General features: G+C 46.6%; 3 protein-coding genes across 4 annotated transcripts in view; 1 reads left to right on the top strand and 2 right to left on the bottom strand.

The window, feature by feature from the left end:
* Positions 1-5,052, top strand: part of LOC142186326 (uncharacterized) — a 6,360-nt gene extending 1,308 nt beyond the window's left edge. Inside the window, exons 2-3 of the mRNA XM_075261154.1 lie at positions 1,282-2,064; positions 2,563-5,052. Coding sequence (XP_075117255.1) covers positions 1,282-2,064; positions 2,563-5,052 — 3,273 coding nt within the window. The remainder of the gene's footprint in view (positions 1-1,281; positions 2,065-2,562) is intronic.
* A 48,015-nt stretch (positions 5,053-53,067) lies between these two features.
* Positions 53,068-113,522, bottom strand: APBB1 (amyloid beta precursor protein binding family B member 1). 2 transcript variants are annotated; one of them, XM_075261148.1, is made up of 14 exons: positions 113,421-113,522; positions 74,670-74,714; positions 69,679-70,325; positions 69,400-69,602; positions 69,236-69,312; positions 68,995-69,055; positions 68,785-68,910; positions 67,200-67,327; positions 60,312-60,426; positions 60,113-60,197; positions 59,743-59,826; positions 56,709-56,821; positions 56,380-56,556; positions 53,068-54,253 (listed from the first exon to the last, which is right to left on the bottom strand). In XM_075261148.1, the coding sequence occupies exons 3-14, from the start codon at positions 70,310-70,312 to the stop codon at positions 54,089-54,091; spliced, it is 1,968 nt and encodes a 655-aa protein (XP_075117249.1). In that variant the 5' UTR covers positions 70,313-70,325; positions 74,670-74,714; positions 113,421-113,522; the 3' UTR covers positions 53,068-54,088. The 2 variants fall into 2 exon arrangements, with proteins under 2 accessions (XP_075117249.1, XP_075117250.1); XM_075261149.1 differs by having other exon boundaries at positions 69,236-69,309.
* Positions 113,523-135,160: 21,638 nt separating this feature from the next.
* On the bottom strand, positions 135,161-139,387 carry HPX (hemopexin; the record flags this gene model as incomplete). The annotated part of the gene is made up of 6 exons (XM_075261144.1): positions 135,161-135,658; positions 136,148-136,301; positions 136,715-136,842; positions 136,928-137,044; positions 137,459-137,674; positions 139,211-139,387. Coding segments are annotated over 6 exons (1,010 nt in total), but the record flags the coding sequence as incomplete, so codon positions are not given.
* Positions 139,388-144,179: the final 4,792 nt, after the last annotated feature.

The following is a 144,179-nucleotide window of genomic DNA, read 5'->3' as shown; positions in this document are numbered from 1 at the left end:
ACAACCACAACTACCACAGAAACAACAACTACCCTACAGACAACCACAAATACCCCTGAGACAACCACTACTACCCCAGAAACAACAACTACCCAAGAGACAACTACAACTACCCCTGAGACAACCACTACTACCCCAGAAACAACCACAACTACCCCAGAAACAACAACTACCCCAGAAACAACCACAACTACCCCAGAAACAACAACTACCCTAGAGACAACCACAACTACCCTTGAGACAACCACAACTATCCCAGAAACAACCACAACTACCCCAGAAACAACAACTACCCCAGAAACAACCACAACTACCCAAGAGACAACTACAACTACCCCTGAGACAACCACTACTACCCCAGAAACAACAACTACCCCAGAAACAACAACTACCCAAGAGACAACAACAACTACCCAAAAGACAACAACAACTACCCCAGAAACAACCACAACTACCACAGAAACAACAACTACCCTACAAACAACCACAAATACCCCTGAGACAACCACTACTACCGCAGAAACAACCACAACTACCCCAGAAACAACAACTACCCAAGAGACAACCACAACTACCCCTGAGACAACCACTACTACTCCAGAAACAACAACTACCCAAGAGACAACCACAACTACCCCTGAGACAACCACTACTACTCCAGAAACAACCACAACTACCCCAGAAACAACAACTACCGCAGAAACAACCACAACTACCCCAGAAACAACAACTACCCTAGAGACAACCACAACTACCCTTGAGACAACCACAACTATCCCAGAAACAACCACAACTACCCCAGAAACAACCACAACTACCCCAGAAACAACCACAACTACCCCAGAAACAACAACAACCCAAGAGACAACAACTACCCCTGAGACAACCACTACTACCCCAGAAACAACAACTACCCCAGAAACAACCACAACTACCCCAGAAACAACAACTACCCTAGAGACAACCACAACTACCCCTGAGACAACCACTACTACCCCAGAAACAACTACCCAAGAGACAACTACAACTACCCCTGAGACAACCACTACTACCCCAGAAACAACCACAACTACCCCAGAAACAACAACTACCCCAGAAACAACCACAACTACCCAAGAGACAACTACAACTACCCCTGAGACAACCACTACTACCCCAGAAACAACAACTACCCCAGAAACAACCACAACTACCCAAGAGACAACTACAACTACCCCTGAGACAACCACTACTACCCCAGAAACAACAACTACCCAAGAGACAACTACAACTACCCCTGAGACAACCACTACTACCCCAGAAACAACCACAACTACCCAAGAGACAACTACAACTACCCCTGAGACAACCACTACTACCCCAGAAACAACAACTACCCCAGAAACAACCACAACTACCCAAGAGACAACTACAACTACCCCTGAGACAACCACTACTACCCCAGAAACAACCACAACTACCCTAGAGACAACTACAACTACCCCTGAGACAACCACTACTACCCCAGAAACAACAACTACCCCAGAAACAACCACAACTACCCAAGAGACAACTACAACTACCCCTGAGACAACCACTACTACCCCAGAAACAACAACTACCCAAGAGACAACTACAACTACCCCTGAGACAACCACTACTACCCCAGAAACAACAACTACCCAAGAGACAACTACAACTACCCCTGAGACAACCACTACTACCCCAGAAACAACAACTACCCAAGAGACAACTACAACTACCCCTGAGACAACCACTACTACCCCAGAAACAACCACAACTACCCCAGAAACAACAACTACCCCAGAAACAACAACTACCCAAGAGACCACCACAACTACCCCTGCGACAACCACTACTACCCCAGAAACAACAACTACTCAAGAGACAACCACAACTACCCCTGAGACAACCACTACTACCCCAGAAACAACAACTACCCAAGAGACAACTACAACTACCCCTGAGACAACCACTACTACCCCAGAAACAACCACAACTACCCCAGAAACAACAACTACCCCAGAAACAACAACTACCCAAGAGACCACCACAACTACCCCTGCGACAACCACTACTACCCCAGAAACAACAACTACTCAAGAGACAACCACAACTACCCCTGAGACAACCACTACTACCCCAGAAACAACAACTACCCAAGAGACAACCACTACTACTCCAGAAACAACCACAACTACCCCAGAAACAACAACTACCCAAGAGACAACCACAACTACCCCTGAGACAACCACTACTACCGCAGAAACAACAACTACCAAAGAGACAACCACAACTACCCCTGAGACAACCACTACTACCCCAGAAACCACAACTACCCAAGAGACAACCACAACTACTCTTGAGACAACCACAACTACCCCAGAAACAACAACTACCCAAGAGACAACAACTACCCCTGAGACAACCACTACTACCCCAGAAACAACCACTACTACCCCAGAAACAACCACTACTACCCCAGAAACAACAACTACCCAAGAGACAACCACAACTACCCCAGAAACAACAACTACCCAAGAGACAACAACTACCCTTGAGACAACAACTACCCCTGAGACAACCACTACTACCCCAGAAACAACCACTACCCCAGAAACAACCACAACTATCCCAGAAACAACTACCCCTGAGACAACCACAACTACCCCTGAGACAACCACTACTACCCCAGAAACAACCACAACTACCCCAGAAACAACAACTACCCCTGAGACAACCACTACTACCCCAGAAACAACTACCCCAGAAACAACAAATACCACTGAGACAAAAACTACTACTCCAGAAACAACCACAACTACCCCAGAAACAACAACTACCCCTGAGACAACCACTACTACCCCAGAAACAACTACCCCAGAAACAACCACAACTACCCCAGATACAACAACTACCCTAGAGACAACCACAACTACCCCAGAAACAACCACAACTACCCCAGAAACAACAACTACTCAAGAGACATCCACAACTACCCCTGAGACAACCACTACTACCTCAGAAACAACTACCCCAGAAACAACCACAACTACCCCAGAAACAACAACTACCCTAGAGACAACCACAACTACCCCTGACACAACTACCCCAGAAACAACAACTACCCAAGAGACAACCACAACTACCCCTGAGACAACCACTACTACCCAAGAGACAACCACAACTACCCCAGAAACAACCACTACTACCCCAGAAACAACCACAACTACCCTAGAAACAACAACTACCCCTGAGACAACCACTACTACCCCAGAAACAACTACCCCAGAAACAACAACTACCACTGAGACAACCACTACTACTCCAGAAACAACCACAACTACCCCAGAAACAACAACTACCCCTGAGACAACCACTACTACCCCAGAAACAACTACCCCAGAAACAACCACAACTACCCCAGAAACAACAACTACCCAAGAGACAACAACTACCCCTGAGACAACCACTACTACCCCAGAAACAACAACTACCCCTGAGACAACCACTACTACCCCAGAAACAACCACAACTACCCCAGAAACAACCACAACTACCTCAGAAACAACAACTACTGAAGAGACAACCACAACTACCCCTGAGACAACCACAACTACCCCTGAGACAACCACTACCCAAGAGACAACCACAACTTCCCCTGAGACAACCACTACTACCCCAGAAACAACCACAACTACCCCAGAAACAACAACTACCCCTGAGACAACCACTACTACCCCAGAAACAACAACTACCCAAGAGACAACAACTACCCCTGAGACAACCACTACTACCCCAGAAACAACCACAACTACCCCAGAAACCACAACTACCCCTGAGACAACCACTACTACCCCAGAAACAACAACTACACTAGAGACAACCACAACTACCCCTGAGACAACCACTACTACTCCAGAAACAACAACTACCCAAGAGACAACCACAACTACCCCTGAGACAACCACTACTACCCCAGAAACAACCACAACTACCCTAGAGACAACCACAACTACCCCTGAGACAACCTCTACTACCCCAGAAACAACCTCTACTACCCCAGAAACAACCACAACTACCCCAGAAACAACAACTACCCAAGAGACAACAACTACCCCTGAGACAACCACTACTACCCCAGAAACAACCACAACTACCCCAGAAACAACAACTACCCCTGAGACAACCACTACTACCCCAGAAACAACAACTACACTAGAGACAACCACAACTACCCCTGAGACAACCACTACTACTCCAGAAACAACAACTACCCAAGAGACAACCACAACTACCCCTGAGACAACCACTACTACCCCAGAAACAACCACAACTACCCCAGAAACAACCACAACTACCCTAGAGACAACCACAACTACCCCTGAGACAACCACAACTACCCAAGAGACAACCACAACTACCCCAGAGACAACAACTACCCAAGAGACAACCACAACTACCCCTGAAACAACCACAACTACCCCAGAAACAACAACTACCCCTGAGACAACCACTACTACCCCAGAAACAACAACTACCCCAGAAACAACAACTACCCCAGAAACAACAACTACCCAAGAGACAACTACAACTACCCCTGAGACAACCACAACTACCCCTGAAACAACCACAACTACCCCAGAAACAACAACTACCCCTGAGACAACCACTACTACCCCAGAAACAACAACTACCCCAGAAACAACAACTACCCAAGAGACAACCACAACTACCCCAGAGACAACAACTACCCAAGAGACAACCACAACTACCCCTGAAACAACCACTACTACCTCAGAAACAACAACTACCCCAGAGACAACAACAGTGACAACTAACACAATAATTACCACCCCATCCCCACAAGAGCAACTCAAAAAAATCATTAATATCCTAGTAGATATTGTCCCGGAAGACTTGGGTAAGGAGCTGTTAGACTTGGCCAATAATCTCCTTAACAAGTCCTCGGAAGCCATTAGTTCAGCACTCACAGAGCTGAAGAAGCAGGTGGCGGACGCGGTGCGCTCTCTATTGTCATCCCTGGCCTAGTGATTGCTGCAGTGTCCGATTCTCCTCGCTCTGCCTGTAATATGTATTTATATAAGGGATGTGTATAATGGCGATATTATAATAGATCTATATCTAAAGCTCATCCTGACACCGCCGACAACTATCAGCGCACTCCTGACATCTGACAACCCACAAGGCCTCGGCTCCTGTAAATATCTTATTATTTTCTGTATTTTCCTACAATGTTAAGATTAATTATTATAAAATGATGTAAAGGTAAAAAATCAAGTAAAGGTTTCTATTTATCAATAAATTGTGTATTGATTCCCGGCCTCCCTGTGTATCCTCTCAATATGGCTGACAGCCGAGACTTTACTGCGGGGTAATGGGCTCAATAGGGGAGTGACAGGAAGCGGTAAATGAGTGGCAGGAGGTGGAGGGGAGTGACAGGAAGTGGTAAATGAGTGACATGGGGTGGAGGGGAGTAACAGGAAGTGGTAAATGAGTGGCAGGGGGTGGTGGGGAGTAACAGGAAGTGGTAAATGAGTGACATGGGGTGGAGGGGAGTAACAGGAAGTGGTAAATGAGTGGCAGGAGGTGGAGGGGAGTGACAGGAAGTGGTAAATGAGTGGCTGGGGGTGGAGGGGAGTAACAGGAAGTGGTAAATGAGTGGCAGGAGGTGGAGGGGAGTGACAGGAAGCGGTAAATGAGTGGCTGGGGGTGGAGGGGAGTGACAGGAAGTGGTAAATGAGTGGCAGGAGGTGGAGGGGAGTAACAGGAAGTGGTAAATGAGTGGCAGGAGGTGGAGGGGAGTGACAGGAAGTGGTAAATGAGTGGCAGGAGGTGGAGGGGAGTGACAGGAAGTGGTAAATGAGTGGCAGGAGGTGGAGGGGAGTGACAGGAAGTGGTAAATGAGTGGCTGGGGGTGGAGGGGAGTGACAGGAAGTGGTAAATGAGTGGCAGGAGGTGGAGGGGAGTGACAGGAAGTGGTAAATGAGTGACATGGGGTGGAGGGGAGTAACAGGAAGTGGTAAATGAGTGACATGGGGTGGAGGGGAGTGACAGGAAGTGGTAAATGAGTGACATGGGGTGGAGGGGAGTGACAGGAAGTGGTAAATGAGTGACATGGGGTGGAGGGGAGTAACAGGAAGTGGTAAATGAGTGGCAGGAGGTGGAGGGGAGTGACAGGAAGTGGTAAATGAGTGACATGGGGTGGAGGGGAGTGACAGGAAGTGGTAAATGAGTGGCAGGGGGTGGAGGGGAGTAACAGGAAGTGGTAAATGAGTGACATGGGGTGGAGGGGAGTAACAGGAAGTGGTAAATGAGTGGCAGGGGGTGGAGGGGAGTGACAGGAAGTGGTAAATGAGTGGCAGGAGGTGGAGGGGGTGACAGGAAGTGGTAAATGAGTGACAGGGGGTGGAGGGGAGTGACAGGAAGCGGTAAATGAGTGGCTGGGGGTGGAGGGGAATGACAGGAAGTGGTAAATGAGTGACATGGGGTGGAGGGGAGTAACAGGAAGTGGTAAATGAGTGGCTGGGGGTGGAGGGGAGTGACAGGAAGTGGTAAATGAGTGGCTGGGGGTGGAGGGGAATGACAGGAAGTGGTAAATGAGTGGCTGGGGGTGGAGGGGAGTGACAGGAAGTGGTAAATGAGTGGCTGGGGGTGGAGGGGAGTGACAGGAAGTGGTAAATGAGTGGCTGGGGGTGGAGGGGAGTGACAGGAAGTGGTAAATGAGTGGCTGGGGGTGGAGGGGAGTGACAGGAAGTGGTAAATGAGTGGCTGGGGGTGGAGGGGAGTGACAGGAAGTGGTAAATGAGTGGCAGGGGGTGGAGGGGAGTGACAGGAAGTGGTAAATGAGTGGCAGGGGGTGGAGGGGAGTAACAGGAAGTGGTAAATGAGTGGCTGGGGGTGGTGGGGAGTAACAGGAAGTGGTAAATTAGTGGCAGGAGGTGGTGGGGAGTAACAGGAAGTGGTAAATTAGTGGCAGATGTGAAGGGGAGTGACAAGAAGTGGTAAATGAGTGGCTGGGGGTGGAGGGGAGTGACAGGAAGTGGTAAATGAGTGGCTGGGGGTGGAGGGGAGTGACAGGAAGTGGTAAATGAGTGGCTGGGGGTGGAGGGGAGTGACAGGAAGTGGTAAATGAGTGGCTGGGGGTGGAGGGGAGTGACAGGAAGTGGTAAATGAGTGGCAGGGGGTGGAGGGGAGTGACAGGAAGTGGTAAATGAGTGGCAGGAGGTGGAGGGGAGTGACAGGAAGTGGTAAATGAGTGGCAGGAGGTGGAGGGGAGTGACAGGAAGTGGTAAATGAGTGGCTGGGGGTGGAGGGGAGTGACAGGAAGTGGTAAATGAGTGGCAGGAGGTGGAGGGGAGTGACAGGAAGTGGTAAATGAGTGGCAGGAGGTGGAGGGGAGTGACAGGAAGTGGTAAATGAGTGACATGGGGTGGAGGGGAGTAACAGGAAGTGGTAAATGAGTGGCTGGGGGTGGAGGGGAGTGACAGGAAGTGGTAAATGAGTGGCAGGAGGTGGAGGGGGTGACAGGAAGTGGTAAATGAGTGACAGGGGGTGGAGGGGAGTGACAGGAAGCGGTAAATGAGTGGCTGGGGGTGGAGGGGAGTGACAGGAAGTGGTAAATGAGTGGCTGGGGGTGGAGGGGAGTGACAGGAAGTGGTAAATGAGTGACAGGGGGTGGAGGGGAGTGACAGGAAGTGGTAAATGAGTGGCTGGGGGTGGAGGGGAGTGACAGGAAGTGGTAAATGAGTGGCAGGAGGTGGAGGGGAGTGACAGGAAGTGGTAAATGAGTGGCAGGAGGTGGAGGGGAGTGACAGGAAGTGGTAAATGAGTGACATGGGGTGGAGGGGAGTGACAGGAAGTGGTAAATGAGTGGCAGGAGGTGGAGGGGAGTGACAGGAAGTGGTAAATGAGTGACATGGGGTGGAGGGGAGTGACAGGAAGTGGTAAATGAGTGACATGGGGTGGAGGGGAGTGACAGGAAGTGGTAAATGAGTGACATGGGGTGGAGGGGAGTAACAGGAAGTGGTAAATGAGTGGCTGGGGGTGGAGGGGAGTGACAGGAAGTGGTAAATGAGTGGCAGGAGGTGGAGGGGGTGACAGGAAGTGGTAAATGAGTGACAGGGGGTGGAGGGGAGTGACAGGAAGCGGTAAATGAGTGGCTGGGGGTGGAGGGGAATGACAGGAAGTGGTAAATGAGTGACATGGGGTGGAGGGGAGTAACAGGAAGTGGTAAATGAGTGGCTGGGGGTGGAGGGGAGTGACAGGAAGTGGTAAATGAGTGGCTGGGGGTGGAGGGGAGTGACAGGAAGTGGTAAATGAGTGGCAGGGGGTGGAGGGAGTGACAGGAAGTGGTAAATGAGTGGCATGGGGTGGAGGGGAGTAACAGGAAGTGGTAAATGAGTGGCTGGGGGTGGAGGGGAGTGACAGGAAGTGGTAAATGAGTGGCAGGGGGTGGAGGGAGTGACAGGAAGTGGTAAATGAGTGGCTGGGGGTGGAGGGGAGTGACAGGAAGTGGTAAATGAGTGGCTGGGGGTGGAGGGGAGTGACAGGAAGTGGTAAATGAGTGGCTGGGGGTGGAGGGGAGTGACAGGAAGTGGTAAATGAGTGGCTGGGGGTGGAGGGGAGTGACAGGAAGTGGTAAATGAGTGGCTGGGGTGGAGGGGAGTGACAGGAAGTGGTAAATGAGTGGCTGGGGGTGGAGGGGAGTGACAGGAAGTGGTAAATGAGTGGCAGGGGGTGGAGGGGAGTGACAGGAAGTGGTAAATGAGTGGCAGGGGGTGGAGGGGAGTAACAGGAAGTGGTAAATGAGTGGCTGGGGGTGGTGGGGAGTAACAGGAAGTGGTAAATTAGTGGCAGGAGGTGGTGGGGAGTAACAGGAAGTGGTAAATTAGTGGCAGATGTGAAGGGGAGTGACAAGAAGTGGTAAATGAGTGGCTGGGGGTGGAGGGGAGTGACAGGAAGTGGTAAATGAGTGGCTGGGGGTGGAGGGGAGTGACAGGAAGTGGTAAATGAGTGGCTGGGGGGTGGAGGGGAGTGACAGGAAGTGGTAAATGAGTGGCTGGGGGTGGAGGGGAGTAACAGGAAGTGGTAAATGAGTGGCAGGAGGTGGAGGGGAGTGACAGGAAGTGGTAAATGAGTGACATGGGGTGGAGGGGAGTAACAGGAAGTGGTAAATGAGTTGCAGGAGGTGGAGGGGAGTGACAGGAAGTGGTAAATGAGTGACATGGGGTGGAGGGGAGTAACAGGAAGTGGTAAATGAGTGGCTGGGGGTGGAGGGGAGTGACAGGAAGTGGTAAATGAGTGGCTGGGGGTGGAGGGGAATGACAGGAAGTGGTAAATGAGTGGCTGGGGGTGGAGGGGAGTGACAGGAAGTGGTAAATGAGTGGCTGGGGGTGGAGGGGAGTGACAGGAAGTGGTAAATGAGTGGCAGGGGGTGGAGGGGAGTGACAGGAAGTGGTAAATGAGTGGCAGGGGGTGGAGGGGAGTAACAGGAAGTGGTAAATGAGTGGCTGGGGGTGGTGGGGAGTAACAGGAAGTGGTAAATTAGTGGCATGAGGTGGTGGGGAGTAACAGGAAGTGGTAAATTAGTGGCAGATGTGAAGGGGAGTGACAAGAAGTGGTAAATGAGTGGCTGGGGGTGGAGGGGAGTGACAGGAAGTGGTAAATGAGTGGCTGGGGGTGGAGGGGAGTGACAGGAAGTGGTAAATGAGTGGCTGGGGGTGGAGGGGAGTGACAGGAAGTGGTAAATGAGTGGCTGGGGGTGGAGGGGAGTGACAGGAAGTGGTAAATGAGTGGCTGGGGGTGGAGGGGAGTGACAGGAAGTGGTAAATGAGTGGCTGGGGGTGGAGGGGAGTAACAGGAAGTGGTAAATGAGTGGCTGGGGGTGGAGGGGAGTGACAGGAAGTGGTAAATGAGTGGCTGGGGGTGGAGGGGTGCACCTTCAATGGGGCGGCTGCCTCAGCTATTATTACTCATAGACAATTTGTTAGGGAATAGCAGACGATAATTCCCCAGAAGCTGCTGGTGAACCCTGGAGGAAGGGGCACAAGGGACAGTGAGCCCTAAGCTGAAGCCCCCCCCCCCCCACACACACACTTTCCCTTCCTATTGCCAGACCCTATTCTAGGTAATAGGCGACAACCACGAAGACAATCCCTCCCTGAATACGTGAAACACAAAACGCAGACAAGACAAACAACAACAAAGGGAGGTCAGGTAGCCAGGGGTCAGTAACAGGAGAGCGATGCAGTGCCAAATCGGAGTCCAAAGAATAGTCAGTAGGGAAGCCAGAGGTCAAGGATTAGAGTACAAGTAAATAAACAGCAAGAGAAGCCAGAAAGCACGAGGCAATAACCGGCACCAGTGTGACTGTGAGCCAAGACTAAATAGGGAGGAAGAACCCGCCCGGAACCTGATAGGAAGGAAAGCTGTCAATCACAGGCAAGACAAAATCAAACACTGAATGGACAGAGGCAACATTGGCAGAAGACGGGTGTGGTGCAAATGCAATCACAGAACTAGAGCCGTGTTCACACAGCGCAACTAAAAACTTTAAGCAGTTTATCAAACTGCACACGCCTCCTGCACCGCAGAACGCGAGCAGAGGGTGGTGCAGAGGCCCGAACAGGCAGAGATGTTACACAATTAGGGGGCGGCATTTTGGTATACGATTTAATGAACCTAAATATTTTTTCTCCCAAGATGGCGCTGCATGAGTGGCAGCCTCGACACAGAGCTCCGAGCTGACAGTGACCTTTATCTTTCCTTTTCACTCTTTTTGTCTGTATCTTAAAGAATCCTCTACTCAGAGGGGTTGTCCCATCTCAAGGATCCTATCTATACTGCTGGCTTATGTGGAGTTAAGGCTTTTCCTAAATACATTGCTTCAGCAATACTGCTTTGTTTGGATTCTTCACTACATTGTTTACACTGCGTTTCCTTAACAACGGACCTGGGATTGGTCTTATCTCACAATTGATGTAGGAGGGGAGGGGGCTGAGTGCTCGGAGCAGCTTGTATTTCTGAGCTGTTTATCTCCCAGTTATCAGGTCTGCTAATTGAATTTAGCTAATAAGGGCTGAAACAGGGAGTCCATTAAACACAGACCTAAAAGTGAGTATATTGCAAGCTGACTCAGTCCTGTACCATGTATGTTTGGGGTTCTCATCACCTAACAAATCCAGCTCTGCTACAGTGTTGGCCAAAAGTATTGGCCCCCTGCAATTCTGTCAGATAATCCTTGTGTTCTTCCAGATAATGATTACAAGCACAAACTCTTTGGTAATATCTTCATTTATTTTGTCTTCAATGGAAAACCACAAAAAGAATTGTCAAAAAGCCAAATTGGATATAATTAGAGATGAGCGAACGCCGTTCCATCGCATATCATGGCGTTTCATGTATTCGTTCACAATTGAATTCAAGGCTGCATAGGCATTTTTTGCACCAATAACTGCAGGGGAGGTGGGACTGGAACTACGACAACAGAGGCAGTGAAAAAAATTGAAAAAAACCATTGGCTGCCGAAATCATGTGACGTCCCATTCATAAGAACGGCCGCCGCCCTATTTGCCATTTTTGCGGTCAGACATAGGGAGAGAAACATCTGCTGAGGGCGAGATAGCGATTAGCTTCAGATAGGCAAGAACTAAAGAAGAAAACCAGCCGCTCTTCTCAGAGCTATACACTGCAGAGAGAGGAGTCCAGCTTTCCCCGGACGGTGGAGAACAGGGACACACAACAGATACAAGTTCATATATAGCGGAGAAACAGCGCTCATTGTTGGCTGTCCGCACACAGAATAGCCGGAATACACAGCAGGGACTACATCATATAGAGCTGGAAAAGACTGGAATTTTGAGGGGGGGCCTGAAACATAGCAGCAATCCGCAGCAGTTACAAGTTCATATAGAGCTTCTCTTTGTGGTGTATAGAACATCAAAAATGCGCAAAGCTAGCGCAAGGGGACGAGGACGGGGGTGTGGAAATGCAGATGTTCAGCAAGGTTGTGCTCAACCAACAGCGTCTACTGCGCCTACAGCTCTGCGGCAGCAAGCATTGCGCTTCCCCACAGTCTCCGGCTTGATGACCACATTGAGTAGGCTGCAGGGTACAAACCTAACTAGGCCCGAGCACCAGGAACAGGTGTTACAATGGCTGGCGGACAATGCTTCCAGCACATTCTCCACCAGCCAGTCCGCCTCAACTCCTCCTCCTACCCAACAGGCCGCTCCTCCTTCCTCACAACATGCCCAATCTTCCCAGCAACCTAATCCCACCTTTCCCGCCTCCCAGGAGCTGTTTTCGGCTCCATTCACTGTCCCTCTCTCTGTCCCACCACGTCCTGAATCACCAGAGGTAACAGATGACTTCCCTGATGCACAAGCACTGGAGCATCCGTTATCTCCTGTTATTTCTGCTGACCAGCAATCGGCCCTCAGTGACTCAGGGCGACTAAAGTCTGATGCGACATAAAGCCGAGACCTGGGACATGAGATTTAGGATAGATGGCGGGCTGACTATCTGTATGCAATGCACATCATATCAAACTTTATAAAATGCTGAGTTTTCAAAATTTCCACCAAATTTCCTATTTTTTTCATAAATAAACACAAAACATATAAACCAAAATTTACCACTGACATGAAGTACAATGTGTTACGAGAAAACAATCTCACAATCACTTTGGTAAGTTAAAGCGTTCCAGAGTTATTAGCACATAAAGTGACACATGGCAGCTATGAAAGATCAAAAAGTGCCATCGGCGGGAAGGGGTTAATATTTAGGACAGGAACCTATTACTTGTCGCCACGCTGCCCTCTAGTGGGAACTCCCCGGTATTGTTACTTGTCTACTTGTGTTATATGTATTGATATATTCATAGATATTCGTATACATTGTTTACATGATGAGTGTATAGCCGACCTCGTGTTCATTCTCTCCATAGCTGTACATGTAATGAGGAAGGTTGTAAATACATGAGCACAGTATCACTGCAAGGAGCACAATATGACGCTGATGTACAGTGCTGGCCAAAAGTATTAACCCCCCTGCAGTCCTGTCAGATAATCCTCGGTGTCCCCAGATAATGATTACACAGCACAGACTTTTATATAGTATATAAGTGACACAGGGTATATACAGTATAAGTATCGCCCCCTGCAGTCCTGTCAGATAATCCTCGCTGTCCCCCAGATAATGATTACACAGCACAGACTCTTATATAGTATATAAGTGACACAGGGTATATACAGTATAAGTATCGCCCCCTGCAGTCCTGTCAGATAATCCTCGCTGTCCTCAGATAATGATTACACAGCACAAACTCTTATATAGTATATAAGTGACACAGGGTATATACAGTATAAGTATCGCCCCCTGCAGTCCTGTCAGATAATCCTCGCTGTCCCCCAGATAATGATTACACAGCACAGACTCTTATATAGTATATAAGTGACACAGTGTATATACAGTATAAGTATCGCCCCCTGCAGTCCTGTCAGATAATCCTCGCTGTCCCCAGATAATGATTACACAGCACAGACTCTTATATAGTATATAAGTGACACAGGGTATATACAGTATAAGTATCGCCCCCTGCAGTCCTGTCAGATAATCCTCGCTATCCTCAGATAATGATTACACAGCACAAACTCTTATATAGTATATAAGTGACACAGGGTATATACAGTATAAGTATCGCCCCCTGCAGTCCTGTCAGATAATCCTCGCTGTCCTCAGATAATGATTACACAGCACAAACTCTTATATAGTATATAAGTGACACAGGGTATATACAGTATAAGTATCGCCCCCTGCAGTCCTGTCAGATAATCCTCGCTGTCCCCAGATAATGATTACACAGCACAAACTCTTATATAGTATATAAGTGACACAGGGTATATACAGTATAAGTATCGCCCCCTGCAGTCCTGTCAGATAATCCTCGCTGTCCTCAGATAATGATTACACAGCACAAACTCTTATATAGTATATAAGTGACACAGGGTATATACAGTATAAGTATCGCCCCCTGCAGTCCTGTCAGATAGTCCTCAGTGTCCCCCAGATAATGATTACACAGCACAGACTCTTATATAGTATATAAGTGACACAGGGTACATACAGTATAAGTATCGCCCCCTGCAGTCCTGTCAGATAATCCTCGCTGTCCCCAGATAATGATTACACAGCACAAACTGTTATATAGTATATAAGTGACACAGGGTATATACAGTATAAGTATCGCCCCCTGCAGTCCTGTCAGATAATCCTCGGTGTCCCCAGATGATTACACAGCACAGACTCTTATATAGTATATAAGTGACACAGGGTATATACAGTATAAGTATCGCCCCCTGCAGTCCTGTCAGATAATCCTCGCTGTCCCCCAGATAATGATTACACAGCACAGACTCTTATATAGTATATAAGTGACACAGGGTATATACAGTATAAGTATCGCCCCCTGCAGTCCTGTCAGATAATCCTCGCTGTCCCCAGATAATGATTACACAGCACAGACTCTTATATAGTATATAAATGACACAGGGTATATACAGTATAAGTATCGCCCCCTGCAGTCCTGTCAGATAATCCTCGCTGTCCCCCAGATAATGATTACACAGCACAGACTCTTATATAGTATATAAGTGACACAGGGTATATACAGTATAAGTATCGCCCCCTGCAGTCCTGTCAGATAATCCTCGCTGTCCTCCAGATAATGATTACACAGCACAGACTCTTATATAGTATATAAGTGACACAGGGTATATACAGTATAAGTATCGCCCCCTGCAGTCCTGTCAGATAATCCTCGCTGTCCCCAGATAATGATTACACAGCACAGACTCTTATATAGTATATAAGTGACACAGGGTATATACAGTATAAGTATCGCCCCCTGCAGTCCTGTCAGATAATCCTCGCTATCCTCAGATAATGATTACACAGCACAAACTCTTATATAGTATATAAGTGACACAGGGTATATACAGTATAAGTATCGCCCCCTGCAGTCCTGTCAGATAATCCTCGCTGTCCTCAGATAATGATTACACAGCACAAACTCTTATATAGTATATAAGTGACACAGGGTATATACAGTATAAGTATCGCCCCCTGCAGTCCTGTCAGATAATCCTCGCTGTCCCCAGATAATGATTACACAGCACAAACTCTTATATAGTATATAAGTGACACAGGGTATATACAGTATAAGTATCGCCCCCTGCAGTCCTGTCAGATAATCCTCGCTGTCCTCAGATAATGATTACACAGCACAAACTCTTATATAGTATATAAGTGACACAGGGTATATACAGTATAAGTATCGCCCCCTGCAGTCCTGTCAGATAGTCCTCAGTGTCCCCCAGATAATGATTACACAGCACAGACTCTTATATAGTATATAAGTGACACAGGGTACATACAGTATAAGTATCGCCCCCTGCAGTCCTGTCAGATAATCCTCGCTGTCCCCAGATAATGATTACACAGCACAAACTGTTATATAGTATATAAGTGACACAGGGTATATACAGTATAAGTATCGCCCCCTGCAGTCCTGTCAGAAAATCCTCGGTGTCCCCAGATGATTACACAGCACAGACTCTTATATAGTATATAAGTGACACAGGGTATATACAGTATAAGTATCGCCCCCTGCAGTCCTGTCAGATAATCCTCGCTGTCCCCCAGATAATGATTACACAGCACAGACTCTTATATAGTATATAAGTGACACAGGGTATATACAGTATAAGTATCGCCCCCTGCAGTCCTGTCAGATAATCCTCGCTGTCCCCCAGATAATGATTACACAGCACAGACTCTTATATAGTATATAAGTGACACAGGGTATATACAGTATAAGTATTGCCCCCTGCAGTCCTGTCAGATAATCCTCGCTGTCCCCCAGATAATGATTACACAGCACAGACTCTTATATAGTATACAAGTGACACAGGGTATATACAGTATAAGTATCGCCCCCTGCAGTCCTGTCAGATAATCCTTGCTGTCCCCCAGATAATGATTACACAGCACAAACTCTTATATAGTATATAAGTGACACAGGGTATATACAGTATAAGTATCGCCCCCTGCAGTCCTGTCAGATAATCCTCGCTGTCCTCAGATAATGATTACACAGCACAAACTCTTATATAGTATATAAGTGACACAGGGTATATACAGTATAAGTATCGCCCCCTGCAGTCCTGTCAGATAGTCCTCAGTGTCCCCCAGATAATGATTACACAGCACAGACTCTTATATAGTATATAAGTGACACAGGGTACATACAGTATAAGTATCGCCCCCTGCAGTCCTGTCAGATAATCCTCGCTGTCCCCAGATAATGATTACACAGCACAAACTGTTATATAGTATATAAGTGACACAGGGTATATACAGTATAAGTATCGCCCCCTGCAGTCCTGTCAGATAATCCTCGGTGTCCTCCAGATAATGATTACACAGCACAGACTCTTATATAGTATATAAGTGACACAGGGTATATACAGTATAAGTATCGCCCCCTGCAGTCCTGTCAGATAATCCTCGGTGTCTCCCAGATAATGATTACACAGCACAGACTCTTATATAGTATATAAGTGACACAGGATATATACAGTATAAGTATCGCCCCCTGCAGTCCTGTCAGATAATCCTCGCTGTCCCCAGATAATGATTACACAGCACAAACTCTTATATAGTATATAAGTGACACAGGGTATATACAGTATAAGTATTGCCCCCTGCAGTCCTGTCAGATAATCCTCGCTGTCCCCAGATAATGATTACACAGCACAAACTCTTATATAGTATATAAGTGACACAGGGTATATACAGTATGAGTATCGCCCCCTGCAGTCCTGTCAGATAATCCTCGCTGTCCCCCAGATAATGATTACACAGCACAAACTCTTATATAGTATATAAGTGACACAGGGTATATACAGTATGAGTATCGCCCCCTGCAGTCCTGTCAGATAATCCTCGCTGTCCCCCAGATAATGATTACACAGCACAGACTCTGTATATAGTATATAAGTGAAACAGGGTATATACAGTATAAGTATCGCCCCCTGCAGTCCTGTCAGATAATCCTCGCTGTCCCCAGATAATGATTACACAGCACAAACTCTTATATAGTATATAAGTGACACAGGGTATATACAGTATAAGTATCGCCCCCTGCAGTCCTGTCAGATAATCCTCGCTGTCCCCAGATAATGATTACACAGCAGAGACTCTTATATAGTATATAAGTGACACAGGGTATATACAGTATAAGTATCGCTCCCTGCAGTCCTGTCAGATAATCCTCGCTGTCCCCAGATAATGATTACACAGCACAGACTCTTATATAGTATATAAGTGACACAGGGTATATACAGTATAAGTATCGCCCCCTGCAGTCCTGTCAGATAATCCTCGCTGTCCCCCAGATAATGATTACACAGCACAGACTCTTATATAGTATATAAGTGACACAGGGTATATACAGTATAAGTATCGCCCCCTGCAGTCCTGTCAGATAATCCTCACTGTCCCCCAGATAATGATTACACAGCACAGACTCTTATATAGTATATAAGTGACACAGGGTATATACAGTATAAGTATCGCCCCCTGCAGTCCTGTCAGATAATCCTCGGTGTCTCCCAGATAATGATTACACAGCACAGACTCTTATATAGTATATAAGTGACACAGGGTATATACAGTATAAGTATCACCCCCCGCAGTCCTGTCAGATAATCCCCGCTGTCCCCAGATAATGATTACACAGCACAGACTCTTATATAGTATATAAGTGACACAGGGTATATACAGTATAAGTATCACCCCCTGCAGTCCTGTCAGATAATCCTCGCTGTCCCCCAGATAATGATTACACAGCACAGACTCTTATATAGTATATAAGTGACACAGGGTATATACAGTATGAGTATCGCCCCCTGCAGTCCTGTCAGATAATCCTCGCTGTCCCCAGATAATGATTACACAGCACAAACTCTTATATAGTATATAAGTGACACAGGGTATATACAGTATGAGTATCGCCCCCTGCAGTCCTGTCAGATAATCCTCGTTGTCCCCCAGATAATGATTACACAGCACAGACTCTGTATATAGTATATAAGTGACACAGGGTATATACAGTATAAGTATCGCCCCCTGCAGTCCTGTCAGATAATCCTAGCTGTCCCCAGATAATGATTACACAGCACAAACTCTTATATAGTATATAAGTGACACAGGGTATATACAGTATAAGTATTGCCCCCTGCAGTCCTGTCAGATAGTCCTCGCTGTCCCCAGATAATGATTACACAGCACAAACTCTTATATAGTATATAAGTGACACAGGGTATATACAGTATGAGTATCGCCCCCTGCAGTCCTGTCAGATAATCCTCGCTGTCCCCCAGATAATGATTACACAGCACAGACTCTTATATAGTATATAAGTGACACAGGGTATATACAGTATAAGTATCGCCCCCTGCAGTCCTGTCAGATAATCCTCGCTGTCCCCCAGATAATGATTACACAGCACAGACTCTTATATAGTATATAAGTGACACAGGGTATATACAGTATAAGTATTGCCCCCTGCAGTCCTGTCAGATAATCCTCGCTGTCCCCCAGATAATGATTACACAGCACAGACTCTTATATAGTATATAAGTGACACAGGGTATATACAGTATAAGTATCGCCCTCTGCAGTCCTGTCAGATAATCCTCGCTGTCCCCAGATAATGATTACACAGCACAGACTCTTATATAGTATATAAGTGACACAGGGTATATACAGTATAAGTATCGCCCCCTGCAGTCCTGTCAGATAATCCTCGGTGTCCTCAGATAATGATTACACAGCACAGACTCTTATATAGTATATAAGTGACACAGGGTATATACAGTATAAGTATCGACCCCTGCAGTCCTGTCAGATAATCCTCGCTGTCCCCCAGATAATGATTACACAGCACAAACTCTTATATAGTATATAAGTGACACAGGGTATATACAGTATAAGTATCGCCCCCTGCAGTCCTGTCAGATAATCCTCGCTGTCCCCAGATAATGATTACACAGCACAAACTCTTATATAGTATATAAGTGACACAGGGTATATACAGTATAAGTATCGCCCCCTGCAGTCCTGTCAGATAATCCTCGGTGTCCCCAGATAATGATTACACAGCACAGACTCTTATATAGTATATAAGTGACACAGGGTATATACAGTATAAGTATCGCCCCCTGCAGTCCTGTCAGATAATCCTCGCTGTCCCCCAGATAATGATTACACAGCACAGACTCTTATATAGTATATAAGTGACACAGGGTATATACAGTATAAGTATCGCCCCCTGCAGTCCTGTCAGATAATCCTCGGTGTCCCCAGATAATGATTACACAGCACAGACTCTTATATAGTATATAAGTGACACAGAGTATATACAGTATAAGTATCACCCCCTGCAGTCCTGTCAGATAATCCTCGCTGTCCCCCAGATAATGATTACACAGCACAGACTCTTATATAGTATATAAGTGACACAGGGTATATACAGTATAAGTATCGCCCCCCTGCAGTCCTGTCAGAGAATCCCCGCTGTCCCTCAGATAATGATTACACAGCACAGACTCTTATATAGTATATAAGTGACACAGGGTATATACAGTATAAGTATCGCCCCCTGCAGTCCTGTCAGATAATCCTCAGTGTCCCCCAGATAATGATTACACAGCACAGACTCTTATATAGTATATAAGTGACACAGGGTATATACAGTATAAGTATCGCCCCCTGCAGTCCTGTCAGATAATCCTCGCTGTCCCCCAGATAATGATTACACAGCACAGACTCTTATATAGTATATAAGTGACACAGGGTATATACAGTATAAGTATTGCCCCCTGCAGTCCTGTCAGATAATCCTCGCTGTCCCCCAGATAATGATTACACAGCACAGACTCTTATATAGTATATAAGTGACACAGGGTATATACAGTATAAGTATCACCCCCTGCAGTCCTGTCAGATAATCCTCGCTGTCCCCCAGATAATGATTACACAGCACAGACTCTTATATAGTATATAAGTGACACAGGGTATATATAGTATAAGTATGGCCCCCTGCAGTCCTGTCAGATAATCCTCTCTGTCCCCCAGATAATGATTACACAGCACAGACTCTTATATAGTATATAAGTGACACAGGGTATATACAGTATAAGTATCGCCCCCTGCAGTCCTGTCAGATAATCCTCGCTGTCCCCCAGATAATGATTACACAGCACAAACTCTTATATAGTATATAAGTGACACAGGGTATATACAGTATAAGTATCGCCCCCTGCAGTCCTGTCAGATAATCCTCGGGGTCCCCCAGATAATGATTACACAGCACAGACTCTTATATAGTATATAAGTGACACAGGGTATATACAGTATAAGTATCGCCCCCTGCAGTCCTGTCAGATAATCCTCGCTGTCTCCCAGATAATGATTACACAGCACAGACTCTTATATAGTATATAAGTGACACAGGGTATATACAGTATAAGTATCGCCCCCTGCAGTCCTGTCAGATAATCCTCGCTGTCCCCCAGATAATGATTACACAGCACAGACTCTTATATAGTATATAAGTGACACAGGGTATATACAGTATAAGTATCGCCCCCTGCAGTCCTGTCAGATAATCCTCGCTGTCTCCCAGATAATGATTACACAGCACAAACTCTTATATAGTATATAAGTGACACAGGGTATATACAGTATAAGTATCGCCCCCTGCAGTCCTGTCAGATAATCCTCGCTGTCCCCCAGATAATGATTACACAGCACAGACTCTTATATAGTATATAAGTGACACAGGGTACATACAGTATAAGTATCGCCCCCTGCAGTCCTGTCAGATAATCCTCGCTGTCCCCCAGATAATGATTACACAGCACAGACTCTTATATAGTATATAAGTGACACAGGGTATATACAGTATAAGTATCGCCCCCTGCAGTCCTGTCAGATAATCCTCACTGTCCCCCAGATAATGATTACACAGCACAGACTCTTATATAGTATATAAGTGACACAGGGTATATACAGTATAAGTATCGCCCCCTGCAGTCCTGTCAGATAATCCTCACTGTCCCCCAGATAATGATTACACAGCACAGACTCTTATATAGTATATAAGTGACACAGGGTATATACAGTATAAGTATCGCCCCCTGCAGTCCTGTCAGATAATCCTCGGTGTCTCCCAGATAATGATTACACAGCACAGACTCTTATATAGTATATAAGTGACACAGGGTATATACAGTATAAGTATCACCCCCCGCAGTCCTGTCAGATAATCCCCGCTGTCCCCAGATAATTACACAGCACAGACTCTTATATAGTATATAAGTGACACAGGGTATATACAGTATAAGTATCACCCCCTGCAGTCCTGTCAGATAATCCCCGCTGTCCCCAGATAATGATTACACAGCACAGACTCTTATATAGTACTAGCTTTTCCCCGCAACTTCGTCTGCGGTGATTTGAGAATTGGGCGGACACAGATGTGTGAAACTGTAAAAGTGCTTTAAAAAGTTTGGTGGGCTAGCAAATGTGATGTGTTATATTGTGTATGTAGTGATACAGACAATGCGATGTGTTATATTGTGTATGTCGTGATACAGACAATGTGATGTGTTGTATTGTGTATGTAGTGATACAGACAATGTGATGTGTTGTATCGTGTATGTCGTGATACAGACAATGTGATGTGTTGTATCGTGTATGTCGTGATACAGACAATGTGATGTGTTGTATTGTGTCAGACAATGTGATGTGTTGTATTGTGTATGTCGTGATACAGACAATGTGATGTGTTGTATTGTGTCAGACAATGTGATGTGTTGTATTGTGTATGTCGTGATACAGACAATGTGATGTGTTATATAGTGGAAAGCTATATGTAAATGTGAGTGAGTAGAGTGAGGGCTATTCCTGAGGTGACAGTAAGGAGTGTGCAGGCAGGTTGAGGCAGGAAATGCCAGGCAGTGTGTGTGAGTCTATAGCTGGGGCTAGGAGTCCTGCTTTTGTGAGTCTCCTGCTAGGAAGCCATGTTGTTTAGTGGCACCAAAAGTAGCCTGTGACTCAATCCTAAGGGAAAACTATGTTTGTGGAAAATTGCACGCAAATCCATCCAGGCGTTTTAGCATGATTGAGGAACAAACATCCAAACTCACAAACATCCAAACACACAAACTTTCACACTTATAATATTAGTAGGATATAAGTGACACAGGGTATAAACAGTATAAGTATCGCCCCCTGCAGTCCTGTCAGATAATCCTCGCTGTCCCCCAGATAATGATTACACAGCACAGACTCTTATATAGTATATAAGTGACACAGGGTATATACAGTATAAGTATCGCCCCCTGCAGTCCTGTCAGATAATCCTCAGTGTCCCCAGATAATGATTACACAGCACAGACTCTTATATAGTATATAAGTGACACAGGGTATATACAGTATAAGTATCGCCCCCTGCAGTCCTGTCAGATAATCCTCGCTGTCCCCAGATAATGATTACACAGCACAGACTCTTATATAGTATATAAGTGACACAGGGTATATACAGTATAAGTATCACCCCCCGCAGTCCTGTCAGATAATCCTCGCTGTCTCCCAGATAATGATTACACAGCACAGACTCTTATATAGTATATAAGTGACACAGGGTATATACAGTATAAGTATCGCCCCCTGCAGTCCTGTCAGATAATCCTCGGTGTCCCCAGATAATGATTACAAGCACAAACTCTTTGGTAATATCTTCAGTTATTTTGCTTGCAATGAAAAAACACAAAAGAGAATGAAAATAAAGTCACATCATTGATCATTTTACACAAAACTCCAGAACTGGTGCGGACAGAAGTATTGGCGCCCTCAGCCTAATACTTGGTCGCACAACCTTTAGACACAATAACTGCGCACAACCGCTTCCGCTAACCAGCAATGAGTTTCTTATAAGGCTCTGCTGAAATCTTAGACCCTTCTTCTTTGGCAGACTGCTCGCGGTCCCCCCTGAGATGTGAAGGGGCCTTCTCCAAACTGCCACCAAGAGATCTCTCCCCCTCCCCCACAGGTGTTCTATGGGATTCAGGGCTGGACTCATTGCTGCCACTTTACAAGTCTCCAGGGCTTTCTCTCACCACCATTTCCTAGTGCTGACCTGAAGTGTGTTTTGGGTCCTTGTCCTGCTGGAAGAGCCCTGACCTCTGAGGAAGACCCAGCTTTCTCACACTGGGCCCTACATGATGCTGCACAATGTGTTGGTCGTCTTCAGACTTCATAATGCCATGCACACGGTCAAGCAGTCCAGTGCCAGAGGCAGCAAAGCAACCCCAAACCATCAGGGACCTCCGCCATGTCTGACTGTAGGGGGCGTCTTCTTCTCTTTTTTCCTGTAATCTCTATGTTGAGGCCTTCTCCTACTTTTGTCTCCTCTGACCAGAGAACATTCTTCCAGAACGGTTTTGGCTTTCTCAGGTAAGTTTTGGCAAACTCCAGCCTGGCTTCTGTCTGTGGGTAAGAAGTGGGGTCTTCCTGGGTCTCCTACCATACAGTCCCTTCTCAGTCAGACGCTGACGCTGGATAGTACGGGGTGACACTGTTGTCTCCTCGGACTGCAGGGCAGCTTGGACTTGTTTGGATGTTAGTCGAGGTTCTTTATCCACCATCCGCACAATCTTGCGGTGAAATCTCTGGTCAATGTTTCTTTTGCGTCCACATCTAGGGAGGTTAGCCACAGGGCCATGGGCTTTACACTTCTGGATGACACTGCGCACGGTAGACACAGGAACATTCAGGGCTTTGGAGATGGACTTGTAGCCTTGAGATTGCTCAGGCTTCCTCACAATTTTGCTTCTCAAGTCCTCAGACAGTTCTTTGGTCTTCTTTCTTTTCTCCATGCTCAATGTGGTCACACAAGGACACAGGACAGAGGTGGAGTCAACTTTAATCCATTTCAACTGGCTGCAAGTGTGATTTAGTTATTGCCACCACCTGTTAGGTGCCTCAGGTAAGTAACAGGCGCTGGTAATTACACAAATTAGAGAATAATCTCTAGCATCTAACACACCAAAGTCCCTCTATTACCCCACTATCACAGCCTAACAACTACACACTTTCCACATTCAAAAAAACCTCTATCAAAGTGGGAAATACCTGGAAACCTTCTTTACTCCCCAAATGGAGGGACACAAACCCAAATTTAAGCTCAACAAACATTACCAAGCCCCCCTTTATATCACGTTGCCCATGACAACCACAGATAGAATAGACAATGGGAAATCCTTCAGTCCCCCTTGACCTGTCATTGTGGATGTGTGCTGCGCTTATCCGTAATTATTAGAGATGAGCGAGTAGTATTTGATCAAGTAGGTATTGGATTGAATACTACGGTATTCGAAATACTTGTACTCGATCGAGTACCACTCGCTATTCGAATGTAAAAGTTTGATGCAGAACCAGCATTGATTGGCCGAATGCTATACAGTTGGCTAATCAACGCTGGTTCTTCTACCTTTAGAAGTCTTCTCTGTGCAGCTTCCCCGCTGCGTCTTCCGGCTCTCTCTCTCTTCCTGACTCCATATTTACATATTTTTGCGATTTTTTTCCTCTCCCCTACCAGAACAAAGGACGAGATTTTTTACTTATACTGGGGGTCGAGAATTGCAAAAATCCATTATTGTTTGCTCTCCATGATGTGAACTATGCCTTTATCTCTTGAAAAGCAACCCAACATGAAGTCAGCTGTTGGGGGAATCATAATACCCCCAGAGATATGCTGTCTGTAAAGGAAAATTAATTAACAGGCCAAGATCGGCTACAGCCATCTTTGACCTGGAGAATCAACAGAGACACATGGTGGTGGTGTATCAAAATGGATTCTGTTTCTGTTTAATGGTGGCTAGAACAAAGTATATATCACATGCCATAGACAGAACAGGATTGGCTAGTATAATTAGCCTAACATCTATTGGTGGAGAAGTTTGTAACAATAGCCCTGATGCATATCTATTGGATAAGAAACTGGAGAGAGGTCACACCCCTCTGAGGGCTAGCTCTACTCTAAATTGGAGTCAGTGACCGCATGGTGGCCGCATGGTATCAATCAAAATGGCAGCCATCAGCACATGTCTCAAATACACACCCTAGATGTCTATCTCATGGTATTCTAAAGACTATAGACATCCTTGTTGGAGACAATTAGCTTAATTACCCTTCTTTTGTCCCTTTATCTTTAAAAGGGTCTTTGGTCTTTGATCCTTTCCTAACAATGCCCCTGGTTCCAGACGATCTGTCTCCATCCTTTGTAGGATAGCATCACCCAATACACAGAGCATAGTATTTACATAACCAGTCTGGCAAGTCTCCAAATTGCTCATCCCTGGACAGATAGAACACTCTCAGCTCCCACCTCTATACACAATTTTTCATAAGATATTATTAGCCCCCCACAATTCCCCCATTAAGACATATGTATTTGTATCAGATGAGTACATTCAACTAGCTCCCTAGCTGCCAGATCTTCTGGATTCCCCATCTGATACCCATACAATGTCTTTCAATCATATGTATCTTTATCATTACATCTATTAAAACATATCAAAATTAACTTGGAGAAAAAAAAAAAAAAAAAAACAATATAGAAACAATATGCCCATGGCAATTTGTACAATGTTTTGCCATATCGACATTATCTTTTAGGAAAGCAAAACAAAAACAAACAATGTCCATTTCTTCATTCCTGCCGTGGTTCAGGAATCTTTTTACAATGGGAAGCTGGTATCCTCCAATTTGACGGAGGTGGCAGTTGTCATCAGCACTTAGGAGGGGCCGTCTTTCTGATATGTCTTTTCACTATCACCCAATCACCACTTGCAAGCTATGTGCTCCTGGAAAAAATCAAAAGATCAAACAGGGTCTAGAATAGAAGAAAACGCCTGTTCATGTGTTACTTTCAGTCTTTGACACAAGTTCTGGACATAGCTGGCAGTACTTATCATACTTAAGTTGTGAAGTCTGGGGAAAATACAACCCTTAGTCTAAGCACCCTTCCATAAAGCACCTTGAGTGTGCACTTCAACCTTTTCTACTTTGCCTGAACTTTGCTTAATCCCCAATACATACAATATTTTATTCATTATTTCACCTGTGACATGTGTACCTCTATCAGACTCTCTCATCTCAGGTATCCCCAATCTACACACAAGCTCAGATATCAATTTCTTGGCAGTTACCTGCGTCGTTACTCGGCTGATCCAACCTGAGAACAAATCCACACAGACCAACACATATTTGTACGTTCCAGATTCAGGCAATTGTATGTAAACTACTTGTATTCTCAAGAATGGATAAGATAATCCTTTAATAGTCCCACCTTGGGGATACAGGGATTTTGATGTGCATGCGGTGTGTCTTAACTACCTGCCCTGGATTGTGTAGAGCACCTATGTGACATGCTTTTACGTGATTCCCTGCAGCCCTTCCAACCTGAGGCAAACTATAGTTTACCCACTAATGACTCCATGGCATTTCAAGAGGCATGCACCTTACCGTGGGCCAAACCAGCCATTTGGGGGTGCACTGATTTATCCCCCATTTTCACATTCCTTCACATTCTCTGGCACCAGTCACCCTAGAGTACAGCCCCTTGGGGTCTGCTAGGTCAATGTCTCACCTGGTTGAGACCCTTCCATGACAGTAGTACCGCTGCTCAATCAGTCCAATACTCTCAGGGTCTCTTCCCTTTGTGTGAGCTCTGACTTTTACAATTGCCAACTGCTTAGGGAGCAATATGGCCATATCTCAACTGACTTACTAAGTTTCCATTCTTAATTGGCTTGCCCTGTGCCATCAGGAAGTTCCTGGACCTCCATATTGGACCATAACCATGTGCAATGCCAAACGCATACCAGGAGTCAGTGTAAATGTTCGCTGTGCTATCAGGCGTCTATAAGGTCAGCATCTTATACTGACATGTGTGGTGGAAGGGCTTCTTATACTATGGTGTCATGTATAATGACTACAGCATACCCTGTATTCAAATTTGCCTTTTTCTGTTAGGTACCTGGAACAGTCCACAAACATCTCATAGTCAGGATTCTCCAATGGGGCATCAGTGACATGACCGAAGCCGCCTCTTCTGAGAGGGAGTTTAAAAATATCTCATCTACTAAATATCTCATTATCTACTCCCCCTTTTGAATCATGAACTCCTACTGGTAAAAGAGTTGCAGGATTCAAAAGTCAAATAACGCTGAAATGAGATGTTTTGAGGAGGATTGTAGCGCAAATTCCATGTTGCTCTATCTTGCCAAAGAAATATGACATCTGTCTATCTGTGTGAGGATTGCCTTACCACCGTTCTGATAGAGGAAAACACATCAGGTTCATGTCTGTCTATCTGTGGCACATAAAAAATTATCAACATATTATTCACTTAATTTCCCATAAAACATTTGCCTAATCTTTTTATACTCTGCCTGTTTCTGGCAGTGTCACATCCCCTATTACTTCTCTTGACTCTTTTTAGTTAAGGTGACAATGAGACACTTCTAATTAGATTTCCAGTGTCTCACTTTTAAGCTATACAGGGCAATACAATACTCTATTTGCCCTTTAGCCATTATACAATAGGACTTTTGAGACCTAATTAAGACACTAATTAAGACATTCTGTTGTTTGAGGGTCCAGCCATTGTAAGTGGCTGGCTGGCTAAAACCTGCCAAACCTGTATTCAGACTTATTTATACAATCCTAAGTAAATTCAATTCTCTACAACTTCTAATTATTCCAGAATTACAACTAATTCATTAAATGCTCAAAATATATCAGCAGAGAAGGCAAAAACTTTAAGGGATCAATCTATCTCCCCCTCCCCCGTCATAACAAGAATTTATACACAAAAACACATTACAGAGCAGATATCCGAGTGCCTTCTAATCTACTTAGTCAGATGTCTATCACCTTGTAGCAAACAATGCCGCAGAAATACCACTCTTGTTTTGCAAAACTAGGATTTATCTTTACCTGCGTGTACATATTAAGATAGCTCACATGCATTGCCTACCCCTTTATGGTGCACCAATAACATTATACAAGTATTAGATACAACTTTTTCACAAAATAATTCCCGATTGTTAACATTCATGGATTTATAGTATAAACCCAGGGCACAAGTATAAAACCCATGTGATATACTTGATACACACAAGCACCAATAAACACTGAGTACCTAGTACATAGTACATGTTATATTAAGTACACCTCATATTCACCAGAAGACATATATACTGTACATATATATATATATATATATATATATATATATATATATATATATATTCAACGATGGAAAGAAAACTCATATCTACTTGTCACCACCCTCTGTGGGACTATCAGCATTCAATTTCTTCATCTGCTCCCTGTGGAGACTAAAAAAATGTAACAATACAAACATGGACAAACAGAGCATGTGCATATAGCAAATACATGTAACACATATGGGCCCATTCACTTCCATACATACATGCAAACTTCACACTGGAGCTCCAGACACACACACACATCCATTAAATCATAAAGAACTTGTCAAATTTTCATATATTTTGTACAGTGATATATCACTTATTGTCTCAGGATGGACAATCTTATTTTCCTACAAATAATCACAGGGTTAGTTATAATTCCTGCACAGCTGAATATTGAGGGGAAAAAAAATTAAATAAAATAAACAAAACATGTAATTAGATGGCTTCATCTTCTCATCAATGTGTATCACTGAAAAATAAACATAATAATGATTATCTAAAATTTATGCCATTAATCCAATTCTAAAGACATTAAATATGATTTAAACAGCCAATACTGATATTTATCACTGACGGGTAGTTACTCACATAAAGACTAAATCACTGTAGGAGTAAATAAAATATAACTTTTAATAATCTTTCTTAAAAATGGCCTCAATTTATTTAATGTTTTTTAAATATTTTCTTTAAAAAAACTGTACTATGACCTCATTGATAAAGGGTAACCAATAATTATTAAGTCAATCCCTGTCTGGTACAGCCATTAACAGTTTCATTCCCTGATAGTGTGCCAGGAGCTAATCTGGTATGCCCCAGTACACCTATATATCCCTGGAACTCTAGATGAAATCAGGTGCGAGGAAATCTAGATACAAATCCCTAGTGGTTCCACATAGGCTGTGAGTAAGGCCAGAGGGAGGTCCTGGAGGCGAAAGCTCTGTGAGCAGTCTCTGTTACTGACAAATTAACCCCCGTATATGATAATGACAGCAGGAGCTATATTGAAACGGAGGATATTCAATACAGTACAGTCTCACGTTCTCACAAGCCGTATTCCACTCAACTACACCTCACACAATGCCCTACTGATCTCAAGTATGCTCCAATTGCCTATGTTAACATTGTTGCCACTTAGGGTATAGTTACATTAGCCCTATTAGTCTCTATTAGAGATGAGCGAACAGTGTTCTATCGAACTCATGTTCGATCGGATATTAGGCTGTTCGGCATGTTCGAATCGAATCGAACACCGCGTGGTAAAGTGCGCCATTACTCGATTCCCCTCCCACCTTCCCTGGCGCCTTTTTTGCTCCAATAACAGCGCAGGGTAGGTGGGACAGGAACTACGACACCGGTGACGTTGAAAAAAGTAGGCAAAACCCATTGGCTGCCGAAAACATGTGACCTCTAATTTAAAAGAACAGCGCCGCCCAGGTTCGCGTCATTCTGAGCTTGCAATTCACCGAGGACGGAGGTTTCCGTCCAGCTAGCTAGGGCTTAGATTCTGGGTAGGCAGGGACAGGCTAGGATAGGAAGGAGAAGACAACCAACAGCTCTTGTAAGAGCTAAATTCCAGGGAGAAGCTTGTCAGTGTAACGTGGCACTGACGGGCTCAATCGCCGCAACCCAGCTTTCCCAGGATCCTGAATGGAATACACTGTCAGTGTATTCCCGTATACCCGATATATACCCCGATACCCGTTCCAACGGTGTGCCCCCCCACCTTCACCCCAGAAATACCCTGCAAGTCCCCTAGCAATAGAATTGGGGCTATATACACCCACAATTTTTACTACTGGTATACAGTGCCATTGTCTGACTGGGAATTCAAAGAATATATTGGGAATACAAATACCCTCATTTCTTGCTACTGCCATATAGTGCCAGTGTCTGACTGGGAATTCAAAGAATATATTGGGGTTACGTGCACCCACAATTTTTACTACTGGTATACAGTGCCATTGTCTGACTGGGAATTCAAAGAATATATTGGGGTTATAAATACCCTCATTTCTTGCTACTGCCATATAGTGCCAGTTTCTGACTGGTAATTCAAAGAATATATTGGGGTTACGTGCACCCACAATTTTTACTACTGGTATACAGTGCCATTGTCTGACTGGGAATTCAAAGAGTATATTGGGAATACAAATACCCTCATTTCTTGCTACTGCCATATAGTGCCAGTTTCTGACTGGGAATTCAAAGAATATATTGGGGTTACGTGCACCCACAATTTTTACTACTGGTATACAGTGCCATTGTCTGACTGGGAATTCAAAGAATATATTGGGGTTACGTGCACCCACAATTTTTACTACTGGTATACAGTGCCAATTTCTAACTAGGAATTCAAAATGCGCAAGGCTCCCGGAAAGGGACGTGGACGAGGCCGTGGGCGAGGTCGGGGGAATGGTTCTGGGGAGCAAGGTAGCAGTGAAGCCACAGGGCGTCCCGTGCCTACTCCTGTGGGGCAGCAAGCATTGCGCCGCTCCACAGTGCCAGGGTTGCTTGCCACATTAACTAAACTGCAGGGTACAAACCTTAGTAGGCCCGAGAACCAGGAACAGGTCTTGCAATGGCTGTCAGAGAACGCTTACAGCACATTGTCCAGCAGCCAGTCAGACTCTGCCTCCTCTCCTCCTATTACCCAACAGTCTTGTCTTCCTTCCTCCCAAAATTCCGAAGCTTTACAGAACAATAACCCAAACTGTCCCTGCTCCCCAGAGCTGTTCTCCGCTCCTTTCATTGTCCCTCAACCTGCCTCTCCACGTCACGATTCCACGAACCTAACAGAGGAGCATCTGTGTCCAGATGCTCAAACACTAGAGTCTCCTCCATCTCCGTTCGATTTGGTGGTGGATGACCAGCAACCCACCCTCATCGACGATGATGTGACGCAGTTGCCGTCAGGGCATCCAGTTGACCGGCGCATTGTGCGGGAGGAGGAGATGAGACAGGAGTTGGAAGAGGAAGTGGTGGATGATGAGGACACTGACCCGACCTGGACAGGGGGGATGTCAAGCGGGGAAAGTAGTGTGGATGTTGAGGCAGGTGCAGCACCAAAAAGGGTAGCTAGAGGCAGAGGCAGAGGTCAGCAGCTTAGGCGAAGCCAGGCCACACCCGGAATCTCCCAAGATGTTCCAGTTCGTACCCAGCCCCGAAAAACTCCCACCTCGAGGGCACGTTTCTCGAAGGTGTGGAGTTTTTTCAAGGAATGCGCCGAGGACAGATATAGTGTTGTCTGCACAATTTGCCTCTCGAAATTGATTAGGGGCTCTAAGAAGAGCAACCTGTCCACCACTTCAATGCGCCGTCATTTGGAATCCAAGCACTGGAATCAGTGGCAGGCAGCAACGGCAGGACAAAGGCCGCCTGCCGTTCACGCCACTGCCACTGCCTCTGCCTCTGCCACTGCCACTGCTGACTGTGCTGGCGATGCACTCCAGAGGACGAGCCAGGACACCACTTCATCTGCCTCCGCCACTTTGTTGACTTCTACCTCATCCTCCCCTGGTCCTGTCTTATCTCCTTCTCCTGCACCATCAAAGGCACCATCAGGCGTTTCTTTACAACAACCCACCATCTCTCAGACATTGGAGCGGCGGCAGAAATACACTGCTAACCACCCACACGCGCAAGCCTTGAACGCCAACATCGCTAAACTGCTGGCCCAGGAGATGTTGGCGTTCCGGCTTGTTGAAACTCCCGCCTTCCTGGACCTGATGGCAACTGCGGCACCTCGCTATGCCGTCCCTAGCCGTCACTACTTCTCCCGGTGTGCCGTCCCCGCCTTGCACCAGCACGTGTCACTCAACATCAGGCGGGCCCTTAGTTCCGCGCTTTGCACAAAGGTCCACTTGACCACCGACGCGTGGACAAGTGCATGCGGACAGGGACGCTACATTTCACTGACGGCACACTGGGTGAATGTAGTTGAGGCTGGGACTGCTTCCCAAACTGGCCCGGTGTACCTCGTCTCCCCGCCTAACATTCCTGGCAGGGACACGAGAAGAACACCCCCCTCCTCCTCCTCCTCTACCGCCTCCTCCTCCGCCACCGCCATCTCCTCCGCCACCGCCTCCTCCTCCGCTGTTAGATTGACCCCAGCTACGAGTTGGAAACGTTGCAGCACTGGCGTTGGTAGACGTCAGCAGGCTGTGCTGAAGCTGATCAGCTTGGGGGACAGACAGCACACTGCCTCCGAGGTGAGGGATGCCCTCCTCGATGAGACGGCAATATGGTTTGAGCCGCTGCACCTGGGCCCAGGCATGGTCGTTTGTGATAACGGCCGGAACCTGGTAGCAGCTCTGGAGCTTGCCGGACTCCAACATGTTCCATGCCTGGCCCACGTCTTCAACCTAGTGGTGCAACGTTTCCTAAAGAGCTACCCCAATGTTCCAGAGCTACTGGTGAAAGTGCGGCGCATGTGCGCCCACTTTCGCAAGTCGACAGTAGCCGCTGCTAGCTTAAAATCTCTCCAGCAACGCCTGCATGTGCCACAACACCGGCTTTTGTGCGACGTCCCCACACGCTGGAACTCAACGTTTCAGATGTTGAATAGAGTGGTTGAGCAGCAGAGACCTTTGATGGAATACCAGCTACAAAACCCTAGGGTGCCACAAAGTCAGCTGCCTCAGTTTCACATCCATGAGTGGCCATGGATGAGAGACCTTTGTGACATCCTACGGGTGTTTGAGGAGTCCACAAGGAGGGTGAGCTCTGAGGATGCGATGGTGAGCCTTACAATCCCGCTCTTGTGTGTTCTGAGAGAATCCCTGATTGACATCAGGGATAACTCAGATCACACAGAGGAGTTAGGGATAGCATCCGATCCGTCACAGCTGGAGAGTAGGTCCACACATCTGTCCGCTTCACTGCGTTTAATGGAGGAGGAGGAGGAGGAGGAAGAAGAGTTGTCCGATGATGTGATGGTGATACAGGAGGCTTCCGGGCAACTTCGAATCGTCCCATTGTTGCAGCGCGGATGGGTAGACATGGAGGATGAGGAGGAAATGGAGATTGAACTTTCCGGTGGGGCCAGAGGAGTCATGCCAACTAACACTGTGGCAGACATGGCTGAGTTCATGTTGGGGTGCTTTACAACCGACAAGCGTATTGTCAAAATCATGGAGGACAACCAGTACTGGATCTTTGCTATCCTTGACCCCCGGTATAAAAACAACATCTCGTCTTTTATTCCGGTAGAGGGGAGGGCCAATCGCATCAATGCTTGCCACAGGCAATTGGTGCAGAATATGATGGAGATGTTTCCAGCATGTGACGTTGGCGGCAGGGAGGGCAGTTCCTCCAGTAGGCAACCAAGTTCTCACCGGTCCACACAAACGAGGGGCACACTGTCTAAGGTCTGGGACACCTTGATGGCACCCCCTCGCCAAAGTGCCGCCACGGAGGGTCCTAGTGTCACCAGGCGTGAGAAGTATAGGCGCATGTTGCGGGAATACCTTTCCGACCACAGCCCTGTCCTCTCCGACCCCTCTGCGCCCTACACGTATTGGGTGTCGAAGTTGGACCTGTGGCTTGAACTTGCCCTATATGCCTTGGAGGTGCTGTCCTGTCCTGCCGCCAGCGTCCTATCTGAGAGGGTGTTCAGTGCAGCCGGTGGCATCATCACTGACAAGCGCACCCGTCTGTCAGCTGAGAGTGCCGACCGGCTCACTTTGATAAAAATGAACCACCACTGGATAGAGCCTTAATTTTTGTGCCCACCTGTGTAAAGCACCCCAACATGAAACTCCATGTCTGTACTCAACCTCTCCAATTCCTCCGCATCCTCATACTCATCCACCATAAGCGTTGCACAATTCTGCTAATACTAGGCTCCCTCCAACATGATTTCCCCCAACTCTGCTGGTTAGAGGCTCCCTCCACCCTGATTTCCACCAACTCTGCTGGTTAGAGGCTCCCTCCACCCTGCTTTCCCACAACTCTGCTGGTTAGAGGCTCCTTCCACCATGAATTTGCCCAAACTGGGCTGTTTAGAGGCTCCCTCCACCATGAATTGGTCCAAACTGGGTTTTTTAGAGGCTCCCTCCACCATGAATTGGTCCAAACTGGGCTGGTTAGAGGCTCCCTCCACCATGAATTGGTCCAAACTGGGCTGGTTAGAGGCTCCCTCCACCATGAATTGGTCCAAACTGGGGTGGTTAGAGGCTCCCTCCACCATTAATTGGTCCAAACTGGGCAGGTTAGAGGCTCCCTCCACCATTAATTGGTCCAAACTGGGCTGGTTAGAGGCTCCCTCCACCATGAATTGGTCCAAACTGGGCTGGTTAGAGGCTCCCTCCACCATGAATTTCCCAAAACTTGGCTGTTTAGAGGCTCCCTCCACCATTAATTGGTCCAAACTGGGCTGGTTAGAGGCTCCCTCCACCATGAATTGGTCCAAACTGGGGTGGTTAGAGGCTCCCTCCACAATTAATTGGTCCAAACTGGGCTGGTTAGAGGCTCCCTCCACCATGAATTTGCCCAAACTGGGCTGTTTAGAGGCTCCCTCCACCATGAATTTGCCCAAACTGGGCTGGTTAGAGGCTCCCTCCACCATGAATTGGTCCAAACTGGGGTTTTTAGAGGCTCCCTCCACCATGAATTGGTCCAAACTTGGCTGTTTAGAGGCTCCCTCCACCATGAATTGGTCCAAACTGGGGTGGTTAGAGGCTCCCTCCACCATTAATTGGTCCAAACTGGGCTGGTTAGAGGCTCCCTCCACCATGAATTTCCCAAAACTTGGCTGTTTAGAGGCTCCCTCCACCATTAATTGGTCCAAACTGGGCTGGTTAGAGGCTCCCTCCACCATGAATTTGCCCAAACTGGGCTGTTTAGAGGCTCCCTCCACCATGAATTTGCCCAAACTGGGCTGGTTAGAGGCTCCCTCCACCATGAATTGGTCCAAACTGGGGTTTTTAGAGGCTCCCTCCACCATTAATTGGTCCAAACTTGGCTGTTTAGAGGCTCCCTCCACCATGAATTGGTCCAAACTGGGGTGGTTAGAGGCTCCCTCCACCATGAATTTGCCCAAACTGGGCTGTTTAGAGGCTCCCTCCACCATGAATTGGTCCAAACTGGGCTGTTTAGAGGCTCCCTCCACCATTAATTGGTCCAAACTGGGCTGGTTAGAGGCTCCCTCCACCATGAATTTGCCCAAACTGGGCTGTTTAGAGGCTCCCTCCACCATTAATTGGTCCAAACTGGGCTGGTTAGAGGCTCCCTCCACCATGAATTTGCCCAAACTGGGCTGTTTAGAGGCTCCCTCCACCATGAATTGGTCCAAACTGGGGTGGTTAGAGGCTCCCTCCACCATTAATTGGTCCAAACTGGGCTGGTTAGAGGCTCCCTCCACCATTAATTGGTCCAAACTGGGCTGGTTAGAGGCTCCCTCCACCATGAATTGGTCCAAACTGGGGTGGTTAGAGGCTCCCTCCACCATGAATTTGCCCAAACTGGGCTGTTTAGAGGCTCCCTCCACCATGAATTGGTCCAAACTGGGTTTTTTAGAGGCTCCCTCCACCATGAATTGGTCCAAACTGGGCTGGTTAGAGGCTCCCTCCACCATGAATTGGTCCAAACTGGGGTGGTTAGAGGCTCCCTCCACCATTAATTGGTCCAAACTGGGCTGGTTAGAGGCTCCCTCCACCATTAATTGGTCCAAACTGGGCTGGTTAGAGGCTCCCTCCACCATGAATTGGTCCAAACTGGGCTGGTTAGAGGCTCCCTCCACCATGAATTGGTCCAAACTGGGCTGGTTAGAGGCTCCCTCCACCATGAATTGGTCCAAACTGGGGTGGTTAGAGGCTCCCTCCACCATTAATTGGTCCAAACTGGGCTGGTTAGAGGCTCCCTCCACCATGAATTTGCCCAAACTGGGCTGTTTAGAGGCTCCCTCCACCATGAATTGGTCCAAACTGGGTTTTTTAGAGGCTCCCTCCACCATGAATTGGTCCAAACTGGGCTGGTTAGAGGCTCCCTCCACCATTAATTGGTCCAAACTGGGCTGGTTAGAGGCTCCCTCCACCATGAATTTGCCCAAACTGGGCTGTTTAGAGGCTCCCTCCACCATGAATTGGTCCAAACTGGGTTTTTTAGAGGCTCCCTCCACCATGAATTGGTCCAAACTGGGCTGGTTAGAGGCTCCCTCCACCATGAATTTGCCCAAACTGGGGTGGTTAGAGGCTCCCTCCACCATTAATTGGTCCAAACTGGGCTGGTTAGAGGCTCCCTCCACAATTAATTGGTCCAAACTGGGCTAATTAGAGGCTCCCTCCACCATGAATTGGTCCAAACTGGGTTTTTTAGAGGCTCCCTCCACCATTAATTGGTCCAAACTGGGCTGGTTAGAGGCTCCCTCCACAATTAATTGGTCCAAACTGGGCTAATTAGAGGCTCCCTCCACCATGAATTGGTCCAAACTGGGCTGGTTAGAGGCTCCCTCCACCATGAATTGGTCCAAACTGGGCTGGTTAGAGGCTCCCTCCACCATGAATTTCCCAAAACTTGGCTGTTTAGAGGCTCCCTCCACCATTAATTGGTCCAAACTGGGCTGGTTAGAGGCTCCCTCCACCATGAATTTGCCCAAACTGGGCTGGTTAGAGGCTCCCTCCACCATGAATTGGTCCAAACTGGGGTTTTTAGAGGCTCCCTCCACCATGAATTGGTCCAAACTTGGCTGTTTAGAGGCTCCCTCCACCATGAATTGGTCCAAACTGGGGTGGTTAGAGGCTCCCTCCACCATTAATTGGTCCAAACTGGGCTGGTTAGAGGCTCCCTCCACCATGAATTTGCCCAAACTGGGCTGTTTAGAGGCTCCCTCCACCATGAATTGGTCCAAACTGGGTTTTTTAGAGGCTCCCTCCACCATGAATTGGTCCAAACTGGGCTGGTTAGAGGCTCCCTCCACCATGAATTGGTCCAAACTGGGGTGGTTAGAGGCTCCCTCCACCATTAATTGGTCCAAACTGGGCTGGTTAGAGGCTCCCTCCACCATTAATTGGTCCAAACTGGGCTGGTTAGAGGCTCCCTCCACCATGAATTGGTCCAAACTGGGGTGGTTAGAGGCTCCCTCCACCATGAATTTGCCCAAACTGGGCTGGTTAGAGGCTCCCTCCACCATGAATTGGTCCAAACTGGGTTTTTTAGAGGCTCCCTCCACCATGAATTGGTCCAAACTGGGCTGGTTAGAGGCTCCCTCCACCATGAATTGGTCCAAACTGGGCTGGTTAGAGGCTCCCTCCACCATTAATTGGTCCAAACTGGGCTGGTTAGAGGCTCCCTCCACCATTAATTGGTCCAAACTGGGCTGGTTAGAGGCTCCCTCCACCATGAATTGGTCCAAACTGGGGTGGTTAGAGGCTCCCTCCACCATGAATTTGCCCAAACTGGGCTGGTTAGAGGCTCCCTCCACCATGAATTGGTCCAAACTGGGGTTTTTAGAGTCTCCCTCCACCATGAATTGGTCCAAACTGGGGTTTTTAGAGGCTCCCTCCACCATGAATTTGCCCAAACTCTGCTGGTTAGAGGCTCAATCCACCCTGATTTTCAAAACAAATGTTGGTGCCAACCTCAACTTACTACAAGGGCCAAATTCACTGCTGGTGACAAGCTCTCCTCACTGCAAGTGCCAAATACACATGTTTCAAGGTGTTTTCCTACTGTCAGAGAGGTGGTATTGAGTGTGTAAAGTGTGTAGTTGTTAGGCTGTGATGTTGGGGTAATAGAGGGTCTTTGGTGTGTTAGATGCCCCCAGACATGCGCCCCCTGCTGTCCCAGTGTCATTCCAGAGGTGTTGGCATCATTTCCTGGGGTGTCATAGTGGACTTGGTGACCCTCCAGACACGGATTTGGGTTTCCCCCTTAACGAGTATCTGTTCCCCATAGACTATAATGGGGTTCGAAACCCGTTCGAACACACGAACATTGAGCGGCTGTTCGAATCGAATTTCGAACCTCGAACATTTTAGTGTTCGCTCATCTCTAGTCTCTATTCATGGGCTACGTATCCTAACTAGATAAATACAATATATGGTCCCTGATGTATCCACCACCTATTGTATAAGTTTTCCCTCACACTTCCCTCAACGCGTTTCGCTAGGGGTCTAGCCTAGCTCATCAGGAGGATGATAATGCAGGAGATGATAATATTTGCAGTTAAAACTGCATTTCCCGCGCCCTTGATGGTAGGACACAGTATCAATATGTGGCCGGCGAGCCAGACTGTCGTCTCTTTATAGCCAAAACTCCGCCTCAAGACCCGCCTCCCGATGACTCAGCGTCCTCCCATTGGTCACGCCTATTCCTCTGTCATCCGGCTGTCTCGTACGGCGTGTTGGATCCATGAATGCTCACTACGATCCCTGTTTAGCTGGCTTGGCGAACCACATCCTCCTGATGAGCTAGGCTAGACCCCTAGCGAAACGCGTTGAGGGAAGTGTGAGGGAAAACTTATACAATAGGTGGTGGATACATCAGGGACCATATATTGTATTTATCTAGTTAGGATACGTAGCCCATGAATAGAGACTAATAGGGCTAATGTAACTATACCCTAAGTGGCAACAATGTTAACATAGGCAATTGGAGCATACTTGAGATCAGTAGGGCATTGTGTGAGGTGTAGTTGAGTGGAATACGGCTTGTGAGAACGTGAGACTGTACTGTATTGAATATCCTCCGTTTCAATATAGCTCCTGCTGTCATTATCATATACGGGGGTTAATTTGTCAGTAACAGAGACTGCTCACAGAGCTTTCGCCTCCAGGACCTCCCTCTGGCCTTACTCACAGCCTATGTGGAACCACTAGGGATTTGTATCTAGATTTCCTCGCACCTGATTTCATCTAGAGTTCCAGGGATATATAGGTGTACTGGGGCATACCAGATTAGCTCCTGGCACACTATCAGGGAATGAAACTGTTAATGGCTGTACCAGACAGGGATTGACTTAATAATTATTGGTTACCCTTTATCAATGAGGTCATAGTACAGTTTTTTTAAAGAAAATATTTAAAAAACATTAAATAAATTGAGGCCATTTTTAAGAAAGATTATTAAAAGTTATATTTTATTTACTCCTACAGTGATTTAGCCAATACTGATACCAACATTACATATTAATATCTTTGTGCAGTTTTTGAATATTTCCATGGCAGACCCCACTCATCTAATTACTAGAGATGAGCGAACACTAAAATGTTCGAGGTTCGAAATTCGATTCGAACAGCCGCTCAATGTTCGTGTGTTCGAACGGGTTTCGAACCCCATTATAGTCTATGGGGAACAGATACTCGTTAAGGGGGAAACCCAAATCCGTGTCTGGAGGGTCACCAAGTCCACTATGACACCCCAGGAAATGATGCCAACACCTCTGGAATGACACTGGGACAGCAGGGGAAGCATGTCTGGGGGCATCTAACACACCAAAGACCCTCTATTACCCCAACATCACAGCCTAACAACTACACACTTTACACACTCAATACCACCTCTCTGACAGTAGGAAAACACCTTGAAACATGTGTATTTGGCACTTGCAGTGAGGAGAGCTTGTCACCAGCAGTGAATTTGGCCCTTGTAGTAAGTTGAGGTTGGCACCAACATTTGTTTTGAAAATCAGGGTGGATTGAGCCTCTAACCAGCAGAGTTTGGGCAAATTCATGGTGGAGGGAGCCTCTAAAAACCCCAGTTTGGACCAATTCATGGTGGAGGGAGCCTCTAAAAACCCCAGTTTGGACCAATTCATGGTGGAGGGAGCCTCTAAAAACCCCAGTTTGGACCAATTCATGGTGGAGGGAGCCTCTAACCAGCCCAGTTTGGACCAATTCATGGTGGAGGGAGCCTCTAAAAAACCCAGTTTGGACCAATTCATGGTGGAGGGAGCCTCTAAACAGCCCAGTTTGGGCAAATTCATGGTGGAGGGAGCCTCTAACCAGCCCAGTTTGGACCAATTAATGGTGGAGGGAGCCTCTAAACAGCCAAGTTTTGGGAAATTCATGGTGGAGAGAGCCTCTAACCAGCCCAGTTTGGACCAATTAATGGTGGAGGGAGCCTCTAACCACCCCAGTTTGGACCAATTCATGGTGGAGGGAGCCTCTAAACAGCCAAGTTTGGACCAATTCATGGTGGAGGGAGCCTCTAAAAACCCCAGTTTGGACCAATTCATGGTGGAGGGAGCCTCTAACCAGCCCAGTTTGGGCAAATTCATGGTGGAGGGAGCCTCTAAACAGCCCAGTTTGGGCAAATTCATGGTGGAGGGAGCCTCTAACCAGCCCAGTTTGGACCAATTAATGGTGGAGGGAGCCTCTAAACAGCCAAGTTTTGGGAAATTCATGGTGGAGGGAGCCTCTAACCAGCCCAGTTTGGACCAATTAATGGTGGAGGGAGCCTCTAACCACCCCAGTTTGGACCAATTCATGGTGGAGGGAGCCTCTAAACAGCCAAGTTTGGACCAATTCATGGTGGAGGGAGCCTCTAAAAACCCCAGTTTGGACCAATTCATGGTGGAGGGAGCCTCTAACCAGCCCAGTTTGGGCAAATTCATGGTGGAGGGAGCCTCTAAACAGCCCAGTTTGGGCAAATTCATGGTGGAGGGAGCCTCTAACCAGCCCAGTTTGGACCAATTAATGGTGGAGGGAGCCTCTAAACAGCCAAGTTTTGGGAAATTCATGGTGGAGGGAGCCTCTAACCAGCCCAGTTTGGACCAATTCATGGTGGAGGGAGCCTCTAACCAGCCCAGTTTGGACCAATTCATGGTGGAGGGAGCCTCTAAACAGCCCAGTTTGGGCAAATTCATGGTGGAGGGAGCCTCTAAAAAACCCAGTTTGGACCAATTCATGGTGGAGGGAGCCTCTAATTAGCCCAGTTTGGACCAATTAATTGTGGAGGGAGCCTCTAACCAGCCCAGTTTGGACCAATTAATGGTGGAGGGAGCCTCTAACCACCCCAGTTTGGGCAAATTCATGGTGGAGGGAGCCTCTAACCAGCCCAGTTTGGACCAATTCATGGTGGAGGGAGCCTCTAAAAAACCCAGTTTGGACCAATTCATGGTGGAGGGAGCCTCTAAACAGCCCAGTTTGGGCAAATTCATGGTGGAGGGAGCCTCTAACCAGCCCAGTTTGGACCAATTAATGGTGGAGGGAGCCTCTAACCAGCCCAGTTTGGACCAATTCATGGTGGAGGGAGCCTCTAAAAAACCCAGTTTGAACCAATTCATGGTGGAGGGAGCCTCTAAACAGCCCAGTTTGGGCAAATTCATGGTGGAGGGAGCCTCTAACCAGCCCAGTTTGGACCAATTAATGGTGGAGGGAGCCTCTAACCACCCCAGTTTGGACCAATTCATGGTGGAGGGAGCCTCTAACCAGCCCAGTTTGGACCAATTCATGGTGGAGGGAGCCTCTAACCAGCCCAGTTTGGACCAATTCATGGTGGAGGGAGCCTCTAACCAGCCCAGTTTGGACCAATTAATGGTGGAGGGAGCCTCTAACCAGCCCAGTTTGGACCAATTAATGGTGGAGGGAGCCTCTAACCACCCCAGTTTGGACCAATTCATGGTGGAGGGAGCCTCTAACCAGCCCAGTTTGGACCAATTCATGGTGGAGGGAGCCTCTAAAAAACCCAGTTTGGACCAATTCATGGTGGAGGGAGCCTCTAAACAGCCCAGTTTGGGCAAATTCATGGTGGAGGGAGCCTCTAAAAAACCCAGTTTGGACCAATTCATGGTGGAGGGAGCCTCTAATTAGCCCAGTTTGGACCAATTAATTGTGGAGGGAGCCTCTAACCAGCCCAGTTTGGACCAATTAATGGTGGAGGGAGCCTCTAACCACCCCAGTTTGGGCAAATTCATGGTGGAGGGAGCCTCTAACCAGCCCAGTTTGGACCAATTCATGGTGGAGGGAGCCTCTAAAAAACCCAGTTTGGACCAATTCATGGTGGAGGGAGCCTCTAAACAGCCCAGTTTGGGCAAATTCATGGTGGAGGGAGCCTCTAACCAGCCCAGTTTGGACCAATTAATGGTGGAGGGAGCCTCTAACCAGCCCAGTTTGGACCAATTCATGGTGGAGGGAGCCTCTAAAAAACCCAGTTTGGACCAATTCATGGTGGAGGGAGCATCTAAACAGCCCAGTTTGGGCAAATTCATGGTGGAGGGAGCCTCTAACCAGCCCAGTTTGGACCAATTAATGGTGGAGGGAGCCTCTAACCACCCCAGTTTGGACCAATTCATGGTGGAGGGAGCCTCTAACCAGCCCAGTTTGGACCAATTCATGGTGGAGGGAGCCTCTAAAAAACCCAGTTTGGACCAATTAATGGTGGAGGGAGCCTCTAAACAGCCAAGTTTTGGGAAATTCATGGTGGAGAGAGCCTCTAACCAGCCCAGTTTGGACCAATTAATGGTGGAGGGAGCCTCTAACCACCCCAGTTTGGACCAATTCATGGTGGAGGGAGCCTCTAAACAGCCCAGTTTGGGCAAATTCATGGTGGAGGGAGCCTCTAACCAGCCCAGTTTGGACCAATTAATGGTGGAGGGAGCCTCTAAACAGCCAAGTTTTGGGAAATTCATGGTGGAGGGAGCCTCTAACCAGCCCAGTTTGGACCAATTAATGGTGGAGGGAGCCTCTAACCACCCCAGTTTGGACCAATTCATGGTGGAGGGAGCCTCTAAACAGCCAAGTTTGGACCAATTCATGGTGGAGGGAGCCTCTAAAAACCCCAGTTTGGACCAATTCATGGTGGAGGGAGCCTCTAACCAGCCCAGTTTGGGCAAATTCATGGTGGAGGGAGCCTCTAAACAGCCCAGTTTGGGCAAATTCATGGTGGAGGGAGCCTCTAACCAGCCCAGTTTGGACCAATTAATTGTGGAGGGAGCCTCTAACCACCCCAGTTTGGACCAATTCATGGTGGAGGGAGCCTCTAACCAGCCCAGTTTGGACCAATTAATGGTGGAGGGAGCCTCTAAACAGCCAAGTTTTGGGAAATTCATGGTGGAGGGAGCCTCTAACCAGCCCAGTTTGGACCAATTCATGGTGGAGGGAGCCTCTAACCAGCCCAGTTTGGACCAATTAATGGTGGAGGGAGCCTCTAACCTGCCCAGTTTGGACCAATTAATGGTGGAGGGAGCCTCTAACCACCCCAGTTTGGACCAATTCATGGTGGAGGGAGCCTCTAACCAGCCCAGTTTGGACCAATTCATGGTGGAGGGAGCCTCTAAACAGCCCAGTTTGGACCAATTCATGGTGGAGGGAGCCTCTAAAAAACCCAGTTTGGACCAATTCATGGTGGAGGGAGCCTCTAAACAGCCCAGTTTGGGCAAATTCATGGTGGAAGGAGCCTCTAACCAGCAGAGTTGTGGGAAAGCAGGGTGGAGGGAGCCTCTAACCAGCAGAGTTGGTGGAAATCAGGGTGGAGGGAGCCTCTAACCAGCAGAGTTGGGGGAAATCATGTTGGAGGGAGCCTAGTATTAGCAGAATTGTGCAACGCTTATGGTGGATGAGTATGAGGATGCGGAGGAATTGGAGAGGTTGAGTACAGACATGGAGTTTCATGTTGGGGTGCTTTACACAGGTGGGCACAAAAATTAAGGCTCTATCCAGTGGTGGTTCATTTTTATCAAAGTGAGCCGGTCGGCACTCTCAGCTGACAGACGGGTGCGCTTGTCAGTGATGATGCCACCGGCTGCACTGAACACCCTCTCAGATAGGACGCTGGCGGCAGGACAGGACAGCACCTCCAAGGCATATAGGGCAAGTTCAAGCCACAGGTCCAACTTCGACACCCAATACGTGTAGGGCGCAGAGGGGTCGGAGAGGACAGGGCTGTGGTCGGAAAGGTATTCCCGCAACATGCGCCTATACTTCTCACGCCTGGTGACACTAGGACCCTCCGTGGCGGCACTTTGGCGAGGGGGTGCCATCAAGGTGTCCCAGACCTTAGACAGTGTGCCCCTCGTTTGTGTGGACCGGTGAGAACTTGGTTGCCTACTGGAGGAACTGCCCTCCCTGCCGCCAACGTCACATGCTGGAAACATCTCCATCATATTCTGCACCAATTGCCTGTGGCAAGCATTGATGCGATTGGCCCTCCCCTCTACCGGAATAAAAGACGAGATGTTGTTTTTATACCGGGGGTCAAGGATAGCAAAGATCCAGTACTGGTTGTCCTCCATGATTTTGACAATACGCTTGTCGGTTGTAAAGCACCCCAACATGAACTCAGCCATGTCTGCCACAGTGTTAGTTGGCATGACTCCTCTGGCCCCACCGGAAAGTTCAATCTCCATTTCCTCCTCATCCTCCATGTCTACCCATCCGCGCTGCAACAATGGGACGATTCGAAGTTGCCCGGAAGCCTCCTGTATCACCATCACATCATCGGACAACTCTTCTTCCTCCTCCTCCTCCTCCTCCTCCTCCATTAAACGCAGTGAAGCGGACAGATGTGTGGACCTACTCTCCAGCTGTGACGGATCGGATGCTATCCCTGACTCCTCTGTGTGATCTGAGTTATCCCTGATGTCAATCAGGGATTCTCTCAGAACACACAAGAGCGGGATTGTAAGGCTCACCATCGCATCCTCAGAGCTCACCCTCCTTGTGGACTCCTCAAAGACCCGTAGGATGTCACAAAGGTCTCTCATCCATGGCCACTCATGGATGTGAAACTGAGGCAGCTGACTTTGTGGCACCCTAGGGTTTTGTAGCTGGTATTCCATCAAAGGTCTCTGCTGCTCAACCACTCTATTCAACATCTGAAACGTTGAGTTCCAGCGTGTGGGGACGTCGCACAAAAGCCGGTGTTGTGGCACATGCAGGCGTTGCTGGAGAGATTTTAAGCTAGCAGCGGCTACTGTCGACTTGCGAAAGTGGGCGCACATGCGCCGCACTTTCACCAGTAGCTCTGGAACATTGGGGTAGCTCTTTAGGAAACGTTGCACCACTAGGTTGAAGACGTGGGCCAGGCATGGAACATGTTGGAGTCCGGCAAGCTCCAGAGCTGCTACCAGGTTCCGGCCGTTATCACAAACGACCATGCCTGGGCCCAGGTGCAGCGGCTCAAACCATATTGCCGTCTCATCGAGGAGGGCATCCCTCACCTCGGAGGCAGTGTGCTGTCTGTCCCCCAAGCTGATCAGCTTCAGCACAGCCTGCTGACGTCTACCAACGCCAGTGCTGCAACGTTTCCAACTCGTAGCTGGGGTCAATCTAACAGCGGAGGAGGAGGCGGTGGCGGAGGAGGAGGCGGTGGCGGAGGAGGAGGCGGTAGAGGAGGAGGAGGAGGGGGGTGTTCTTCTCGTGTCCCTGCCAGGAATGTTAGGCGGGGAGACGAGGTACACCGGGCCAGTTTGGGAAGCAGTCCCAGCCTCAACTACATTCACCCAGTGTGCCGTCAGTGAAATGTAGCGTCCCTGTCCGCATGCACTTGTCCACGCGTCGGTGGTCAAGTGGACCTTTGTGCAAAGCGCGGAACTAAGGGCCCGCCTGATGTTGAGTGACACGTGCTGGTGCAAGGCGGGGACGGCACACCGGGAGAAGTAGTGACGGCTAGGGACGGCATAGCGAGGTGCCGCAGTTGCCATCAGGTCCAGGAAGGCGGGAGTTTCAACAAGCCGGAACGCCAACATCTCCTGGGCCAGCAGTTTAGCGATGTTGGCGTTCAAGGCTTGCGCGTGTGGGTGGTTAGCAGTGTATTTCTGCCGCCGCTCCAATGTCTGAGAGATGGTGGGTTGTTGTAAAGAAACGCCTGATGGTGCCTTTGATGGTGCAGGAGAAGGAGATAAGACAGGACCAGGGGAGGATGAGGTAGAAGTCAACAAAGTGGCGGAGGCAGATGAAGTGGTGTCCTGGCTCGTCCTCTGGAGTGCATCGCCAGCACAGTCAGCAGTGGCAGTGGCAGAGGCAGAGGCAGTGGCAGTGGCGTGAACGGCAGGCGGCCTTTGTCCTGCCGTTGCTGCCTGCCACTGATTCCAGTGCTTGGATTCCAAATGACGGCGCATTGAAGTGGTGGACAGGTTGCTCTTCTCAGAGCCCCTAATCAATTTCGAGAGGCAAATTGTGCAGACAACACTATATCTGTCCTCGGCGCATTCCTTGAAAAAACTCCACACCTTCGAGAAACGTGCCCTCGAGGTGGGAGTTTTTCGGGGCTGGGTACGAACTGGAACATCTTGGGAGATTCCGGGTGTGGCCTGGCTTCGCCTAAGCTGCTGACCTCTGCCTCTAGCTACCCTTTTTGGTGCTGCACCTGCCTCAACATCCACACTACTTTCCCCGCTTGACATCCCCCCTGTCCAGGTCGGGTCAGTGTCCTCATCATCCACCACTTCCTCTTCCAACTCCTGTCTCATCTCCTCCTCCCGCACAATGCGCCGGTCAACTGGATGCCCTGACGGCAACTGCGTCACATCATCGTCGATGAGGGTGGGTTGCTGGTCATCCACCACCAAATCGAACGGAGATGGAGGAGACTCTAGTGTTTGAGCATCTGGACACAGATGCTCCTCTGTTAGGTTCGTGGAATCGTGACGTGGAGAGGCAGGTTGAGGGACAATGAAAGGAGCGGAGAACAGCTCTGGGGAGCAGGGACAGTTTGGGTTATTGTTCTGTAAAGCTTCGGAATTTTGGGAGGAAGGAAGACAAGACTGTTGGGTAATAGGAGGAGAGGAGGCAGAGTCTGACTGGCTGCTGGACAATGTGCTGTAAGCGTTCTCTGACAGCCATTGCAAGACCTGTTCCTGGTTCTCGGGCCTACTAAGGTTTGTACCCTGCAGTTTAGTTAATGTGGCAAGCAACCCTGGCACTGTGGAGTGGCGCAATGCTTGCTGCCCCACAGGAGTAGGCACGGGACGCCCTGTGGCTTCACTGCTACCTTGCTCCCCAGAACCATTCCCCCGACCTCGCCCACGGCCTCGTCCACGTCCCTTTCCGGGAGCCTTGCGCATTTTGAATTCCTAGTTAGAAATTGGCACTGTATACCAGTAGTAAAAATTGTGGGTGCACGTAACCCCAATATATTCTTTGAATTCCCAGTCAGACAATGGCACTGTATACCAGTAGTAAAAATTGTGGGTGCACGTAACCCCAATATATTCTTTGAATTCCCAGTCAGAAACTGGCACTATATGGCAGTAGCAAGAAATGAGGGTATTTGTATTCCCAATATACTCTTTGAATTCCCAGTCAGACAATGGCACTGTATACCAGTAGTAAAAATTGTGGGTGCACGTAACCCCAATATATTCTTTGAATTACCAGTCAGAAACTGGCACTATATGGCAGTAGCAAGAAATGAGGGTATTTGTATTCCCAATATACTCTTTGAATTCCCAGTCAGACAGTGGCACTGTATACCAGTAGTAAAAATTGTGGGTGCACGTAACCCCAATATATTCTTTGAATTCCCAGTCAGAAACTGGCACTATATGGCAGTAGCAAGAAATGAGGGTATTTGTATTCCCAATATATTCTTTGAATTCCCAGTCAGACAATGGCACTGTATACCAGTAGTAAAAATTGTGGGTGTATATAGCCCCAATTCTATTGCTAGGGGACTTGCAGGGTATTTCTGGGGTGAAGGTGGGGGGGCACACCGTTGGAACGGGTATCGGGGTATATATCGGGTATACGGGAATACACTGACAGTGTATTCCATTCAGGATCCTGGGAAAGCTGGGTTGCGGCGATTGAGCCCGTCAGTGCCACGTTACACTGACAAGCTTCTCCCTGGAATTTAGCTCTTACAAGAGCTGTTGGTTGTCTTCTCCTTCCTATCCTAGCCTGTCCCTGCCTACCCAGAATCTAAGCCCTAGCTAGCTGGACGGAAACCTCCGTCCTCGGTGAATTGCAAGCTCAGAATGACGCGAACCTGGGCGGCGCTGTTCTTTTAAATTAGAGGTCACATGTTTTCGGCAGCCAATGGGTTTTGCCTACTTTTTTCAACGTCACCGGTGTCGTAGTTCCTGTCCCACCTACCCTGCGCTGTTATTGGAGCAAAAAAGGCGCCAGGGAAGGTGGGAGGGGAATCGAGTAATGGCGCACTTTACCACGCGGTGTTCGATTCGATTCGAACATGCCGAACAGCCTAATATCCGATCGAACATGAGTTCCATAGAACACTGTTCGCTCATCTCTAATAGAGACTAATAGGGCTAATGTAACTATACCCTAAGTGGCAACAATGTTAACATAGGCAATTGGAGCATACTTGAGATCAGTAGGGCATTGTGTGAGGTGTAGTTGAGTGGAATACGGCTTGTGAGAACGTGAGACTGTACTGTATTGAATATCCTCCGTTTCAATATAGCTCCTGCTGTCATTATCATATACGGGGGTTAATTTGTCAGTAACAGAGACTGCTCACAGAGCTTTCGCCTCCAGGACCTCCCTCTGGCCTTACTCACAGCCTATGTGGAACCACTAGGGATTTGTATCTAGATTTCCTCGCACCTGATTTCATCTAGAGTTCCAGGGATATATAGGTGTACTGGGGCATACCAGATTAGCTCCTGGCACACTATCAGGGAATGAAACTGTTAATGGCTGTACCAGACAGGGATTGACTTAATAATTATTGGTTACCCTTTATCAATGAGGTCATAGTACAGTTTTTTTAAAGAAAATATTTAAAAAACATTAAATAAATTGAGGCCATTTTTAAGAAAGATTATTAAAAGTTATATTTTATTTACTCCTACAGTGATTTAGCCAATACTGATACCAACATTACATATTAATATCTTTGTGCAGTTTTTGAATATTTCCATGGCAGACCCCACTCATCTAATTACCACAGATATTCAGAACTTCTTACACTATATTTGAGATTAGCCTTGAGGGCCGACTGCCAGACTTTTAACACTTTCCTTTACAAGATTCCAATCAAAGTTGTTACCACGGTAACATCACAATAATCTTACACAAAATCAAAAACTGGCATTGACTGAAAACAGCTTACATTATACAGTTACAAATTATTAAACCATATATTCATAATTCTCCATACATTATACCAGTGATGTTAAAATCGATCACTTATAGCTGAAATCTTAGCTACCTGCCGTGTCTCCCCTCCTCCCTTCTGTTGAATTCTGGCAAAACCTGTATCCTGTATACCTCTGGTGTCGAGATATACGAGTCACAGTGGGGGGAGGGGCCTGACCTTCATCATCACTCACATGGCACTAACAACACAATGCCATGTGCAGACCACATTTAACCCTTTATCTGGACTGTGAGTGAGGGCTCACTATACATTCCCTTACACTAAGGAAAATATACAAACACTTAATACCTTATTTCTGTAACCATTCCTTACTTAATTTGTTTTTCCAACTATCCAACATCTTATCAGCAGTTTCTCACCTCCATTTCTAACTGCTCTTTCCTTAAACTATCTCTTGGGCTGATTTCCATACTGGCTGACTCTGCACTCCCCCCATTCTGTTCTTCAATCAGAGCTTATTCCTCTTTGTAACTGATGCTCCTGTATCTGTCCTGCATGATCTAATCTCCATTGGTTCCCAACATTTACTATCAAACAATCCTATCTTAGGAACCCCTGCTCTCTTAAGGATTTTTATTTATTTATTTATATTTTCCCTTTTTCTTTTACTTGGGCAGCAACTTCTTTCCCTCTCTCTCTCTCCCCCTATTAGTTCATATGGGGTGTACCATATCCCAGAGGGTCCCTTCCCCATACTAGCTGATGGCCAGTCAGCCGTGAGCTTCCCACCCCTCTAGGGCAATTAAGACAATAGAGGGTCACCCTTTACTACTCGAGGGTCATACATATTTCTCCCCAGGGTCACACAGATCGCTCTGGGGGTCATGCCGACTTCTCTTAGTGGGATCTCCCAAACAGTCACTCTGTTTTCACTGAACTAATCTCTAATGTACAAGTTTCCGGTATCTGTGCTCAAGGCAAAACCTATTCCGAACACCCCTGAATCTTTACACGTACTTGCGCAGATTCTACTCAGTCCTTAGTGCTTAAACAAGGACTTTTCAATCACTCAGTATTAAGGATGGAGACTGACTCTCCCTTCTATGCCTCCCTATACACTTTATGTATCAATCAAATCACAGCATGGACAGTATACAAAGAATGAGGTATAACATTTCCACCCCCTTTACAGACAGTATATTCTATTGGTTCTTCCGAGCTATATATAAAAATGGTGTCGATTTTATACTATATGCAGCACTAACCTCACTTATCAACACACAGGATCCGGGACACGTAGGAACTCAGATTAATTACTTGGTAAAGCAAACGCTTACCTTTCTTTCAGCGCTGATTTATTCATCTGAGGTCCTCCGGGCCCGTCTCCAAATCGGTTGGTGAGTGGATCAGTACACTATCGGCTGCACATCAAACGATCATCAACGCCCTCACGTTGGGCGACAATTTCAGTCGGGGGAATCATAATACCCCAGAGATATGCTGTCTGTAAAGGAAAATTAATTAACAGGCCAAGATCGGCTACAGCCATCTCTGACCTGGAGAACCACAAGACACATGGTGGTAGTGTATCAAAATGGATTCTGATTTAATGGTGGCTAGAACAAAGAATGTATCACATGGCATAGACAGAACAGGATTGGCTAGTATAATTAGCCTAACATCTATTGGTGGAGAAGTTTGTAACAATAGCCCTGATGCATATCTATTGGATAAGAAACTGGAGTGAGGTCACACCCCCCTGAGGGCTAGCTCTACTCTAAAATGGAGTCAGTGACCACATGGTGGGTGCATGGTATCAATCAAAATGGCAGCCATCAGCACATGTCTCAAATACACACCCTAGATGTCTATCTCATGGTATTCTAAAGACAATAGACATCCTTGTTGGAGACAATTAGCTTAATTACCCTTCTTTTGTCCCTTTATCTTTAAAAGGGTCTTTGATCCTTTCCTAACAATGCCCCTGGTTCCAGACGATCTGTCCCCATCCTTTGTAAGATAGCATCACCCAATACACAGAGCATAGTATTTACATAACCAGTCTGGCAAGTCTCCAAATTGCTCATCTCTGGACAGATAGAACCATCTCAGCCCCCACCTCTATACACAATTTTTCATAAGATATTATTAGCCCCCCACACAGCCATGTGTGCCAGTGTGTTAATTGGCATGACTTCTAATGAGCTTCTAACCAGCAGAGTTGGGGGTATCAGGGTGGATTCCATCCTAGTAGGAGCAGAATTGTGCAGCGCTGATGGTGGAGGAGTATGAGGAGGAGGAATTGTACAGGGTGAGCACACACATGAAACTTCATGTCAGGGTGCTTAACACTGGTGGACATGTAAATGATGGGTCTATCCATTGGCTTTTCATTTTGATGAGTCAGCGGGTCAGCACTGTCAGCTAACAGCCGGCTGTGCTTATACGTGATGATGCCACTGGCTGAGCTGAAGACCCTTTCCGATAGCACGCTGGCGGCAGGGCAGGAAAGGACCTCCAATGCATACAGTGCAAGTTCCAGCCACAAATCCAACTCGTAGACCCAATAAGTATAGGCCACAGAGGGATCGGAGAGGACAGGGCTGTGGTCGGCCAGTTATTCCCGCAACATGCGCCTATACTTGTCCCTCCTGGATCTAGGCCCCTCAGTGGCGATAGTTTGGCCAGGGGGTGCCGCTAGGCTCCTGTGTGACAAGATCATCTGCCACTTCGTCATCCTCCTCTTCCTCCATCAATATATGCTGCGAAGCGGACAGGAGTGTGCACGGACTATCCTGCTGGGATGGTTCTGCTCCTATGCCCGACTCCTCAGCGTCCAATGCGTTATCCCTGATGGCGAGGAGGGATTCTCGCATCACACAAAGTAGCGGGATGGTTAAACTCACGAGTACGTCGTCACAGCTGACCCTCTTGGTGGACTCCTCAAAGACATGGAGAGATCTTGCATAAGTCTGCCAACATGGGCAAGTTTTGCACAAGTGGCTAGTACACAGAAAATCTTTGGCCTTGCTGCCTCTGGATATGCCTCTGCCTGTAGCCACCTTTTTTCCTTCTTAGCTTGCCTCCACATCTACACTGCTTTCCCTGCTAGACATCGCCCCTGTCCATGTCGGTGGCCTGGTCATCCACCAACTCCTCTTCCAATTGCTCACTCTCCTCTTACTGCACACCGCACATGACAACAGCATGCCCTGATGGCAACTGTGTCTCATCTTCATCACTGAGGCCCAGAAACTCCGATGGAGGGTCCACAACCACAAAATTGGTAGGAAATGGCGGATGCTCCAGTATTTGTGCATCAGGAAACTCAAAGTCGTCTGTTGCTCCTGGGATTCGGGAAGTGGTTCAACAGACGAAGAGACAGAAAAAGGACCCAGAAATATCATGATCCCGCAAACTGAAAAGACCCTATGGTGAAGGTGCAGATAGCTACACATGACTGGCACTGGTGAAGGGGCAGATAGCTATACATGTCAGACACTGGTGATGGGGCAGATAGCTACACGTCAGTGCTGATGGGGATAGATCGCTGTTACGGGCACTATTGTTACCCGCCATTACTAGTCACGTGACTTGTGGCTCTTCCTTTCTGCAGTCTTACGTTGCAGTGCCCCCTGGTGGCGCTGTGTGATGTAAGCAGACGGCACAGAAGACAGACAGGCGGCATCACTTAGGTGTCAGGTTAGGCTTTTATTTCAGTAGATTGGATACAAGAGACGAAGTGTCCTGGAGGAGGAGCCTAGTGTTACGATGACTGTACTGCACATAAGGGAGGGGGGTCAGCTGCCGCACTGATGCATGTTCTGGGGTCACCGCACACACCAGTCATACATTAGCACGTTCCATCCACCAGCACACATACAGTAGCGTGTTCATCACATGAAGCAGATGTCAGTGTGCACACTCAGCAGCCTCTAGCACATGTATGATCACTCACATACATGATCCGGGCACACACGGGAGGGATCCGCCGCATCTGCTCAGACCTTGCAGCTCGTGTCCAAAAACAATATAAAATGTATTAAATTATAAAGAGAAAAAAATACAATAAATAGGAGTGTGGCCCCGCCCACAGCCATTGACGTGGCGACATCCAACAACCGCACGCAACACGCAACAAGGACTGAGATGAGTCGTAGTGAGGTCAAGTCTAGTGTTATCACACGGTAGCAGCGACATGATGTAGTGCCATGTTATCCGCCCACCAGGACGCAGCGGGGTGACGGTATCATTGGGAGATCTGCCATATTACTGGCCTCGCTGAGAGACAGCAGCGTCGGCTCTGATCCGCCCACCATAGGATCTGCCAGGGCTCAGAAGAGACGCTGCTCTGCTCCAAGATGGCGGCCGGGCAGGAAAACCGCCATCAATGCAGCGGCCAGTGACGAGTCCAGAACACGCTCCAGGAATGGTCAGGCTAGACACGACTGATATTAGGGTGTTAGACGTTACACCACACAGACACGTTATCTACACGAGGAGCGGGGGAGGGGGAGGAGCCGCCAGACCACGCCCTTCCCCCAATGCCTTATTGCTCTTCATAAGGCCTCATAAAGGGTCCCGGGATCCAGAGGTGACCCAATCCCTGGAGTGTCTCTGCCCTTACCATAGCGGGGTACAAGACTAATGAATATACGAGCCGCACCCCGGCCTGTCGGAGGAAACGGCGCAGGGCAGATGTCACCCCAAAGTCAAGGCGTTTGTCCCCCAGGACGCTTGGTCTTAAAGGAGCCAAGCAGGGACTGTACTCCTCTCCGGACACTGGAGCCGACGCGGCGGGCCACGGAGTCAGCAGGGGGGGTGGGGAGACAGGAGACGGTCTGAGGCCGAGCATCCAAACACTTCTGATACCGCAACTGAGGGAGAGGAAGACAAGGTTAGAGAGAAGGAACGGAAATGGGGGAGTAGTCCTACACATACATATATATAGGGGAGGAGGGGCAGCAAGGAAGTTCTATATAGTACTGGGGGATAATGGGGGGTGTAATCCTATAATATATATACAGTTAGGGCCAGAAATATTTGGACAGTGACACAATTTTGGCGAGTTGGGCTCTGCATGCCACCACATTGGTTTTGAAATGAAACCTCTACAACAGAATTCCAGTGCAGATTGTAACGTTTAATTTGAAGGGTTGAACAAAAATATCTGATAGAAAATGTAGGAATTGTAGACATTTCTTTACAAACACTCCAAATTTTAGGAGCTCAAAAGTAATTGGACAAATAAACATAACCCAAACAAAATATTTTTATTTTCAATATTTTGTTGCGAATCCTTTGGAGGCAATCACTGCCTTAAGTCTGGAACCCATGGACATCACCAAACGCTGGGTTTCCTCCTTCTTAATGCTTTGCCAGGCCTTTACAGCCGCAGCCTTCAGGTCTTGCTTGTTTGTGGGTCTTTCCGCCTTAAGTCTGGATTTGAGCAAGTGAAATGCATGCTCAATTGGGGTAAGATCTGGTGAGTGACTTGGCCATTGCAGAATGTTCCACTTTTTTGCACTCATGAACTCCTGGGTAGCTTTGGCTGTATGCTTGGGGTCATTGTCCATCTGTACTATGAAGCGCCGTCCCATCAACTTGGCAGCATTTGGCTGAATCTGGGCTGAAAGTATATCCCGGTACACTTCAGAATTCATCCGGCTACTCTTGTCTGCTGTTATGTCATCAATAAACACAAGTGACCCAGTGCCGCCATTGAAAGCCATGCATGCCCATGCCATCACGTTGCCTCCACCATGTTTTACAGAGGATGTGCTGTGCCTTGGATCATGTGCCGTTCCCTTTCTTCTCCAAACTTTTTTCTTCCCATCATTCTGGAACAGGTTGATCTTTGTCTCATCTGTCCATAGAATACTTTTCCAGAACTGAGCTGGCTTCTTGAGGTGTTTTTCAGCAAATGTAACTCTGGCCTGTCTATTTTTGGAATTGATGAATGGTTTGCATCTAGATGTGAACCCTTTGTATTTACTTTCATGGAGTCTTCTCTTTACTGGTGACTTAGAGACAGATACACCTACTTCACTGAGAGTGTTCTGGACTTCAGTTGATGTTGTGAACGGGTTCTTCTTGACCAAAGAAAGTATGCGGCGATCATCCACCACTGTTGTCATCCGTGGACGCCCAGGCCTTTTTGAGTTCCCAAGCTCACCAGTCAATTCCTTTTTTCTTAGAATGTACCCGACTGTTGATTTTGCTACTCCAAGCATGTCTGCTATCTCTCTGATGGATTTTTTTCTTTTTTTTTCAGCCTCAGGATGTTCTGCTTCACCTCAATTGAGAGTTCCATTGACCGCATGTTGTCTGGTCACAGCAACAGCTTCCAAATGCAAAACCACACACCTGGAATCAACCCCAGACCTTTTAACTACTTCATTGATTACAGGTTTACGAGGGAGACGCCTTCAGAATTAATTGCAGCCCTTAGAGTCCATTGTCCAATTACTTTTGGTCCCTTGAAAAAGAGGAGGCTATGCATTACAGAGCTATGATTCCTAAACCCTTTCTCCGATTTGGATGTGGAAACTCTCATATTGCAGCTGGGAGTGTGCACTTTCAGCCTATATATATATATATATATATATATATATATATATATATATATATAATTGTATTTCTGAACATGTTTTAGTAAACAGCTAAAATAACAAAACTTGTGTCACTGTCCAAATATTTCTGGCCCTAACTGTATATACATATACAATATATATATATATATATATATATATATATATATATATATATATATATATATATATATATATAAGAGGGAGGAGCAGCAGTACAGTCCTATATAGGACTGGAGGCCAATGGTGAGAGTTGTAATCCTAGCAGACTCTGTTCGGGTTATATGGTCCTGGAGGTCCTGACCCGCACTACCTGTGGGGCGGGTGGGGGGGGGAATGGAGGTTCATACCAATCATACATTACATGTTCCCCTATATACTACCCCGGACCCCCCTATAGACTCCCCTCTTACCATGCAGGCAGCCTGAACGGCCTCGGACAGATGAGCAGCGTTGGGTTCACACCAGAACATGTGACAGATGAAGATTCCCGGGGCCTCCGCCATGATGAAGGCAAACGTGTGGACGTCACGCCCGACCCCCATGAAGGACAAGAACCTGACCCGACACTCGCTGATCGTCTCCTCCGTCTGAAAGGAAATGCATGAAAGGTGATAGATCTATGCGGCCCCACCAGAGGAGCGCAGCGATCCACTGTATACAGTACATCCGCACCACCTCACAGGACACGGACTACATAAACCTTAGGCCGCTGTTCACACCTCACGGCAGTCTCTGTTACCTGCTGATGTAAGACTGTCACAGTCGCAGAGGCCACATTAACGGTGACAGGCGTCCAGCCAGCGCGGTCAGTGCTCAGCGCCGTCTGCAGGGTGTTGTTTATCATGTCCATTCCTAGAGGAGACAAAGGAGGAGTCAACCATGTGATGCCCCTCCCCCACCACAGGCTCCGCCCATCACTTCCCTGTCATGGTGAGTAAATACTGGAGGGCTTTAGGCTGGACATAAGGTCAGATTAGAACAGACTAGTCACCAGGGTCATCACTGCCTGGGCCAGGACTAGAGCTTTAGGCTGGACATAAGGTCAGATTAGTAGAGACTAGTCACCAGGGTCATCACCGCCCGGGCCAGGACTAGAGCTTTAGGCTGGACATAAGGTCAGATTAGTAGACTGGTCACCAGGGTCATCACCGCCCGGGCCAGGACTAGAGCTTTAGGCTGGACATAAGGTCAGATTAGTAGACTGGTCACCAGGGTCATCACCGCCCGGGCCAGGACTAGAGCTTTAGGCTGGACATAAGGTCAGATTAGTAGAGACTGGTCACCAGGGTCATCACTGCCCGGACCAGGATTAGAGCTTTAGGCTGGACATAAGGTCAGATTAGTAGAGACTAGTCACCAGGGTCATCACTGCCCGGACCAGGATTAGAGCTTTAGGCTGGACATAAGGTCAGATTAGTACAGACTAGTCACCAGGGTCATCACTGCCTGGGCCAGGACTAGAGCTTTAGGCCGGACATAAGGTCAGATTAGTAGAGACTAGTCACCAGGGTCATCACCGCCCGGGCCAAGACTAGAGCTTTAGGCTGGACATAAGGTCAGATTAGTAGACTGGTCACCAGGGTCATCACCGCCCGGGCCAGGACTAGAGCTTTAGGCTGGACATAAGGTCAGATTAGTAGACTGGTCACCAGGGTCATCACCGCCCGGGCCAGGACTAGAGCTTTAGGCTGGACATAAGGTCAGATTAGTAGAGACTGGTCACCAGGGTCATCACCGCCCGGACCAGGATTACAGCTTTAGGCTGGACATAAGGTCAGATTAGTAGACTGGTCACCAGGGTCATCACTGCCCGGACCAGGATTACAGCTTTAGGCTGGACATAAGGTCAGATTAGTGGAGACTGGTCACCAGGGTCATCACTGCCCGGACCAGGATTACAGCTTTAGGCTGGACATAAGGTCAGATTAGTGGAGACTGGTCACCAGGGTCATCACTGCCCAGGCCAGGACTAGAGCTTTAGGCTGGACATAAGGTCAGATTAGTGAAGACTGGTCACCAGGGTCATCACTGCCCGGGCCAGGACTAGAGCTTTAGGACATGTGGTCAGATTAGTAGAGACTGGTCACCAGGGTCATCACTGCCCAGGCCAGAACTAGAGCTTTAGGCTGGACATAAGGTCAGATTAGTAGAGACTGGTCACCAGGGTCATCACCGCCCGGACCAGGACTAGAGTTTTAGACTGGACATAAGGTAAGATTAGTGGAGACTGGTCACCAGGGTCATCACCGCCCGGGCCAGGACTTAGAGCTTTAGGCTGGACATAAGGTCAGATTAGTGGAGACTGGTCACCAGGGTCATCACCGCCCGGGCCAGGACTTAGAGCTTTAGCACATGTGGTCAGATTAGTAGAGACTGGTCACCAGGGTTATCAACTCTCGGGCCAGGACTGGAGCTTTAGGCTGGACATAAGGTCAGATTAGTGTAGACTGGTCACCAGGGTCATCACCGCCCAGGCCAGGACTAGAGCTTTAGGCTAGACATAAGGTCAGATTAGTAAACTGGTCACCAGGGTCATCACCGCCTGGGCCAGGACTAGAGCTTTAGGACATGTGGTCAGATTAGTGGAGACTGGTCACCAGGGTCATCACCGCCCGGACCAGGATTAGAGCTTTAGGCTGGACATAAGGTCAGATTAGTAGACTGGTCACCAGGGTCATCACCGCCCAGGCCAGGACTAGAGCTTTAGGCTAGACATAAGGTCAGATTAGTAAACTGGTCACCAGGGTCATCACCGCCTGGGCCAGGACTAGAGCTTTAGGACATGTGGTCAGATTAGTGGAGACTGGTCACCAGGGTCATCACCACCCGGACCAGGATTAGAGCTTTAGGCTGGACATAAGGTCAGATTAGTAGACTGGTCACCAGGGTCATCACCGCCCGGGCCAGGACTAGAGCTTTAGGCTGGACATAAGGTCAGATTAGTGGAGACTGGTCACCAGGGTCATCACTGCCCGGGCCAGGACTAGAGCTTTAGGCTGGACATAAGGTCAGATTAGTAGAGACTGGTCACCAGGGTCATCACCGCCCGGACCAGGACTAGAGCTTTAGCACATGTGGTCAGATTAGTAGAGACTGGTCACCAGGGTCATCACTGCCCGGGCCAGGACTAGAGCTTTAGGACATGTGGTCAGATTAGTAAACTGGTCGCCAGGGTCATCACCGCCCGGACCAGGACTAGAGTTTTAGACTGGACATAAGGTCAGATTAGTGGAGACTGGTCACCAGGGTCATCACCGCCCAGGCCAGGACTTAGAGCTTTAGCACATGTGGTCAGATTAGTAGAGACTGGTCACCAGGGTCATCACCGCCCGGGCCAGGACTAGAGCTTTAGGCTGAACATAAGGTCAGATTAGTAGAGACTGGTCACCAGGGCCATCACCGCCCAGGCCAGGACTTAGAGCTTTAGCACATGTGGTCAGATTAGTAGAGACTGGTCACCAGGGTTATCAACTCTCGGGCCAGGACTGGAGCTTTAGGCTGGACATAAGGTCAGATTAGTGGAGACTGGTCACCAGGGTCATCACCGCCCGGGCCAGGACTTAGAGCTTTAGGACATGTGGTCAAATTAGTAGACTGGTCACCAGGGTCATCACCGCCCGGGCCAGGACTAGAGCTTTAGGACATGAGGTCAGATTAGTAGAGACTGGTCACCAGGGTCATCACCGCCCGGGCCAGGACTAGAGCTTTAGGACATGTGGTCAGATTAGTACCATCTTGTCACCGTTCACACCTCGCATCCTGACAGGACTTACCCACAGGTTTACTGACCGCAACGTTCCCCAAGTAGAAGACCTGAAAGCGCTGGACAAGTTCATTCTTTGGGGCTGGAAACTCAACTGGAAAAAAGCAGAAGGAATCCAGAGTGAGATCCAGAAGTAACGCGCTGCGGCGTCTCCTGACATTCACTTCTATACGGTCTGACAACTATAAGGGCTCGACTTCCCAATAAAGCCGCCTCACAGTCCACATCCAGATCTGACAGAGTGACCTTTCAGGACTCTTGGAAAGCTGAGTAGCAACTAGTGTGGGATTTATATGGCAGCCATATTTATATGGAGAATTTATCCCTGCCATAACCACAAGGACCCCAAATAGAAGTGGGGGAGGGGAAGGGATCCTGACCTTGGAAAGGGATATCCACCATCCGGGACTGGTCCAGGAACAAGCTGTCCATCAGGGATCGTGTGCTTCGTCTTTCAGCCATTATCTGTAGGTGATAATAGGAGAGTTATGGTGGTCCGGGTGGTGGTGGTGGGGGGGGGGGGGGGGGGGGGGGTCAGCAGACCCTCTGTACATCGCTCCTCACACACGGACAACCTACCCGGGAGCAGACGCTGTGCAGACCCGTCGCTATAGCCTTGGCCGGCATCTCACATCGGAACACGTGACACTTCAGCAGTTGCGTCAGCTTATCTCTAGCTACGTAGGCAAAATCCCTGAGGTGAGGATGAGAGGGGGCAATGTCAGACACCCCAATATTATACACCACCCCTATAGAGTCCCACGGGTCCTCTCTATACTACAAAGGTCCTCTGTATACTATAAGGGCCCTCAGTATAATATACAGGTCCTCTATATACTACAAAGCTCCCCTGTATACTATAAGGGTCCTCTGTATACTACACGTGTCCACTGTATACTATAAGGGTCCTCTGTATACCACACGGGTCCTCTGTATACTATAAGGGCCCTCAGTATAATACACAGGTCCTCTATATACTACAAAGCTCCCCTGTATACTATAAGGGTCCTCTGTATACTACACGTGTCCACTGTATACTATAAGGGTCCTCTGTATACCACACGGGTCCTCTGTATACTATAAGGGCCCTCAGTATAATACACAGGTCCTCTATATACTACAAAGCTCCCCTGTATACTATAAGGGTCCTCTGTATACTACACGTGTCCACTGTATACTATAAGGGTCCTCTGTATACCACACGGGTCCTCTGTATACAACACGGATCCTCTGTATACTACACGGGTCCTCTGTATACTACACGTATCCACTGTATACTACACGTGTCCTCTGTATACTACACGGGTCCTCTGTATACTATATGTCTCCTCTGTATACTACAGGGGTCCTCTGTATACTATATGTCTCCTCTGTATACTATAGGGGTCCTCTGTATACTACACGTGTCCTCTGTATACTGCACGGGTCCTCTGTATACTGCACGGGTCCTCTGTATACTATAAAGGTCTTCTGTATACTGCTCGGGTCCTTTGTATACTGCACGGGTCCTCTCTATACTACAAAGGTCCTCTGTATACTGTAAGGGCCCTCAGTATAATACACAGGTCCTCTGTATACTATAAGGCTCCTCTGTATACTATAAGGGCCCTCAGTATAATACACAGGTCCTCTGTATACTACACGGGTCCTCTGTATACTACAAAGCTCCTCTGTATACTACACGTGTCCACTGTATACTATAAGGGTCCTCTGTATACTATAAGGGTCCTCAGTATAATACACAGGTCCTCTGTATACTATAAGGGTCCTCTGTATACTACACGGGTCCTCGGTATACTACATGTGTCCTCTGTATACTACACGGGTCCTCTGTATACTACACGGGTCCTCTGTATACTACACGGGTCCTTTGTATACTACACGTGTCCTCTGTATACTACACGGGTCCTCTGTATACTACACGGGTCCTCGGTATACTACATGTGTCCTCTGTATACTACACGGGTCCTCTGTATACTACACGGGTCCTCTGTATACTACACGGGTCCTCTGTATACTATAGGGGTCCTCTGTATACTATAAGGGTCCTCTGTATACTACACGGGTCCTCGGTATACTACATGTGTCCTCTGTATACTACACGGGTCCTCTGTATACTACACGGGTCCTCGGTATACTACACGGGTCCTCTGTATACTACACGGGTCCTCGGTATACACATGTGTCCTCTGTATACTACACGGGTCCTCTGTATACTACACGGGTCCTCTGTATACTATAGGGGTCCTCTGTATACTATAAGGGTGCTCTGTATACTACACGGGTCCTCTGTATACTACACGGGTCCTTTGTATACTACACGTGTCCTCTGTATACTACACGGGTCCTCTGTATACTACACGGGTCCTCGGTATACTACATGTGTCCTCTGTATACTACACGGGTCCTCTGTATACTACACGGGTCCTCTGTATACTACACGGGTCCTCTGTATACTATAGGGGTCCTCTGTATACTATAAGGGTCCTCTGTATACTACACGGGTCCTCTGTATACTACACGGGTCCTTTGTATACTACACGTGTCCTCTGTATACTACACGGGTCCTTTGTATACTACATGTGTCCTCTGTATACTACACGGGTCCTCTGTATACTACACGGGTCCTCGGTATACCATAAGGGTCCTCTCTATACTACACAGGTCCTCTGTATACTAGAAGGGTCCTCTGTATACTACACGGGTCCTCTGTATACCATAAGGGTCCTCTGTATACTATAGCGGTCCTCTGTATACTACACGGGTCCTCTGTATACTATAAGGGTCCTCTGTATACTACACGGGTCTTCTGTATACTATAAGGGTCCTCTGTATACTACACGGGTCCTCTGTATACTACACGGGTCCTCTGTATACTATAAGGGTCCTCTGTATACTACACGGGTCCTCGGTATACTACATGTGTCCTCTGTATACTATAGCGGTCCTCTGTATACTACACGGGTCCTCTGTATACTATAAGGGTCCTCTGTATACTACACGGGTCCTCTGTATACTACACGGGTCCTCTGTATACTATAGGGGTCCTCTGTATACTATAAGGGTGCTCTGTATACTACACGGGTCCTCTGTATACTACACGGGTCCTTTGTATACTACATGTGTCCTCTGTATACTACACGGGTCCTCTGTATACCATAAGGGTCCTCTGTATACTACACAGGTCCTCTGTATACTAGAAGGGTCCTCTGTATACTACACGGGTCCTCTGTATACCATAAGGGTCCTCTGTATACTATAAGGGTCCTCTGTATACTATAGGGGTCCTCTGTATACTACACGGGTCCTCTGTATACTATAAGGGTCCTCTGTATACTACACGGGTCTTCTGTATACTATAAGGGTCCTCTGTATACTACACGGGTCCTCTGTATACTACACGGGTCCTCTGTATACTACACGGGTCCTCTGTATACTATAGGGGTCCTCTGTATACTATAAGGGTCCTCTGTATACTACACGGGTCCTTTGTATACTACATGTGTCCTCTGTATACTACACGGGTCCTCTGTATACTACACGGGTCCTCGGTATACCATAAGGGTCCTCTGTATACTACACAGGTCCTCTGTATACTACACGGGTCCTCTGTATACCATAAGGGTCCTCTGTATACTATAAGGGTCCTCTGTATACTATAGCGGTCCTCTGTATACTACACGGGTCCTCTGTATACTATAAGGGTCCTCTGTATACTACACGGGTCCTCTGTATACTACACGGGTCCTCTGTATACTACACTGGTCCTCTGTATACTACACGGGTCCTCTGTATACTATAGGGGTCCTCTGTATACTACACGGGTCCTCGGTATACTACATGTGTCCTCTGTATACTACACGGGTCCTCTGTATACTACACGGGTCCTCTGTATACTACACGGGTCCTCTGTATACTACACGGGTCCTCGGTATACTACACGGGTCCTCTGTATACTACACGGGTCCTCGGTATACTACACGTGTCCTCTGTATACTACACGGTCCTCTGTATACTACACGGGTCCTCTGTATACTATAGGGGTCCTCTGTATACTATAAGGGTGCTCTGTATACTACACGGGTCCTCTGTATACTACACGGGTCCTTTGTATACTACACGTGTTCTCTGTATACTACACGGGTCCTCTGTATACTACACGGGTCCTCGGTATACCATAAGGGTCCTCTGTATACTACACAGGTCCTCTGTATACTAGAAGGGTCCTCTGTATACTACACGGGTCCTCTGTATACCATAAGGGTCCTCTGTATACTATAAGGGTCCTCTGTATACTATAGCGGTCCTCTGTATACTACACGGGTCCTCTGTATACTATAAGGGTCCTCTGTATACTACACGGGTCTTCTGTATACTATAAGGGTCCTCTGTATACTACACGGGTCCTCTGTATACTACACGGGTCCTCTGTATACTATAAGGGTCCTCTGTATACTACACGGGTCCTCGGTATACTACATGTGTCCTCTGTATACTATAGCGGTCCTCTGTATACTACACGGGTCCTCTGTATACTATAAGGGTCCTCTGTATACTACACGGGTCTTCTGTATACTATAAGGGTCCTCTGTATACTACACGGGTCCTCTGTATACTACACGGGTCCTCTGTATACTATAGGGGTCCTCTGTATACTATAAGGGTGCTCTGTATACTACACGGGTCCTTTGTTTACTACATGTGTCCTCTGTATACTACACGGGTCCTCTGTATACTACACGGGTCCTCGGTATACCATAAGGGTCCTCTGTATACTACACAGGTCCTCTGTATACTAGAAGGGTCCTCTGTATACTACACGGGTCCTCTGTATACTATAAGGGTCCTCTGTATACTATAGCAGTCCTCTGTATACTACACGGGTCCTCTGTATACTACACGGGTCCTCTGTATACTACACGGGTCCTCTGTATACTACACGGGTCCTCTGTATACTACACGGGTCCTCTGTATACTATAAGGGTCCTCTGTATACTACACGGGTCTTCTGTATACTATAAGGGTCCTCTGTATACTACACGGGTCCTCTGTATACTACACGGGTCCTCTGTATACTATAAGGGTCCTCTGTATACTACACGGGTCCTCGGTATACTACATGTGTCCTCTGTATACTATAGCGGTCCTCTGTATACTACACGGGTCCTCTGTATACTATAAGGGTCCTCTGTATACTACACGGGTCTTCTGTATACTATAAGGGTCCTCTGTATACTACACGGGTCCTCTGTATACTACACGGGTCCTCTGTATACTACACGGGTCCTCTGTATACTACACGGGTCCTCTGTATACTACACGGGTCCTCTGTATACTATAGGGGTCCTCTGTATACTATAAGGGTGCTCTGTATACTACACGGGTCCTTTGTATACTACATGTGTCCTCTGTATACTACACGGGTCCTCTGTATACTACACAGGTCCTCTGTATACTAGAAGGGTCCTCTGTATACTACACGGGTCCTCTGTATACCATAAGGGTCCTCTGTATACTATAGCGGTCCTCTGTATACTACACGGGTCCTCTGTATACTATAAGGGTCCTCTGTATACTACACGGGTCCTCTGTATACTACACGGGTCCTCTGTATACTACACGGGTCCTCTGTATACTACACGGGTCCTCTGTATACTACACGGGTCCTCTGTATACTACACGGGTCCTCTGTATACTATAAGGGTCCTCTGTATACTACACGGGTCCTCTGTATACCATAAGGGTCCTCTGTATACTATAAGGGTCCTCTGTATACTATAGCGGTCCTCTGTATACTACACGGGTCCTCTGTATACTACACGGGTCCTCTGTATACTATAAGGGTCCTCTGTATACTACACGGGTCTTCTGTATACTATAAGGGTCCTCTGTATACTACACGGGTCCTCTGTATACTACACGGGTCCTCTGTATACTATAAGGGTCCTCTGTATACTACACGGGTCCTCTGTATACTATAAGGGTCCTCTGTATACTACACGGGTCCTCGGTATACTACATGTGTCCTCTGTATACTATAGCGGTCCTCTGTATACTACACGGGTCCTCTGTATACTACACGGGTCCTCTGTATACTACACGGGTCCTCTGTATACTATAGGGGTCCTCTGTATACTATAAGGGTGCTCTGTATACTACACGGGTCCTTTGTATACTACATGTGTCCTCTGTATACTACAGCGGTCCTCTGTATACTACACGGGTCCTCGGTATACCATAAGGGTCCTCTGTATACTACACAGGTCCTCTGTATACTAGAAGGGTCCTCTGTATACTACACGGGTCCTCTGTATACTACACGGGTCCTCTGTATACTACACGGGTCCTCTGTATACTACACGGGTCCTCTGTATACTACACGGGTCCTCGGTATACCATAAGGGTCCTCTGTATACTACACAGGTCCTCTGTATACTAGAAGGGTCCTCTGTATACTACACGGGTCCTCTGTATACTACACGGGTCCTCTGTATACTACACGGGTCCTCTGTATACTATAAGGGTCCTCTGTATACTACACGGGTCCTCTGTATACTACACGTGTCCTCTGTATACTATAAGGGTCCTCTGTATACTACACGGGTCTTCTGTATACTATAAGTGTCCTCTGTATACTACACGGGTCCTCTGTATACTACACGGGTCCTCTGTATACTACACGGGTCCTCTGTATACTACACGGGTCCTCTGTATACTATAAGGGTCCTCTGTATACTACACGGGTCCTCTGTATACTACACGGGTCCTCTGTATACTACACGGGTCCTCTGTATACTACACGGGTCCTCGGTATACCATAAGGGTCCTCTGTATACTACACAGGTCCTCTGTATACTAGAAGGGTCCTCTGTATACTACACGGGTCCTCTGTATACTACACGGGTCCTCTGTATACTACACGGGTCCTCTGTATACTACACGGGTCCTCTGTATACTACACGGGTCCTCTGTATACTACACGGGTCCTCTGTATACTATAAGGGTCCTCTGTATACTACACGGGTCTTCTGTATACTATAAGGGTCCTCTGTATATTACACGGGTCCTCTGTATACTACACGGGTCCTCTGTATACTACACGGGTCCTCTGTATACTACACGGGTCCTCTGTATACTACACGGGTCCTCTGTATACTACACGGGTCCTCTGTATACTATAAGGGTCCTCTGTATACTACACGGGTCCTCTGTATACTACACGGGTCCTCTGTATACTACACGGGTCCTCTGTATACTACACGGGTCCTCTGTATACTACACGGGTCCTCTGTATACTACACGGGTCCTCTGTATACTACACGGGTCCTCTGTATACTATACCTCTCTCTGTGTTCATCAGCAGCAGTGCAATAAAGAGGAAAAGGGAAGAAGTTTACGCATGAGAAAAGAGCTGGTTTAAGCAGGAGGTTAGAAGCAGCGCGGGGGCCGGGGGGCCGGGGGCCTCACCTGCCGTCATCTCTCCCCACACCCCACACACGGATGCTGACGATGGGCTGTGAGTGCAGCAGTGTCTGACCGCACGAGTCGTAGAGTTTCAGAGAGTCATCGTCCAACACCAGCAGCATATCCTTCCCCTATAAGACATAATATTACATATATTATACTACCCCTACGTGCATAGTATGGGGGGGAGGGGGGGGAGACCTCAGGCTGGACCCTGAGCTATCCCCAGGTGTACAGTATAGGGAGTATAGGGGGGCGAGAAGACCCTGAGCTGTCACCAGGTGTACAGTATAGGGAGTATAGGGGGGCGAGAAGACCCTGAGCTATCCCCAGGTGTACAGTATAGGGAGTATAGGGGGGTGAGAAGACCCTGAGCTATCCCCAGGTGTACAGTATAGGGAGTATAGGGGGGTGAGAAGACCCTGAGCTATCCCCAGGTGTACAGTATAGGGAGTATAGGGGGGTGAGAAGACCCTGAGCTATCCCCCCAGGTGTACAGTATAGGGAGTATAGGGGGGTGAGAAGACCCTGAGCTATCCCCAGGTGTACAGTATAGGGAGTATAGGGGGGCGAGAAGACCCTGAGCTATCCCCCCAGGTGTACAGTATAGGGAGTATAGGGGGGTGAGAAGACCCTGAGCTATCCCCAGGTGTACAGTATAGGGAGTATAGGGGGGTGAGAAGACCCTGAGCTGTCACCAGGCGTACAGTATGGGGGGGGGGGGTGAGGAGACCCTGAGCTGTCACCAGGTGTACAGTATAGGGAGTACAGGGGGGTGAGAAGACCCTGAGCTATCCCCCCAGGTGTACAGTATATGGGGGGGGGGGGGGGGGGTGAGGAGACCCTGAGCTATCCCCAGGTGTACAGTATAGGGAGTACAGGGGGGTGAGAAGACCCTGAGCTATCCCCCCAGGTGTACAGTATAGGGAGTATAGGGGGGTGAGAAGACCCTGAGCTGTCACCAGGCGTACAGTATGGGGGGGGGGGGGTGAGGAGACCCTGAGCTGTCACCAGGTGTACAGTATAGGGAGTACAGGGGGGTGAGAAGACCCTGAGCTATCCCCCCAGGTGTACAGTATAGGGAGTACAGGGGGGTGAGAAGACCCTGAGCTATCCCCCCAGGTGTACAGTATATGGGGGGGGGGGGTGAGGAGACCCGGAGCTATCCCCCAGGTGTACAGTATATGGGGGGGGGGGGTGAGGAGACCCTGAGCTATCCCCAGGTGTACAGTATAGGGAGTACAGGGGGGTGAGAAGACCCTGAGCTATCCCCCCAGGTGTACAGTATATGGGGGGGGGTGAGGAGACCCTGAGCTATCCCCAGGTGTACAGTATAGGGAGTACAGGGGGGTGAGAAGACCTTGAGCTATCCCCCAGGTGTACAGTATATGGGGGGGGGGGGGGGATGAGAAGACCCTGAGCTATCCCCAGGTGTACAGTATGGGGGGGGGGGGGGGGATGAGGAGACCCTGAGCTATCCCCCAGGTGTACAGTATGGCGCATTCATCGGGGTCAGATCAGACTGGGTTGAACCAAACTGGGACGGGGGTCTTTGCTGGGATGTGTGGGTGTGGAGGAGGGGACGTACCGGTGTCAGGCACTGGTTGTGCAGAGACAGTTGTCGGATGCAGCTATTCACCGCCACGCTGCTCCTCCCCGGTGCCAAGTCCTCCTCTGTCATCTCCACCCAACCCAAGGAGCAAACCGGGAACCTCTGTAGGAGACAACCAGTGTAAGGATCAGACCAAAAGACCTCACAACACAAGACTACACGGAGCGGCTCCTGTGACCCCCTTACCTGTGGCCCCGAGTCGGAGATCAGGAGGGGCCCCTTCTCCTCTTCTGAGGACTGAGCAGAGCTGTGGAGGAGTCAGATCATTAATAACGTCACAACTTCCCAATCTACCCCCCCCCCCCAAACCAGAGATACAAGCACCCCAAAAGAGGGCGACCCTAACACAAGGAGAGTGACCATGGAGTGACCCCTAACACAAGGAGACACGGAGTGACCCCACATACACAGACCCCACGTCTCTGACCTGAGATTCAGGGTGTTGATGTGCAGGGTGACATCTTGGAGGTTCCTGGCTTCTGACGTCTCCTCCTGTGATATCTCCTGCAGACAATGAAGAGACATCTCCAGTTAGTTGCTGCCACATACGTCACGTGACTGTATAATGTATACGTTACGTCTGGCCTGTACCTCCTCCTCCTCCTCGGTGGGGGTCTGCTCGGTAGAAGGAGAATACATCTTGGGCTCCCCGCCTCCCAGATCTGATGGTGGTTCCCATTGTGTGGTGCCAGTGGGTACATGCCAGTAGTAGGTTCCTGAGGTGTCCTGAACCCGCATCCACCCCGAGGGCAGATCGGAGTCGGTGTCCAGAGAGTTCCGTGGCCAGAAGCAATCTAGAAGAGCCAGCAGATACGTTACATGAGCCGCGCTCCTCCATACACTACGCACCATACATAGCTAGCGTCTTACCCGTGTCATCGGGGGAGCCATAGGACGGGCTTCCTTGGGAAAGTGTGGCCCAACTGGAGTCCTCATCACTTCCACCAGTATTTCTCATGCCGAACAAGAGGCTGGCACTGCGCCCGGTCTCCCTGCCCCTGCCATTGTCCTGCACAACCTCAGAACTAAGCTCGGAGGTCTCAGTAGTAATGGGGTCAGTGACCTCGCTCTGGGCCGGAGTCAGATCATCATCGTCATCCTCGCCGTCCTGGATGAGCAGCGGAGGGGACTGGTTCATGCTGCTGCGGTTCACACAGTTGAGAGTGGACACCTCCAGTTCTTGGCTTCGCTTCTGGTCTTTCTCTTGGTTGCGGTTGGTCCAGTCCTTGTTGAGACGTTCCGGATCGGGGTTACAATTCTGATCCTCCTTCTCGTGCTCGGCCGCCTTACGTAGCTGGTTCTGCCCTTCTTTCAGCCATTTTGGGTTGGTGCGGTCTGAGGGAGCGCTGCATCCCAGCTCGGTGTTGACTAACCCCATGGCGCTCTGCAGGTCAGTGTGGGCATAGATCTGGCGACTCTTGGAAGACAGGAGGTCGTTGTGAGAGGTGAGGAGGCTGAGGGTCAGCGCGGACACCGGACTCTTCTCAGTCAGTGGTCCGGACATGGTAACAGAAAAACTGAGAAAAACCAAAAAGTCAGAGCGGAACAGTGGACGAAGAAACGTATAGTCACCTATAGAATCCATACTGACGTGTGGTCAGGGACCTATGTCCAGCTATATGAGAGAAGAGCATGGAGACCGGTCTACTGGTCATTACACCAGAGGTCAGCACTGAGACCTGTCTACTGGTCATTACACCAGAGGTCAGCACTGAGACCTGTCTACTGGTCATTACACCAGAGGTCAGCACTGAGACCTGTCTACTGGTCATTATACCAGAGGTCAGCACTGAGACCCATCTACTGGTCATTACACCAGAGGTCAGCACTGAGACCTGTCTACTGGTCATTATACCAGGACCAGAGGTCAGCACTGAGACCTGTCTACTGGTCATTATACCAGAGGTCAGCACTGAGACCTGTCTACTGGTCATTACACCAGAGGTCAGCACTGAGACCTGTCTACTGGTCATTATACCAGAGGTCAGCACTGAGACCTGTCTACTGGTCATTACACCAGAGGTCAGCACTGAGACCCATCTACTGGTCATTACACCAGAGGTCAGCACTGAGACCTGTCTACTGGTCATTACACCAGAGGTCAGCACTGAGACCCATCTACTGGTCATTACACCAGAGGTCAGCACTGAGACCTGTCTACTGGTCATTACACCAGAGGTCAGCACTGAGACCTGTCTACTGGTCATTATACCAGGACCAGAGGTCAGCACTGAGACCTGTCTACTGGTCATTACACCAGAGGTCAGCACTGAGACCTGTCTACTGGTCATTACACCAGAGGTCAGCACTGAGACCTGTCTACTGGTCATTATACCAGAGGTCAGCACTGAGACCTGTCTACTGGTCATTACACCAGAGGTCAGCACTGAGACCTGTCTACTGGTCATTACACCAGGACCAGAGGTCAGCGCTGAGACCTGTCTACTGGTCATTACACCAGGACCAGAGGTCAGCACTGAGACCTGTCTACTGGTCATTATACCAGAGGTCAGCACTGAGACCTGTCTACTGGTCATTATACCAGGACCAGAGGTCAGCACTGAGACCTGTCTACTGGTCATTACACCAGAGGTCAGCACTGAGACCTGTCTACTGGTCATTACACCAGAGGTCAGCACTGAGACCTGTCTACTGGTCATTATACCAGAGGTCAGCACTGAGACCTGTCTACTGGTCATTACACCAGAGGTCAGCACTGAGACCTGTCTACTGGTCATTACACCAGAGGTCAGCACTGAGACCTGTCTACTGGTCATTACACCAGGACCAGAGGTCAGCACTGAGACCTGTCTACTGGTCATTACACCAGAGGTCAGCACTGAGACCTGTCTACTGGTCATTATACCAGAGGTCAGCACTGAGACCTGTCTACTGGTCATTACACCAGAGGTCAGCACTGAGACCCATCTACTGGTCATTACACCAGAGGTCAGCACTGAGACCTGTCTACTGGTCATTACACCAGAGGTCAGCACTGAGACCTGTCTACTGGTCATTACACCAGGACCAGAGGTCAGCACTGAGACCTGTCTACTGGTCATTACACCAGAGGTCAGCACTGAGACCTGTCTACTGGTCATTACACCAGAGGTCAGCACTGAGACCTGTCTACTGGTCATTATACCAGAGGTCAGCACTGAGACCTGTCTACTGGTCATTACACCAGGACCAGAGGTCAGCACTGAGACCTGTCTACTGGTCATTATACCAGAGGTCAGCACTGAGACCTGTCTACTGGTCATTACACCAGAGGTCAGCACTGAGACCTGTCTACTGGTCATTACACCAGAGGTCAGCACTGAGACCTGTCTACTGGTCATTACACCAGAGGTCAGCACTGAGACCTGTCTACTGGTCATTACACCAGAGGTCAGCACTGAGACCTGTCTACTGGTCATTACACCAGGACCAGAGGTCAGCACTGAGACCTGTCTACTGGTCATTACACCAGGACCAGAGGTCAGCACTGAGACCTGTCTACTGGTCATTACACCAGAGGTCAGCACTGAGACCTGTCTACTGGTCATTATACCAGGAACAGAGGTCAGCACTGAGACCTGTCTACTGGTCATTACACCAGAGGTCAGCACTGAGACCTGTCTACTGGTCATTACACCAGGACCAGAGGTCAGCACTGAGACCTGTCTACTGGTCATTACACCAGGACCAGAGGTCAGCACTGAGACCTGTCTACTGGTCATTACACCAGGACCAGAGGTCAGCACTGAGACCTGTCTACTGGTCATTACACCAGAGGTCAGCACTGAGACCTGTCTACTGGTCATTATACCAGAGGTCAGCACTGAGACCTGTCTACTGGTCATTATACCAGAGGTCAGCACTGAGACCTGTCTACTGGTCATTACACCAGAGGTCAGCACTGAGACCTGTCTACTGGTCATTACACCAGAGGTCAGCACTGAGACCTGTCTACTGGTCATTACACCAGAGGTCAGCACTGAGACCTGTCTACTGGTCATTACACCAGAGGTCAGCACTGAGACCTGTCTACTGGTCATTATACCAGGACCAGAGGTCAGCACTGAGACCTGTCTACTGGTCATTATACCAGAGGTCAGCACTGAGACCTGTCTACTGGTCATTACACCAGAGGTCAGCACTGAGACCTGTCTACTGGTCATTACACCAGGACCAGAGGTCAGCACTGAGACCTGTCTACTGGTCATTATACCAGAGGTCAGCACTGAGACCTGTCTACTGGTCATTACACCAGAGGTCAGCACTGAGACCTGTCTACTGGTCATTACACCAGAGGTCAGCACTGAGACCTGTCTACTGGTCATTACACCAGAGGTCAGCACTGAGACCTGTCTACTGGTCATTACACCAGAGGTCAGCACTGAGACCTGTCTACTGGTCATTACACCAGGACCAGAGGTCAGCACTGAGACCTGTCTACTGGTCATTACACCAGAGGTCAGCACTGAGACCTGTCTACTGGTCATTATACCAGAGGTCAGCACTGAGACCTGTCTACTGGTCATTACACCAGAGGTCAGCACTGAGACCTGTCTACTGGTCATTACACCAGAGGTCAGCACTGAGACCTGTCTACTGGTCATTACACCAGGACCAGAGGTCAGCGCTGAGACCTGTCTACTGGTCATTACACCAGGACCAGAGGTCAGCACTGAGACCTGTCTACTGGTCATTATACCAGAGGTCAGCACTGAGACCTGTCTACTGGTCATTACACCAGAGGTCAGCACTGAGACCTGTCTACTGGTCATTATACCAGAGGTCAGCACTGAGACCTGTCTACTGGTCATTACACCAGAGGTCAGCACTGAGACCTGTCTACTGGTCATTACACCAGAGGTCAGCACTGAGACCTGTCTACTGGTCATTATACCAGGACCAGAGGTCAGCACTGAGACCTGTCTACTGGTCATTATACCAGAGGTCAGCACTGAGACCTGTCTACTGGTCATTACACCAGAGGTCAGCACTGAGACCTGTCTACTGGTCATTACACCAGGACCAGAGGTCAGCACTGAGACCTGTCTACTGGTCATTATACCAGAGGTCAGCACTGAGACCTGTCTACTGGTCATTACACCAGAGGTCAGCACTGAGACCTGTCTACTGGTCATTACACCAGAGGTCAGCACTGAGACCTGTCTACTGGTCATTACACCAGGACCAGAGGTCAGCACTGAGACCTGTCTACTGGTCATTACACCAGAGGTCAGCACTGAGACCTGTCTACTGGTCATTACACCAGGACCAGAGGTCAGCACTGAGACCTGTCTACTGGTCATTACACCAGAGGTCAGCACTGAGACCTGTCTACTGGTCATTACACCAGAGGTCAGCACTGAGACCTGTCTACTGGTCATTACACCAGGACCAGAGGTCAGCACTGAGACCTGTCTACTGGTCATTACACCAGAGGTCAGCACTGAGACCTGTCTACTGGTCATTATACCAGAGGTCAGCACTGAGACCTGTCTACTGGTCATTACACCAGAGGTCAGCACTGAGACCTGTCTACTGGTCATTACACCAGAGGTCAGCACTGAGACCTGTCTACTGGTCATTACACCAGGACCAGAGGTCAGCACTGAGACCTGTCTACTGGTCATTATACCAGAGGTCAGCACTGAGACCTGTCTACTGGTCATTATACCAGAGGTCAGCACTGAGACCTGTCTACTGGTCATTACACCAGGACCAGAGGTCAGCACTGAGACCCATCTACTGGTCATTACACCAGAGGTCAGCACTGAGACCTGTCTACTGGTCATGCTGTAATGAATCTCCACAGGCACCCTGACCACTGTAGACTCATCAGCGCCCCCTTCCCCACAAGCACTTACCTGGGATCTCTGCAGGACACCGATCATTCTCTGCCAAGAAAGGACCTGCAGTGAGAGGAGAGAGGTTATAGCACTAACATATCCCGCAGGGTGCAAATCCAGAGCCCCAGCACTGCTGACCACTGAGCCACTGCAATATAACACTGCTGACCACTGAGCCACTGCACTGCAATATAACACTGCTGACCACTGAGCCACTGCACTGCAATATAACACTGCTGACCACTGAGCCACTGCACTGCAATATAACACTGCTGACCACTGAGCCACTGCACTGCAATATAACACTGCTGACCACTGAGCCCCAGCACTGCAATATAACACTGCTGACCACTGAGCCCCAGCACTGCAATATAACACTGCTGACCACTGAGCCCCAGAGGGGGGGTGGGGTGGGGCAGGTGTATTGGGATAAATATAACAGTCCGTGGAGTCTCATCTTCCTCTTGTTTGGTGACAGCTGGACACGTATTGGGCAGCGATCTCCACAGTGGCCTCTTCTTCTCCCAGTAGGATGTAGAGTTTCCTCTTCTCCCAGTCTGGGATGTGGGCAGAGAGTCTTTGCTAGTAGACGTCCCTCACAGCTGAGTATTTGGTGCAGTGTAGCAGGAAGTGGGTCTGGTCTTCTAGGACCCCCTGGTCACAGTGCTGGCACAGTCTCTTCTCCCGTGGCTTGTACGTCTGTCTGTATCGCCCCGTCTCTATCTCTAGGTTGTGGGCGCTCAGTCTGTACCGGCTCAGGGTCTGTCTGTGCTTGGGGTGGCGTATTCTCTCCAGGTAGGTGGCCATGGTGTAGTCCCTTTGTAGGGATTGGTACACATTGGTGAGTTTCTTGGAGTTATTTATTTCGTTTCTCCATTCTTCAATGTACCGCTCTCTGTTTGCCTCTGTGGTCGCCTTTATTTCGGCCTTGGTTATCATCTGTTGGTGTTTTTGGTTTGGTGGTTGGCTGCTGTTTGGTTGGTGAATGTCTGGTTTGCTCAGGTGGCTTAGCCAGGCTTGGTGGTGGTAGGAGTCGCTCCCCTGGATGTGTGCCTGGAAAGCTAGCGCCCTCTTCTGTATGGTGAGCCATAGGGGGAGTCTGCCTAGCTCTGCCCTGCAGGCCATGTTGGTGGTGTTGCGATGGACATGGAGCAGGTATTTGCAGAACTCCAGGTGGAAGTTCTCTGTTGGGCTGGAATCCCACCTTGACTGGTCTGGGTAGGTGGCTGGGCCCCAAACCTCACTGCCATAGAGAAGGATCGGGGAGATGACAGCGTCAAATATCTTCAGCCAGACCCTCACCGGTGGTTTGAGGTGGTACAGTTGTCTTCTGATGGCGTAGAAGGTTCTGCAGGCTTTTGCTTTCAGGGTTTCTATTGCTGCTTTGAAGCTTCCTGATTGGCTGAGCTCCAGCCCCAGGTCGGTGTAGTTGTTGGTTTTCTCCAGTGTGGAGCCGTTCAGTGTGAATTGTGGGGTGGTGGAGGCTTTATTGTGGCCCTTCTTCTGAAATACCATGACTTTGGTCTTCTTCTGGTTGATGGGTAGGGCCCATGTGGTGCTGAATTTTTCCAGCACTGACAGGCTTTCTTGGAGGTCTTTCTCGGTGGGGGCCAGGAGTAGGAGGTCATCGGCGTATAGCAGGAACTTCACCTCTCGATTGTTCAGGGTGAGGCCTGGGGTTGGTGAGGCCTCCAGGGCTGTAGCCAGTTCATTGATATAGATGTTGAAGAGCGTTGGGCTCAGGCTACAGCCTTGTCTGACCCCTCGGGCCTGTTGGAAGTATGCGGTCCTTTTCCCATTCACCTTCACACTGCACTGGTTTCCGGTGTAGGAGCTCTTGATGACGTCGTACGTTCTTCCTCCTATTCCACTCTCTAGGAGTTTTAGGAGTAGGCCTGGGTGCCATACTGAATCAAACGCCTTCTTAAAGTCCACGAAGCAGGCGAATATCTTGCCTCTTCTGGTGTTGTGGACGTGCGTCTTGATGAGGCTGTGCAGGGTGTAGATATGGTCTGTGGTGCGGTGGTTTGGCATGAACCCTGCTTGGCTCTTGCTGAGGACCCCGTGTTGTGTGAGGAAGGTGAGGATTCTGTTATTGATGATGCTGTTGTACAGTTTCCCTAGCTATGTGCTGCTGACGCAGATCCCTCTGTAGTTGTTGGGGTCATATTGGTCCCCATTCTTGTAGATGGGGGTTATGAGGCCTTTGTTCCAGTCTTCGGGGAAGTGTCCAGCATTGAGCACGAGGGTGAATAGCTTTGCCAGTGCCGCGTGTATTGCTGGAGGGCTGTATTTGATCATCTCTGGTAGGATGCCGTCAGGGCCACTGGCCTTTTTGCCTTTCAGCAGGACAATTCTTATATACAGGTATATACAGGGGTGTGTGTACATATAGTGAGGTATATACAGGGGTGTGTACATATAGCGAGGTATATACAGGGGTGTGTATAGATATAGTGAGGTATATACAGGAGTGTGTGTACATATAGTGAGGTATATACAGGGGTGTGTGTACATAGAGTGAGGTATATACAGGGGTGTGTGTACATATAGTGAGGTATATACAGGGGTGTGTACATATAGTGAGGTATATACAGGAGTGTGTACATATAGTGAGGTATATACAGGGGTGTGTGTACATATAGTGAGGTATATACAGGGGTGTGTACATATAGCGAGGTATATACAGGGGTGTGTATAGATATAGTGAGGTATATACAGGAGTGTGTGTACATATAGTGAGGTATATACAGGGGTGTGTGTACATAGAGTGAGGTATATACAGGGGTGTGTGTACATATAGTGAGGTATATACAGGGGTGTGTGTACTTATAGCAGCAGAGTTACTGAAGTGTAAGCATCTCCCAACATGAGCTCCTGACTTTCATCAAAGTAAAACCTTGTAATTGAGCTACCTGCAAGACGAAAACCAGGAAATATCGGCTCCATGGAAGACATAACTAAGCGAGACTAAAAACATCCCAAGAGAAAAATGAAATAAGAACAGAAAAAGATTTTAAAATACAAGAGAAGATTCCTACAGACCTCAGACTGGCTGAATGCAACAGGAACATCACATCTGACCCCAGGATCCCACATCACAGAAGGTAGGGCCATCACTTGGCTAATCCCATAAGCAAGTAGATTATCCCTCAGAAATAAGGAAATCGGGGACACCCTCAGATTTTGGGAACCTGGGAGATTATAATATGGAATTCTTAGATGAACCTAGTATGAGCTCCATAGAACCTAGGACAAGGTCCCAGCACAGCAGGGGGTCAGGCATCCCAGAAGGTGTGAAAATGGCCACAGAGAATGAGGACATTGACTGTTATGCGAAGAGCACTGTCTCTGTACACAGCGGGGGGCAGGCCACTCTACAGATTACATACCCTGATAACATGAGTGCCAATGAAAAGAAAAATGCAAAGAAAGATCTCCTCAAAGCCCATGCTGAGACCCTGTTTGCTGACTACACATCAAACCAAAGAATGACTAACCTCATTATGCACACCGATTATATAAGAGCCTGGCAGCATGCAATATGTGACTGCTACAAGAGTACAACAACAGAAGAGGCGGATACAGGCAAAATAACAATCAGAATAAAAAACCCACAAGGGGCCGGCGAAGTGATTCTCACAACAACCATTTTTAATAATGGGACTTTAATGACCCAAGGAAGAGAAGATAGGCTTCACCAATATATAGAAAAATTCCCAGAAATCAAGAATCAGGCACAACTAAAAAGGGGCACAGACACAGGATCACCCACTGACTCAGGTGAATTACCCGTGACATCCCCCAACACTGCCAGTACACAAGCCAGCAAGCCCTCCCCCGACTCCTCACACCTCTCACTAGAGTCCCTCACAGAGACTGTATCCCGGCTGGAGAGAGATTTTACTATCTATAAACACAATTATAACAGAAACTGTAATGTCAACGAACTGTCCAGCACAAATGGCGACACAAAAGCCATCCACAAACTTATCCAGGAAAACACAAATCTGAGAAAAGAGATAGCAGCCTGCCAGCAAGAGAGTGTCAAGCTGTGGGATAAAATGACGCAGTGCCTACAAGAAATCACAGATCTAAAGGAAGAGTTATCAGGCCTGAAACTACAGACACAAGAGATAAGATCTAAGGAAGAGGGGGAAGAAAACACAACAGACTGATCAAGGTATCAATAAGCCAGAAATGCCTCACACATTACAAGAAAGCCCAGAACTGCCCATCACCCCAGACATAGAGCCAGAGAGAACCCAAACAACGAGAACCTCAAACCCAGATATAGTCCTGATCATAGACTCCAATGGCAAGTACATTAATACAAGAAAGCTCTTCCCACGGCAAAGAGTCAAGAAAATCCACAGCCCAACCATTGAAAAAGCCAATACCGTCATTTGCAAGCCTTTCTTCACTACCCCGAAACACATGGTCATACACACAGGCACAGAAGATCTCTCTGACCAGCCCCAACAGACAGCGGGCCAACTGGTCCAACTAGCAGAGAAAGCAAAGCAACAGTTCCCAGACAGTAGTATCATCCTGTCATCTCTGCTCCCACCAGAAGACATCTCTGAAGCTACCATCATGGGGATCAACAAAGAGCTGGCGACCAGAATCAGACAAACATCAGGCATCACCCTGGCACAACACCCCTCCATAGATAAGCGTCACCTATATGATGACAAACACCTCAATAAACATGGCGTCAGCCTCCTAGCGAAGGAATTCAAAGACTTAGTGCTCAACAGAGCCCCCGGGCCTAGACAACAAACAAGACAAAGAACCATGGAAATAATACCCGACAACCGCCAATATCCAAGACAGAACCCCCCAAAGATGCCACCTATCAAGAAAAAGCCAACCAGAGCAACCCAGAGCACCGACATAGAGACAATAAAGAGAATAGAGCATGCGGTCACTACAATGGCCACAACAGCAATGCACATAAACCAATACCTGGCCACACTGCAACCAACCAAGAACCCAGCCCGTCCTCTGCAGGACAGCTCATTACAAGGTTTACACACTGAAGATGAAATCACTAACTATCAGTAGTTGGAACATACAAGGGCTGAACGCCTCAGCCTATAGATCTAACCCAAAAGATCCAGACTTCATAGACAGACTAAAAAACATAGACATTCAAATCCTCCTAGAGACATGGACCCGGGCAGATGACGAGTCCCTAACACCCATGGGCTACAAGGAATTCTCAGTGCCCGCCCAGAAAAATAAGACCACCAAACATGGCCGCCACTCAGGAGGCATACTAATATGGTACAAGGAGGAGCTCAAAGAACACGTAAAAGCTACCAAACGTGGAACTAATCACATATGGATAAAAATAAGCAGCTCCATCCTCAGCGGCCAGCAGGACATCTATCTCTGTGCAGTATATATGCCCCCACCAGGGTCCCCCTACCACCACCCCGACACTTACGAGGTCCTACAAAGGGAAGCTGTCCACTTCCAACCCAAAGGCAGAGTACTAATATGCGGAGACCTGAATGCAAGGACAGGCACAGAGATAGACTACCTGCCTCCTGACGACAACCCACATACGCACGGTAGTGAGATCCACCACCCAGAACCCACACAGACAAGAAGAAACAGCCAAGACAGAATTGTCAACAAGAGTGGGAGACAACTGCTGAACATGTGCCGAAGCCTAGGACTGTACATAATAAACGGACGTACCACAGGCGATCCCAGAGGACGCTTCACACTAAACTCTCAAGTGGGCAACAGCGTGGTGGACTATGCCATTACAGACGCAGACCTGTCAGACATTGAAGACTTCACAATCGCACCTGACTCCCATCTATCAGACCACAACCAGATCCTACTATACATGAGAACCAGGAACAAAACACCCATACATGAGCCCCAACAGTCCGGCCTCTACAACCTACCAAGACATTTCACATGGGCCAACCACCAGGCCATAGAATATAGCAACGCAACCAACCGACCCGAAATCAAGACACTGCTCACAAACTTCCATACAAACACCTATCAGCCAGACCAACAGGGAGTCACCAGAGCTGTGAAGGATCTCAAGTACATCCTACAGACCACAGCAGAACTAGCAGGCCTGAAACCAACCAAACCCATAAGACAAACCAACAAACAGTCCCACAAATGGTTCCACAGCGACTGCAGAGCACTACGCCATACCCTAAGAACAGCCTCCAACCAAAAACACAGGGACCCCAACAACAAGGAGGTGAGGGAAGCCTACAGCAATCTATGCAAGCAATACAAGGGCACCCTCAGAGAGAAGAAACAGAGGGACCTCTCCCACAAAATACAGCAACTAGAGGACTCCCTCCAGGACAGCTCATTCTGGGAGACCTGGCACCACATGGGCACAAAGCCCAAGAAAAACTCTCTCCACATCCAAAATGGCAATATCTGGCTCAACTACTTCAGAGGTCTCTACAAAAACATCCCAGAAGAAGAACTAACTCCAGAACAGCAACAGATAATCACCAAACTGAGGGACATGGAGAAAGTCATCAAAGACTTCCAGAACCCTCTGGACTCACCAATCACCATAAAAGATATACAGGAAAGAATTGCCGTGCTGAAAGGCAAAAAGGCCAGTGGCCCTGACGGCATCCTACCAGAGATGATCAAATACAGCCCTCCAGCAATACACGCGGCACTGGCAAAGCTATTCACCCTCGTGCTCAATGCTGGACACTTCCACGAAGACTGGAACAAAGGGCTCATAACCCCCATCTACAAGAATGGGGACCAATATGACCCCAACAACTACAGAGGGATCTGCGTCAGCAGCACATAGCTGGGGAAACTGTTCAACAGCATCATCAATAACAGAATCCTCACACAACACGGGGTCCTCAGCAAGAGCCAAGCAGGGTTCATGCCAAACCACCGCACCACAGACCATATCTACACCCTGCACAGCCTCATCAAGACGCACGTCCACAACACCAGAAGAGGCAAGATATTCGCCTGCTTCGTGGACTTTAAGAAGGCGTTTGATTCAGTATGGCACCCAGGCCTACTTCTAAAACTCCTAGAGAGTGGAATAGGAGGAAGAACGTACAACGTCATCAAGAGCTCCTACACCGGAAACCAGTGCAGTGTGAAGGTGAATGGGAAAAGGACAGCATACTTCCAACAGGCCCGAGGGGTCAGACAAGGCTGTAGCCTGAGCCCAACGCTCTTCAACATCTATATCAATGAACTGGCTACAGCCCTGGAGGCCTCACCAACCCCAGGCCTCGCCCTGAACGACCGGGAGGTGAAGTTCCTGCTATATGCCGATGACCTCCTACTCCTGGCCCCCACCGAGAAAGACCTCCAAGAAAGCCTGTCAGTGCTGGAAAAATTCAGCACCACATGGGCCCTACCCATCAACCAGAAGAAGACCAAAGTCATGGTATTCCAGAAGAAGGGCCACAATAAAGCCTCCACCACCTCACAATTCACACTGAACGGCTCCACACTGGAGAAAACCAACAGCTACACCTACCTGGGGCTGGAGCTCAGCCAATCAGGAAGCTTCAAAGCAGCAATAGAAACCCTGAAAGCAAAAGCCTGCAGAACCTTCTACGCCATCAGAAGACAACTGTACCACCTCAAACCACCGGTGAGGGTCTGGATGAAGATATTTGACGCAGTCATCTCCCCGATCCTTCTCTATGGCAGTGAGGTTTGGGGCCCAGCCACCTACCCAGACCAGTCAAAGTGGGATTCCAGCCCAACAGAGAACTTCCACCTGGAGTTCTGCAAATACCTGCTCCAAGTCCATCGCAACACCACCAACATGGCCTGCAGGGCAGAGCTAGGCAGACTCCCCCTATGGCTCACCATACAGAAGAGGGCGCTAGCTTTCCAGGCACACATCCAGGGGAGCGACTCCTACCACCACCAAGCATGGCTAAGCCACCTGAGCAAACCAGACACTCACCAACCAAACAGCAGCCAACCACCAAACCAAAAACACCAACAGATGATAACCAAGGCCGAAATAAAGGCGACCACAGAGGCAAACAGAGAGCGGTACATTGAAGAATGGAGAAACAAAATAAATAACTCCAAGAAACTCACCAATGTGTACCAATCCCTACAAAGGGACTACACCATGGCCACCTACCTGGAGAGAATACGCCACCCCAAGCACAGACAGACCCTGAGCCGGTACAGACTGAGCGCCCACAACCTAGAGATAGAGACGGGGCGATACAGACAGACGTACAAGCCACGGGAGAAGAGACTGTGCCAGCACTGTGACCAGGGGGCCCTAGAAGACCAGACCCACTTCCTGCTACACTGCACCAAATACTCAGCTGTGAGGGCCGTCTACTAGCAAAGACTCTCTGCCCACATCCCAGACTGGGAGAAGAGGAAACTCTACATCCTACTGGGAGAAGAAGAGGCCACTGTGGAGATCGCTGCCCAATACGTGTCCAGCTGTCACCAAATAAGAGGAAGATGAGACTCCATGGACTGTTATATTTATCCCAAAACACCCGCCCCACCCACCCCCACCTCCAACCCCACCCCCCCATATAGCAGTCACCAACGAAGAGGAAGACGAGACTCCATGGACTGTTATAACGGAACCCCCCCCCCCCATACCCACCACCCACCCAACCCAACTCCCCCCCCCACCCACCCACTTTACTAGCTTTGGCAATGCCAAATACCTATTCGGACGTGCCAATAAAGCATTTTTTTGATTTGATTTTGATTTGATTTTATAGTGAGGTATATACAGGGGTGTGTACATATAGTGAGGTATATACAGGGGTGTGTGTACATATAGTGAGATATATACAGGGTGTGTGTACATATAGTGAGGTATATACAGGGGTGTGTACATATAGTGAGGTATATACAGGGGTGTGTGTACATATAGTGAGGTATATACAGGGGTGTGTACATATAGTGAGGTATATACAGGGGTGTGTACATATAGTGAGGTATATACAGGGGTGTGTGTACATATAGTGAGGTATATACAGGGGTGTGTACATATAGTGAGGTATATACAGGGGTGTGTATACATATAGTGAGGTATATACAGGGGTGTGTATACATATAGTGAGGTATATACAGGGGTGTGTGTACATATAGTGAGGTATATACAGGGGTGTGTGTACATAGAGTGAGGTATATACAGGGGTGTGTATACATATAGTGAGGTATATACAGGGGTGTATACATATAGTGAGGTATATACAGGGGTGTGTGTACATATAGTGAGGTATATACAGGGGTGTGTGTACATATAGTGAGGTGTATACAGGGGTGTGTACATATAGTGAGGTATATACAGGGGTGTGTGTACATATAGTGAGGTATATACAGGGGTGTGTGTACATATAGTGAGGTATATACAGGGGTGTGTACATATAGTGAGGTATATACAGGGGTGTGTGTACATAGAGTGAGGTGTATACAGGGGTGTGTGTACATATAGTGAGGTATATACAGGGGTGTGTGTACATAGAGTGAGGTATATACAGGGGTGTGTGTACATAGAGTGAGGTATATACAGGGGTGTGTGTACATATAGTGAGGTATATACAGGTGTGTGTACATATAGTGAGATATATACAGGGTGTGTGTACATATAGTGAGGTATATACAGGGGTGTGTACATATAGTGAGGTATATACAGGGGTGTGTATACATATAGTGAGGTATATACAGGGGTGTGTATAGATATAGTGAGGTATATACAGGGGTGTGTGTACATATAGTGAGGTATATACAGGGGTGTGTACATATAGTGAGGTATATACAGGGGTGTGTGTACATATAGTGAGGTATATACAGGGGTGTGTACATATAGTGAGCTATATACAGGGGTGTGTATACATATAGTGAGGTATATACAGGGGTGTGTATACATATAGTGAGGTATATACAGGGGTGTGTGTACATATAGTGAGGTATATACAGGGGTGTGTATACATATAGTGAGGTATATACAGGGGTGTGTATAGATATAGTGAGGTATATACAGGGGTGTGTGTACATATAGTGAGGTATATACAGGGGTGTGTACATATAGTGAGGTATATACAGGGGTGTGTGTACATATAGTGAGGTATATACAGGGGTGTGTACATATAGTGAGCTATATACAGGGGTGTGTATACATATAGTGAGGTATATACAGGGGTGTGTACATATAGTGAGGTATATACAGGGGTGTGTGTACATATAGTGAGGTATATACAGGGGTGTGTGTACATATAGTGAGGTATATACAGGGGTGTGTACATATAGTGAGGTATATACAGGAGTGTGTGTACATATAGTGAGGTATATACAGGTGTGTGTACATATAGTGAGGTATATACAGGGGTGTATACATATAGTGAGGTATATACAGGGGTGTGTACATATAGTGAGGTGTATACAGGGGTGTGTGTACATATAGTGAGGTATATACAGGGGTGTGTATACATATAGTGAGGTATATACAGGGGTGTGTATACATATAGTGAGGTATATACAGGGGTGTGTGTACATATAGTGAGGTATATACAGGGGTGTGTGTACATATAGTGAGGTATATACAGGGGTGTGTGTACATAGAGTGAGGTATATACAGGGGTGTGTACATATAGTGAGGTATATACAGGGGTGTGTATACATATAGTGAGGTATATACAGGGGTGTATACATATAGTGAGGTATATACAGGGGGGTGTGTACATATAGTGAGGTGTATACAGGGGTGTGTACATATAGTGAGGTATATACAGGGGTGTGTGTACATATAGTGAGGTATATACAGGGGTGTGTGTACATATAGTGAGGTATATACAGGGGTGTGTACATATAGTGAGGTATATACAGGGGTGTGTGTACATAGAGTGAGGTGTATACAGGGGTGTGTGTACATATAGTGAGGTATATACAGGTGTGTGTACATATAGTGAGGTATATACAGGGGTGAATACATATAGTGAGGTATATACAGGGGTGTGTATACATATAGTGAGGTATATACAGGGGTGTGTACATATAGTGAGGTATATACAGGGGTGTGTGTACATATAGTGAGGTATGTATAGGGTGTGTGTACATATAGTGAGGTATATACAGGGTGTGTGTACATATAGTGAGGTATATACAGGGGTGTGTACATATAGTGAGGTATATACAGGGGTGTGTACATATAGTGAGGTATATATAGGGTGTGTGTACATATAGTGAGGTATATACAGGGGTGTGTACATATAGTGAGGTATATACAGGGGTGTGTGTACATATAGTGAGGTATATACAGGGGTGTGTACATATAGTGAGGTATATATAGGGTGTGTGTACATATAGTGAGGTATATACAGGGTGTGTGTACATATAGTGAGGTATATACAGGGGTGTATACATATAGTGAGGTATATACAGGGGTGTGTGTACATATAGTGAGGTATATACAGGGGTGTGTGTACATATAGTGAGGTATATATAGGGTGTGTGTACATATAGTGAGGTATATACAGGGTGTGTGTACATATAGTGAGGTATATACAGGTGTGTGTACATATAGTGAGGTATATACAGGGGTGTGTGTACATATAGTTAGGTATATACAGGGGTGTGTATAGATATAGTGAGGTATATACAGGGGTGTGTATAGATATAGTGAGGTATATACAGGGGTGTGTGTACATATAGTGAGGTATATACAGGGGTGTGTGTACATATAGTGAGGTATATACAGGGGTGTGTACATATAGTGAGGTATATACAGGGGTGTATACATATAGTGAGGTATATACAGGGTGTGTGTACATATAGTGAGGTATATACAGAGGTGTGTACATATAGTGAGGTATATACAGGGGTGTGTGTACATATAGTGAGGTATATACAGGGGTGTGTGTACATATAGTGAGGTATATACAGGGGTGTGTGTACATATAGTGAGATATATACAGGGGTGTGTATACATATAGTGAGGTATATACAGGGGTGTGTGTACATATAGTGAGGTATATACAGGGGTGTGTACATATAGTGAGGTATATACAGGGGTGTGTATACATATAGTGAGGTATATACAGGGGTGTGTATACATATAGTGAGGTATATACAGGGGTGTGTGTACATATAGTGAGGTATATACAGGGGTGTGTGTACATAGAGTGAGGTATATACAGGGGTGTGTACATATAGTGAGGTATATACAGGGGTGTGTATACATATAGTGAGGTATATACAGGGGTGTATACATATAGTGAGGTATATACAGGGGTGTGTGTACATATAGTGAGGTGTATACAGGGGTGTGTACATATAGTGAGGTATATACAGGGGTGTGTGTACATATAGTGAGGTATATACAGGGGTGTGTGTACATATAGTGAGGTATATACAGGGGTGTGTACATATAGTGAGGTATATACAGGGGTGTGTGTACATAGAGTGAGGTGTATACAGGGGTGTGTGTACATATAGTGAGGTATATACAGGGGTGTGTGTACATAGAGTGAGGTATATACAGGGTGTGTGTACATATAGTGAGGTATATACAGGGGTGTGTGTACATAGAGTGAGGTATATACAGGGGTGTGTGTACATATAGTGAGGTATATACAGGGGTGTGTGTACATAGAGTGAGGTATATACAGGGGTGTGTGTACATATAGTGAGATATATACAGGGTGTGTGTACATATAGTGAGGTATATACAGGGGTGTGTACATATAGTGAGGTATATACAGGGGTGTGTATACATATAGTGAGGTATATACAGGGGTGTGTATAGATATAGTGAGGTATATACAGGGGTGTGTGTACATATAGTGAGGTATATACAGGGGTGTGTACATATAGTGAGGTATATACAGGGGTGTGTATACATATAGTGAGGTATATACAGGGGTGTGTATAGATATAGTGAGGTATATACAGGGGTGTGTGTACATATAGTGAGGTATATACAGGGGTGTGTGTACATATAGTGAGGTATATACAGGGGTGTGTATACATATAGTGAGGTATATACAGGGGTGTGTATAGATATAGTGAGGTATAAACAGGGGTGTGTGTACATATAGTGAGGTATATACAGGGGTGTGTACATATAGTGAGGTATATACAGGGGTGTGTGTACATATAGTGAGGTATATACAGGGGTGTGTATACATATAGTGAGGTATATACAGGGGTGTGTATAGATATAGTGAGGTATAAACAGGGGTGTGTGTACATATAGTGAGGTATATACAGGGGTGTGTACATATAGTGAGGTATATACAGGGGTGTGTGTACATATAGTGAGGTATATACAGGGGTGTGTACATATAGTGAGCTATATACAGGGGTGTGTATACATATAGTGAGGTATATACAGGGGTGTGTATACATATAGTGAGGTATATACAGGGGTGTGTGTACATATAGTGAGGTATATACAGGGGTGTGTATACATATAGTGAGGTATATACAGGGGTGTGTGTACATATAGTGAGGTATATACAGGGGTGTGTGTACATAGAGTGAGTGTCACGGAGCAAAGGTATACGTCTTCCTCCGGATGGTCTTTTGAATCAACAGGGACGCAAGAGGTCGGGAGACAACAGCAATTTATTGTAATCCACAAAGTTAGTAGCCGGCAGCGGTCACATCAACCGTAATAACAATAAGTCCACAGAAGTCACAATCCAATGATAACTTTGGTTCCTTGGTCCTGTAACTAAATTCTGGCTCTCTGCAGAGCTGTGCACAGGCCGGCTAACACATACTAACTCCAGCTACAACTATATACTAAGACTGTTACTTCCTCTATCTGTGGGTGGGAAGGGCTGAGTCACAGATCCTTCCCCCCTCACCTATACCAAGGAGAGCAGACTCCCTGTCTCCTGTGGACAATGCACCATCCAACATCTTCTTGGAGACACTGATCAGATTATCTCCACCCATTGTCCTCACTGGTCCTCACTAGTTAGAGGTATTTGCATACAATGTGCTAACACACTAGACCCCAATCAGCCAACTACACATTGATGTATACAACAGGTTAGAGAATACATTCCACATGAAATATATATTACACATTGCCTATAGTATAGACTCTAACCATCCCGTGACAACCCCTCCCCCTCTCAAAACATGTGCATGACACAATTGGCCTACACAGGTAAATTGGGGAATGCACATCAGTCTCTATAGCTCATATGTCCTCCTGCAGGGATAACCCATCTGCGTTCTGGTGTTGGTTCCCTCGGCGGTACTGAATGGTAAAGTTGTAGGGTTGAAGGGCTGGCATCTGTCAGAAAATCCGGTCGATCCATGTTGGCGTCTCTCTGAGCTTGGCTTCGGGTCACTGCTCCCACAAAGTGGCACTGTAGATTTCCAACATCGTTGCCTAACAGAACATCGGCCGGCAGCCCGCTCATCACACCAATTGTGCATCGTTTTGGTCCATAACCATAGTCGAGTTCCACGGTAGCTTTAGGAATACGTCTTTGAGTACCCCCTGCCAACTTGATAGAAATGCCAGGACCCTCCTCTAGGGCCTCGGGTCGCACAACTCGGGGGTCCGCTACCGTTAGGAAAGCTCCCGAGTCCCGGAATCCAACAACTGTTCGGCCATCCAGTAGGACCTCCTGCAAGTGCTTCCGCTGAGGGTTTGCGGGATGTGTGGCGGAGGGCTGAATCCCATAGACCCCTGGAGGTGGAACAGATGGGTCATTCATGGAGTCATCTGGAAATGGGGCCAAACTTTCTGTCCTAGGAGTGGTTCCCAGGTAGTGAATAGGCCGGGATGCCACGGTGGCCCGTGCCCCCATGTTAACAGGGCAACTAGCTTGCAAATGTCCAGGCCGCCCGCACCCAAAACATCTGCGCTCTAGCATTCTTCCAGTAGGTCGTTGTCTAGGGACAGGGTTGTTCATAGCTGGAGGCCGATGGGCTGGGGCAGGGGTAGAGGGGGAATTGTAATCCTGAGGCCGGGCACGAAAGGTGGGTGGCTGGATGAAGGGTGTCTGGCGGACTGTGGTAGTTTTCCGCTCCTCTGCAAACAACCTCTTCCACTGCGGCTTGATGGTCAGGCCCTCATCTGCAAGGGAAGCAGCTTGCTCCACTGTGGCTGGGTTCCGTTCCAGCACCCACTCACGGATCTCAGCGGGGCACTGGGAAAAGAACTGTTCCTTAAGTATGACTTGGAGGATCTTATCGACTGTGACAGCCTCCTCTCCTTCTAGCCAGCGCTTGCATGCTTGCTTCAACTTGTGGGCGAACATGTGGAAGGAGCTTCCCCCATTGTAAGACAAAGAGCGGAACTGAACTCGGTAGGTCTCTGGAGTGACTGCATAATACTTCTGCACCGCTCTTTTAATGGCCTCATAGTCCCGCTGATCACTAGGGTCCATGGCTCTGAGAGCTTCCGCAGCCCCATCTCGTAGGTGCCCCACCAGATACCGGACCCAATCCTTCTCTGGGACTTCCATCAGGCGGCACTGGTGTTCGAAGTCCTGAAAATATCCATCAACATCCCCAGCCGCTTCCTCAAAGGTCTTGAAGTGTTTATGGGAGACATATGGTGGTTCTCTCACTGTTGGGCTGGGGGCCGACGTTTGATTATAATTCCGCGTAGTTATCTCAGCCATTCGCATTTCATGCGCCATTCTTTCCTTTTCATGCGCCATTCTCTGTTCCTCCTTCTCCGTTTCCTGAGCCCTCTGTAATGCTCTACTCCTTTGCTCTGCAGTTGCTCCTAGCCCCAGCACTGCCAATTCCTCCTCATACAAAACAACCCATCTGCTCTTTTGGGTCTGTACCTGCCACTCCTGTATCTCTACTGTCTCCTGGGGGCAGCCCTCCTCATGGTCGCTTTGCAGGGTCATCTCCTCCAGTGCCTCGATCAGTTGCTCTTTCGTTCTTCCCTGGTAACTCAGGTTTAGTTCCCGGGCCCTTACTTGTAGACTTGCCATAGTCCAGTTCCTGTATTCTGAGGTTGTGGCTCCATTAATCGCTGAGCTGAGGTAGTCCATCTCGCTGTCCGCTGTTGATCCCACCGCTGCCACCAGTTGTCACGGAGCAAAGGTATACGTCTTCCTCCGGATGGTCTTTTGAATCAACAGGGACGCAAGAGGTCGGGAGACAACAGCAATTTATTGTAATCCACAAAGTTAGTAGCCGGCAGCGGTCACATCAACCGTAATAACAATAAGTCCACAGAAGTCACAATCCAATGATAACTTTGGTTCCTTGGTCCTGTAACTAAATTCTGGCTCTCTGCAGAGCTGTGCACAGGCCGGCTAACACATACTAACTCCAGCTACAACTATATACTAAGACTGTTACTTCCTCTATCTGTGGGTGGGAAGGGCTGAGTCACAGATCCTTCCCCCCTCACCTATACCAAGGAGAGCAGACTCCCTGTCTCCTGTGGACAATGCACCATCCAACATCTTCTTGGAGACACTGATCAGATTATCTCCACCCATTGTCCTCACTGGTCCTCACTAGTTAGAGGTATTTGCATACAATGTGCTAACACACTAGACCCGAATCAGCCAACTACACATTGATGTATACAACAGGTTAGAGAATACATTCCACATGAAATATATATTACACATTGCCTATAGTATAGACTCTAACCATCCCGTGACAGTGAGGTATATACAGGGGTGTGTGTACATATAGTGAGGTATATACAGGGGTGTGTATACATATAGTGAGGTATATACAGGGGTGTATACATATAGTGAGGTATATACAGGGGGGTGTGTACATATAGTGAGGTGTATACAGGGGTGTGTACATATAGTGAGGTATATACAGGGGTGTGTGTACATATAGTGAGGTATATACAGGGGTGTGTGTACATATAGTGAGGTATATACAGGGGTGTGTACATATAGTGAGGTATATACAGGGGTGTGTGTACATAGAGTGAGGTGTATACAGGGGTGTGTGTACATATAGTGAGGTATATACAGGTGTGTGTACATATAGTGAGGTATATACAGGGGTGAATACATATAGTGAGGTATATACAGGGGTGTGTATACATATAGTGAGGTATATACAGGGGTGTGTACATATAGTGAGGTATATACAGGGGTGTGTGTACATATAGTGAGGTATGTATAGGGTGTGTGTACATATAGTGAGGTATATACAGGGTGTGTGTACATATAGTGAGGTATATACAGGGGTGTGTACATATAGTGAGGTATATACAGGGGTGTGTACATATAGTGAGGTATATATAGGGTGTGTGTACATATAGTGAGGTATATACAGGGGTGTGTACATATAGTGAGGTATATACAGGGGTGTGTGTACATATAGTGAGGTATATACAGGGGTGTGTACATATAGTGAGGTATATATAGGGTGTGTGTACATATAGTGAGGTATATACAGGGTGTGTGTACATATAGTGAGGTATATACAGGGGTGTATACATATAGTGAGGTATATACAGGGGTGTGTGTACATATAGTGAGGTATATACAGGGGTGTGTGTACATATAGTGAGGTATATATAGGGTGTGTGTACATATAGTGAGGTATATACAGGGTGTGTGTACATATAGTGAGGTATATACAGGTGTGTGTACATATAGTGAGGTATATACAGGGGTGTGTGTACATATAGTTAGGTATATACAGGGGTGTGTATAGATATAGTGAGGTATATACAGGGGTGTGTATAGATATAGTGAGGTATATACAGGGGTGTGTGTACATATAGTGAGGTATATACAGGGGTGTGTGTACATATAGTGAGGTATATACAGGGGTGTGTACATATAGTGAGGTATATACAGGGGTGTATACATATAGTGAGGTATATACAGGGTGTGTGTACATATAGTGAGGTATATACAGAGGTGTGTACATATAGTGAGGTATATACAGGGGTGTGTGTACATATAGTGAGGTATATACAGGGGTGTGTGTACATATAGTGAGGTATATACAGGGATGTGTGTACATATAGTGAGATATATACAGGGGTGTGTATACATATAGTGAGGTATATACAGGGGTGTGTGTACATATAGTGAGGTATATACAGGGGTGTGTACATATAGTGAGGTATATACAGGGGTGTGTATACATATAGTGAGGTATATACAGGGGTGTGTATACATATAGTGAGGTATATACAGGGGTGTGTGTACATATAGTGAGGTATATACAGGGGTGTGTGTACATAGAGTGAGGTATATACAGGGGTGTGTACATATAGTGAGGTATATACAGGGGTGTGTATACATATAGTGAGGTATATACAGGGGTGTATACATATAGTGAGGTATATACAGGGGTGTGTGTACATATAGTGAGGTGTATACAGGGGTGTGTACATATAGTGAGGTATATAGAGGGGTGTGTGTACATATAGTGAGGTATATACAGGGGTGTGTGTACATATAGTGAGGTATATACAGGGGTGTGTGTACATAGAGTGAGGTGTATACAGGGGTGTGTGTACATATAGTGAGGTATATACAGGGGTGTGTGTACATAGAGTGAGGTATATACAGGGTGTGTGTACATATAGTGAGGTATATACAGGGGTGTGTGTACATAGAGTGAGGTATATACAGGGGTGTGTGTACATATAGTGAGGTATATACAGGGGTGTGTGTACATAGAGTGAGGTATATACAGGGGTGTGTGTACATATAGTGAGATATATACAGGGTGTGTGTACATATAGTGAGGTATATACAGGGGTGTGTACATATAGTGAGGTATATACAGGGGTGTGTATACATATAGTGAGGTATATACAGGGGTGTGTATAGATATAGTGAGGTATATACAGGGGTGTGTGTACATATAGTGAGGTATATACAGGGGTGTGTACATATAGTGAGGTATATACAGGGGTGTGTGTACATATAGTGAGGTATATACAGGGGTGTGTACATATAGTGAGCTATATACAGGGGTGTGTATACATATAGTGAGGTATATACAGGGGTGTGTATACATATAGTGAGGTATATACAGGGGTGTGTGTACATATAGTGAGGTATATACAGGGGTGTGTGTACATAGAGTGAGGTATATACAGGGGTGTGTACATATAGTGAGGTATATACAGGGGTGTGTATACATATAGTGAGGTATATACAGGGGTGTATACATATAGTGAGGTATATACAGGGGGGTGTGTACATATAGTAAGGTGTATACAGGGGTGTGTACATATAGTGAGGTATATACAGGGGTGTGTGTACATATAGTGAGGTATATACAGGGGTGTGTGTACATATAGTGAGGTATATACAGGGGTGTGTACATATAGTGAGGTATATACAGGGGTGTGTGTACATAGAGTGAGGTGTATACAGGGGTGTGTGTACATATAGTGAGGTATATACAGGTGTGTGTACATATAGTGAGGTATATACAGGGGTGAATACATATAGTGAGGTATATACAGGGGTGTGTATACATATAGTGAGGTATATACAGGGGTGTGTACATATAGTGAGGTATATACAGGGGTGTGTGTACATATAGTGAGGTATGTATAGGGTGTGTGTACATTTAGTGAGGTATATACAGGGTGTGTGTACATATAGTGAGGTATATACAGGGGTGTGTACATATAGTGAGGTATATACAGGGGTGTGTACATATAGTGAGGTATATATAGGGTGTGTGTACATATAGTGAGGTATATACAGGGGTGTGTACATATAGTGAGGTATATACAGGGGTGTGTGTACATATAGTGAGGTATATACAGGGGTGTGTACATATAGTGAGGTATATATAGGGTGTGTGTACATATAGTGAGGTATATACAGGGTGTGTGTACATATAGTGAGGTATATACAGGGGTGTATACATATAGTGAGGTATATACAGGGGTGTGTGTACATATAGTGAGGTATATACAGGGGTGTGTGTACATATAGTGAGGTATATATAGGGTGTGTGTACATATAGTGAGGTATATACAGGGTGTGTGTACATATAGTGAGGTATATACAGGTGTGTGTACATATAGTGAGGTATATACAGGGGTGTATACATATAGTGAGGTATATACAGGGGTGTGTGTACATATAGTGAGGTATATACAGGGGTGTGTGTACATATAGTTAGGTATATACAGGGGTGTGTATAGATATAGTGAGGTATATACAGGGGTGTGTGTACATATAGTGAGGTATATACAGGGGTGTGTACATATAGTGAGGTATATACAGGGGTGTATACATATAGTGAGGTATATACAGGGTGTGTGTACATATAGTGAGGTATATACAGAGGTGTGTACATATAGTGAGGTATATACAGGGGTGTGTGTACATATAGTGAGGTATATACAGGGGTGTGTGTACATATAGTGAGGTATATACAGGGATGTGTGTACATATAGTGAGATATATACAGGGGTGTGTATACATATAGTGAGGTATATACAGGGGTGTGTGTACATATAGTGAGGTATATACAGGGGTGTGTATAGATATAGTGAGGTATATACAGGGGTGTGTGTACATATAGTGAGGTATATACAGGGGTGTGTGTACATATAGTGAGGTATATACAGGGGTGTGTGTACATATAGTGAGGTATATACAGGGGTGTGTGTACATATAGTGAGGTATATACAGGGGTGTGTATACATATAGTGAGGTATATACAGGGGTGTGTGTACATATAGTGAGGTATATACAGGGGTGTGTGTACATATAGTGAGGTATATACAGGGGTGTGTATAGATATAGTGAGGTATATACAGGGGTGTGTGTACATATAGTGAGGTATATACAGGGGTGTGTGTACATATAGTGAGGTATATACAGGGGTGTGTATACATATAGTGAGGTATATACAGGAGTGTGTACATATAGTGAGGTATATACAGGGGTGTGTGTACATATAGTGAGGTATATACAGGGGTGTGTGTACATATAGTGAGGTGTATACAGGGGTGTGTGTACATATAGTGAGGAATATACAGGGGTGTGTGTACATATAGTGAGGTATATACAGGGGTGTGTGTACATATAGTGAGGTATATACAGGAGTGTGTGTACATATAGTGAGGTATATACAGGGGTGTGTATACATATAGTGAGGTATATACAGGGGTGTGTGTACATATAGTGAGGTATATACAGGAGTGTGTGTACATATAGTGAGGTATATACAGGGGTGTGTGTACATATAGTGAGGTATATACAGGGGTGTGTGTACATATAGTGAGGTATATACAGGAGTGTGTACATATAGTGAGGTATATACAGGGGTGTGTACATATAGTGAGGTATATACAGGGGTGTGTATACATATAGTGAGGTATATACAGGGGTGTGTATACATATAGTGAGGTGTATACAGGGGTGTGTGTACATATAGTGAGGTATATACAGGGGTGTGTGTACATAGAGTGAGATATATACAGGGGTGTGTACATATAGTGAGGTATATACAGGGGTGTATACATATAGTGAGGTATATACAGGGGGGTTTGTACATATAGTGAGGTGTATACAGGGGTGTGTACATATAGTGAGGTATATACAGGGGTGTGTGTACATAGAGTGAGGTGTATACAGGGGTGTGTGTACATATAGTGAGGTATATACAGGTGTGTGTACATATAGTGAGGTATATACAGGGGTGTATACATATAGTGAGGTATATACAGGGGTGTGTATACATATAGTGAGGTATATACAGGGGTGTGTACATATAGTGAGGTATATACAGGGGTGTGTGTACATATAGTGAGGTATATATAGGGTGTGTGTACATATAGTGAGGTATATACAGGGTGTGTGTACATATAGTGAGGTATATACAGGGGTGTGTACATATAGTGAGGTATATACAGGGGTGTGTACATATAGTGAGGTATATATAGGGTGTGTGTACATATAGTGAGGTATATACAGGGTGTGTGTACATATAGTGAGGTATATACAGGGGTGTGTACATATAGTGAGGTATATACAGGGGTGTGTACATATAGTGAGGTATATACAGGGTGTGTGTACATATAGTGAGGTATATACAGGGGTGTGTGTACATATAGTGAGGTATATACAGGGGTGTGTACATATAGTGAGGTATATACAGGGGTGTGTGTACATATAGTGAGGTATATACAGGGGTGTGTACATATAGTGAGGTATATACAGGTGTGTGTACATATAGTGAGGTATATACAGGGGTGTATACATATAGTGAGGTATATACAGGGGTGTGTGTACATATAGTGAGGTATATACAGGGGTGTGTGTACATATAGTGAGGTATATACAGGTGTGTATACATATAGTGAGGTATATACAGGGGTGTGTATAGATATAGTGAGGTATATACAGGGGTGTGTGTACATATAGTGAGGTATATACAGGGGTGTGTGTACATATAGTGAGGTATATACAGGGTGTGTGTACATATAGTGAGGTATATACAGGGGTGTGTGTACATATAGTGAGGTATATACAGGGGTGTGTGTACATATAGTGAGGTATATACAGGTGTGTGTACATATAGTGAGGTATATACAGGGGTGTGTACATATAGTGAGGTATATACAGGGGTGTGTACATATAGTGAGGTATATACAGGTGTGTGTACATATAGTGAGGTATATACAGGGGTGTATACATATAGTGAGGTATATACAGGGGTGTGTACATATAGTGAGGTGTATACAGGGGTGTGTGTACATATAGTGAGGTATATACAGGGGTGTGTGTACATATAGTGAGATATATACAGGGTGTGTGTACATATAGTGAGGTATATACAGGGGTGTGTACATATAGTGAGGTATATACAGGGGTGTGTATACATATAGTGAGGTATATACAGGGGTGTGTATAGATATAGTGAGGTATATACAGGGGTGTGTGTACATATAGTGAGGTATATACAGGGGTGTGTACATATAGTGAGGTATATACAGGGGTGTGTGTACATATAGTGAGGTATATACAGGGGTGTGTACATATAGTGAGGTATATACAGGGGTGTGTATACATATAGTGAGGTATATACAGGGGTGTGTATACATATAGTGAGGTATATACAGGGGTGTGTGTACATAAAGTGAGGTATATACAGGGGTGTGTGTACATAGAGTGAGGTATATACAGGGGTGTGTACATATAGTGAGGTATATACAGGGGTGTGTATACATATAGTGAGGTATATACAGGGGTGTATACATATAGTGAGGTATATACAGGGGGGGTGTACATATAGTGAGGTGTATACAGGGGTGTGTACATATAGTGAGGTATATACAGGGGTGTGTGTACATATAGTGAGGTATATACAGGGGTGTGTGTACATATAGTGAGGTATATACAGGGGTGTGTACATATAGTGAGGTATATACAGGGGTGTGTGTACATAGAGTGAGGTGTATACAGGGGTGTGTGTACATATAGTGAGGTATATACAGGGGTGTGTACATATAGTGAGGTATATACAGGGGTGAATACATATAGTGAGGTATATACAGGTGTGTGTACATATAGTGAGGTATATACAGGTGTGTGTACATATAGTGAGGTATATACAGGGGTGAATACATATAGTGAGGTATATACAGGGGTGTGTATACATATAGTGAGGTATATACAGGGGTGTGTACATATAGTGAGGTATATACAGGGGTGTGTGTACATATAGTGAGGTATGTATAGGGTGTGTGTACATATAGTGAGGTATATACAGGGTGTGTGTACATATAGTGAGGTATATACAGGGGTGTGTACATATAGTGAGGTATATACAGGGGTGTGTGTACATATAGTGAGGTATATATAGGGTGTGTGTACATATAGTGAGGTATATACAGGGGTGTGTACATATAGTGAGGTATATACAGGGGTGTGTGTACATATAGTGAGGTATATACAGGGGTGTGTACATATAGTGAGGTATATATAGGGTGTGTGTACATATAGTGAGGTATATACAGGGTGTGTGTACATATAGTGAGGTATATACAGGGGTGTATACATATAGTGAGGTATATACAGGGGTGTGTGTACATATAGTGAGGTATATACAGGGGTGTGTGTACATATAGTGAGGTATATATAGGGTGTGTGTACATATAGTGAGGTATATACAGGGTGTGTGTACATATAGTGAGGTATATACAGGTGTGTGTACATATAGTGAGGTATATACAGGGGTGTATACATATAGTGAGGTATATACAGGGGTGTGTGTACATATAGTGAGGTATATACAGGGGTGTGTGTACATATAGTTAGGTATATACAGGGGTGTGTATAGATATAGTGAGGTATATACAGGGGTGTGTATAGATATAGTGAGGTATATACAGGGGTGTGTGTACATATAGTGAGGTATATACAGGGGTGTGTGTACATATAGTGAGGTATATACAGGGGTGTGTACATATAGTGAGGTATATACAGGGGTGTATACATATAGTGAGGTATATACAGGGTGTGTGTACATATAGTGAGGTATATACAGAGGTGTGTACATATAGTGAGGTATATACAGGGGTGTGTGTACATATAGTGAGGTATATACAGGGGTGTGTATACATATAGTGAGGTATATACAGGGGTGTGTGTACATATAGTGAGGTATATACAGGGGTGTGTGTACATATAGTGAGGTATATACAGGGGTGTGTATAGATATAGTGAGGTATATACAGGGGTGTGTGTACATATAGTGAGGTATATACAGGGGTGTGTATAGATATAGTGAGGTATATACAGGGGTGTGTGTACATATAGTGAGGTATATACAGGGGTGTGTGTACATATAGTGAGGTATATACAGGGGTGTGTGTACATATAGTGAGGTATATACAGGGGTGTGTATAGATATAGTGAGGTATATACAGGGGTGTGTGTACATATAGTGAGGTGTATACAGGGGTGTGTGTACATATAGTGAGGTATATACAGGGGTGTGTGTACATATAGTGAGGTATATACAGGGGTGTGTGTACATATAGTGAGGTATATACAGGGGTGTGTGTACATATAGTGAGGTATATACAGGGGTGTGTATAGATATAGTGAGGTATATACAGGGGTGTGTACATATAGTGAGGTATATACAGGGGTGTGTGTACATATAGTGAGGTATATACAGGGGTGTGTATAGATATAGTGAGGTATATACAGGGGTGTGTGTACATATAGTGAGGTATATACAGGGGTGTGTGTACATATAGTGAGGTATATACAGGGGTGTGTGTACATATAGTGAGGTATATACAGGAGTGTGTGTACATATAGTGAGGTATATACAGGGGTGTGTGTACATATAGTGAGGTGTATACAGGGGTGTGTGTACATATAGTGAGGTATATACAGGGGTGTGTGTACATATAGTGAGGTATATACAGGAGTGTGTGTACATATAGTGAGGTATATACAGGGGTGTGTGTACATATAGTGAGGTATATACAGGGGTGTGTATACATATAGTGAGGTATATACAGGGGTGTGTGTACATATAGTGAGGTATATACAGGGGTGTGTGTACATATAGTGAGGTATATACAGGAGTGTGTGTACATATAGTGAGGTATATACAGGGGTGTGTGTACATATAGTGAGGTATATACAGGGGTGTGTGTACATATAGTGAGGTATATACAGGAGTGTGTGTACATATAGTGAGGTATATACAGGGGTGTGTATACATATAGTGAGGTATATACAGGGGTGTGTATAGATATAGTGAGGTATATACAGGGGTGTGTGTACATATAGTGAGGTATATACAGGGGTGTGTGTACATAGAGTGAGATATATACAGGGGTGTGTACATATAGTGAGGTATATACAGGGGTGTGTGTACATATAGTGAGGTATATACAGGGGTGTATACATATAGTGAGGTATATACAGGGGGGTGTGTACATATAGTGAGGTGTATACAGGGGTGTGTACATATAGTGAGGTATATACAGGGGTGTGTGTACATATAGTGAGGTATATACAGGGGTGTGTGTACATATAGTGAGGTATATACAGGGGTGTGTACATATAGTGAGGTATATACAGGGGTGTGTGTACATAGAGTGAGGTGTATACAGGGGTGTGTGTACATATAGTGAGGTATATACAGGTGTGTGTACATATAGTGAGGTATATACAGGGGTGTGTACATATAGTGAGGTATATACAGGAGTGTGTGTACATATAGTGAGGTATATACAGGGGTGTGTGTACATATAGTGAGGTATATACAGGGGTGTGTGTACATATAGTGAGGTATATACAGGGGTGTGTATACATATAGTGAGGTATATACAGGGGTGTATACATATAGTGAGGTATATACAGGGGTGTGTGTACATATAGTGAGGTATATACAGGGGTGTGTACATATAGTGAGGTATATACAGGGGTGTGTATACATATAGTGAGGTATATACAGGGGTGTGTACATATAGTGAGGTATATACAGGGGTGTGTGTACATATAGTGAGGTATATATAGGGTGTGTGTACATATAGTGAGGTATATACAGGGTGTGTGTACATATAGTGAGGTATATACAGGGGTGTGTACATATAGTGAGGTATATACAGGGGTGTGTACATATAGTGAGGTATATATAGGGTGTGTGTACATATAGTGAGGTATATACAGGGTGTGTGTACATATAGTGAGGTATATACAGGGGTGTGTACATATAGTGAGGTATATACAGGGGTGTGTGTACATATAGTGAGGTATATACAGGGGTGTGTGTACATATAGTGAGGTATATACAGGGGTGTGTGTACATATAGTGAGGTATATACAGGGGTGTGTGTACATATAGTGAGGTATATACAGGGGTGTGTATAGATATAGTGAGGTATATACAGGGGTGTGTGTACATATAGTGAGGTATATACAGGGGTGTGTATACATATAGTGAGGTATATATAGGGTGTGTGTACATATAGTGAGGTATATACAGGGTGTGTGTACATATAGTGAGGTATATACAGGGGTGTGTGTACATATAGTGAGGTATATACAGGGGTGTGTGTACATATAGTGAGGTATATACAGGGGTGTGTATACATATAGTGAGGTATATACAGGAGTGTGTGTACATATAGTGAGGTATATACAGGGGTGTGTGTACATATAGTGAGGTATATACAGGGGTGTGTGTACATATAGTGAAATATATACAGGGTGTGTGTACATATAGTGAGGTATATACAGGTGTGTGTACATATAGTGAGGTATATACAGGGGTGTGTACATATAGTGAGGTATATACAGGTGTGTGTACATATAGTGAGGTATATACAGGGGTGTATACATATAGTGAGGTATATACAGGGGTGTGTACATATAGTGAGGTGTATACAGGGGTGTGTGTACATATAGTGAGGTATATACAGGGGTGTGTGTACATATAGTGAGGTATATACAGGGGTGTGTATAGATATAGTGAGGTATATACAGGGGTGTGTATACATATAGTGAGGTGTATACAGGGGTGTGTGTACATATAGTGAGGTATATACAGGGGTGTGTATACATATAGTGAGGTGTATACAGGGGTGTGTGTACATATAGTGAGGTATATACAGGGGTGTGTATATATATAGTGAGGTGTATACAGGGGTGTGTGTACATATAGTGAGGTATATACAGGGGTGTGTGTACATAGAGTGAGGTATATACAGGGGTGTGTACATATAGTGAGGTATATACAGGAGTGTGTGTACATATAGTGAGGTATATACAGGGGTGTATACATATAGTGAGGTATATACAGGGGTGTGTATAGATATAGTGAGGTATATACAGGGGTGTGTGTACATATAGTGAGGTATATACAGGGGTGTGTGTACATATAGTGAGGTATATACAGGGGTGTGTGTACATATAGTGAGGTATATACAGGGGTGTGTACATATAGTGAGGTATATACAGGGGTGTATACATATAGTGAGGTATATACAGGGTGTGTGTACATATAGTGAGGTATATACAGAGGTGTGTACATATAGTGAGGTATATACAGGGGTGTGTGTACATATAGTGAGGTATATACAGGGGTGTGTATAGATATAGTGAGGTATATACAGGGATGTGTGTACATATAGTGAGATATATACAGGGGTGTGTATACATATAGTGAGGTATATACAGGGGTGTGTATACATATAGTGAGGTATATACAGGGGTGTGTGTACATATAGTGAGGTATATACAGGGGTGTGTATAGATATAGTGAGGTATATACAGGGGTGTGTGTACATATAGTGAGGTATATACAGGGGTGTGTATACATATAGTGAGGTATATACAGGGGTGTGTGTACATATAGTGAGGTATATACAGGGGTGTGTGTACATATAGTGAGGTATATACAGGGGTGTGTGTACATATAGTGAGGTGTATACAGGGGTGTGTATACATATAGTGAGGTATATACAGGGGTGTGTGTACATATAGTGAGGTATATACAGGGGTGTGTACATATAGTGAGGTATATACAGGGGTGTGTATACATATAGTGAGGTATATACAGGGTGTGTATACATATAGTGAGGTATATACAGGGGTGTGTGTACATATAGTGAGGTATATACAGGGGTGTGTATACATATAGTGAGGTATATACAGGGGTGTGTATAGATATAGTGAGGTATATACAGGGGTGTGTACATATAGTGAGGTATATACAGGGGTGTGTGTACATATAGTGAGGTGTATACAGGGGTGTGTGTACATATAGTGAGGTATATACAGGGGTGTGTATACATATAGTGAGGTATATACAGGGGTGTGTGTACATATAGTGAGATATATACAGGGGTGTGTGTACATATAGTGAGGTATATACAGGGGTGTATACATATAGTGAGGTATATACAGGGGTGTGTATAGATATAGTGAGGTATATACAGGGGTGTATACATGTAGTGAGGTATATACAGGGGTGTGTGTACATATAGTGAGATATATACAGGGGTGTGTGTACATAGAGTGAGGTGTATACAGGGGTGTGTGTACATATAGTGAGGTATATACAGGGGTGTGTATACATATAGTGAGGTATATACAGGGGTGTGTGTACATATAGTGAGGTATATACAGGGGTGTGTGTACATATAGTGAGGTGTATACAGGGGTGTGTGTACATATAGTGAGGTATATACAGGGGTGTGTGTACATATAGTGAGGTATATACAGGGGTGTGTGTACATATAGTGAGGTATATACAGGGGTGTGTATAGATATAGTGAGGTATATACAGGGGTGTGTGTACATATAGTGAGGTATATACAGGGGTGTGTGTACATATAGTGAGGTGTATACAGGGGTGTGTGTACATATAGTGAGGTATATACAGGAGTGTGTGTACATATAGAGAGGTATATACAGGGGTGTATACATATAGTGAGGTATATACAGGGGTGTGTATAGATATAGTGAGGTATATACAGGGGTGTGTGTACATATAGTGAGGTATATACAGGGGTGTGTGTACATATAGTGAGGTATATACAGGGGTGTGTGTACATATAGTGAGGTGTATACAGGAGTGTGTGTACATATAGTGAGGTATATACAGGGGTGTGTGTACATATAGTGAGGTATATACAGGGGTGTGTGTACATATAGTGAGGTATATACAGGGGTGTGTGTACATATAGTGAGGTATATACAGGGGTGTGTGTACATATAGTGAGGTATATACAGGGGTGTGTGTACATATAGTGAGGTATATACAGGGGTGTGTGTACATATAGTGAGGTATATACAGGGGTGTGTGTACATATAGTGAGGTATATACAGGGGTGTGTGTACATATAGTGAGGTATATACAGGGGTGTGTGTACATATAGTGAGGTATATACAGGGGTGTATACATATAGTGAGGTATATACAGGGGTGTGTGTACATATAGTGAGGTATATACAGGGGTGTGTACATATAGTGAGGTATATACAGGGGTGTGTACATATAGTGAGGTATATACAGGGGGGGGTGTACATATAGTGAGGTATATACAGGGGTGTGTACATATAGTGAGGTATATACAGGGGTGTGTGTACATATAGTGAGGTATATACAGGGGTGTGTGTACATATAGTGAGGTATATACAGGGGTGTGTATACATATAGTGAGGTATATACAGGGGTGTGTGTACATATAGTGAGGTATATACAGGGGTGTGTATACATATAGTGAGGTATATACAGGGGTGTGTATACATATAGTGAGGTATATACAGGGGTGTGTGTACATATAGTGAGGTATATACAGGGGTGTGTACATATAGTGAGGTATATACAGGGTGTGTGTACATATAGTGAGGTATATACAGGTGTGTGTACATATAGTGAGGTATATACAGGGGTGTATACATATAGTGAGGTATATACAGGGTGTGTGTACATATAGTAAGGTATATACAGGGGTGTGTATAGATATAGTGAGGTATATACAGGGGTGTGTATACATATAGTGAGGTATATACAGGGGTGTGTATACATATAGTGAGGTATATACAGGGGTGTGTATACATATAGTGAGGTATATACAGGGGTGTGTGTACATATAGTGAGGTATATACAGGGGTGTGTGTACATATAGTGAGGTATATACAGGGGTGTGTACATATAGTAAGGTATATACAGGGGTGTGTATAGATATAGTGAGGTATATACAGGGGTATGTACATATAGTGAGGTATATACAGGGGTGTGTGTACATATAGTGAGGTATATACAGGGGTGTGTGTACATATAGTGAGGTATATACAGGGGTGTGTATACATATAGTGAGGTATATACAGGGGTGTATACATATAGTGAGGTATATACAGGGGTGTGTGTACATATAGTGAGGTATATACAGGGGTGTGTACATATAGTGAGGTATATACAGGGGTGTGTATACATATAGTGAGGTATATACAGGGGTGTGTGTACACATAGTGAGGTATATACAGGGGTGTGTATAGATATAGTGAGGTATATACAGGGGTGTGTATACATATAGTGAGGTATATACAGGGGTGTGTGTACATATAGTGAGGTATATACAGGGGTGTGTGTACATATAGTGAGGTATATACAGGGGTGTGTGTACATATAGTGAGGTATATACAGGGGTGTGTGTACATATAGTGAGGTATATACAGGGGTGTGTATAGATATAGTGAGGTGTATACAGGAGTGTGTACATATAGTGAGGTGTATACAGGGTGTGTGTACATATAGTGAGGTATATACAGGGGTGTGTGTACATATAGTGAGGTATATACAGGGGTGTGTGTACATATAGTGAGGTATATACAGGGGTGTGTACATATAGTGAGGTATATACAGGGTGTGTGTACATATAGTGAGGTATATACAGGGTGTGTATACATATAGTGAGGTGTATACAGGGGTGTGTATAGATATAGTGAGGTGTATACAGGAGTGTGTACATATAGTGAGGTATATACAGGGGTGTATACATATAGTGAGGTGTATACAGGGGTGTGTATAGATATAGTGAGGTGTATACAGGAGTGTGTACATATAGTGAGGTATATACAGGGGTGTGTACATATAGTGAGGTATATACAGGGGTGTGTATACATATAGTGAGGTATATACAGGGGTGTGTGTACATATAGTGAGGTATATACAGGGGTGTGTATAGATATAGTGAGGTGTATACAGGGTGTGTGTACATATAGTGAGGTATATACAGGGGTGTGTATACATATAGTGAGGTATATACAGGGGTGTGTGTACATATAGTGAGGTATATACAGGGGTGTGTATACATATAGTGAGGTATATACAGGGGTGTGTACATATAGTGAGGTATATACAGGGGTGTGTGTACATATAGTGAGATATATACAGGGGTGTGTGTACATATAGTGAGGTATATACAGGGGTGTGTGTACATATAGTGAGGTGTATACAGGGGTGTGTGTACATATAGTGAGGTATATACAGGGGTGTGTGTACATATAGTGAGGTATATACAGGGGTGTGTGTACATATAGTGAGGTATATACAGGAGTGTGTGTACATATAGTGAGGTATATACAGGGGTGTGTATACATATAGTGAGGTGTATACAGGGGTGTGTGTACATATAGTGAGGTATATACAGGGGTGTGTGTACATATAGTGAGGTATATACAGGAGTGTGTGTACATATAGTGAGGTATATACAGGGGTGTGTATACATATAGTGAGGTATATACAGGGGTGTGTGTACATATAGTGAGGTATATACAGGAGTGTGTGTACATATAGTGAGGTATATACAGGGGTGTGTATACATATAGTGAGGTGTATACAGGGTGTGTGTACATATAGTGAGGTATATACAGGGGTGTGTGTACATATAGTGAGGTATATACAGGAGTGTGTGTACATATAGTGAGGTATATACAGGGGTGTGTATACATATAGTGAGGTGTATACAGGGGTGTGTGTACATATAGTGAGGTATATACAGGGGTGTGTGTACATATAGTGAGGTATATACAGGAGTGTGTGTACATATAGTGAGGTATATACAGGGGTGTGTGTACATATAGTGAGGTATATACAAGGGTGTGTGTACATATAGTGAGGTATATACAGGAGTGTGTGTACATATAGTGAGGTATATACAGGGGTGTGTATACATATAGTGAGGTATATACAGGGGTGTGTATAGATATAGTGAGGTATATACAGGGGTGTGTGTACATATAGTGAGGTATATACAGGGGTGTGTGTACATATAGTGAGGTATATACAGGGGTGTATACATATAGTGAGGTATATACAGGGGGGTGTGTACATATAGTGAGGTGTATACAGGGGTGTGTACATATAGTGAGGTATATACAGGGGTGTGTGTACATATAGTGAGGTATATACAGGGGTGTGTGTACATATAGTGAGGTATATACAGGGGTGTGTACATATAGTGAGGTATATACAGGGGTGTGTGTACATATAGTGAGGTATATATAGGGTGTGTGTACATATAGTGAGGTATATACAGGGTGTGTGTACATATAGTGAGGTATATACAGGGGTGTGTACATATAGTGAGGTATATATAGGGTGTGTGTACATATAGTGAGGTATATACAGGGTGTGTGTACATATAGTGAGGTATATACAGGGGTGTGTACATATAGTGAGGTATATACAGGGGTGTGTGTACATATAGTGAGGTATATACAGGGGTGTGTACATATAGTGAGGTATATATAGGGTGTGTGTACATATAGTGAGGTATATACAGGGTGTGTGTACATATAGTGAGGTATATACAGGGGTGTGTGTACATATAGTGAGGTATATACAGGGGTGTGTGTACATATAGTGAGGTATATACAGGGGTGTGTACATATAGTGAGGTATATACAGGTGTGTGTACATATAGTGAGGTATATACAGGGGTGTATACATATAGTGAGGTATATACAGGGGTGTGTGTACATATAGTGAGGTATATACAGGGGTGTGTGTACATATAGTGAGGTATATATAGGGTGTGTGTACATATAGTGAGGTATATACAGGGTGTGTGTACATATAGTGAGGTATATACAGGTGTGTGTACATATAGTGAGGTATATACAGGGGTGTGTACATATAGTGAGGTATATACAGGGGTGTGTACATATAGTGAGGTATATACAGGTGTGTGTACATATAGTGAGGTATATACAGGGGTGTGTACATATAGTGAGGTATATACAGGTGTGTGTACATATAGTGAGGTATATACAGGGGTGTATACATATAGTGAGGTATATACAGGGGTGTGTACATATAGTGAGGTGTATACAGGGGTGTGTGTACATATAGTGAGGTATATACAGGGGTGTGTGTACATATAGTGAGGTATATACAGGGGTGTGTATAGATATAGTGAGGTATATACAGGGGTGTGTATACATATAGTGAGGTATATACAGGGGTGTGTGTACATATAGTGAGGTATATACAGGGGGTGTGTGTACATATAGTGAGATATATACATGGGTGTGTGTACATATAGTGAGGTATATACAGGAGTGTGTGTACATATAGTGAGGTATATACAGGGGTGTATACATATAGTGAGGTATATACAGGGGTGTGTATAGATATAGTGAGGTATATACAGGGGTGTGTGTACATATAGTGAGGTATATACAGGGGTGTGTGTACATATAGTGAGGTATATACAGGGGTGTGTGTACATATAGTGAGGTATATACAGGGGTGTGTACATATAGTGAGGTATATACAGGGGTGTATACATATAGTGAGGTATATACAGGGGTGTGTACATATAGTGAGGTATATACAGGGGTGTATACATATAGTGAGGTATATACAGGGTGTGTGTACATATAGTGAGGTATATACAGAGGTGTGTACATATAGTGAGGTATATACAGGGGTGTGTGTACATATAGTGAGATATATACAGGGGTGTGTATAGATATAGTGAGGTATATACAGGGATGTGTGTACATATAGTGAGATATATACAGGGGTGTGTATACATATAGTGAGGTATATACAGGGGTGTGTATACATATAGTGAGGTATATACAGGGGTGTGTGTACATATAGTGAGGTATATACAGGGGTGTGTATAGATATAGTGAGGTATATACAGGGGTGTGTATAGATATAGTGAGGTATATACAGGGGTGTGTATAGATATAGTGAGGTATATACAGGGGTGTGTGTACATATAGTGAGGTATATACAGGGGTGTGTGTACATATAGTGAGGTATATACAGGGTGTGTGTACATATAGTGAGGTATATACAGTGGTGTGTGTACATATAGTGAGGTATATACAGGGGTGTGTGTACATATAGTGAGGTATATACAGGGTGTGTATACATATAGTGTGGTATATATAGGGTGTGTGTACATATAGTGAGGTATATACAGGGGTGTGTATACATATAGTGAGGTGTATATATAGGGTGTGTGTACATATAGTGAGGTATATACAGGGGTGTGTGTACATATAGTGAGGTATATACAGGGTGTGTGTACATATAGTGAGGTATATACAGGGGTGTGTGTACATATAGTGAGGTATATACAGGGGTGTGTGTACATATAGTGAGGTATATACAGGGTGTGTACATATAGTGAGGTATATATAGGGTGTGTGTACATATAGTGAGGTATATACAGGGGTGTGTACATATAGTGAGGTATATACAGGGGTGTGTATACATATAGTGAGGTATATACAGGGGTGTGTGTACATATAGTGAGGTATATACAGGGGTGTGTGTACATATAGTGAGGTATATACAGGGGTGTGTGTGTACATATAGTGAGGTATATACAGGAGTGTGTACATATAGTGAGGTATATACAGGGGTGTGTATAGATATAGTGAGGTATATACAGGGGTGTGTGTACATATAGTGAGGTATATACAGGGGTGTGTGTACATATAGTGAGGTATATACAGGGGTGTGTGTACATATAGTGAGGTATATACAGGGGTGTGTATAGATATAGTGAGGTATATACAGGGGTGTGTATAGATATAGTGAGGTATATACAGGGGTGTGTACATATAGTGAGGTATATACAGAGGTGTGTACATATAGTGAGGTATATACAGGGGTGTGTGTACATATAGTGAGGTATATACAGGGGTGTGTATACATATAGTGAGGTATATATAGGGTGTGTGTACATATAGTGAGGTATATACAGGGGTGTGTATACATATAGTGAGGTGTATATATAGGGTGTGTGTACATATAGTGAGGTATATACAGGGGTGTGTGTACATATAGTGAGGTATATACAGGGTGTGTGTACATATAGTGAGGTATATACAGGGGTGTGTGTACATATAGTGAGGTATATACAGGGTGTGTACATATAGTGAGGTATATATAGGGTGTGTGTACATATAGTGAGGTATATACAGGGGTGTGTACATATAGTGAGGTATATACAGGGGTGTGTATACATATAGTGAGGTATATACAGGGGTGTGTGTACATATAGTGAGGTATATACAGGGGTGTGTGTACATATAGTGAGGTATATACAGGGGTGTGTGTACATATAGTGAGGTATATACAGGGGTGTGTGTACATAGAGTGAGGTATATACAGGTGTGTGTACATATAGTGAGGTATATACAGTGGTGTGTATAGATATAGTGAGGTATATACAGGGGTGTGTGTACATATAGTGAGGTATATACAGGGGTGTGTGTACATAGAGTGAGGTATATACAGGTGTGTGTACATATAGTGAGGTATATACAGTGGTGTGTATAGATATAGTGAGGTATATACAGGGGTGTGTGTACATATAGTGAGGTATATACAGGGGTGTGTGTACATATAGTGAGGTATATACAGGGGTGTGTGTACATATAGTGAGGTATATACAGGGGTGTGTGTACATATAGTGAGGTATATACAGGGGTGTGTGTACATATAGTGAGGTATATACAGGGGTGTGTATAGATATAGTGAGGTATATACAGGGGTGTGTGTACATATAGTGAGGTATATACAGGAGTGTGTGTACATATAGCGAGGTATATACAGGGGTGTGTGTACATATAGTGAGGTGTATACAGGGGTGTGTGTACATATAGTGAGGTATATACAGGGGTGTGTGTACATATAGTGAGGTATATACAGGGGTGTGTATAGATATAGTGAGGTATATACAGGGGTGTGTATAGATATAGTGAGGTATATACAGGGGTGTGTACATATAGTGAGGTATATACAGAGGTGTGTACATATAGTGAGGTATATACAGGGGTGTGTGTACATATAGTGAGGTATATACACGGGTGTATACATATAGTGAGGTGTATACAGGGGTGTGTATAGATATAGTGAGGTATATACAGGGGTGTGTGTACATATAGTGAGGTATATACAGGGGTGTGTGTACATATAGTGAGGTATATACAGGGGTGTGTGTACATATAGTGAGGTATATACAGGGGTGTGTGTACATATAGTGAGGTATATACAGGGGTGTGTGTACATATAGTGAGGTATATACAGGGTGTGTGTACATATAGTGAGGTATATACAGGGGTGTGTGTACATATAGTGAGGTATATACAGGGGTGTGTGTACATATAGTGAGGTATATACAGGGTGTGTACATATAGTGAGGTATATATAGGGTGTGTGTACATATAGTGAGGTATATACAGGGGTGTGTACATATAGTGAGGTATATACAGGGGTGTGTATACATATAGTGAGGTATATACAGGGGTGTGTGTACATATAGTGAGGTATATACAGGGGTGTGTGTACATATAGTGAGGTATATACAGGGGTGTGTGTGTACATATAGTGAGGTATATACAGGTGTGTGTACATATAGTGAGGTATATACAGGGGTGTGTATAGATATAGTGAGGTATATACAGGGGTGTGTGTACATATAGTGAGGTATATACAGGGGTGTGTACATATAGTGAGGTATATACAGGGGTGTGTATAGATATAGTGAGGTATATACAGGGGTGTGTGTACATATAGTGAGGTATATACAGGGGTGTGTACATATAGTGAGGTATATACAGGTGTGTACATATAGTGAGGTATATACAGGGGTGTGTGTACATATAGTGAGGTATATACAGGGGTGTGTGTACATATAGTGAGGTGTATACAGGGGTGTGTACATATAGTGAGGTGTATACAGGGGTGTGTACATATAGTGAGGTATATACAGGGGTGTGTGTACATATAGTGAGGTATATACAGGGGTGTGTGTACATATAGTGAGGTATATACAGGGGTGTATACATATAGTGAGGTATATACAGGGGTGTGTATAGATATAGTGAGGTATATACAGGGGTGTGTGTACATATAGTGAGGTATATACAGGGGTGTGTGTACATATAGTGAGGTATATACAGGTGTGTACATATAGTGAGGTATATACAGGGGTGTGTACATATAGTGAGGTATATACAGGGGTGTGTGTACATATAGTGAGGTATATACAGGGGTGTGTGTACATATAGTGAGGTATATACAGGTGTGTACATATAGTGAGGTATATACAGGGGTGTGTACATATAGTGAGGTATATACAGGGGTGTGTACATATAGTGAGGTATATACAGGGGTGTGTGTACATATAGTGAGGTATATACAGGGGTGTGTACATATAGTGAGGTATATACAGGGGTGTGTGTACATATAGTGAGGTATATACAGGGGTGTGTACATATAGTGAGGTATATACAGGGGTGTGTGTACATATAGTGAGGTATATACAGGGGTGTGTGTACATATAGTGAGGTATATACAGGGTGTGTATACATATAGTGAGGTATATACAGGGGTGTGTGTACATATAGTGAGGTATATACAGGGGTGTGTGTACATATAGTGAGGTATATACAGGGGTGTGTACATATAGTGAGGTATATACAGGGGTGTGTGTACATATAGTGAGGTATATACAGGGGTGTGTGTACATATAGTGAGGTATATACAGGGGTGTGTGTACATATAGTGAGGTATATACAGGGGTGTGTGTACATATAGTGAGGTATATACAGGGGTGTGTACATATAGTGAGGTGTATACAGGGGTGTGTGTACATATAGTGAGGTATATACAGGGGTGTGTGTACATATAGTGAGGTATATACAGGGTGTGTATACATGTACAGCGCTGAGTATATATACACGGCTCCTCATGTCGCTCCCCTATAGTATATAGATACCAGGCGCTATAGACAGTCATATGACAGTGACCGGCGCTCTCAGGGTTAACACCTCACCTCTTCTCTTCCGTTTCTCCCGGTCCCGTTATATCTACGGTCGCCGCCCTGATGGTCTACGCCGCACTTCCGGACAGTGATGACGCAATTCCGGTTATCCGCTCATAGCCGCCATGTTGTGAAGGTCAGAGAGAAAATGTACGAAGTATATAATGTAATAATCCATCATAATACGTCACACTGTCCCCTAATATGTCTCATCACTAATCGTACTGCAAACACCAGAGATCTTCCCCATATCCCTCACATTACCCCTATATAACGTATATTCTTCATTATCTATCTCCTCTGCCCCTATATAATGTATATTCCTCATTATCTACCTCCTCTGTCCCTATATAATGTATATTCCTCATTATCTACCTCCTCTGTCCCTATATCCCTCACATTACCCCTATATAATGTATATTCCTCATTATCTACCTCCTCTGTCCCTATATAACGTATATTCCTCATTATCTACCTCCTCTGTCCCCATATCCCTCACATTACCCCTATATAATGTATATTCCTCATTATCTACCTCCTCTGTCCCTATATAACGTATATTCCTCATTATCTACCTCCTCTGTCCCTATATCCCTCACATTACCCCTATATAACGTATATTCCTCATTATCTACCTCCTCAGTCCCTGTACCCCTCACATTACCCCTATATAACGTATATTCCTCATTATCTACCTCCTCTGCCCCTATATAATGTATATTCCTCATTATCTACCTCCTCTGTCCCTATATAATGTATATTCCTCATTATCTACCTCCTCTGTCCCTATATCCCTCACATTACCCCTATATAACGTATATTCCTCATTATCTACCTCCTCAGTCCCTGTACCCCTCACATTACCCCTATATAATGTATATTCCTCATTATCTACCTCCTCTGTCCCTATATAACGTATATTCCTCATTATCTACCTCCTCTGTCCCCATATCCCTCACATTACCCCTATATAATGTATATTCCTCATTATCTACCTCCTCTGTCCCTATATAACGTATATTCCTCATTATCTACCTCCTCTGTCCCTATATCCCTCACATTACCCCTATATCATGTATATTCCTCATTATCTACCTCCTCTGCCCCTATATAATGTATATTCCTCATTATCTACCTCCTCTGCCCCTATATAATGTATATTCCTCATTATCTACCTCCTCTGTCCCTATATCCCTCACATTACCCCTATATAATGTATATTCCTCATTATCTACCTCCTCTGCCCCTATATAATGTATATTCCTCATTATCTACCTCCTCTGTCCCTATATCCCTCACATTACCCCTATATAATGTATATTCCTCATTATCTACCTCCTCTGCCCCTATATAATGTATATTCCTCATTATCTACCTCCTCTGTCCCTATATCCCTCACATTACCCCTATATAATGTATATTCCTCATTATCTACCTCCTCTGTCCCTATATAACGTATATTCCTCATTATCTACCTCCTCTGTCCCCATATCCCTCACATTACCCCTATATAATGTATATTCCTCATTATCTACCTCCTCTGTCCCCATATCCCTCACATTACCCCTATATCATGTATATTCCTCATTATCTACCTCCTCTGTCCCTATATAACGTATATTCCTCATTATCTACCTCTTCTGTCCCTATATCCCTCACATTACCCCTATATACTGTATATTCCTCATTATCTACCTCCTCTGTCCCTATATAATGTATATTCCTCATTATCTACCTCCTCTGTCCCTATATCCCTCACATTACCCCTATATCATGTATATTCCTCATTATCTACCTCCTCTGTCCCTATATCCCTCACATTACCCCTATATCATGTATATTCCTCATTATCTACCTCCTCTGCCCCTATATAATGTATATTCCTCATTATCTACCTCCTCTGCCCCTATATAATGTATATTCCTCATTATCTACCTCCTCTGTCCCTATATAATGTATATTCCTCATTATCTACCTCCTCTGTCCCTATATAATGTATATTCCTCATTATCTACCTCCTCTGTCCCTATATCCCTCACATTACCCCTATATAATATAATGTATGTATATATATGATGCTGTATGTAGTTTGCCGCCATAACACACATCACCTATGTCCGTCTCCTGAAGGTTATCTCTACCCCTTCCCCACGTGACTTGGTATCTTCCATATCTTGTTGTTTCTGGCGGCCTCGGCCGGGTGTCGCGTCTGACTCCACAATGACCTCCATGTCCCCGACTGCTTGAGGTAGTCAGAGACTTACAGGATTTCTGGATTGTTCCGTTCAGGCCCTCGTAGTGTTATAGTATATTACTAGGCTATAATCGAGGGTTATGTATGATAGCCTGTTTCCCTTAGTCCAAACAGTAGCACAACAGATGGGGGGGTATTCCTGCTTCTGTGTGCGGTTTAGGACAGGTGGATTTTTAATTAAAATTAATAAAGCAATTAACCCCCCCATAAGAAGGTGAGAGGAAACCCCCCCCCCCCCATAAGAAGGTGAGAGGAACACCCCCCCCCCATAAGAAGGTGAGAGGAACCCCCCTCCCCATAAGAAGGTGAGAGGAAACCCCCCCCCCCATAAGAAGGTGAGAGGAACACCCCCTCCCCCCATAAGAAGGTGAGAGGAAACCACCCCCCCATAAGAAGGTGAGAGGAACACCCCCCCCATAAGAAGGTGAGAGGAAACCCCCCCCCCATAAGAAGGTGAGAGGAAACCCCCCCCCCCATAAGAAGGTGAGAGGAACACCCCCCCCCCTATAAGAAGGTGAGAGGAACCCCCCCCCCATAAGAAGGAGAGAGGAACCCCCCCCCATAAGAAGGTGAGAGGAACACCCCACCCCCCTCATAAGAAGGTGAGAGGAAACCCCCCCCCATAAGAGGGTGAGAGGAAACCCCCCCCCCCCCCATAAGAAGGTGAGAGGAACCCCCTCCCCTTGTGTTAGTTATAACGTAATAATAGCCATAATAGGGAGGGAGTCTTGTGCTGCTGTTCGGACGATCATACATAACCAGCGATTCCCCCACATCCAAACCGCAGCACAAGCGATGGGGATGTAGCGAGATAACCCCTAGGGAGGGGCCTTCGGCATACAGATGACAAGACAGTTTGGCCGAAGGCGGTCGCCTCTGACCCTGGAAGGTGTATACGGTAGTGCTTAATAATAGTGGGTGGAGGCTGCCAGGTAGCAGCGGAACAAATATGTTCTAAGGAGACCGAGTGCTTTTCCGCCCATGCGGTAGACCTTGCTCTAGTAGATTGGGCTTTAACAAAATCTGGGGGAGTACGCCCCTGATCTACAAAGGAAAGCTTTATCGCCTCCTTGATCCATCTGGCTAATGTGGGTTTTGAGACCTTAAACCCCTCGGATCTCCCTAGAAAAGAGACTAGCAAGTTCTCCTCCTTCCTAACCTTCTTAGTACAATCTAAGTAAACACACAAGCTTCTCACTATGTCCAGGGAGCGCCATTTCTCCTGCTCAGGAGAGGAGCGAGGGAAAAAATCCAGGTAAAGAAATTGCCCGATTCAGGATAGCATAGGTAGGGACTATAGGCAAAAATCCAGGCAAAAATCTCAATTGAACACGATCAGGAAAAACCGTTGTGTAAGGCTCATGGGCTGACCGCCCTGTCATTCACCGACACGTTTAGCTGATGTTATCACTAGAAGAAAAGCCATTTTAACAGACAAATCTTATGTCTATTCCCGCATTGGTTCAAATGGAGAATTACAGAGCCCCACTAAGACAGTGGAAAGATCCCACTGGGGAACTGGAGATCTTATAGATGGCTTCAACCTGGTTACACCCTTGAGAAACCAAGATATAAAGAGATCTTGGGATAGGCGCCTGTTCTAACTGGCAGATAAGGCGGACACCTGGACCTTAAGTGTGGCAGGAGTGAGGCCTTATCCAATACGTCTTGCAGGAACTCCAACAGAGACTGTGTGAATGAGCTGTCATGAGGCACTGGTTTGTCTACACACCAGGATTCGAAGGTGTTACGAACTCTGAGATAAGCCTGTTTGGTAGCAGGAGCTCTAGAATGAGCTCTAGTGTTCTGGACGGTTGAAGATAGCTCTTCTAGTCCAGATATGGACCGGTCAACTTCCAGGCTGTCAGGTTGACCCTCTTGAGATCTTGGCTTACTCTGGCACCTTGAGTGACCAGGTTGTGCACTGGGGGAGCCTCCAATATATCCCTCAACTCATCCGAATTAGTTGGGTAAACCAAGCCCTCTTTGGCCAAAACGGTATGATTGCTATCAGTGACACCTGCTCCTGTCTGACTGTCATCAATACTCTTGGTATCATGGAAAGTGGAGGGAAGATGTACGCCAGCCTGAACCTCGATGGAATCGACAGGGCGTCTACTGCCAAGGGCTCGTCCTCCAGGTACAGGGAATAAAACTTCTCCACCTTGGCACTGTACTTGGTGGCCATCAGGTCCACCTTTGGAACTCCCCACATCTCGGTAATTTGATGAAAAATTTGTTTGTTCAGAGACTATTCACCTGACACAGTCAGACTCCGACTTAACTGGTCTGCCAACACGTTCAAGGACCCATTGATGTGGACCGCCATGAGAAGTGTGAGATTCTTTTTCTGCCCAGGAGAAAATTAGATCTGTTTCCCTCAGAAGGGCAGGGGACCGGGTAACTTCCTGCTTGTTCAGGTAGAGGACTGCGGTTAGGTTGTCCGAACATACCTTCACTGCCTTGCCCCGAAGTAAGGGGGCAAAATATAGAAGCACCAGGTAGATGGCTCTGATCTCACGCCAACTGGATAACTTGGCCATCTATGACCAATTCCATGTCCCTCTCGCATGCATCTCGTCTAGATGGGCTCCCCAACCGATAAGAGATGCATCCGTAGTCAACAGGGTCCAGACTGGCTGGCCTGTGGACCTTCCGTCTATTAGATGGGACCACCACCTGAGTGACAGACGGGTATTGAGGGATAGGTGGATCAGTGAATCCAAACTTAGAGGGCTGCAGTTCCACCACTGGAGGACCTCGCTCTGGAGAGGACGCATGTGCCAAAGTGCCCAAGGGACTGCATCTGCAGCCGCTGACATGAGACCAAGGACCTTCGTGGTCGTTCGGATTGACACCCCGCGCCTCTGGAAGAGATGGTTGACCGCCGTCCTGATTTTCTCCTTCCTCTGAGGAGGAAGAGACACTGTCATCTGGATGGAATATAGGACGCACCCTAGGAAAGTCTTCCTTGTGGAGGGTACAACGTCTGACTTGTCCCAGTTGATTATCCACCCAAGGTTCTGGAAGAAGGAGGTGGTCACTTGTATTTGGTGTCTTAGTAGCTCCTCTTAGTGAGCTTTTAACAGCCAATCGTCCATGGGACTATGAATAACCCTTGAAGCCTAAGGTAAGCAGCAGTGGGTGATATGACTTTCGTGAAGACATAAGGAGCCGAGGTGATGCCGAACGGCAGGGCCGCAAACTGAAGTGACATAATTGGCCGTCTAATAGCACGGCTATTCTCAGATATTTCCTGTGGGGAGAAAAAAAAAATCAAAATGTGGAGATAGGCATCCTTGAGATCCAAGGTGGCGAGGACGTCACCAGGTTGCAGAAAAACGACTACTGATTTTATAGTTTCCATGCGGAAATGTAACTTGCAGATGAAGCAGTTAAGGTACCTGAGGTTGATTATCATCCTCCAGCCTCCTGATGCTTTTTGTACCAGGAAGACTGTAGAATACACGCCTGCGCCTCTCTCGTCTCGAGGCACTGGTTCCAGAACCGCCTTGTCCAGATACTCTTGGATCATGCCTTCCAGGAACACTTGTTTTTGACTGGAGAAAAAGCGGGTTGCGATATATCTGGCACGAGGAGGAGACATGAAATCTATGCGGTATCCTTGTTGAATTAGTGGGAGGATCCAAGGGTCCTGGATGTTTTGGCACCTAGCTGGAAGAAAGCTTTTTAGGCGACCTCTGACGGGTGGGGAGCTCTCCACAGGAGGGGTACAGTGATTCTCAAAAAGACGACTTATTAGGTTCCTCCTTGGAGAAACGACGGCCAAATCCCCTGGACTGGAACCCAGATCTTCTGGCATACTACTGCCTGGAAGAAGACTGGTGCTGGTAACCTCTAACACGAGATGATGTACTGGGCCTACCTCTGTAGGACTGAGGAAGGGACTTTCCCTTGCTATCTGCAAGCTCCTCCATGATCTCATCCAACTGTCTGCCAAACAGTCTGCTGGGTTCGAATGGAAGACCACAGATGTTATACTTAGAGGCATTGTCTGCCTTCCACGGCTGGAGCCAGAGAGGCCTTCTGGCAGCAGCTGATGAAGCTTTACCCTTGGCGGCTGCTTTCACTTGGTACGTGGAAGCTTTGGACAGAAAGTCGGTAGATCATCACGAGGGACTCCATCATCAATATCCCGCTGTAATTTCTCCAGGCCTGACTGTAGGCTGTTAGAAACTTCAAAGAAGGCTACACCTATGGAAGCCTGAGAGGCAACTGCAGTGTGAATATGCTTCAAGACACACTCTGAGCGTCTATCCATGGCGTCTGGCAAATTGGACCCATCTTCGGATGGAACAACGGTACGCCTGGAGAGCTTGGACACAGCGAAATCAACCTTTGGCGCTGGAAACCAGCTGGTTCGTCCACTTCCCTCTGAGGGAAACATCAGCTTAAATTTTTCTGCTTCCATAGCTTTGACCAGGGCTGGATCCACTCGGAAGACCCTAGACCTTCTATAGGTGGAATCTGAGGCTTCCCCATCGTCAACATCGCACCCGCCTGGGCGGATGGACTTAAATAACTTTGACATTTTCTCCATTGGAAATGCGGTTTTAGGACAGACAGAATCTTCATCAGAAGAAATTTCAACAGTGTTGGAACCTTCATCAGAAGGATACGTTAATGGCCGCGACTCCCTACGGGGTCTTTTGGCAGAGTGGGAAAGGGAGTCCTTCATATCATGCATGAAGTCGGACAAACTCTTTATCCAATGCAACCATGTCATGAAGGGCAAGTTCCTCAGGAGGAGGAGCCCGACAATGACGTCATCTATTAAATTTGTATCCATCAGGAAGCGGAATGTTGCAATCCCTGCAGGCGAAGTGCCTGCGCTTGGACAACCCTTTCCGTCTCGGAGCTTCATCCCCTTTGGGAGAAGAGGAGGACATCTGGATATATACAAGCCGCTGAGAATCCAGTGATCCTTAAACTCACTGCATTAATAGGCTGTTCACATTAGCTGTGATTTAAGGCAGTGGAGCAACCAGCCCGTCAGCCGAGTGAGCGCAACCGAGTCTGCAACAGCCGGCTGGAAGATAGGAACCATTATATAGAACTTAGAGAGTCCACCATCCAGTGAGCAAGAAACAAATCTGCACTGATCAGTGATATACACAGGTATATGGGGGCCGCTATACCTAGGTCACACCATAGGATCTGCACTGATCAGTGATATACACAGGTATATGGGAGCCGCTATACCTAGGTCACAGCATAGGGTCTGCACTGATCAGTGATATACACAGGTATATGGGAGCCGCTATACCTAGGTCACACCATAGGGTCGACGACCTCCTACTCCTGGCCCCCACCAAGAAAGACCTCCAAGAAAGCCTGTCAGTGCTGGAAAAATTCAGCACCACATGGGCCCTACCCATCAACCAGAAGAAGACCAAAGTCATGGTATTTCAGAAGAAGGGCCACAATAAAGCCCCCACCCCACAATTCACACTGAACGGCTCCACACTGGAGAAAACCAACAGCTACACCTACCTGGGGCTGGAGCTCAGCCAATCAGGAAGCTTCAAAGCAGCAATAGAAACCCTGAAAGCAAAAGCCTGCAGAACCTTCTACGCCATCAGAAGACAACTGTACCACCTCAAACCACCGGTGAGGGTCTGGCTGAAGATATTTGACGCTGTCATCTCCCCGATCCTTCTCTATGGCAGTGAGGTTTGGGGCCCAGCCACCTACCCAGACCAGTCAAAGTGGGATTCCAGCCCAACAGAGAACTTCCACCTGGAGTTCTGCAAATACCTGCTCCATGTCCATCGCAACACCACCAACATGGCCTGCAGGGCAGAGCTAGGCAGACTCCCCCTATGGCTCACCATACAGAAGAGGGCGCTAGCTTTCCAGGCACACATCCAGGGGAGCGACTCCTACCACCACCAAGCATGGCTAAGCCACCTGAGCAAACCAGACACTCAACAACCAAACAGCAGCCAACCACCAAACCAAAAACACCAACAGATGATAACCAAGGCCGAAATAAAGGCGACCACAGAGGCAAACAGAGAGCGGTACATTGAAGAATGGAGAAACGAAATAAATAACTCCAAGAAACTCACCAATGTGTACCAATCCCTACAAAGGGACTACACCATGGCCACCTACCTGGAGAGAATACGCCACCCCAAACACAGACAGACCCTGAGCCAGTACAGACTGAGCGCCCACAACCTAGAGATAGAGACAGGGCGATACAGGCAGACGTACAAGCCACGGGAGAACAGACTGTGCCAGCACTGTGACCAGGGGGCCCTAGAAGACCAGACCCACTTCCTGCTACACTGCACCAAATACTCAGCTGTGAGGGCCGTCTACTACCAAAGACTCTCTGCCCACATCCCAGACTGGGAGAAGAGGAAACTCTACATCCTACTGGGAGAAGAAGAGGCCACTGTGGAGATCGCTGCCCAATACGTGTCCAGCTGTCACCAAATAAGAGGAAGATGAGACTCCACGGACTATTATATTTATCCCAATACACCCGCCCCACCCACCCCACCCCACCTCCCCATATAGCAGTCACCAACGAAGAGGAAGATGAGACTCCACGGACTGTTATACCCCAAACCACCCACCCCACCCCCACCATACCCACCACTCACCCACTCGAGTTCAACTCCCCCCCCCCAACCCCCACTTTACTAGCTTTGGCAATGCCAAATATCTATTCGGACGTGCCAATAAAGCTTTTTTGATTTGATTTGATTTGGGTCTGCACTGATCAGTGATATACACAGGTATATGGGGGCCGCTCGGCCTTACAGACTCCTCCTCACTATGCTCTGCTGTATCAGCCGCACAGACTCCTCCTCACTATGCTCCGCTGTGTCGGCCTCACAGACTCCTCCTCACTATGCTCCGCTGTATCAGCCTCACAGACTCCTCCTCACTATGCTCCACTCAGTTGGCCTCACAGACTCCTCCTCACTATGCTCCGCTGTGTCGGCCTCACAGACTCCTCCTCACTATGCTCCACTGTGTCGGCCTCACAGACTCCTCCTCACTATGCTCCGCTGTATCAGCCTCACAGACTCCTCCTCACTATGCTCCGCTGTATCAGCCTTACAGACTCCTCCTCACTATGCTCCGCTCTCTCGGCCTCACAGACTCCTCCTCACTATGCTCCGCTGTCTCGGCCTCACAGACTCCTCCTCACTATGCTCCGCTCTCTCGGCCTCACAGACTCCTCCTCACTATGCTCCGCTGTGTCGGCCTCACAGACTCCTCCTCACTATGCTCCGCTCAGTCAGCCTCACAGACTCCTCCTCACTATGCTCCGCTGTATCAGCCTCACAGACTCCTCCTCACTATGCTCTGCTGTATCAGCCTCACAGACTTCTCCTCACTATGCTCCGCTGTGTCGGCCTCACGGACTCCTCCTCACTATGCTCCGCTCAGTCAGCCTCACAGACTCCTCCTCACTATGCTCCGCTGTATCAGCCTCACAGACTCCTCCTCACTATGCTCCGCTGTATCAGCCTCACAGACTTCTCCTCACTATGCTCCGCTGTGTCGGCCTCACAGACTCCTCCTCACTATGCTCCGCTGTATCAGCCTCACAGACTCCTCCTCACTATGCTCCGCTGTGTCAGCCTCACAGACTCCTCCTCACTATGCTCCGCTGTCTTGGCCTTACAGACTTCTCCTCACTATGCTCCGCTGTGTCGGCCTCACGGACTCCTCCTCACTATGCTCCGCTCAGTCAGCCTCACAGACTCCTCCTCACTATGCTCCGCTGTATCAGCCTCACAGACTCCTCCTCACTATGCTCCGCTGTATCAGCCTCACAGACTTCTCCTCACTATGCTCCGCTGTGTCGGCCTCACAGACTCCTCCTCACTATGCTCCGCTGTATCAGCCTCACAGACTCCTCCTCACTATGCTCCGCTGTATCAGCCTCACAGACTCCTCCTCACTATGCTCCGCTGTATCAGCCTCACAGACTTCTCCTCACTATGCTCCGCTGTGTCGGCCTCACAGACTCCTCCTCACTATGCTCCGCTGTATCAGCCTCACAGACTCCTCCTCACTATGCTCCGCTGTATCAGCCTCACAGACTTCTCCTCACTATGCTCCGCTGTGTCGGCCTCACAGACTCCTCCTCACTATGCTCTGCTGTGTCGGCCTCACAGACTCCTCCTCACTATGCTCCGCTGTCTCGGCCTCACAGACTCCTCCTCACTATGCTCCGCTGTATCGGCCTTACAGACTCCTCCTCACTATGCTCCACTCAGTTGGCCTCACAGACTCCTCCTCACTATGCTCCGCTGTGTCGGCCTCACAGACTCCTCCTCACTATGCTCCGCTCAGTCAGCCTCACAGACTCCTCCTCACTATGCTCCGCTGTATCAGCCTCACAGACTCCTCCTCACTATGCTCTGCTGTATCAGCCTCACAGACTTCTCCTCACTATGCTCCGCTGTGTCGGCCTCACAGACTCCTCCTCACTATGCTCCGCTCAGTCGGCCTCACAGACTCCTCCTCACTATGCTCCGCTGTATCAGCCTCACAGACTCCTCCTCACTATGCTCCGCTGTATCAGCCTCACAGACTTCTCCTCACTATGCTCCGCTGTGTCGGCCTCACAGACTCCTCCTCACTATGCTCCGCTGTATCAGCCTCACAGACTCCTCCTCACTATGCTCCGCTGTGTCAGCCTCACAGACTCCTCCTCACTATGCTCCGCTGTCTTGGCCTTACAGACTCCTCCTCACTATGCTCTGCTGTATCAGCCTCACAGACTTCTCCTCACTATGCTCCGCTGTGTCGGCCTCACAGACTCCTCCTCACTATGCTCTGCTGTGTCGGCCTCACAGACTCCTCCTCACTATGCTCCGCTGTCTCGGCCTCACAGACTCCTCCTCACTATGCTCCGCTGTATCGGCCTTACAGACTCCTCCTCACTATGCTCCGCTGTATCGGCCTTACAGACTCCTCCTCACTATGCTCCGCTGTATCAGCCTCACAGACTCCTCCTCACTATGCTCCGCTGTATCGGCCTCACAGACTCCTCCTCACTATGCTCCGCTGTCTCGGCCTTACAGACTCCTCCTCACTATGCTCTGCTGTATCAGCCTCACAGACTTCTCCTCACTATGCTCCGCTGTCTCGGCCTCACAGACTCCTCCTCACTATGCTCCGCTGTGTCGGCCTCACAGACTCCTCCTCACTATGCTCCGCTGTGTCGGCCTCACAGACTCCTCCTCACTATGCTCCGCTGTATCGGCCTTACAGACTCCTCCTCACTATGCTCCGCTGTTTCGGCCTCACAGACTCCTCCTCACTATGCTCCGCTGTGTCGGCCTCACAGACTCCTCCTCACTATGCTCCGCTGTATCGGCCTCACAGACTCCTCCTCACTATGCTCCGCTGTCTCGGCCTTACAGACTCCTCCTCACTATGCTCTGCTGTATCAGCCTCACAGACTTCTCCTCACTATGCTCCGCTGTGTCGGCCTCACAGACTCCTCCTCACTATGCTCCGCTGTGTCGGCCTCACAGACTCCTCCTCACTATGCTCCGCTGTGTCGGCCTCACAGACTCCTCCTCACTATGCTCCGCTGTGTCGGCCTCACAGACTCCTCCTCTCTATGCTCCGCTCTCTCGGCCTCACAGACTCCTCCTCACTATGCTCCACTGTATCAGCCTCACAGACTCCTCCTCACTATGCTCCGCTGTATCAGCCTCACAGACTCCTCCTCACTATGCTCCGCTGTCTCGGCCTCACAGACTCCTCCTCACTATGCTCCGCTGTGTCGGCCTCACAGACTCCTCCTCACTTTGCTCCGCTGTCTCGGCCTCACAGACTCCTCCTCACTATGCTCCGCTGTGTCGGCCTCACAGACTCCTCCTCACTATGCTCCGCTGTATCAGCCTCACAGACTCCTCCTCACTATGCTCCGCTGTCTCGGCCTCACAGACTCCTCCTCACTATGCTCCGCTGTATCAGCCTCACAGACTCCTCCTCACTATGCTCCACTGTGTCGGCCTCACAGACTCCTCCTCACTATGCTCCGCTGTGTCGGCCTCACAGAGTCCTCCTCACTATGCTCCGCTGTCTCGGCCTCACAGACTCCTCCTCACTATGCTCCGCTGTGTCGGCCTCACAGACTCCTCCTCACTATGCTCCGCTGTATCAGCCTCACAGACTCCTCCTCACTATGCTCCGCTGTCTCGGCCTCACAGACTCCTCCTCACTATGCTCCGCTGTATCAGCCTCACAGACTCCTCCTCACTATGCTCCACTGTATCGGCCTCACAGACTCCTCCTCACTATGCTCTGCTCTCTCGGCCTCACAGACTCCTCCTCACTATGCTCCGCTGTATCGGCCTCACAGACTCCTCCTCACTATGCTCCACTGTATCGGCCTCACAGACTCCTCCTCACTATGCTCCGCTCTCTCGGCCTCACAGACTCCTCCTCACTATGCTCTGCTCTCTCGGCCTCACAGACTCCTCCTCACTATGCTCCGCTGTATCAGCCTCACAGACTCCTCCTCACTATGCTCCGCTGTCTCGGCCTCACAGACTCCTCCTCACTATGCTCCGCTGTCTCGGCCTCACAGACTCCTCCTCACTATGCTCCGCTGTATCAGCCTCACAGACTCCTCCTCACTATGCTCCGCTGTATCGGCCTTACAGACTCCTCCTCACTATGCTCCGCTGTATCGGCCTTACAGACTCCTCCTCACTATGCTCTGCTGTATCAGCCTCACAGACTCCTCCTCACTATGCTCCGCTCTCTCGGCCTCACAGACTCCTCCTCACTATGCTCCGCTCTCTCGGCCTCACAGACTCCTCCTCACTATGCTCCGCTGTATCAGCCTCACAGACTCCTCCTCACTATGCTCCGCTGTATCAGCCTCACAGACTCCTCCTCACTATGCTCCGCTGTATCAGCCTCACAGACTCCTCCTCACTATGCTCCGCTGTATCAGCCTCACAGACTCCTCCTCACTATGCTCCGCTGTATCAGCCTCACAGACTCCTCCTCACTATGCTCCGCTCTCTCGGCCTCACAGACTCCTCCTCACTATGCTCCGCTGTATCGGCCTTACAGACTCCTCCTCACTATGCTCCGCTGTCTCGGCCTCACAGACTCCTCCTCACTATGCTCCGCTCTCTCGGCCTCACAGACTCCTCCTCACTATGCTCCGCTGTATCAGCCTCACAGACTCCTCCTCACTATGCTCCGCTGTATCAGCCTCACAGACTCCTCCTCACTATGCTCCGCTGTATCAGCCTCACAGACTCCTCCTCACTATGCTCCGCTGTATCAGCCTCACAGACTCCTCCTCACTATGCTCCGCTGTATCAGCCTCACAGACTCCTCCTCACTATGCTCCGCTCGGTCGGCCTCATGGACACTGCGCTCTCCTAGTTCTCCTCTTATCTCTCGGACCGCACTTTCAGTCTATGGACCAGTTCACACTCAAACTCCACGAAGTGAGGACCAGACAGAGGCCCCAGTACCATTGTCTGAGCTTACCTCTCAGGATAACCAAATATCCCCTAAACCTACAGGGTTACATCAATGGCTCAGTAGAAGGAGACGGACTGACCAATGATTCCTCCTCCACACAGTCTAATAGCCAAGAAGATAGCTTGTCACCTAAGCCACCATCTTCCTTCACCAGCCATGACATGCTAAGTGTGGTTAGTAAGGCAGAGCATGAACATGACTCCAATGACATGAAGAGGGTGACGGCGCCCTGGATCTAACAATGGTAATTTGATCCAAAAAAAGAAATGAAAGAAGGACCAGGACTGAGCCAATACGGAGACTTCAGCTAGGACTACAGATATGTACATTGGCCCACCCCAACCCTTATTAAGGTGGACATGCCAGCAGATTGGGTTATAGTTCATCACACCATCTGCGTTGTCACCTCCTGTACATGAAAAGAACACTAGAAGTTTTCATCAAGATGAGGAAGTTTTGGGCTATGAGGAATCTCTCTCAGCAGATGCCACGTGACTACTAAAGAATGGGATCTGTGTCAGTGAAGATGTCATGGCTGAAGGTACAGAAAGATCGGGAGGTCATTTACATGGAGAACCCCCCACTAAATATTCCAGTTTCACTGTTTTCAAAAACATCTTTAGAAAGTACCACAACACTGAGGCTCCAGGGGAGGCTGTCAGGACCAGAAGCAGTGTTGCTGTTGCCAACCACATTCTTAGTGTTTGTACTTGCACAAGTCTTTCCTCCCCCCCCCCCCTTCCTTTAGCCTTTCCTCTGCCCTGGTCTTTTCAGTCATTTTACTGCACACTGCTTACTTATAGTTATTGGCAAAGATTTTGACATTTTATGTTTTTGGTTTTTTTTATATATTTTATTATATTTATTTAACAAAAAGAAAAAAACTGTAACAAACAGATATTTTTAAAGATTAACAGACTGCGTCACACTGCTCATTGGGTGGCCAAATACAAAACCCATCTACAAGTGGCCACCACTATGATATATGAGATATACAGTTGTGCTCAAAAGTTTCCATCCCTCCACTGCATGATGGAGTTGTCAGAAATAAAATGGGCCACATGATGGAGTTGTCAGAAGAAAGCCATTACTGCCCCAATGCCACAAAGAATCTCGCCTTCAATACGCCAAACAGCACATAGACAAACACCGGGGGAGGGGAACTGAACAAAAGGGGCAATACACCGGGGGAGGAGAACTGAACAACAGGGGCAATACACCGGGGGAGGGGAACAGAACAACAGGGGGCAATACACCGGGGGAGGAGAACTGAACAACAGGGGCAATACACCGGGGGAGGGGAACAGAACAACAGGGGGCAATACACCGGGGGAGGGGAACTGAACAACAGGGGCACTGGGATGTACAAAGAGAAAACCCAGAAGTCTGACAATAAATGGTGTCACTGACCAGGAGCAGAGAGAGAGGTTTTGTGTTATTGTTCATATTCTCTGAAAAAAGACCAAAAAAAAATAATAATCTGCCGGGGATGGAAACTTTTTAGCACAACTGTATAAAATAGTCACCAACAGAGGAAGTCCAAAAATTTAGAAAAGGTCCAAAACAGAAACTTTCAGTATTTAAGTGCAAGTAACAAAGTGCAACGTGGCACTAAAACATGTGAGTCTGAAGCCTTCTCTCTCCTAAGGGTGAGGGACCTCCAATGACCTTCCCCAACCCTCCGACACAGAAGCTCCTGTAAGGGCCATGGATCAGTGACAAGGACTAAGGAGACTCAGTCTTGTTGGCTTTCACCTTGGCCTTAATATTTACCAGAGAACCCCAGTCTGGCTTTACTCCCCAAGAATGGTTGACCACCGGCAATACTGGGGGATGATGATCCTGATGGCCACATACAATGCCCAATGCCCTACATCACCAGGATGGACAATAGTAACCTCTGTAACAGGTTGTGTCCTGATGACGAGCACAACCTGCAAGACCTCACCAAGGATGGTGCACCAGTCATGGAGAGGAAGGGCCACATCTATGCAGAGTTACTGCCTGGACCTTCAGACAAGGGGCTTCAAGTATAAGAGACAGGTCTTACTCAGGATTAGTAGGTGATAAGGCCAGGACTGGGATTACTCTTTGTTGTGGTTGTGTGACATTGGAGCAGGTAGGTCCTCAATGTCACCTTCTGGTCGGGTATTCTGTGAGGGCCAATGGGAGTCTGCTCTATTGTTTCTCTGGTATCGCCCACTTGAGGGATGTGATAAGCCCAAGATAAGAAAGCAAGAAACTGAACCAACTGCAAATCACAGACAACACGTCCACGAGACAGGTGAGAAACAATCCTTCTCTCTATGTATATATATATATACCTCACCTGTCTGTATACACTAGACCTATAACCATGTTATATCTACAGGAAAACCAATATTCTGTTCTAGTCCTACTCCATACAGACAGGTGAGGTGTATAACGTGCTTATATAGGTCTAGTCCATACAGACAGGTGAGGTATATAACGTGGTTATATAGGTCTAGTCCATACAGACAGGTGAGGTGTATAACGTGCTTATATAGGTCTAGTCCATACAGACAGGTGAGGTGTATGACGTGCTTATACAGGTCTAGTCCATACAGACAGGTGAGGTGTATGACGTGGTTATATAGGTCTAGTCCATACAGACAGGTGAGGTGTATGACGTGGTTATATAGGTCTAGTCCATACAGACAGGTGAGGTGTATAACGTGGTTATATAGGTCTAGTCCATACAGACAGGTGAGGTGTATGACGTGGTTATATAGGTCTAGTCCATACAGACAGGTGAGGTGTATAACGTGGTTATATAGGTCTAGTCCATACACACAGGTGAGGTGTATGACGTGGTTATATAGGTCTAGTCCATACAGACAGGTGAGGTGTATGACGTGGTTATATAGGTCTAGTCCATACAGACAGGTGAGGTGTATGACGTGGTTATATAGGTCTAGTCCATACAGACAGGTGAGGTGTATGACGTGGTTATATAGGTCTAGTCCATACAGACAGGTGAGGTGTATGACGTGGTTATATAGGTCTAGTCCATACAGACAGGTGAGGTGTATGACGTGGTTATATAGGTCTAGTCCATACAGACAGGTGAGGTGTATGACGTGGTTATATAGGTCTAGTCCACACAGACAGGTGAGGCGTATGACGTGGTTATATAGGTCTAGTCCACACAGACAGGTGAGGCGTATGACGTGGTTATATAGGTCTAGTCCACACAGACAGGTGAGGCGTATGACGTGGTTATATAGGTCTAGTCCACACAGACAGGTGAGGCGTATGACGTGGTTATATAGGTCTAGTCCACACAGACAGGTGAGGCGTATGACGTGGTTATATAGGTCTAGTCCACACAGACAGGTGAGGCGTATGACGTGGTTATATAGGTCTAGTCCACACAGACAGGTGAGGCGTATGACGTGGTTATATAGGTCTAGTCCACACAGACAGGTGAGGCGTATGACGTGGTTATATAGGTCTAGTCCACACAGACAGGTGAGGCGTATGACGTGGTTATATAGGTCTAGTCCACACAGACAGGTGAGGCGTATGACGTGGTTATATAGGTCTAGTCCACACAGACAGGTGAGGCGTATGACGTGGTTATATAGGTCTAGTCCACACAGACAGGTGAGGCGTATGACGTGGTTATATAGGTCTAGTCCACACAGACAGGTGAGGCGTATGACGTGGTTATATAGGTCTAGTCCACACAGACAGGTGAGGCGTATGACGTGGTTATATAGGTCTAGTCCACACAGACAGGTGAGGCGTATGACGTGGTTATATAGGTCTAGTCCACACAGACAGGTGAGGCGTATGACGTGGTTATATAGGTCTAGTCCACACAGACAGGTGAGGCGTATGACGTGGTTATATAGGTCTAGTCCACACAGACAGGTGAGGCGTATGACGTGGTTATATAGGTCTAGTCCATACAGACAGGTGAGGCGTATGACGTGGTTATATAGGTCTAGTCCACACAGAGAGGTGAGGCGTATAACGTGGTTATATAGGTCTAGTCCACACAGACAGGTGAGGCGTATAACGTGGTTATATAGGTCTAGTCCACACAGACAGGTGAGGCGTATAACGTGGTTATATAGGTCTAGTCCACACAGAGAGGTGAGGCGTATAACGTGGTTATATAGGTCTAGTCCACACAGACAGGTGAGGTGTATAACGTGGTTATATAGGTCTAGTCCATACACACAGGTGAGGCGTATAACGTGGTTATATAGGTCTAGCCCATACAGACAGGTGAGGCGTATAACGTGGTTATATAGGTCTAGTCCATACAGACAGGTGAGGCGTATAACGTGGTTATATAGGTCTAGTCCATACAGACAGGTGAGGCGTATAACGTGGTTATATAGGTCTAGTCCATACAGACAGGTGAGGCGTATGACGTGGTTATATAGGTCTAGTCCATACAGACAGGTGAGGCGTATAACGTGGTTATATAGGTCTAGTCCACACAGACAGGTGAGGTGTATGACGTGGTTATATAGGTCTAGTCCATACAGACAGGTGAGGTGTATGACGTGGTTATATAGGTCTAGTCCATACAGACAGGTGAGGTGTATGACGTATTTATATAGGTCTAGTCCATACAGACAGGTGAGGTGTATGACGTGGTTATATAGGTCTAGTCCATACAGAAAGGTGAGGTGTATAACGTGGTTATATCGATATGTGGATGGTTGAGGTGCGAAGGTTCTGGTAGGAATTTGATTCTGGTTGTTATCCTGTTGTTAATTGTACAATATTCCCATATACATATATAAGACCTTTAGGCATCTGAAACACAAGACCTACTGTAAGATGAATAATTGACTAGTTTTCTGGGTGTTGTATAGGGATAACCTTCTGGTCCCATTATCTTTGAAGGTGTTCGGGATCATTGGCTGCCATCATGTCTTTGTTCACTAAGGCCTGGGAGTCGGTAGGATTTCTCCAGGCAATAAACACAGTGGTTCTGGGGCTTGTGGCTCAGATCAATGACTCTGCAACAACAGAGGAAATCGAGTTTGTCAAGAGGACCTTGGAGTCCATTGACCGGCAGTTGGCGATAGGAAAGGGCTTGATGCGTGACTTTGATGTCATCAGGTGTGAAGATGACATCGTAGTTGTGTACCAGCAGCTGGCTACCATTGTCCGGGCAGGAAAGTCTTACAAAGACAAGGAAAAAGAGGTGTTCATCCAATATGTCTACGACTACAAGCTCGATAGACAGCTGAATGCTTTGTACAATCGCCTTCTTGGCATCTCTGTCCTGGCCGACCATGTAACACTCCTACAGCAGGTGATAAGAGACCACCGCCCGCGCCGATGGGAGATGATCGCCTTCTGCCAGCAGGTAAACTTCGTATTGGCCACTGGACTGTTATGTCTTTTTGTCCATGGATCCCTGAATGGAAGAGACACCCAACTCATGATGGGCAGATGGACAGACAAGATGTCTGCTCTGTACAAGAGAATGGAGGATACCTCTAGAGATTGTGCTGCATACTTCAAGGAACAAGCCCAAGAGGATGTAGAGAAGTATCTGCCCCTCAACGAGTCATTACCGGATGATGAAAAAGCGTCGGCCATATTGAAATTGTTGGAGAAAAATTATGACTGGCTGCGCTGGGCGGTGATGGTTTCTCGTTCACCAGTAGATAAAGCTGGAGAGGTCTTGGTGAAGGGGAGCTACATCTCAGTCCGGGGGGATTGTGGTACTCAGGTGGTGATGAGCTACAGCGAGAACCCCGTCTCCCTCGACAAGGGCAAGATAAATCAGCTGATTGGTGAACTAGAGTGGAAAATCCCAAATCCACCCCCTGATGTATACGCCAACATTGAGGCCGATCCAAGTTACGCCAAAAGATATCTTGCCCAGCGTATGCTCCAGAAGTTGTCTGAGGGTCTCATCAAGGGAGTCACCATACACACGGTGCCGGGGAAACTGGAGATGAGCGGCAATTTCCCTCCAGCCTCCTTTTTCTTGTATGAGTATAAGCACCGCATGGCTTCTGGTACCGTCTGTATCTTCGGCTGAAGTATTACTTCAATAGCGTATGTCCAACTATTGCATCTGCTCTTTTTTATTAACGTCATGATCAATAAAACCAGTATACAGATTATAGTCTAGGCCTCTCTATATCTCTGGGGAAGGGGGAGAGCCTTAAACATGGCTAGGGTCAGACAGGCACAGTGGGTGCGATGAGTCCTAATACATGATGTAGTGAGAAGAGCCGTAAGAAGAGACAGCAGGACGAGGCTGGCGGACCCATCGTAGATCCAACAAACAGCCAAGGGCTCAAGGTACAAAGAAGATATTGGGCAAACACCAGTCCATAGACTCAATACCCCTTTTTGTCTTTAGACAGCACTGTCCATGCATGGGGTAATTTGGTCACAGAGTGACAAGCTGGGGGCATGGCCTGAGCCCACTGACTCTCTGTCCCATCCCGTTGTATCCCCCTCCCTGTGGGTCAGTTGTATGCAAGATTACATGGTTAGAATGTCTTAGCTGGGTAAGGGGATATTGTCACTCCTTAGGCAGAGACCACCATATAGGTGTGTGGAGATTTATTAAGCCTTTAGCACTCCACTTTGCATGGAACCATGGGAATAAGGCTTAATAAGTCTCCACACACCTATATGGTGGTCTCTCCCCAAGGAGTGACAATATCCCCTTAACCCTGTCTCAGCCTCTCACCTCTACCAGGTTATAGTCCTCTCTACATCGAGCTGATGAGATGCAAGTACATCGAAATGGCTGTCCTCGATTGAGAGACTATACCTGGTAATAATCCCAGCGTCATTGCAAAATAAAGGCCTCTTGGGGCCACACGGTGGCTCAGTGGTTAGCACTGCAGCCTTGCAGCGCTGGAGTCTTGGTGTTCAAATCCCGCCAAGGGCATAAAACCATCTGCAAGGAGTTTGTATGTTCTCCCCGTGTTTGCATGGATTTCCATCCCATATTCCAAAGACATACTGATAGGGAAAAATGTACATTGTGAGCTCTATATGGGGCTCACAATCTACATTAAAAAAAAAAAATAAAAAAAAAAATAAAGGCCTCTTGGAAGGTCGAGCATGATGCTAAAGGGAGCAGCCATTATTGGGTTATCTCACTGGAATTCTGTCTTCCTAACTACATCAGGGAAGACAGGCTTGCACATTCCAGTGAGCGCCCTCTATTGGTTTGCAACACTGAGGCAGCTTCTGACTTCCTGATTACATCATGGAAGACAGATTTGCATATTCTTCCCTTAGCTGGGTAACAACCGGTTAATAGGGGTTTCTAAAGACAGACTCACCTAAGCACAAAATGGGGTTGACTTGATGAAGCAAATTCTAAAGGTGCTCGGTGGGGGTCTTAGGTCTATTTACCACTGCTTAGGAGATGATTGATTCTGACATTAGTGCATTTATTGTACAGTATGATAGAAGACGACTACTATATATTCATATAATGTCCTATAGGAGGAGGCCTATGTGATATCTACACGGATAAACTGGCATTGGACGAAGGGGACTCTGGTGACATCACAGTTCTCTATGTAGATGACTCTGGTGACATCACAGTTCTCTATGTAGGTGACTGTGGTGACATCACAGTTCTCTATGTAGATGACTCTGGTGACATCACAGTTCTCTATGTAGGTGACTCTGGTGACATCACAGTTCTCTATGTAGATGACTCTGGTGACATCACAGTTCTCTATGTAGGTGACTCTGGTGACATCACAGTTCTCTATGTAGGTGACTCTGGTGACATCACAGTTCTCTATGTAGATGACTCTGGTGACATCACAGTTCTCTATGTAGGTGACTGTGGTGACATCACAGTTCTCTATGTAGGTGACTCTGGTGACATCACAGTTCTCTATGTAGGTGACTGTGGTGACATCACAGTTCTCTATGTAGGTGACTCTGGTGACATCACAGTTCTCTATGTAGGTGACTGTGGTGACATCACAGTTCTCTATGTAGATGACTCTGGTGACATCACAGTTCTCTATGTAGGTGACTGTGGTGACATCACAGTTCTCTATGTAGGTGACTCTGGTGACATCACAGTTCTCTATGTAGGTGACTGTGGTGACATCACAGTTCTCTATGTAGATGACTCTGGTGACATCACAGTTCTCTATGTAGATGACTCTGGTGACATTACATTTCTCCTCGTAGGTGACTCTGGTGACATCACATTTCTCCTCGTAGGTGACTCTGGTGACATCACATTTCTCTTCGTAGGTGAGACTTCTCTTTGTCTAGCAGTCTAGGAAGTATGAGGCGATGCTCCCCGGGGTTGGAGCTTTCTCCGTGGACAGCAGTTCCCCCACATTCTTGTAGTGGTAGAAGGATGGACCACGGAAGAGATACAAGCCATGAGTATTACACATAGCGCTGTCCAGATTGTTGTGGATGATGGTCCTGTCTTCTCCAGAACGTTTGCGGGTGTTCAGGTCCACCAGGGTCAGCTTGTTCCCTACACAGAAGTGAAGGTTGGTCAGTGGATGGACACAAGGTCTGCTGGACACCAAACCCTTCCTCAAATATATCATGTCATTGTCCTATAACCTGCCCACTGTATCTGCAACAGTTTGCTCTGTAATTATGATCCTGTACTCCAGAGCTGCATTCAGACTTCTGCTGGGATCAAACAATGCTGTCCTTATTCTGCAGCGCATTGTAACGTCATAGACACTGCAGTTTGGTACAATTACAGATAGTAACAATGACAAAGACTGAAATGCAAAAAAATATTGCTGATAAATCAGACAACTATCCTATCGCCCCCCAGGGGTCAGTAAACAGATGACATGCTATGAAGATGACATCATAGGAGTAATGAGCGTAGCAACTGAGACGTCCATCTGATCCCCAGAGCTGCAGATTCTGGGAGACGTCAGTAGACTTGTGGGTGCAGCTCTATATACCGGGGTCCTGGTAATGTATATACTATATCCACACTTACCCCTGATGAGGTATAAATCACTGGAGTGGGGGCAGGTAAAGGCGGCATCCACTGGCGTCACCCCGCACCCCTCCCATTCTTCCTCTATAGGCTTTGGATACCCGGCCACCGGGATGTAGATCTGATCTGACAAGTACACGATGACCTGGGAACCCTAAAAGAAAGAGAAGGGGCAGAGGCGTCAGTCATCGTCTCTAAGGGTTGTCACCCAATGTCCAATACTAGCAGAGACGTATAATCAACTACCAACCACCGCTAAGAGCCTCCAGCAGGTCACCTCCTTCTAGAGTGGGAGAGACTGCGGCCTAGCCATTCTACCTTGGTGGTCAGCTAATGTCCTACCAAATCCTAGAATATCTGCCCTCACCACCAACTAATGACCCCATTCCCTCCTCAGGTAACTATGGATCCGGAGCCGCTGCAGTCATCTGTCCACTATTACAGCCAATACGTGGGGGGAAGGTCAGGAACCCATTCATGTGAGATGTTCATCCTGGCTGGTCTTATTCCAAGGTCTATGTCTAGCCATAGTTGAGGCTTCTTCCATGATCCAAGGCCACGTCTCACCTGAATAAAATACATGCGGTTCTCATGGGAGAAGGCGGCGTCCACGACCCCCTGCAGGTTTCTCCAGGTATGGCTGAGAGGCCAGGCATGCCAGCCATCTTTGCCATCCAGGAGGAAGAACCAGCCCCCTGTAAGGAAGGAAGGGTATCAATAGATGAGTGAATTCCATGACAACACAGAAGGCCAATGTAGGAGAAAGGTCCAGTGAATCACCTCGAAATGCGTAGGCCCGGGAATGGTCATCAGAGCAGAAAGCCTCAAAAGATCTATTGCTGCAAGGGTCCTTGATGGACATAAGGGTGGCATTTTGTTGGGCAGCGTGTCCATGTCCTGGAAGGAGAAATATAGCATTAGGTCAAGTAGGGTGGCCCATATGGGTCAGAATAGAGTAAAATGAGACTGAGCAGCCTCGTTTCTGCTCAGAGCTGATGTTCTGTGGACTGACTACTATGTGTATGGAGATAACGGCCATGTTGTGTACGGCAGAGGTCACTGTGGACTGGGATTTACCTCTATGGATACGTTTCCTGTGGTAGTCACAGAGGTAATGGGGGGTCTAAACACATTTCACCTTTGTAAATCCATTTTCTATTAAAAAAAAATAGCAAAATGCAAATGTGAATCCACAAAGCCTAGTGTAAGAGAAGTCATTGTTGTTGGGAGACTAAGGTGTGCACAGGCCTGAAGAGGTTCACCTCTAGTAGACACCATGTCCAAGTCCCTTCCCAAACCCCAGGAACTCACCTCTCCCTGGACATCTGACAAAGTAATCTCTGGTGTCCAGTGGTCGCGGGGAGAGAACCTGTCCTGTCACCGGATCAAATCTGGTAAAGTTAACGCCTCTGAAGCAGTAATATCTCCCCAGCCATCTAAGCGATGCCGAGCAGTTCCCAAGGGCGGCCCAATGTCTCTGCTTGACCCGAGGCTCCTCCTGAGGGCTGTAGATATACGCTGTGTCACCTGGAGAAGGAAGGAGATGGCTCAACAGAGGCCAAGTGAGTCCTAGGTGGACGCGATCCGGACCCCATGTCATAGAGGTAACTGGGCGAGTTTAGTTTCATTTCAGACTGAAGATTCATTTAATCCAAATAAATTTGTTCAGAAGGTACGACATGTTGTCTCTAAATTCGATGGGGCTGCTACACTGAAGTACAGTGGGTGGTGTACGGTCACCCTAACCATGGGGTCATTGTTATTACTTTATTACCATTGTCTCTGATTGACAGTGTCCATGTCTAAGACGGTTCTTAGCGTTAACCAGTACATAGGCCGATCCTAACCCACCATTATTACTCTGGTACCCACAGCCACCATGGGGTCCAGGAAGAACCAGGTACTGTACAATATCCATGTATCTAGTGATGGTCGGATACTGGGGCGGCTGCAGGTTGGTATTAAGTATTGGACAAGCCCAAAAACAGTTTTGTGTGCAACTCGATAAGGCCAGTCTGCTGCGGCCACAGCTTTATCATGTCTGGCTGGTTTTGAAAAATTGTGACCCCGCGTGTTCTTATTTTTGAAAATATTTATGTCTAAAAACAGATATGAGGTCCCCCCCATTTTTATAACCAGCCAGATACAATATAACAGCAGCAGACAGACCTTGCCAGGACCAGAAACCTCATAGTCTTCAGACTAATAACAGCAGCCACACCCTACCCAGCTCTTCCCGGTACCTCTGATTGTGGTGGATATCGTAGTGGTTCAATTAGGCTAACACAGAGCCCCTCCGTAGCACCTGACGCCTGGTGGTGGATACCATAGTGGTTAAATTAGGTACCTGACGCCCTCAGACAGTGGCCATTACCAAAATAATAGTAATAAAGTAGAATTTTGAAAAAAACTACAGACATTAAAAACAATATTTTCTTGAAATAAAACACCCGCACATGGTCCACATTGACTATCTTGTAAAATGTTTGTATGTCCCACCCCTGGATCCAATGTAATTCAGTTCTACTTCTCATACTCGCCCTTTCAGGTCACATGCGGCCCCCGTAATGTCATGGCGTAGGGCCGCTAATGACCCTGACACTACACATCATATGGTTGGGGTCACTAGACCTCATTTCACAATGTAAGCCCTTTTAGGCACATGGAGACACAAGTTGGGCACATCTCAGAATGTTCTGGGTATGGGGGTACACAAGGGCTCGATTCACAACAATTAACCCCTTCTTCACTGAATACTTTGCTCCCCGGCACATGTAGGGCAGCCCTAATGAACATTGGTATGGCCCATTCTGCACCGCCCCCTTCACTATAATGAAGTTTAGGACCCCCATACAGCTCTAATATATGTCCCTTAGGGGAGCTTCCCCGGCCCCCTATACAATGCTCATTAGGAGCTAAGTGAAGAGTAGATGGCAGCTGAGTACCCCGACACCGGCTTACCCAAAACTAACTCCAAAAGTTAAAAAAAAAAACAAAGCTATTGAGGGTTTCAGGACGTTACAGACCAGTTTTCCAATCACAGTTCTCGTTACACATCCTCACCTTTGAAGAATATGATGCTGTCAGTGCGGCACTCGCCCTGGTGACACTCCACCGCTCCGTCCAGGTGGTCGGGGACTCCGGGAAACTCCTGACTAATAAGATGAGGATAACCATCCACTAGTGCGCCATCAAAGTAACTCCAGACCTGTGTGCCCTGAAACACAGGCAGAGAAACGTCTCAACAAGGCTGCAGAACATGAGTGTATATGTAAGGAGCAGAGGACACCCCGAGGACCTACCCAGACTGTCCAGTCCTCTCTGCTAGGGTAGTGATCCTATATATAGTGAGGATATACAGAGTGGCTATACCGTATATACAGTATATATATAGGACTGACCCCGAGCACTGACTGTACTGTGTATATATATTATATACACACACACAGGACTGACCCCGAGCACTGACTGTACTGTGTATATATATTATATATACACACATAGGACTGACCCCGAGCACTGACTGTACTGTGTATATATATTATATACACACACACAGGACTGACCCCGAGCACTGACTGTACTGTGTATATATATTATATACACACACATAGGACTGACCCTGAGCACTGACTGTACTGTGTATATATATTATATATACACACATAGGACTGACCCCGAGCACTGACTGTACTGTGTATATATATTATATATACACACATAGGACTGACCCCGAGCACTGACTGTACTGTGTATATATATTATATACACACACATAGGACTGACCCCGAGCACTGACTGTACTGTGTATATATATTATATACACACACACATAGGACTGACCCCGAGCACTGACTGTACTGTGTATATATATTATATACACACACATAGGACTGACCCCGAGCACTGACTGTACTGTGTATATATATTATATACACACACACAGGACTGACCCCGAGCACTGACTGTACTGTGTATATATATTATATACACACACATAGGACTGACCCCGAGCACTGACTGTACTGTGTATATATATTATATACACACACACACAGGACTGACCCCGAGCACTGACTGTACGGTGTATATATATTATATACACACACACAGGACTGACCCCGAGCACTGACTGTACTGTGTATATATATTATATACACACACACATAGGACTGACCCCGAGCACTGACTGTACGGTGTATATATATTATATACACACATAGGACTGACCCCGAGCACTGACTGTACTGTGTATATATATTATATACACACACATAGGACTGACCCCGAGCACTGACTGTACTGTGTATATATATTATATACACACACACAGGACTGACCCCGAGCACTGACTGTACTGTGTATATATATTATATACACACATAGGACTGACCCCGAGCACTGACTGTACTGTGTATATATATTATATACACACACATAGGACTGACCCCGAGCACTGACTGTACTGTGTATATATATTATATACACACACACACAGGACTGACCCCGAGCACTGACTGTACGGTGTATATATATTATATACACACACACAGGACTGACCCCGAGCACTGACTGTACTGTGTATATATATTATATACACACACACATAGGACTGACCCCGAGCACTGACTGTACGGTGTATATATATTATATACACACATAGGACTGACCCCGAGCACTGACTGTACTGTGTATATATATTATATACACACACAGGACTGACCCCGAGCACTGACTGTACTGTGTATATATATTATATACACACATAGGACTGACCCCGAGCACTGACTGTACTGTGTATATATATTATATACACACACACAGGACTGACCCCGAGCACTGACTGTACTGTGTATATATATTATATACACACACACAGGACTGACCCCTGAGCACTGACTGTACTGTGTATATATATTATATACACACATAGGACTGACCCCGAGCACTGACTGTACTGTGTATATATATTATATACACACACACAGGACTGACCCCGAGCACTGACTGTACTGTGTATATATATTATATACACACACACAGGACTGACCCCGAGCACTGACTGTACTGTGTATATATATTATATACACACACACACAGGACTGACCCCGAGCACTGACTGTACTGTGTATATATATTATATACACACACACAGGACTGACCCCGAGCACTGACTGTACTGTGTATATATATTATATACACACACATAGGACTGACCCCGAGCACTGACTGTACTGTGTATATATATTATATACACACACATAGGACTGACCCCGAGCACTGACTGTACTGTGTATATATATTATATATACACACATAGGACTGACCCCGAGCACTGACTGTACTGTGTATATATATTATATACACACATAGGACTGACCCCGAGCACTGACTGTACTGTGTATATATATTATATATACACACATAGGACTGACCCCTAGCACTGACTGTACTGTGTATATATATTATACACACACACAGGACTGACCCCGAGCACTGACTGTACTGTGTATATATATTATATACACACATAGGACTGACCCCGAGCACTGACTGTACTGTGTATATATATTATATATACACACACAGGACTGACCCCGAGCACTGACTGTACTGTGTATATATATTATATACACACACATAGGACTGACCCCGAGCACTGACTGTACTGTGTATATATATTATATACAAACACACAGGACTGACCCCGAGCACTGACTGTACTGTGTATATATATTATATACACACACACAGGACTGACCCCGAGCACTGACTGTACTGTGTATATATATTATATATACACACAAAGGACTGACCCCGAGCACTGACTGTACTGTGTATATATATTATATATACACACATAGGACTGACCCCGAGCACTGACTGTACTGTGTATATATATTATATACACACATAGGACTGACCCCGAGCACTGACTGTACTGTGTATATATATTATATACACACACATAGGACTGACCCCGAGCACTGACTGTACTGTGTATATATATTATATACACACACATAGGACTGACCCCGAGCACTGACTGTACTGTGTATATATATTATATACACACACACATAGGACTGACCCCGAGCACTGACTGTACTGTGTATATATATTATATACACACACACACAGGACTGACCCCGAGCACTGACTGTACTGTGTATATATATTATATACACACACATAGGACTGACCCTGAGCACTGACTGTACTGTGTATATATATTATATACACACACACAGGACTGACCCCGAGCACTGACTGTACTGTGTATATATATTATATACACACATAGGACTGACCCCGAGCACTGACTGTACTGTGTATATATATTATATACACACATAGGACTGACCCCGAGCACTGACTGTACTGTGTATATATATTATATACACACAGGACTGACCCCGAGCACTGACTGTACTGTGTATATATATTATACACACACATAGGACTGACCCCGAGCACTGACTGTACTGTGTATATATATTATATACACACACACATAGGACTGACCCCGAGCACTGACTGTACTGTGTATATATATTATATACACACACATAGGACTGACCCCGAGCACTGACTGTACTGTGTATATATATTATATACACACACACAGGACTGACCCCGAGCACTGACTGTACTGTGTATATATATTTTTTTTTAAACTCGTTTTATTGAAGATTACATAACAAAGCAAGTAATACAATCAAAACAAAAGAAAAACACAGGTACAGTATAAGCACAAGAAACATACAGTTAACCAGAAACAAGCCACAGCACTGGTCCATCCCGACCCCAACCCAACCACCCCGACCACAACACAGTTCTGAACACAATATCACATGACACAACAACAAAGTTACAACAGTCACATATATTCCCACACGAGGAGTCACAAACCTATCTGGCAGTAGCTCCTATTTATGGAGCAAAGGTGTCTAGGGCCAAACGCATCATGGGAGCAGAGTATTGGGTCACGGGAGAATCACACCACGCACCCCATACCGTAGTAAATTTCTGGGGACAGCCCCTCCCTTTATATATAATCTGATTAAATGGGAGAACCGAGTTAACCATTTTCCGCCATTGGGAGACAGATGGGGATCTAGGGGCCATCCACCGCAAGGCGATGGCTTTCTTAGCATAGAACAAGCACTCTCTAAGAAAAATTCGAGTATGATGCTGCCACAACTCCTCCTCCAAAACGCCAAACAGGCAGACTTCGGGAGAAAACGGGACTGGGCGGCCCAGGACATCTGCCAGAAGGTCTACCACTCCCCTCCAAAAGGTGCGAACCACCGGACAACCCCACATCATGTGCCAAAAATCTGCTCGAGGATATGGACACCTGAGACAAGTCGAGCTAGACATACGGCCCATTCTGTGGTACTGTGTATATATATTATATACACACACACAGGACTGACCCCGAGCACTGACTGTACTGTGTATATATATTATATACACACACATAGGACTGACCCCGAGCACTGACTGTACTGTGTATATATATTATATACACACACACATAGGACTGACCCCGAGCACTGACTGTACTGTGTATATATATTATATACACACACACAGGACTGACCCCGAGCACTGACTGTACTGTGTATATATATTATATACACACACATAGGACTGACCCCGAGCACTGACTGTACTGTGTATATATATTATATACACACATAGGACTGACCCCGAGCACTGACTGTACTGTGTATATATATTATACACACACACAGGACTGACCCCGAGCACTGACTGTACTGTGTATATATATTATATACACACACATAGGACTGACCCCGAGCACTGACTGTACTGTGTATATATATTATATACACACACACATAGGACTGACCCCGAGCACTGACTGTACTGTGTATATATATTATATACACACACATAGGACTGACCCCGAGCACTGACTGTACTGTGTATATATATTATATACACACACATAGGACTGACCCCGAGCACTGACTGTACTGTGTATATATATTATATACACACA

Source organism: Leptodactylus fuscus (genome assembly GCF_031893055.1).
Source record: "Leptodactylus fuscus isolate aLepFus1 chromosome 2 unlocalized genomic scaffold, aLepFus1.hap2 SUPER_2_unloc_1, whole genome shotgun sequence".
NCBI lineage: Eukaryota > Metazoa > Chordata > Amphibia > Anura > Leptodactylidae > Leptodactylus > Leptodactylus fuscus.
The sequence above is the reverse complement of the archived record's forward strand: the minus strand, read 5'-3'. Positions and strand labels throughout refer to the sequence as shown.

What these genes read in the sequence shown, in the direction of transcription:
- APBB1 (XM_075261148.1), bottom strand. Translation starts at nt 70,312, where the DNA reads ATGTCCGGACCACTGACTGAGAAGAGTCCGGTGTCCGCGCTGACCCTC. An exon ending in GTGGGGAGAGATGACGGCAG is followed by an intron (nt 60,427 to 67,199) that starts GTGAGGCCCCCG and finishes TCCTCACCTCAG; the next exon opens with GGATTTTGCCTACGTAGCTA. An exon ending in TGCACAGCGTCTGCTCCCGG is followed by an intron (nt 60,198 to 60,311) that starts GTAGGTTGTCCG and finishes TATCACCTACAG; the next exon opens with ATAATGGCTGAAAGACGAAG.